General features: G+C 42.4%; 3 protein-coding genes across 6 annotated transcripts; 2 read left to right on the forward strand and 1 right to left on the reverse strand.

The window, feature by feature from the left end:
* Window positions 1-25,042: 25,042 nt before the first annotated feature.
* Window positions 25,043-94,527, forward strand: doc2a (double C2 domain alpha). 3 transcript variants are annotated; one of them, XM_008121804.3, is made up of 11 exons: window positions 25,043-25,184; window positions 68,926-69,172; window positions 75,915-75,994; window positions 81,464-81,538; window positions 84,960-85,069; window positions 85,180-85,342; window positions 86,433-86,492; window positions 87,977-88,134; window positions 89,784-89,865; window positions 90,015-90,111; window positions 90,361-94,527. In XM_008121804.3, the coding sequence occupies exons 2-11, from the start codon at window positions 68,941-68,943 to the stop codon at window positions 90,498-90,500; spliced, it is 1,197 nt and encodes a 398-aa protein (XP_008120011.2). In that variant the 5' UTR covers window positions 25,043-25,184; window positions 68,926-68,940; the 3' UTR covers window positions 90,501-94,527. The 3 variants fall into 3 exon arrangements, with proteins under 3 accessions (XP_008120011.2, XP_008120010.2, XP_003228269.2); XM_008121803.2 differs by lacking the exon at window positions 25,043-25,184 and adding an exon at window positions 65,374-65,970; XM_003228221.3 differs by lacking the exon at window positions 25,043-25,184 and adding an exon at window positions 65,377-65,970 and having other exon boundaries at window positions 85,180-85,306.
* Window positions 94,428-108,457, reverse strand: ino80e (INO80 complex subunit E). 2 transcript variants are annotated; one of them, XM_003228222.3, is made up of 7 exons: window positions 108,257-108,457; window positions 105,331-105,401; window positions 104,436-104,488; window positions 102,766-102,841; window positions 100,563-100,677; window positions 97,635-97,763; window positions 94,428-94,776 (listed from the first exon to the last, which is right to left on the reverse strand). In XM_003228222.3, exons 1-7 carry the CDS (start codon window positions 108,344-108,346, stop codon window positions 94,573-94,575), a joined length of 738 nt encoding a protein of 245 aa, XP_003228270.2. In that variant the 5' UTR covers window positions 108,347-108,457; the 3' UTR covers window positions 94,428-94,572. The 2 variants fall into 2 exon arrangements, with proteins under 2 accessions (XP_003228270.2, XP_008120012.1); XM_008121805.2 differs by lacking the exon at window positions 97,635-97,763.
* Window positions 108,458-108,541: 84 nt separating this feature from the next.
* hirip3 (HIRA interacting protein 3) lies at window positions 108,542-121,354 on the forward strand. The gene is made up of 7 exons (XM_003228223.4): window positions 108,542-108,804; window positions 110,338-110,452; window positions 110,615-110,759; window positions 113,313-114,793; window positions 116,560-116,734; window positions 117,616-117,714; window positions 120,555-121,354. The coding sequence occupies exons 1-7, from the start codon at window positions 108,725-108,727 to the stop codon at window positions 120,698-120,700; spliced, it is 2,241 nt and encodes a 746-aa protein (XP_003228271.1). The 5' UTR covers window positions 108,542-108,724; the 3' UTR covers window positions 120,701-121,354.
* The last annotated feature ends 542 nt before the right edge of the window (window positions 121,355-121,896 follow it).

The following is a 121,896-nucleotide window of genomic DNA, read 5'->3' on the forward strand; positions in this document are numbered from 1 at the left end:
AACGAGACCCAAATTATTCTGAGTGACCCTTAATAAATGTCAAATACTGTATTTTTCCTTCCTAAAAGGACACTGGCAGTCACTTTAATAGCTCCATAGGCCTACTGAATACAGATTTATTGAGGCCAGATTTATTAAGAAGCGATTTCCTACTTCTTAGCAGGGGGTTGGACTGGATGGCCCATGAGGTCTCTTCCAACTCTACTATTCTATGATTCTATGATTCTATGAGTCTCAGGCATTTTACTGCTTGGCAAAACAGTAAATGATCTCCAGTCAACATACGCAGTGTCCAGAATAAAACAGCTAAGCTGGCAATGGAGGCCATGATCTCTTTCTATCACAGGCACATCAATAATAATAAAGTAAGTAAAAGAGTTGCTTGGTTTTGTCTATTGATAGGGCCATCCCCACAAGACATAATCAACTGAACTTAGGAAGCAAAATGCATATATAGTACTAGCTTTGCCCAGCCACGCGTTGCTGTGGCTTATGGGAATCCTTTATTGGCCAGGTGGAATAGCAGTGAACAGCCTTGCAGTCTCAAAGCCTGGCTGTTTTCTGGAGTAGCTGGAGCTTTTTGTTGTATGACCATAGAGGCATGGATGAGGTGTTGTGCTGCCAAGTTTAGTGTTTCTGGGATGTGTAGTTTTATTGTTTTGTCCTAGGCCGAAATTTCATTACTCTTTTATATACAGTAGAGTCTCACTTATCCAACACTCGCTTATCCAACGTTCTGGATTATCCAACGCATTTTTGTAGTCAATGTTTTCAATACATCATGATATTTTGGTGCTAAATTCGAAATACAGTAATTACTACATAGCATTACTGTGTACTGAACTACTTTTTCTGTCAAGTTTGTTGTTAAACATGATGTTTTGGTGCTTAATTTATAAAATCATAACCTAATTTAATGTTTAATAGGCTTTTCCTTAATCTCTCATTATCCAACATATTCGCTTATCCAACATTCTGCCGGCCCGTTTACGTTGGATAAGCGCGACTCTACTGTATATAGATGTGAAAAATGCAACAAAGGTTTTTGTATATGTCTAGAATATCATCACCCAGTAACACAATGTGCCACTATAGGATAACTGTGACAACAAACCAAGCTATATGTTAACTGATAATTCTGCCCTTTCCCACGATGTGTACAGTTAATTTTTCATGTGTTGTCAAAGGCTTTCATGGATGGAATCACTGGATTGCTGTGAGTTTTCCAGGCTGTATGGCCATGTTCCAGAAACATTCTCTCCTGATGTTTCACCCACATCTATGGCAGACATCTTCAGAGGTTGTGAGGTCTGATGGAAACTAGACGCTCAAGCGGCTGAGGGGGGAAAGGAAGGGGCCTGAGGCTGTTAGGAATGGTGGGAGCTGGAGTCCAAAACACCGGGAGGGCCCAAGTTTACCCATGCCTACACTATAGAGTCCTTTCAAAAGCTCCAGCCTTTTTTGTCCCAACACATGGTCACGTTTGTATGAGTGTGTACATGGACATGTGTGTGTTTAGCTGCAGGTCCGAACCATTCTCTCTGCAATTAATTTCTTCTTGCTGGATATCACATTTTCTCTTTATTCAGACTATAGTATTGTTGCCTAGCTGAGGCAGTGGTAGGCTGGATGACCTCTAGGATCCCTCCCAACTCATTAAATCTAAGACCAGGGCTTTCGCAGCCCTTAATAATAACCCTGATTTGGCCAACGTCTTCATTTTCATTAGGGAAATTAGGAAAATGTAATATATCACCATGGCAACAACATAATTGGCAGATTGCTCATAATAGCGGGTCCACTGAAGTGAGCAACTCTTTGAATCCACGGAAGATGTGATCAAAGAGTCTGCGTAGGAAAAGGACAATGCCTGACTGTGTGTGTGTGTATGTGTGTCTGCCTTTGAGGTGTCTGTCAACTTATAGTGAATCCGTGGATTTCTAGGGTTTCTTCAGGCAAAGAATACACAAAAGTGGTTTGCCAGTTCCTTCCTCTGAAATACAGCCTAAAACACATGACATTTATTGGCAGTCTCCCATCTAAATACTACTACTAACTAGGGATTAGCTTCCAGGATTAGACAACATATGATGCTTTAGGGCAGCATTTCTCAACCCCCTGGGAGGGGGTTGCAAGGGGGGTTCAGAAGGGTCACCAAAGACCAGTATTTTTTGCTGGTCATGGGGGTTCCTTATGGGAAGTTTGGCCCAATTCTATCATTGGTGGGATTCAAGGGGCTCTTTGATTGTAGGTGAACTATAAATCCCAGCAACTACAACTTCCAAATATCAAGGTCTATTTTCTTCGAACTCCACCAGTGTTCAAATTTGGGCATATTGAGGATTTGTACCAAGTTTGGTCCCGATCCATCATTGTTTGAGTCCACAGTGCTCTCTGGATGTAGATGAACTACAACTTCAAAATTCAAAGCCAATACCCACCAAACATGGAGCCCCAGTGGCGAAGTGTACTAAAGCGCTGAACTGCTGAACTTGCAGACCGAAAGGTCCCAGGTTCAAATCCCAGGAGCGGAGTGAGCGCCCGCTGTTAGCTCCAGCTCCTGCCAACCTAGCAGTTTGAAAACATGCCAATGTGGGTAGATCAATAGGTACCGCTCCAGTGGGAAGGTAACGGCACTCCATGCAGTCATGCCGGCCACATGACCTTGGAGGTGTCTACGGACAATGCCGGCTCTTCGGCTTAGAAATGGAGATGAGCACCAACCCCCAGAGTCAGGCATGACTGGACTTAACGTCAGGGGAAACCTTTACCTTACCTACCCACCAAACCCTTCCAGTTTTTCCTGGTGGGTCGGGCTGTGGCACAGTTCATTAGTAGCCAGCTGCAATAAATCACTACTGATCGAGAGGTCATGGGTTCAAAACCAGTCTAGGTCAGATTGAGTGCCTGACCATTAAATAACCAAGCTCACTGTTTATCTAAGCAACCCTAAAGACAGTTGCATCTGTCAAGTAGGAGAATTTAGGGACCGCTTATGTGGGGAGGCTAATTTAACTAATTTACATCAACATGAAAATGTCCAGCAGGGTGTGTGTGGAAGAATGAGGAAGTACTCCATCAAGGACTCAGTGTCACAGTGGACGATGAAGCAGCAGCTCCCCCTATGGCCAGAATCGAGCATACCCTCATAGCCATGTACAAATATGTGAGGGGAAGCCATAGGGAGGAGGGAGCAAGCTTGTTTTCTGCTGCCCTGCAGACTAGGACACGGAACAATGGCTTCAAACTACAGGAAAGGAGATTCCACCTGAACATCAGGAAGAACTTCCTCACAGTGAGGGCTGTTCGGCAGTGGAACTCTCTGCCCCCGGCTGTGGTGGAGGCTCCTTCTTTGGAGGCTTTTAAACAGAGGCTGGATGGCCATCTGTCAGGGGTGCTTTGAATGCGATTTCCTGCTTCTTGGCAGGGGGTTGGACTAGATGGCCCATGAGGTCTCTTCCAACTCTACTATTCTATGATTCTATGATTCTAAGCCAGAAGCTGGAAATGTTAAATAGCCTCTTTGTCTCTGTCTCTGTCTGTATGTTTTATGTCTAATGATATTGAATGTTTGCCATGTATATGTACATTGTGATCCGCCCTGAGTCCCCTTTGGGGTGAGAAGAGCGTAATATAAATTCTGTAAATAAATAAAATAAATAAATCGGTCATGGGAGTTCTGTGTGCCAAGTTTGGTTCAGTTCCATCATTGATGGAGTTCAGATTGCTCTTTGATTGTAGATTAACTATAAATTCCAGCAACTACAACTCCCAAATGACAAAATCAACCCCCCTCAACCCCACCGGTATTCAAATGTGGGCTATCAGGTATTTGTGCCAAATTTGATCCAGTGAATGAAAATACATCCTGCATATCAGATATTTACATTATAATTCATAACAGTAGCAAAATGACAGTTATGAAGTAGCAACAAAAATAATTTTATGGTTGGGGGTCACCACAATATGAGGATTGTATTAAGGGCTTGCAGCATTAAGAAGGTTGAGAACCACGGCCTTGGAGTGTTTAGGCTGTGGCAGATTCCTGTTTGAATTACTGGAATACAGTCAGAGCAAGAAGTTGAATCATGGAACTCTGAACCAACAAATACATGATCGAGGGAGGAAGATTGTGTGGGGCCAAGCCTCCCAGAGGTGCTTGTTTGATGTTTTTCCTCTCTGCCAGAGAAGATGCTAGGACTTACTGCCATACCACCTACGCTATGCTTGCAGTCCCAAATGTGAGCTAGCTGTGCAATTGAGGAGGACAGCAAGCAAATGAGCAACGAATCATAGCCAGGAGTAGGGGCTACTGCCAACATAGTCATCGGCTCTCTCCTTCCCTGCAGCCAAACTACAACTCCCAGGATTTCATAGCACTGAGCCATGGCCTTTATAGTGCTGTCAAACCGCATTAATCCTACAGTACTGCAGGACAAGTTTTCAATAACAAGACCTGTAGTGTATGGCGTCAGCCTTTAGATGGAGACCTTTGGCCACAAGAAGGCAAGTGTCATGCAAAGATTAATGTGATGACCACATATATTTTTCCTTTTTTCATGGGAGATAAAATTGGGTGGGCACAAGGATGCCTGGGTTATATTTGGAAGTGGAGATGAGTTTGGTGGTAATAAGTAGGAAGCAAGTAGGAAGCACAAAGAATCGTACATCCTGATTATCTAAGAGCAAAGAATGCATATGGGATAAAATCATAGAATCATGGAGTTGGAAGAGACCCCCAAGGACTGTCTCCAACCTCATTCTGCCATGCAGGGAAATACAATCAAAGCATCCTCAACAGATGGCCATCCATTCACTGTGGGCATACGTATATCAGTCAACAAAGCTTCTGCTAAAGAGGTAGTCAGTGCTCCTCATTTAACAATTTGATGCCACTTTAACTGCCATGGCCCAATCCTATGGAATCATGGGAGTTGTAAGTGGTATGTTTTTAAATTATGTTATACTAGGTCATCCTTATTATTTTATTATTTTACTATGCCTTTATGGATAAATGTGTTTTATTATGCTTTCGTTTTTTAATGTATGTATTTGATCTTGTTTTATTGCCTGGGCTTGGCCCCATGTTAGCTGCCAAAAGTCCCTTCGGAGAAATGGAGGCAGGGTATAAAAATAAAGTTATTATTATTATTATTATTAACTACTTACACTTATGTGTTGTCGAAGGCTTTCATGGCTGGGATCACAGGGTTGTCTTTCGGGCTGTGTGGCCATGTTCCAGAAGTATTCTTTCCTGACGTTTCACCCACATCTATGGCAGGTATCTATGGCAGCCTCTAAGGATGCCTGCCATAGATGTGGGCGAAACGTCAGGAGAGAATACTTCTGGAACATGGCCACACAGCCCGAAAGACATACAACAAACCTACTTACACTTACTTACTACAAAATACATTACAACTGTACCTTCACTTTGCTTCTGACATGATAAATAAATATGGGAGTTGTAGTTTTACAAGGTCTTTGGCCTTCTCTGCCAAGGAGTGCTGGTGCAGAAATCATCTCACACTGCCAAAAGGTAGCACAGAACTTATTCAGGGTGTATCTGAATAAAGCAGAACTTAAGATCCAACCAAGTTATAAAAGAAATAGACAAATGCCCCCCTTGTAATTGGAAGAGTATTGAACCAATAAACATGTGATTGCTTTGGCATTAATTAGGATGTCTTTGCTGATGCATCGGATATGACTAAATGGGATTTCACGCCCCATAAGCTGCTCAAAAGTTTGGATACAGCAGGTAAAGGGGAGCTCGATGATTCAACAGATTGTCTATTACATTGTTGACTCTATTTGAAATGGAACTGAACTCTAAACCCAAAATTAATTTTTGTTCCTGGCACACCTTACATGCATAGTTTGAAGATTGTTGGATACACAATAGTTCTAAGTATTTTGGTGCTTGAAACTAAGTTTGAACCATGAGGAAGCAAAGGTGTCACTATCTTCTCTACTATATAGATCAGGCATGGGCAAACTTGGGACGTCCAGGTGTTTTGGACTCCAACTCCCACCATTCCTGACAGCCTCAGGCCCCTTCCTTTTCCCCCTCAGCCGCTTAAGCGGCTGAGGGGGAAAAGGAAAGGGCCTGAGGCTGTCAGGAATGGTGGGAGTTGGAGTCCAAAACACCTGGACATCCCAAGTTTGCCCATACTTGGTGTAGATGAACTCAAGGTTATCGATCTGCATACATCTCACATGTGGGATATACATTAAATGAATATTGCAATAACTTCCATGCTTTTATTGCCAGAATTATTTTTGTCATTTTCTACTTTGAGTGTTGTAATTGCGTTGGTTGGCCACCCTGAGTAGTCATTCTCTTAAATGGAAAGGAGTGATTAAAATCTGATTAAACAAACAAATTAAATCAATGAAATTATATGCCAATGCAAAGTGCAAGCAAGGAGGCATTTCTCTGTCTGTCGTCCTAACAGCAGGAGGCCTCTCGGTCTTGGTTTATTTTCTCTGAGATATTTGGGCTGTCAAGAGAAAACTCTGTGCTGTTGTGAACTTTGCCTTTGCAGGATTTTTAACAACCCATCAGGAAAATAAGCTACAAGTAAGCCATTGACTTCTTGATAGCAATTAAGAAAGAACTAATTTACATTATAGTTGTAACCTAACAGGGATAACCTTCACTCCTTTTGCAGTATTATGGTAGCTAAAACATTACTATCATAGATACAGGGATGTACATTCAGTATATGTGCACTTTATAAAACACTAGCTGTGCCGGCCACGCGTTGCTGTGGCAAAGTATGGTGGTATGGGAAATAAAGTATTGAGGAATTGGTAGTAGTTAAGGTAAAGGGTAAAGGTTTTCGCCTGACATTAAGTCCATTATAAATGGGTTATATAGCTGTGTGGAAGGGCCTTGAGTTTACACTGCCATATAATCCAGTTCAAATATGATAATCTGTATTTTATAGACAGTGTGGAAGAGGCCTAAGTGAGGCCTAACTCTGCCTGTCCCCTGGGCTGAGTGGGTTGCTATGAGACCAAGTGGGCAGAGCTTAGTCTTCTAACTGGCAGCAATTGGATAAAAACAATTATTCCCCTCCCTCTAATTAGGACTTTATTTTTCTTTTCTTTTTGTTGTATGAAAGTAGAGGCATGGATGAGGGGTTGTGCTGCCATGTTTAGTGTTTCTGGGATGTGTAGTTTTGTTGTTTAGTCCTAGGCCGAAATTTCATTACCCTTTTATATATATAGATGCCAGCTGCATGTAAACGTCAGGCTGGCTCTACGTTGCTATATAATCCAGTTTCTGAATCAAGATTATCTGCTTTGAACAGGATTATTTGAGTCTACATTGCCATATAATCTGGTTCAAAGCAGATAGGATTCAGAAACTGGATTATGGCAGTGTGAATGGGGCCTCAGATATATTTTTAAAAGTAACTATAAGGGTAAATACCTCGGTACTTTGGAATTATGAGAAATTAAAGTTACTTTGCAATTTAATGGAGCATCAGTGCTATGGAATGAATGCAAGTTGCCAGCACTGATCATTGGGATTTGTAGTTTTACACAGTCCTTTGCCTTCACTTCCAATGAGTGTTGGTGCCTCACCAAACTATAACTCCCAGAATTCCATTGCACTGAGCTATGGCAGTTAAAATGGTATCAAAGTGCATTAATTCTACAGTGTAGATCAGGCATGGGCAAACTTTGTCCCTCCAGGTGTTTTGGATTTCAACTCCCACAATTCCTAACAGCCTACCGATGATGTCCGAAGCGCCAGCATTCAAATTGATTTGAACCCGCAGCGGAGAGTTCCGCAGATCCATCGCAAAAGGAACAGAGCGGAACCGCAGCAGACTATTATTAAAAGATCTTTTTTTTTGTTCACTTTCCCCTTCCCTGAACTATGTAACAAATCCCCCCAATAAAAGTAGCATACATTTTATAACAGTAGCACTCTCTATCTGGTTATTTTGTGTCTTTCCTTGACTCCTTTTTCTTAACATGCAATCCTCCCCCTCCCTCTCACTAACCCGTCCGTCCTTTAAACTCTGGCCGAGGCTCCTCCGCCATAGGTTAATACGGCGGATGATACAAATTGGCTCATATCTTTATCAAAATTACCCCTAGCACGCTCTTCTTTTAGTTCTAACCCTTCCTAAGGCTCCTGACCCAAAGACCACCAGCGGAACCAAAATCGGTCCAGTTTAAAGCTTCGGAACAGCTGACTGTCAGACGGAGCCAACTGCTCTTTCCAAGCCTTATCCCGGACTTTTCTCTCCCCGCGACCCGCGGAATGGGTGTAAGAGATCACCGGCCCATTCTGTGAGCTGTGGATGATGGATCGCTCTCCCTGCCGGGAAGACATAGTTCTCCAAGGACCCTCACCCTCTCTACAGCTGCTAGGAGGGTGCCTGGACGGGCGCCCTCCGCGTTTCACTCACACCTTCATAATTTTATGAATGAAAAGAACACTCTTCCCCAAACCTACCCCTGAACTTATGAAGTCCTATACTTCCAAAGACTGCAACTCACATGTACCTCTTCCCCATGCTATTTTTATGAATTCCTTCCACCACAGATGAACTCTTTTCCCAATGTATCCGTGAATCTTCATATTCTATGAACCTGGACACCCTCATGAATCACTGTTATATGAATTTCTAATCGTTGGCCTAACTTCATGAATTGTAAAATCATGCTGCTAAAACTCCACTTTTATGAATTTCCACGCTGGGTTCTCCAGATGTTATGAACTTTGTTCTTATCAAATATTTTCAATTGTTTATACCATTCATGATTCCCCTTTATGCAATGTAACTCACTTTTATGGATTCTCCCTTATTTCCATGAAATCTATCTATCTGCCTATATGTATTTGTACTCTTTGGGATCCCCAGAAAATATGTATTTTTCCCAGCATGGTTTATATTCCAACTTTATTTTATTTTTCATTTTATTTCATATAATTGTCAAGTCATGAAATCAAATAGGAAATATTTTGAACTCAACCTGAACCCCAGAACTTATCCCATTTCCTATGACCCAGGCTTCCCTTCCCAAAAACAAAAGGATAATCTGCCACCGCTAAACCCAATCAAATTCAAATTGCATGGACAATATAGGGCTTGAGTCGCCGAATTCGGAGTGTTGACCTAAAGGTGATTCGCCCCAAGGCAAACATTGTCATATCTCACCCAAAGGAAAATCCAGGACACCTCAGGAAGGCGCCCTGCAGAGCCTGTCAATATGGCTCATCACCACCCATCTTTGCTTCCACCTCTGACACCCCAAGGCATATCTAAAAATCTGTATACGTGACAGAAACCCGGACACCCTTGATTGCTGCCATTGATAAATTAATCACCTTTTAGAAATCGGTCTAGCAGGACCTAATCCGATAGTTCCTGCCCTGTCACCTCATTGTTTCAACAACTCCCGCCTTCTCTTTCGTGATTGGCCCGAGTAGAGACAAAAGGCAGCTTCCTATTGGGCCAACGGAGCAAGGCGGGAAACGAAAGCCCGCCTCGTTCAACCTTCTAGCCTATCAACGATCAGATGGGCGGGGGAGCAGGGCGGGAAATTCAAAGGGCTGTCAGACTGAAATTTTGTATAAATATGGCTTTATTTTGATTGTATGGTACCCTAGTAGACCGAATGATCGCTACTAGAGTCCTCTTCAGCTGAATTGCTCAATAAAGACTCCTTGGCGGATTTTCCTTCAACTTTGGTGGACCTTCTTCATTTCGGCTTCAGGTTGTATTGCGGCTCGTAATTCTCCTTTTGGCTTCGCCAAGGTCCGTTCTCTCAGGACCGGATCGGGTCTCTCCTTAAGGGCCAGATCCCCTAAAACGCGGTCGACAACACCGATGGTTAAGAATTGTGGGAGTTGAAATCCAAAACACCTGGAGGGACAAAGTTTGCCCATGCCTGGTGTAGACGCTCCGTGTTTTTGTTTGCCTCTTGGCATATAGAAACTGATCTTACACGAATCTTTACAATTGTCTTTTTTTTAAAAAAATCACTTCCTCCTGCCAAACCTTTTCTGCTAAGGAACACAATTCTTTATACAGACTGCTCTTATCAAACTTTAATGTGATGCTGTTGAAAAAAGAAGCTCCGATAGAATATCACGTCTCTTTGCAGGGCAAGGGGGTGGAATGGCTATGCCAGAAAAAGGATTTTCTAGAGATACTGTGTGAGATTCTGTGAAGCCTTTTCTTTCAGCCAGTATTTGAAGCCAGACAATCCATCCAACACACGAGAAACAAACAGGCTTATTCTGTGAAATGTCACTTCGACACAGTGAGAAGAGCCACAAGGGAGAAGGTTTATCCTCAGGACTAACCCAAGACCTTTTTTGACACAAAAGCCAAAGGAGTTCATGGATGCCATCACCCCATTTTACTACACAGTACCTCCATAGTAGAATCATAGAAACATAGAGTTGGAAGAGACCCCAAGGGCCATCCAGTCCAACCTCCTGCTATGCATGAACACACAATCAAAGCACTCCCGACAGATGGCCAACCCGCCTCTGTTTAAAAAACCTGCAGAGAAGGAGACTCCACTACACTCCACAACTGCATATTCCACTCTACAACAGCTTTTACCATCTTCCTAATGTTTAAGTGGAGTTTCCCCCCCAACAATTAGAATCTGTTGCTCTGTCCTGTGGTCTCTAGAGCCGCAGCCCCTTCCTCAATGTGCTATCCTTTCAAATATTTAAACATGGCTCTCATGTCCTCTTCCAGACTCTTTTCTCCAAACTAAACATGCTCCCTAAGCTGATCCTCATAGGGCTTGGCCTCCAGACCTTTCATCATTTTGCTCACCCTTCTTTGGTCCATTGCTGTGGTTTGGTTTCAGGACCTCCCTCATTCATTCTGATATCCATGGATACTCAGGTCACATTATATACAATGGCAAAGAAAAATGGTGCCCTTATATAAAGTGGCAAAATCAAGGTCTGTTTTTCAGATTAAAATATATATATATTCAAACCATGAGTGGCTGAATCCTTGATGCAAAAATCCATACATACGGAGAGACGGCTGTTCTTAAAGCAAGGTATTTCAGCACACAGGACCAGTATCCCACAAGCATTTCTCTCCCTTGCCAGCAGGAGAAATACTATAAGATGGTGAAGTATTTGTTGCCCTTTCATGACAACAAACCTTTGCTGCCTAAGGCATTCACATCACTCAGTCTCTTGGTAGAATCAATGCTGTTTATCATTATTCTCCAGGAATGCAAGCAGATAGATTCGTCAAACTTGAGAACAAAATCCTCTTGTTATATCTCAGAAAAGCAGAAGAAAAAAATGGCTTGTATTTTACACCACTGTTTTAGAGATAGGCTCATCTACACTGCCATATCATGCAGTTTAACTGGAGATCAGTGTAGTTAAAACTGCATTATATGAATCTACAATGACCATATAGTGCAATTTCAAACAGGATTGTATGGCAACGTGAATGGGACCAAAGCAAGAAGGACTTCTGTCCTTTTTGGGATGAGGCTTTCCCCATTCATCCATGACCCACCACTGCATTGACAGAATATGATAATATGCTACTACAAGTTGAGTATCTCTTTTTCAAAATGCTTGGAACCAGACCTATTTGGGATTTTGGAAAAGTTACATATACATCATGAGGTATCTTAGAGATGCGAAACCAATTCTAAACACAAAATTCATTTATGCTTCATATACAGTCAACCCTCTATATTCACTGGTATTAGGGGTCCCGGACCTTCATGAAAGTGAAAAAAATGTAAATAAATTGCTATTTTAAAACACTTCTCTCATGATTTTTAGGTCTTTCAACACGAATCTCTAATTAACTTCTGCTGGAAGCTAAATAGAGGATGATATCAGAAGATCCAAGGATTCCTAGAAGGTGTTCTCTCTAGAAATCTCTAGGTCCTCCAACACAACTGGAGGAAGTTGACCATAAGAGTCACATTGAGGACCTAGACATTCCTAAAGAGAAAGTTTTAAATCAAATCCATGAATAATAAGCCTCAAAAATAAAAACAGTAAATACAGAGGGATGACTGTACAACTTATACGTATAGCCAAAAGGTAATTTTATCATCAATATTTTAATCACTTTGTGCATGAAAGGTCTACATTGAAACCATCAGAATGTCAAGGTGTCACTACCTAATTCATTCTTGCAACCAATTTTATATTTTGGAGCATTTCATAATTCTGGGCAAAGGATACTCTACCAGTTTGGGCCACGGTAGCACAATGGTTAAACCCTTGTCCTGCTGAACAGCTGACCTGATGACCTGGAATTCAAAAAGTCAGCAGTTTGAGTTTCCGCTGTTAGCCCCAGCTCCTGCCAACCTAGAAGTTTGAAAATATGCAAATGTGAGTAGATAAATAGGTACTGCTTTGGCAAGAAAAGGCAAAAAAAGTCACTCCAATTAATCATGCTGGCTACATGACTAGGAGGTAACTAACAACGCAGGCTGATTGGTTTGAAAATGGAGAAGAGCACCTCCCAGGGCGAGAGATGAGCACCGTCTCCAAAGTCGGAAATGAAAGGAGAAGTCTTTGCCTTTTTCTGTGTTGTGTGTCTCATTGTATGTTTGTAAATAAGGCACTGAATGTTTGCCTTTGTCTGCTCTACATATATTGCAATCCACCCTGAGTCCCTTCAGGGGCAGAATATAAATAAAGTGTTTTACTGTATTGTTTGGTTGGTGTAAACCAGGCATGGGCAAACTTTGGCCCTCCAGGTATTTTGGACAAACTCCCATAATTCCTACTGGCTGAAGTTTGCCCATGCCTGATGTAGACTCATATAATGTGATTCAATATAGTTAAACTGCCTTATATGAATCTACAGTGATCATATAATGTAGTTTCAAACTGCATTATACGGCAGTGGAGATGGGGCTAATGTCCCTTCTTATATTCGGCACCACTTAGGTTGTTAATAAATTCACATTCCTGGATATTGTATTCTCATGACAGCCCACACAGTACCTACACAACATACTTATAAAAAGATTTTCAGGCTGGCTGCCGAACGGACTGAGCACAGAAGGGAAGAGGAGTAGAGAGAAAGGGTAGAGGAGGGAGGTCTGATTTGGAAATGTCAATAGGATGAGGTGGGTTTTCAACTGAGGAAACCTGGCAGTAGGAGTCTGAACCAAAAGGGAGGAAGAAAGAAAGAAAGGAAGGAAGGAAGGAAGGAAGGAAGGAAGGAAGGAAGGAAGGAAGGAAGGAAGGAAGGAAGGAAGAAAAAAGAAAGAAAGAAAGAAAGAAAGAAAGAAAGAAAGAAAGAAAGAAAGAAAGAAAGAAAGAAAGAAAGAAAGAGGTACTTGGTGGCTCAAGTGAACAAAGCAGAGCAGCACAAAAGCAAAGAACGTATAATAGATAATAATTAATAGATTGTAGGAAAGAGACAAAATCAATAGAGGTTTACTTTAAACAGAAGATAAGTGAAAAGGGGACGCAATACAGAGGAGAGGAAGAAGAAAAAGAAATACAATTATAAAATGTTGTCAATTTGAAACACGGATTTGCCGTGCATGTTACAATTTTACCATTTCCACAGGGAAACGATATTAATTCTTTCAAGCAAAAACAATAATGGGCTTTAAAGCTTAACTCTAATGCTATAATAAATGTGGTCAAAGCGTTAACGTGACAGAGGACTGTGTCGATGTTGATTTCACAATGATGTTTGCATTTAAAAAATAATAATCTCACTTTTAAAAAAGGAATTACAGATATGTAGCTATTGACAAGCTATTTAGCCTTACCTGGTGCCCTCCCCTGAGTTACAGCATCAGTGTTCTCATGGAACTACAAATTCCAGGGTTCCTGAAGGGACAGCCATAGCAATTTAAATCCATAAATGTAGGAATATTATTCTGCTGAACAGAGGTTGTGGTCATCTCAGGCACCAATAGGTCGGTCTGAATTTCCCTCTTTGGGAACTGTCCAGCTCCCCACTTCAAAATACCTCCTTGTCCAGCAAGTCCAGAGATAGGGCTGCTAGACTCAAAACTGGCGCTAATTTCTGTCCAATTGTGTAAAATGAGGAATTCAATGAGAATTCAGGTAACAAGCAAAATCTCCTGAAACTCTTTCTTCCACATAACCAAGACACAGGGATCCTCTCTGTGTTTCCCTCTGGCCATCCTAGATAGGTACCAGGCTTGATCCATCTCTGTGGGAAGCTGGATTGAAGGAACCTGCAATTTTAGAACTCCAAAGGAAGAGGTTCTTTGCCTTAAAAGGGGAAGGACAAAGACTTGCCAAAAGCTGTGACATAATGGTGCCTTTGCAGAGATCCTATTTGGTCAGAAGCCAGTGTTGCAAGGAGACCCCAAGTGAAGCCACCTTTGTACTGAAGGCTGATGGGCTTCAAAGAGCAAGCAGAAGGGAGAAAAGTTGACATTCTCCTGAAACAGTGGTTCTCAACCTGGGGTCCCCAGGTGTTTTTGGCTTTCAACTCCCAGAAATCCTAACAGCTAGTAAACTGGCTGGGATTTCTGGGAGTGGTAGGCCAAAAACATCTGGTGACCCCAGGTTGAGAACCACTGTCCTAAAAGGAGAGGACACCATAGGGAAGTATCTCGGTGGTGAGTCCCTGTTGGGAGAAGCTTCCAGTGTTTTAGTATCAATGGCATTTGATCCCAAGATTCCATAGCATTGAGCGGTGGGAATTAACATGTTATCGAACTGCATTAATTCTATGGTGTAGATGCCCCCAGTGTTTCAACTTCTTAGATGGCCAGTTACTTTCACATCAACATTTCATGTGGAATGTGAGGAAGGGAGAATCTATTTTTACATACTGTTATTCCCCAGAAATCCTTTCCCTAAATCTTCAACAGGCAACAGTTTGTCAACCTAAAATTTAATAGCTTATATTAATACTTGCACTTCGTTATTAATAGAAAGCCTTCAACACCTCCCACTTTTCCTGGGAAGTGACAAGGAAAGCTGACCGAAAGGAAACACAGTACGCAATTAGCAAAGCTAGTTGGTCCAGTTTTGGGTTTTGATTAAGGAATGTGGCAAGGAGTGGGGTAAGATCCATGAGATCCCCTGATCCTGTTTTCCATTCTCAGTATTCAAAAAGCTAAGAGAGATTCCAATTTTTTCCTCAATGGCAGGAAGCAGTCGGATGTTTTGACTGCGGCATCAAGCTTGTCCACCCATGTAAAATTTGAGCTTACGTGTTTCTGATAAATCAGGCACATGCCTTGCTGAAAAGTGTTGTTCTCCCGTCTGAAAGGGCCTCACAAGGTCCCCGATGACTTCTATGTGGCTATTTCCTTTTCCCCTCCCTTCCCACATGTCACCTTTCTTTCCCACTGATATCACAGAGAGCCACTTCACCTACAAACAGCAATTCAGTAACATCACAGAGGGCCACTTCACCTATCAACAGCCTTTTGTGGTACGAACAAACAAATAAACAAATATACATGCATACTTTGACTTTTATGTGTATAGATAAAAATATAACAAACAGACGGATGGACAGACGAATGGGCAGACACAGACACACTTTGACTTTTATTTATACATAAATTCTCCATTCTATGCTCTCCCCAATGGTGTTTGGCAACTGCATGAAACTGGGCCGGGCTATGGCACAGCTGGTTAGTAGCCAGCTGCAATAAATCACTACTGACTGAGAGGACATGAGTTCAAAGCCAGCTAGGGTTGGATTAAGCCCCTGACCATTAATAACCTAGCTAGCTGTTGACCTATGCAGCTCGAAAAACAGTTACATCTGTCAAGTAGAAAATTTTGGTACCGCTTTATGTGGGGAGGCTAATTAAACCAATTTATGACACCATAAAACCTTCTAGCAGCATGTGGAAGAATGAGGAAGTACTCCATCAAGGACTCGGTGTCACAAGTGGATGGTGAAGCGGCAGCTCCCCCTGTTGCCGGAATCGAGCATACCCTCATGAAGCCAGAAGCTGGAAAATGTTAAATTGTCTCTGTGTCTGTCTATATATGTCGTATGTCTAATGGCATTGAATGTTTGCCATGTATGTATATATGCATTGTGATCCGCCCTGAGTCCCCTTCGGGGTGAGAAGGGTGGAATATACAGTAAATAAATATAAATTAAATAAATTTGGAAACATGGGGTGGGATGCTATCAGTATGCCAATGACATCCAAATATATTTCTCCATGTCTTCAAAAACATCTATGGATAGTGTGTCTACTCTGAATAAATGCCTGGAGGAGGTTAATGGGTTGGATGGGGAGAAAAACTGAAGCTGAATTAAGACAAGACAGAGGTACCTACTGTCAAGATCCTTAATCTGAGTTTGTATGGCCTGTATCAACCATTCCTAGATGGTCTCATGCTGTTTCTGAAAGACTGCATTTGCAACCTGGGGTTATATATTGATTTTGTATATTATTTTAAGTTTTCTCAAGTGTTTCAAACTAGCATTCCAGCTTGTGTATTCCTTTTCTGGAAATCTGAAATAAACAATACTCCAAAATACAAAATTGTCCATGTGGGTGGCTGGGATGCCAACACCTTTGCTGATGGGGACACAAACTAAATGATTACAAATATTGTGCATAAAATTCCTTTCAGGCTCTGTATATGAAACATACATGAATTCAATGTTTAAATCTGAAATCCAAAATACTTCTGGTCCCAAAGAGACGGGATGTGTTTTAACTGATGTCATGTGCTGTATTTTTGCCTGATGTTGTTCCCTGCCTCAGTCCATAGGGAGAGGTAGGTAAGAAATAAAACAGCAAAAGTATTTGCAGAGGAATATTAATCTTTAAAGAATCGCAGAACCTAAAACTGGAGTGGGAATCACGTGGCTAAGTAGATGTTTCTGCACTGGAAGTCCCATCATTCTTCCACGTTGAGTCTGCTGGCTAAGGTTGTTCGGCGTTGAAGTCCAACAATATCTGAAAGGCTGTGTAATTTCACCCTGTTGTGGGTTGTAGTTATAAATGAATAGAAGCTTTACCATTGTTTCTGAACCAAAATATACCCTGCAGTATAATAAAGCGTCACTCAGGTTTGTGTAACAAGTAACAGTAACTTTACTTCAGTTCAAAAGATTAAACAGGCCAACAATATATACAACAGTCTCTCTGAATTCTTACAGAGAACAGAGGAAATAAACAATCCTTTTAAACAGTCTTTAAATATGTCTCGTTTGTCTTAGAAATAATCAGGCTTTGGAGAGTTTGGCAGCTATTTCCTTCCTGTTTCCAGTCAGCTGTTGTGACTCAGCTGGAACCTCAGAGTGACTCTGATGGGGATTATGGGATTCAGGTTCAAGATGACTCTGATGGGAATTATGGGATTCAGGTTCAGAGTGTCCCTGCTGTAGAAGATGAGGAACAGGGAGGCTTTCCCACTGCAGGGAATGGTGTTGATGATACTGAAACTAGTCAGGTGCAAATTGACTCAGAAAAGGAGGATAGTTCTCAGTCTGATAGCAAGCAGGTGGATGCTAACGAGCTGGCTGGCCTTGACGAAACGGAATCTTTAGATCGAGCTGGACGTTTGGAATTCAGGGTTCGCAGGAGTGTTAGAATAGCAAACAAGAAGGAGGTCAGAGGCCAAAGAAATGCTTTCATACTATGCAAAGGGTATTAAAACAGTGTGTTGGGAGAGAAACCAAGCTCTTGTTTTCCTGGATTATCTTGCAGCCTTTGTGTGTTCATGCTTTGTTGGGACCTTGTTTATTCCTTATGATTTCTTGGATTATTCTTTGAAGCCTTGTTTTGCAACAATCTTTTGGAACTTTACTTTTGCTTTTTAAGAACTGTTTATTTTCTATTTCCTAATAAACTACAAAAGAGTTCAACCTGTGTGCAGCCTGGTGTATAAAGCAAGGTGAAACTAGCCTGAGGTGCGACATCAGCCCTCTCTTCACTTTCCGAGGTGAAAATGGCAGTTAAAACCATTTCTCTCAGCACCAAGCCAGAGACAGTAGCCAATCAGAATGTTGGGTCCTGGCTGGCTCAGCCAATCAGCTGCTGACACATGCCTTTCTAGTAAACCCGTTTACATCATGGGTTTACAAATCCCCATACACTCTTGGGCTGAATCAAACGGCTGGTCGCAACTAAAGTTTGGTCGATTGAATCAGTGGAGATTACACAAGCATTTACTTATTCAGAAGTTGAATATGTGAGGATGGATGTAGCATTTTGATATCACTCTAATTAAGGCATGGGTAAAGTTTGGTCCTCCGGGTGTTTTGGACTTCAACTCCCACAATTCCTAACAGCCTACCGGCTGTTAGGAATTGTGGGAGTTGAAGTCCAAAACACCCGGAGGACCAAACTTTGCCCATGCCTGATTTAACATAATATGGGATAGAGGCAGGTATCAGATGTGGAATAATACTTTTTTTAAAAGTACCTGGGCATACCTATTGTTCAAACCACTTCTAAAGAAGAGGAGTAGGAAGAGAAGGAGGGGGAGGGAATGGAGTCGTGTTCATCACGATTCCACTCACTTTACTCAAGGCTAAGTCCAGCATCTCTACCAGCTGCTCTTTCAATCACAATCCAAAGAAAAAAGCAAGAACAAATTTCCCAGTGGGCCAAGCTGAAGGTATCCAACATAAGCAAGTCTCCATAGGGGAAGCCAAAGAAGATTAACCAACCGGTAGGCCCTTCAGAGGAAAAGCAAAATTGTGCCAACTCTAATAGGAAACATTTTCATCTGCAGCTTTATGCAAACCGGTGATTTTACGCAAACGCTGTGGATTTATGCAAACAATGTAAAAAAATTCAGATGGAATACATATGAGAGAAACAACCGCTCACATGGAATTTAAATTGCATAAACCCTGCCTAAATTGCAAAGGGATCTAGTAACAAGCTTTTTCGAGGCGGTGAAGAAAAATGCAATTATTTACAGATTTGTGGGCTGAATGAAGTGATATGCGGCGCACAGCTGAGATTGCTAGTTCTACCCACGGAAATGAAACTTGTGTTGAAAGATCTCCAGGATAAAGACATCATGCAGGGGCATTTACCTTCGCTGAAGGTCTTTCCATTCCAGCAAGAAAGGACAGGTTACCTGTCTGATCTATGAAGGTTTGGGATAGGGGTTTAAACCACAGAATTAATATGGAGTTACTTACATACACGGGAGCAGCTAGCTTGAATTAGTAAAATAGTAATAAAAATTGTGATAAGTCTGCCTTTATGTTTCTTTGTTGCTTAAAAATTAATCCACTACGAGTCCCTTGCTAGATAAGAAATGACAAGTTCATTCTCAGTTCTCCTCTTCTGTAAAATTGGGTACGTCTAAGGGTAGATCTACATTACAGAATTAATGCAGTTTGACATCACTTTGACTGCCATGGTGTAATGCTATGGACTCCTAGAAGTTGTAGTCTTCTGAGGATACGGCCCTCTTTGGCAGACAAGGCTAAAGGCCTTGAAAAACTATAACTCCCAGGATAGCATTGAGCCATTGTTATCGAATCATGGTAACCACACCACAAAAAGGGTTTATAGTTCACTAATAGACCACAAATACAGTATATGATTTTTCTTCACTTTATTAAAGACCTTTCTTGGGGGTCCAGAGTTGCACAAGTTCAAGCTTTAGATGATGAAGAGTAGGCATCACAGCAGCTGTGCCCCATGAACCCTATATCAGATCTAACCCTTCAATAATTTGTATCAATTTGATCATTTGTGTGTAACTTGCATATTTTAAATTGTGTACTGTTTCTATTCCCTATATAGGGTGCATATAAACGGCTTCTTTAAAATGTATCAAAATGTAACCTAGAGCTGGCCACTTCGCTGTGACCCTGTTTAGATAATCTCATGGAAAAGGTTGAATAAATCCCTCTAGCTATTTCCCAAGCCAGATATTCATTAGTGTATGCCAGTATAGGTGATCCAAGGTGTTTGTGCATTTTACCTGAGGCTGAGAGTCTGCTGCTCCCTGTGGAAAAGGGGGCTTAGAATATGTGCATTAACTTTCTTTATGAGCCCCCAGTGGCGCAGTGGGTTAAATCGCTGAGCTGCTGAACTTGCTGACTGAAAGGTTGCCGGTTTGAATCTGGTGAGCAACGTGAGCTCCCGCTGTTAGCCCCAGCTTCTGCCAACCTAGCAGTTTGAAAACATGCAAATGTGAGTAGATCAATAGGTATCGAACCTTTTCCATGAGATTATTTAAACAGGGTCAGAGGGAGGTGGCCGACTCTAGGTTACATTTTGATACATTTTAAATAAGCTGTTTATATGCACTCTATATAGGGAATAGATCCGGTGGGAAGGTAACAGCGCTCCATGCAGTCATGCCAGCCACATGACCTTGGAGATGTCTATGGACAACACTGGCTCTTCGGCTTAGAAATGAAGATGAGCACCAACCCCCAGAGTCAGACAGCCTATGCACAGCCAAGTCCTTGATTACCTAAGATCAGCATCTTGTCTCTTGAGTCTTGCACGTTTGTCTTCTGAGCTCCATATCTTTGTCTCATACAGACTAGAATGTTTAAGATAATCAAAATATCATCAGCATATCTGTGTTTCCTCAAGGACTGTGACCTCTTGGGGAACGGGAGGTTTGAATGGCTGTCAGAACTGTATAAGATGTCGTGCATTTCTCTGTTTGTTTATGCTTGTACCTTTTGAAGCAAATTGCTTGAACTTGTATTCTTTTTGGCTGAATCATATTAAACCTCTGTAGCTTATCTTCAACATGGTAAATTGGTTTTTTTTTTTTGTCCTGGGCTATCTGGTTTAGCATGCACTCACCAGGTATGGACACTTTATCTGCGCTCTTGGCAATGTCTCTACACCATGGCAGTTCAGGTGATGTCAAACTGCATTGATTTTACAGTGTAGATGCCACCTAGGTAACCAGGAGGGGGTGGGAATTAAATGAGTCCTATCCACAGGATACCTGAAGCTGGGTATTCTAAAAAAGTACAGTTGCCTTTCAGAAGGCTATTCAATCTAGGGAAAGCTTGGAAAAGTTACTTTTTGGACCATAATTTTGAATTATATTTCCAACTGACAAGGGGCTCCTGGGATTGTGCTTCAAAAAGTAACTTTTCCAAAGTCTGATTCTAGGATATTAAGAAGAGCTTAGGCCCCATCTGCACAGACCATATAATGCAGTTTGAAACTGCATTATATGGAAGTAGAACCAGCTTAAATGCCCTATGGAACTATTCATAGAATCATAGAATAGTAGAGTTGGAAGAGACCTCATGGGCCATCCAGTCCAACCCCCTGCCAAGAAGCAGGAAATCGCATTCAGAGCACCCCCGACAGATGGCCATCCAGCCTCTGCTTAAAAGCCTCCAAGGAAGGAGCTTCCACCACAGCCCGGGGGAGAGAGTTCCACTGCCGAACAGCCCTCACAGTGAGGAAGTTCTTCCTGATGTTCAGGTGGAATCTCCTTTCCTGTAGTTTGAAGCCATTGTTCCGTGTCCTAGACTGCAGGACAGCTGTTGTACAGCTGTTGTCTTTTTATGCTGCTTATAAAGCTTCTAGTGTAGACATTATTCTAAACCCTCTAATTCTAGATATATAGAAAGAGCCTGAACTACTAGACAACTCTGAAAGAAGATGGTCACTTTGCCTGAAGGCACAGCAGCAACATTATGACGGGTGAAGGATCACAGCACAGGCGTCAGAATTTTCCTACAAGATGCGTGGAGAAATAAAATAGCCTGCAGGCATATAACATATATGAAGTCAAGAACATATAAAACAAAAGAAATAAATCTGAAAAATTGGGATTTGCAAACACTTCTCATTGTGGTGCATAATAAATCAGCTGTATTCCCTTCCCAAAAGAGTCAAAGTACATAAAAATGCTTGGCTGAAATTCATTATAGAGTAGGCCCTACACTTTCATAGAGTTTAGGAGAATAGTTTTGGTAAAAGGCAAGACCTGTTAGATTCATAACCTTTTGGGGAAAGACATTCATAACCTTTTGGACACATAATCTTTTGGGAAAGGCATGACTTCCAGAGAAGAGCTAAAAACTCATTTGAGTTAATCTTCTCTTTAGTGGTGAATATACACTAATATTCATGCAAGGCAAATTCTTCAGTTATTAGACTAAAACTATCATCTCTGATCTGTTAGAGATATGCCAATGCACAAAAATACAGCAGAGTTTCAGAAGTGTTATTTCAGTTGACCAAAAACATATACTCTCCCTTAAAACATCTTGGTTTACATCATGCTCTTAAGAGACAAAATAAAGAAGTCTTTGTTAAAAGTAGCATAGTTGGTTTACTTACAAGCTTCATGTATTCAGCACACAGGTACATTGCTTATCAACCCAGCTACAAGTTGTTTTGAAGTAGTTTCTCTGAGCAGGTAACACAGGGCAACTTTCTTAGAATCAACAGTCCAAAGTCTAAAGCATCTCTCAGAGTCTAAAGGAGTCTGTACAGTCTGAAAATCTAATGGCATCTCATGAAGTCTAATGGCATCTGTCCTCAAAAATGGAGTCCCAGGTCTGAATAGTCTCAGTTCTGGATCACATGGTCTGTAGTCCCTCCCACAACATAGAGTTAAGGTAAAACTGCATACCAATACGTAACATATACAATACAGTAAGCAATAGGAATTATATACATATAAACTAGTATAGGAAGCTTGTAGAAGGCTGCTATTTCCAACACATAGGACCTCCATAAAAATAGGAGGAAATTTACCCCTCTCCCAAAAAAAATCCAGTAAGATATTAGAAAAATAAGAATACCTGTGAAAAAACACCGGCTATGATTTTATTTCTATGAAAAAGGCAAACGAAGTCAAATATGAGACAGAATAATGGTCTATAGAAGCTCCATTACTTCTTTATGAAAGCTAAACCTTGTGGAAATTTGCAATGACAGTCAGGAATATAACATTTGTGTTGCTGAAAAATACAAAAGGGACTCACAAAGAATTGTCTAACAATGAATGTGTATGTCTGCTTGTTATTCCCTCATAATCTTGTCTGTTATTCCCCAGCAAAAGCCTACAGTTGTCAAAACATATTTTGTGCAAGACAGTAACATGGATAACAAATGAGGATATAATGTCCTTCACATTTCCTGGCTGACTTCCGTACTTGTTTGAAGCAGTTAAGCAGGGAGGTGACATCTGCACTATGCAGCTGATTAAAAGTTTTTCTTTTTATTCTTAGTTTATCTCTATACTGACTGTTGGCTCGAAAAACCCCAAAATCTATGAACAGTATATAAAAATATTCAATACCGGTAAATAAACCTGGTGTTGCCCAGGTGTTGGAGGGGACGCTGCCCTCCTGTTTTGATCCTTTCTTTCGCCTTCCTCCCTCCCTGCCTTCCTTCCCTTTATATGTCTTTTCATTTTATTTATATTCCTTTCCTTCCTCTCCTCTTTCTCCATTCTCCAGCTCAGAGAGGGCCTACCTCACAATGTCTCCTTGGCAACATGGCTCTCCTTGTGGCTCTTTCCTTTCTTTCTTCTTCCCTTGTCCTCATACACTCATCACCTTTCTTTCCCGGTGACATCACAGAGGGTCACTTCACCTAGCAACAGCCTTTGTGGTACAAACAGACAGACAAACATGCCTACTTTGACTGTTATATATAGATGAAAAAATACAACATAGCCCTGAGACTGAACCCTTTAAAAAGGCTCTAATGGTACCATCAAGTTTTCATTCCTTTGAGAGGATGTGGCTTGACATTCTCTTGTCTGCTACTATACAGGATCCCAGTGGGGGGGGGGGGGGGGAATGAATTTTAAAAACCACATTTTTTTAACCTGAGAGAACATCTCTCTAAGAAATGCTATGTTCTATTGAAAGCTGACAATCGCATCAATGGAGGGCCTGGAGATTCATAGAGAGGTGCCAGACTAAAGTACAAACAATCCAACCATCAGACAGAAGCAAGTCAATCTAATGTAGATTTGGAATGCAACCAAAGGGCAAGGTTATTCAGTTATTTATTTTTGGAAAACAATCCTACTAGGCCAGGAGTGATCACATATGATGATGATATGATGATGACTACACCTTTTATGCCAGAGGAGAGGTATCCATAGAATTTTATCTCTTGTGTATAAAAAATAACTGGCAGACTTTGAGACACATGTACCATGTCTTGGATGAAATGGAGGGTCTGTTTGCTGCCTCTTAACTTGGGCTGCCCCTGCAATATAGTTGGGTTATATAGCCACGCTTTTTTCCTCAACCCCCATGAATCCATCAACACACATCTGTGATCCTGAAGAAAGAAATGAGAACAAAACCCTGTACAATAACATTTCAAGGACTAAGCAGCCAAGGACGAATAGAGCTATGAACATAAAAACTTAATCATGGCTACAAAGCAAGATTGCCGCCTTTAATTTTATGTGTTAGGGTGATCAAAATGTTCTTTTTAGAAAGCAGCTGGATAGCTCATCTGATGCTGCATAGCTCTCAGAAACAAACAACTCATATGCATTTTTTGCTTTCAGGGTCTTAACAAGGAAACATTAATGAAAAGAGGCATGCCGTGACCAAGAATCATTGCACCGTTGGCTCTGAAAACCAAGGTGGCTGGAGAAAAGTGGCAGCCCCTAAAGCATCTCTATGACATATGGCAAACTTGCTTTCAGGCAATTATTGTGGAGGCTCTGAATGCTGGGATACGGGCCATATCCTAGCCTCAGGCCAACTCCGTTTTCAACAGGATGCCAAATTCATAGGAATCCCTGGTGTGTACAATGTTCATGGAGCAGGTTCCAAAACAAATACAATTGTGTTGAAGCTTGGCCAGTTTCCTTACTACTGGTTGACCAAGAAAGTCAGCCAATCTAACAGTTGGTTAACAAGGGAAGAGAAATCTAGCCTCCCTATTATAGAACAAGAGGGAAGAGAGTATAATAAATTTCCCCATTGAATTCCTTGCCCATTGTATGCCACACAACCTAGCACACACCTGTTTGTTGTATCCACTCCAAAAACACAGAACAATCCCTTTTGGGATCCCAAAGAAGCAAAGAACAAGGCTGTCTTTTTCTTTTGCTTTGTCAGGAACAGAACCATGCAGTGACTTCTCTGCAGAAGCTTATGAAACGGCTGAGCAAAGGAGTCGGCAACAGCAGGAGGGAGCTGAAGAGAAACACCTGTGTCTAAAGTCAGGGAGATTTGAGGCGAAGGTTTGTGGACTGAAGGAAAAGAGAAGCAAGGCTTCCCCTGGTAAGTTGATCTGGCCTTTGTTCAAGACTGTTGGGATAGAAGGGAATCAGATGTGAAGGATGTGGAGCTGCTGCGGTGAAACAGCAGGACCTCCTTCTAGTTCTGGGACTGGTTTGCAGCTATCTGGATGCTTCTGGGCACAGGCAACTAGAGAATGCCTGCTGTTTCCTGCGCCTTGTACTTAGAAATTTTCTTCCCACTGTGGAGGTTCTGTTTAGCTGTCACAGCTGAGAGAAAACCGGGGGAAGAAACACTCTTCTCACATAATAATAATCAGAAGTCCTCAAGAGCTTTCTGGAAAGGGAAAAATCCCAAAATGTAATTATTTCAAACTCTGAATAGGGTGTATGGAAGCACTCCAACTTGGAGGTGAGCATGGCCTGGCTATCTTTGTCTAGGAAAGGTATCTGTTGGCACATCAATTTAGGTTGCCAGAGAGCACTCTGCCACCTGAGGATACCTGATAAATGTGATCTTCTTAAGGAAAATACAGTCTTATCTAGAATAGGATGAACTATAGGGTGGAAGCTTTGTTGGACTTCATTTCCCATCAGAAGTTGTCAGCCTGGTCAATGGTAAGAATTGATGAGCATTCATCACCATCTGAAGGGCTGAAGTCCCTCTTGAACAAGATAAGGATGAGTTCTTCCATTAAGCAGACAACTCCTAATTAGTAGTTCCTCCATTCTGTCAAGAATTCAGCTTCACTTTGTTGTCTTGCTGTGCTGAATCCAGTCCATTATTTCTTATAGATCCCTTGTTTAAAAAGTTCAAGTAGAAATTGTTGTTCCACCTGAGACGCCATCATTGCAGAAATAATAGATGGCTAGATGAACCAGTGACCTGATTTATTGCAAGATTGTCTCATGTGTTCAAATGTCTATATGTCCTTCGACTCAAAAATCCCTAGAATGACAGTATTGTCCAGAAACCCATACTATGTTGCCCATATATTTCCCTTTTCCTATGGCTGTGTGAAATTCAAATAGGTTTTATGCCAGTTTCTCTACTTTCGTAATGCATGTGTGGAATAAATACATATATTTACATACATTGTTGAGGGAATTACATACTTTATTCTGCTTCCCTCAGCTTTTTTATAAAATATATTTAAACAAACATTGAAAGCTTATTAGAATACATCTGCAGAGGAAAAGGCACTCTTCACAAACTTAGTGGCATTTCCATTTTATTTGCATCTTGGCACTGATGAAGCTGGCCCATGGAAAATCCTTCTGTATCACATTTACAACTTCATCACTCACTCCGAAGCCAACTTTTGCTTTCTTTGAGCCTGGAAACTTGCATTCAAATATGCAAAATTTCTCAAAATACTAAATTGTAAAATATCCATTTACTTTGTACCAAATCAGGGAATGCAGTGAAGCCTATTGTATACCATTGTTGTTGTGTGCCTTCAAGTTTGTTCTGACAAATGGTGAGCCATAGCAACCCTATCTCATGGTTTTCTGGGATTGAGGATGTCACCCAATGGGTTTTCATGGCTGAGTGAGATTAGAACCCTGTTCTCCAGAGTCATAGTCCTACACTTCAACCACCACTGAAGCTTTGACAGTAAACATCGATGCATCCGGAAAGGTCTCCTTCTCTCCCGACTCCTACTCTCTGCCACCAGCTTGGGCCTCCGCCATCTGTCCCCCGAGCAAACGCTGCATTTCGTGACATAACCCAACGGTTGGGCTGGTTGAGTTTCCACCCACACCTTGCTGTCAGAGCATTCCACTTGCTGTAGGCCATAAGCCTCACAATCTGTGTCAGGGTATAAAAGAGCATCCTTTGCTACTCTCGAGAGGAAAGGGAGCCAACAAAGACAAAGGGAAACCTTTGTATTGCATCTAAACTAGAAGCGCACTTTGTATTGCATCCAAACTGGAAGGCACTGCAGACTAATTCAACCAAAGAAGTCAGCCTTAGCAGAGCACTTGATGAACCAGCCTGGACACAGCATATTATTTGAGAACACAGAAATGCTGGACCACTCTAATAACCACCATGTCTGACTACACAGAGAAGGCACTGAAATCCACAAGCATGTGGACAATTTCAACAAAAAGGAGGAAACCATGAAAAAGAACAAAATCTGGCTGCCAGTACTTTAAAAAAACTCTAAAATCAGGACAGTAAATAAAGAACAACACTCAGAAGACAGGAGAAGTCCAGACAAGAAACAATCTGGGCCAGTTAATACCTCCCAGCAAAGGATTCCCTCAGGCAAGAAGCAGCCAGGTTTTGAATCTGCAAGGCCATTAAATGCTAATCAAGGTGGCCATTTGCAACATTTACACTTGCTTCTAGACTAGAGTTCTTTCTCTCACCCTGGACCTTCCACAGATATATAAACCTCACTTGCCTAGTTTCCAACAGATCTCACAACCTCTGAGGAGGCCTGCCATAGTTGTGGGCGAAATGTTGGGAGAGAATGTTTCTGGAACATGGCCACACAGCCCAGAAAACACAGCAACCTAGAAGAGCCATTCTCAATCCATTCAAGACCATGGTGCAAGAGTTAAGCTGGATCCTATATTTAATCTTGTGGGAAGAAGTCCAACTGGATTTATAGAATCTTAATTGTTTCTGTTTACTACAACCATTTAGCTTCCCATATTTGACCAAGTATTTTTTAAGAAAGACATAACATTATCTATTGTTATAGTCCTGTATGTGTGTGTATATGCCCTCAAGTTGCCTGTTGGCTTTGGTGACTCCATATATTGCCAATGGAACACACAAGGAATACTTACAGTTGGTTTTGCCAGTTCTCACCTCTGAAATATCACCAACAGCACCTGGTATTTGTTGGTGGGCTTCCATTACTAACCAGGTCTGACCTTTCTTAGCTTCTAAGATCAGACAGTATCTGGTGCCTTTATATAGGCCCTTACTGTAGTTCTAACTGAATGTATATCCATAGATCTCAGGTGAAAATATGTTGCATGTTAGAATTAATGAGCTGTTTGTTGGTGGCTATGTACGCTGGCTCTCCAAGTGAGTGCACTATCTAGTACAGGGATGGAGAAACTGCACTCTGAGGAGTTTTTGAGGTCCATGGGATATTTCTAACAGCACTCCATTTTTTTTGCAAATGAAAATAGTCTTCCTCTTTACTTCCTGGATGAGGAAAAGACTCTTCTGGACTTAGCACAGCATGGGGAAGGTACCAAAGGGGGAAAATTATCCTCCTAGGACCCAAAAGGAGAAGTCATTTTTAAGCATTGAAAATCAAGGGGAAATGGAGAAGGTTCAGCCCATTGGTCCAATGCACTCTCCTCGGCCCTGTGCAGTTATTACCCCACTGCATCTTCTTTAGGGTGAAAGGAACCAAAAAATGGGGAGTGGGGAAGCATAAGGATTGCTTCTACAAGCAGCCACTAGAGGTAGCAATGAGAACACCACTGCCGTGCTTTCGCCAACATTAATCCCTTTCTCTTGTCTTCCCAAACTTTTGTAAACTTCTATCTTCTGCCTCAAAACCTGCATTTCTGCTTTATGTAGCCCCCAGATTCTAATCTATACATGAAATCTCAAGTGGACATGTGCAAGAATCCCTGGATTTGCTGTATTGTTGTTATTGTGTGCCTTCAGGTCATTTTCAAATTGGGGCAACCCTAAAGTTACGCAGCGGGATTTCATGGCCAACGAGGCAATCAAATCCTATTCTTCAAACCACTACAACATCAGTGTTGCCAGTTGAAAAATGATTCTTTCTTGTGATTGTGAGACTATATGTTGTTTTCCACTTATGACAATCCTCAGATGAAACCTAACAGAGGGTTGCTCAGCAAGACTAGTTCAGAGGAGATTTGCTATTGCCTTCCTCTCTGTGTGTCACGACCCAGGCTACAGAGCACCAATAACCATACGCAGAAGCCAGAATCTATCTAATATCTTTATTAAGGAAATATATAAAGTTAGTAAAAGCAAATGTAAAAGATAGTCCAGAAGCAGACCTTTCAGGAAAGGTCAAAATTAGTCCAAGGAATTAATGTCCAATATGAAATATTAAGGTCCAAAGTTGTAATCCAATAACCGAAACACTCACTTTGCCAAGCAAAGTGAGGGGAGATGACAAGGTCCTTTAGTCCATAAAACTTGAACGTGGCTAGGAAATAACTTGATACTTGAAACAAGGCTTGAACGTGGAACAAGGTAACTAAGAACAAGAACAAGGTCCGTGGAATAACTTGGTAAAATCCGTGGAACAAGGCAAGGATTGGTCCTGGGAAACAAGGCAAGGTCCGCAGGTAAACAAGGCTGGGAAGCAAGGCGAAGGCTGGATAGCAAGGCAAGGCTTGAGCAAGAGCGAGGCTTGAATCGGAGCGCGCTGTCCAGGCACAACTCGCTCCGTAGGCTGACGAATTGACTCCGCGAAGTTGCTACGCGGGCAAAACACCTATATAGAGTCCAACTTTCTCACCAAAGCGGTTCTCTGGGAATCAGAAACGAAAGCTAAACTCTGAGACCAGATGTTAAACTCCTTAAAGATTCTCACGAGAACCAGTGTTAATTGGCAACATTCTTAGCTGCTATCCTCGCACTCCTGCGCGAAGCTGAATCCAAACTTCTCTGTTGTTTACAAAACTCCCGGCGCAAGAACACGGGAGAAGTAGGCTCTGGGGTTGTTTGACATACTTCTGGGGCACAACTTTCTTGCAGGTGCAAGGTTCCCAGATCTGCCTGGGAAAGATCTGGCTGAGAGGAATCCAGTTCAGACTGGGAAGGTAAAAAACCCAAGTTTTCATCTTCATCAGGAATTACAATGTCCTGAGCAGGACTACAAGGCCCATGGTTCATCACACTATCCCCCTCCTCAGGGCCCCTCCCAAACTGGGGTCCTCTCCCCGAGGCGCGAGGTCGCGGTTTGGTGGGATAGGTCAGATGGAAGCGACGGGTTAGATCAGGAGCATGGACTGTGGAGGCGTCTTCCCAAGAGCGTTCCTCAGGGCCAAAACCCACCCAGTCAATGAGATATTGTAGGCGGCGGCGATGAAAGCGAGAATCCAAAATGTCCTCAACCTCGAACTCCTCCTCCCCATTCATCAAAACAGGAGGGGGGGCCGGTTGGTCTGTATCAGGACGCACACCATCCGCCGGAAGGAGCAGGGAACGGTGAAACACTGGGTGAATGCGCATTGAACGCGGAAGTTGGAGTTTGAAAGTCACGGGGTTTAATTGCGCCACCACTGGATAGGGGCCAATGAAGCGGGCATCTAACTTCCGGCAAGGGCGGTGGGAGGGCAGAAAGCGAGTGGACAGGAAAACCCGATCTCCTACCTTGATTTCGGGGCCCGGCTGGCGGTGTTTGTCAGCGTGGCGTTTATAGTCCTCCTTGGCTTGGTCCAGTTGCTGGAGCAAAAGTTGTTGCACCGCTGTGAGTTCCTGCAGCCAATCCTCTGCTGCGGGAACTTCTGAAGTTTCAATGACAGGGGGAAAGAAACGTGGATGAAAGCCGTAGTTTGCAAAGAACGGCGTTTCTTTTGTAGAAGCTTGAACTCCATTATTGTAGGCAAACTCAGACAGTGGTAACAGAGAAGCCCAATTGTCCTGTTGGTAGTTTACATAACAGCGAAGATACTGCTCCAAAGTGGCATTGGTGCGCTCCGTTTGCCCATCTGTTTGGGGATGATGAGCTGAAGATAAGCGAGAGTCTATGCCCAGTAGTTTTTGTAGTGCCTTCCAAAAACGAGAGGTGAATTGAGATCCACGGTCTGTGACTAAACTCTTGGGCAATCCATGTAGTCTGAAAACATGCTGAAGAAATAGATCCGCAGTTTCTTTGGCCGTGGGGAGGCCTTCGCAGGGAATGAAATGGGCTAACTTGGTGAAAAGGTCCACCACCACTAAGATCGTGGTGAATCCACAGGAAGGTGGTAGGTCAGTGATGAAATCCGCGGAAATTATTTCCCATGGGCGAGATGGGGTAGGAAGGGGGTGTAAAAGCCCTGAGGGCTTTTCCCTTCGTATCTTGGAGCGCTGGCATACTGGGCAGGTGTTGACATATTTTTCTACATCCTTGCGGATCTTGGGCCACCAAAAATCCCTTAGGATCAAATGCATAGTTTTAAATAGTCCGAAGTGTCCTGCTGGTTTGCAGTCATGACACAGACGAAGCGCTTTTTCCCTGCCCGGTCCGGGTGGAATATAAACATGATTTCTATAGCAGAGCAGCCCATCTTTAAGCGAAAAGGGAAAATGCAGACCTTGGCGAAGTTGGTCCTGCGCCCAGGCATCTGCTTGCTGACTAGCCCTGATTTCTTGAGCACAGATGGGTCCTGGAGTAGGGGAAGTTGAACCAATGGGAATGGTTTTGGTGTTCCCCACCGTGAGCGTGGCAAAGTTCTCGGGTTGTAGCAGTTGGGATTCAAAGGTCTCCTTGCGTCCTGCAGCGTATTCCGGTTTACGTGACAGGGCGTCTGCTTGCTTGGTTTGGGCTGGGGTCACATAATGGATCTGGAAGTTGAAACGTTCAAAGAATAAAGCCCAACGTTGCTGCCTTTGATTTAGTTTGCGGGCAGTTCTTAGGTGTTCTAGATTACGGTGATCAGTGTGGACTTCAATGGGAAATTTGGCCCCTTCTAGCCAATGTCTCCAAGTTTCAAAAGCTGCCTTTATGGCCAGTAGTTCTTTTTCCCAAATGGTATAATTTTTCTCTGGTGTGGTTAGTTGACGGGAGTAAAAGGCACAGGGATGAAGGTGGTCTCCCACCGGTTGTAAGAGTACAGCCCCAATTGCCACATCCGAGGCGTCCGCTTGCACAACAAAAGGGGTTCCAGGATCTGGGTGCTGTAGAATTGGCTGGGACGTGAATAATTTCTTTAGTTGCTGGAACCCTTTCTCTGCTTGATCAGTCCAGCGGAAGGGCTGTTTTCCACGGATGCAGCTAGTGATTGGGTCAGACCAGTGGGCAAAATCTGGAATGAACTTGCGGTAATAGTTCGCGAACCCCAAGAAACGCTGCACCTCTTTCTTGTTAGTTGGCGCCCGCCATTCCAATACTGCTGAAACCTTGGCTGGATCCATGGAGAGTCCTAAAGGCGAGATGCGGTAACCAAGGAAATCTACCTCTTGTAGATCAAAGGCGCATTTTTCCAGTTTGGCATAAAGTCCATGATCCCGCAATCGTTGTAACACCATTTTGACGTGGTTCTCATGTTCTGATTGTGATCTAGAAAACACCAAAAAATCGTCCAGGTAGATTATCAAGAACCTGTCCAGATAGTCCTGAAAAATGTCATTGACAAAATGCTGGAACGTTGCGGGGGCTCCGCATAAACCGAAATTCATAACTCGGGACTCGAATAATCCGAATTTGGTCTGGAAGGCGGTCTTCCACTCGTCCCCTTCCCTGATGCGAACTAAGTTGTAAGCCCCCCGAAGATCCAGCTTGGTGTAAACCTTGGCTCCTCGAAGCCGATCCAGTAGATCCGAGATTAAGGGCAGGGGATAGCTGTTCCGCTTGGTGATATTGTTCAATGCTCTGTAGTCCACCACCAAGCGTAGTTCCCCTGACTTCTTCTTCACAAACATCACTGGAGAGGCGGCTGGGGATTGAGAGGGTCTGATGAATCCCTTGCGAAGGTTTGTCTCTAGGAATTCCCTGAGAGCTTCTTGCTCTGGTTCAGTCAGGGAGTAGAGATGCCCTCGCGGGATCGGGGCCCCCTCCACCAAGTCAATGGCACAGTCATAAGGTCTATGTGGGGGTAATTTCTCGGCTTCTTTCTCATTGAATACATCCCAATACTCGGAGTACTTCTTTGGCAAGGTGATGATGGGCTCGGTGTCTGTGGCATGGCATACCTTGGCTACGAGGCAATGGTTTTGGCAGTACGGTGAAGCAAACTGCAGTTCTCTGTTGGACCAGGAGATGTTAGGGTCGTGGAGAGTCAGCCATGGAATTCCCAAAATCACAGGGAAATGGGGAACCTCGGTAACAAAGAAGGAAATCTCTTCCATATGTTCTCTTATCCACATCCTGGTGGGTTCCGACCATTGACTTACGGGGCCCGTCTTGAGGGGGCGGCCGTCTATGGCTTGCACCACACGGGCATTCTTGAAATCATGATATTGTAATCCCAGAGAGTCGGCATACTCTCTATCTATGAAATTGTTGGTAGCTCCAGAGTCTATCATGGCGTGGATCATGACGGGTCCCCTTTTTGCTGACCATAATGTGACCACGAGAAGGAACAGGACCCCGGTTGGCGGCTCTTGAATGGATTTTTTGACCGGGTTGGCGAGCCTCTCTACACCCGGTCGTTGGCTTCCCCCGCCGGCTGTGTGCCAGTCGGCTCAGACGCCTTCGTCTCCGTGGAGGACGCCGCCGCAAGACGGGCGGCAGGCTTCCCTTTGGCTGGGCACTCTCTGGCGAAGTGGCCCCCATTCCCGCAGTACCAACAGAGGTTTAAGCGTTGACGACGGGCCTTCTCGGCGGCATCTAGTCTGGGACGCACATTGCCCAACTGCATCGGCACCTCCTCGCCTCCTCTGGGGTATGGGGTTGGCGGTGGGGGTCTCCACACTGGACGTGGCTGAACGCTGGCGGGAGCGGGGGGTTTTGCCCCGGCTCTACTGCCCTGGCCTCGAACCCACTGTTTCCTGTTGGCAATCATGACTTCAGCCCGTAAACATTGATCAATGAGTGCCTCGAGGGTCTGGGGAGGATCCACCTTGGAGATTTCTTCCAGCATTTCAATGTTGAGACCCTCCCGGAATTGTCCTCTGAGGGCTACATCGTTCCAGCCGGTGTTGTGGGCCAGCACTCGGAACTCGGCTATATACTGAGACATAGGTCTGTCTCCTTGGAAAAGGCGACGGAGTTTGTGGCCGGCTGCCTCCAAATTGTCCTCGATTCCCCAAGTCTCCTTGAGGTGGTCCAAGAAATGTTGCGCTGATCTTAGGTGTGGAGAGGCTTGGTCGAACAGTGCCGTCGCCCAGTTGGCCGCTGGCCCGTCTAGAAGACTGTAAACCCATGCCACTTTGATGTCTTCTTGGGGAAACTCGGCATCACGGGCCTCTAGATAAGCTTGACATTGGCGACGGAAAACATGAACCTTGGAAGCTTCTCCAGTAAACTTGGTAGGCAACGCCATGGCCGGGAGGCGGATTCCGCGCTCCCGCAAGCCCTTTATTTCTCCATCCTGGGCGTTGAGTCTGTCGCGGATGCGATCCACTTCGTCCTTGCTGATGGTGTAGCTCAGTGGCTGCCCACCGGGTACGGTTCCGGTAGACATTCTGGCCGAGGTTAATTGGTGCTTAGGTTGGCGCGGAGTCAAACTGTCACGACCCAGGCTACAGAGCACCAATAACCATACGCAGAAGCCAGAATCTATCTAATATCTTTATTAAGGAAATATATAAAGTTAGTAAAAGCAAATGTAAAAGATAGTCCAGAAGCAGACCTTTCAGGAAAGGTCAAAATTAGTCCAAGGAATTAATGTCCAATATGAAATATTAAGGTCCAAAGTTGTAATCCAATAACCGAAACACTCACTTTGCCAAGCAAAGTGAGGGGAGATGACAAGGTCCTTTAGTCCATAAAACTTGAACGTGGCTAGGAAATAACTTGATACTTGAAACAAGGCTTGAACGTGGAACAAGGTAACTAAGAACAAGAACAAGGTCCGTGGAATAACTTGGTAAAATCCGTGGAACAAGGCAAGGATTGGTCCTGGGAAACAAGGCAAGGTCCGCAGGTAAACAAGGCTGGGAAGCAAGGCGAAGGCTGGATAGCAAGGCAAGGCTTGAGCAAGAGCGAGGCTTGAATCGGAGCGCGCTGTCCAGGCACAACTCGCTCCGTAGGCTGACGAATTGACTCCGCGAAGTTGCTACGCGGGCAAAACACCTATATAGAGTCCAACTTTCTCACCAAAGCGGTTCTCTGGGAATCAGAAACGAAAGCTAAACTCTGAGACCAGATGTTAAACTCCTTAAAGATTCTCACGAGAACCAGTGTTAATTGGCAACATTCTTAGCTGCTATCCTCGCACTCCTGCGCGAAGCTGAATCCAAACTTCTCTGTTGTTTACAAAACTCCCGGCGCAAGAACACGGGAGAAGTAGGCTCTGGGGTTGTTTGACATACTTCTGGGGCACAACTTTCTTGCAGGTGCAAGGTTCCCAGATCTGCCTGGGAAAGATCTGGCTGAGAGGAATCCAGTTCAGACTGGGAAGGTAAAAAACCCAAGTTTTCATCTTCATCAGGAATTACAATGTCCTGAGCAGGACTACAAGGCCCATGGTTCATCACACTGTGTGACATGCCCATGGCCACCCAATGGGTTTCTATGGCTGAGTGGGGATTTCAACCCAATATTGTCGACCGCGTTTTAGGGGATCGGGGCCCTTAAGGAGAGACCCGATCCGGTCCTGAGAGAATGGACCTTGGCGGAGCCAATAGGAAAATATGAGCCGCAATACAACCTGAAGCCGAAATGAAGAAGGTCCGCCAAAGTTGAAGGAAAATCCGCCAAGGAGTCTTTATTGAGCAATTCAGCTGAAGAGGACTCTATTAGCGATCATTCGGTCTACTAGGGTACCATACAATCAAAATAAAGCCATATTTATACAAAATTTCAGTCTGACAGCCCTTTGAATTTCCCGCCCTGCTCCCCCGCCCATCTGATCGTTGATAGGCTAGAAGGTTGAACGAGGCGGGCTTTCGTTTCCCGCCTTGCTCCGTTGGCCCAATAGGAAGCTGCCTTTTGTCTCTACTCGGGCCAATCAGGAAAGAGAAGGCGGGAGTTATTGAAACAATGAGGTGACAGGGCAGGAACTATCGGATTAAGTCCTGCTAGACCGATTTCTAAAAGGGTGCTTAATTTATTAATGGCAGCAATCAAGGGTGTCCGGGTTTCTGTCACGTATACAGATTTTAGATATGCCTTGGGGTGTCAGAGGTGGAAGCAAAGATGGGTGGTGATGAGCCATATTGACAGGCTCTGCAGGGCGCCTTCCTGAGGTGTCCTGGATTTTCCTTTGGGTGAGATATGACAATGTTTGCCTTGGGGCGAATCACCTTTAGGTCAACACTCCGAATTCGGCGACTCAAGCCCTATATTGTCCATGCAATTTGAATTTGATTGGGTTTAGCGGTGGCAGATTATCCTTTTGTTTTTGGGAAGGGAAGCCTGGGTCATAGGAAATGGGATAAGTTCTGGGGTTCAGGTTGAGTTCAAAATATTTCCTATTTGATTTCATGACTTGACAATTATATGAAATAAAATGAAAAATAAAATAAAGTTGGAATATAAACCATGCTGGGAAAAATACATATTTTCCGGGGATCCCAAAGAGTACAAATACATATAGGCAGATAGATAGATTTCATGGAAATAAGGGAGAATCCATAAAAGTGAGTTACATTGCATAAAAGGGAATCATGAATGATATAAACAATTAAAAATATTTGATAAGAACAAAGTTCATAACATCTGGAGAACCCAGCATGGAAATTCATAAAAGTGGAGTTTTAGCAGCATGATTTTACAATTCATGAAGTTAGCCCAACGATTAGAAATTCATATAACAGTGATTCATGAGGGTGTCCAGGTTCATAGAATATGAAAATTCACGGATACATTGGGAAAAGAGTTCATCTGTGGTGGAAGGAATTCATAGAAATAGCATGGGGAAGAGGTACATGTGAGTTGCAGTCTTTGGAAGTATAGGATTTCATAAGTTCAGGGGTAGGTCTGGGGAAGAGTGTTCTTCTCATTCATAAAATTATGAAGGTGTGAATGAAACGTGGAGGGCGCCCGTCCAGGCACCCTCCTGGCAGCTGTAGAGAGGGTGAAGGTCCTTGGAGAACTATGTCTCCCCAGCGGGAGAGCGATCCCCCATCCACAGTTCACAGAAAAGGACCAGTGATCTCTTAAAACCATCCCGCGGGTCGCGGGGAGAGGAAAGTCCGGGATAAGGCTGGAAAAGAGCAGTCTGGCTTGGAAAGAGCAGTCGGTTCCGTTTGACAGTCAGCTGATGAGGTGCCGAGAACTGGGCCGATTTTGGTTACGCTGGTGGTCCTTGGGTCAGGAGCCTTAGGAAGGGTTAGAACTAAAAGGAGAGCGTGCTAGGGGTAATTTTGATAAAGATATGAGCCAATTTGTATCGTCCGCCATATTAACCTATGGCGGAGGAGCCTCAGCCAGAGTTTAAAGGACGGACGGGTTAGAGAGAGAGAGAGGGGGGGAGGATTGCATGTAAAAGAAGGAGTCAAGGAAAGACACAAAATAACCAGATAGAGAGTGCTACTGTTATAAAATGTATGCTACTTTTATTGGGGGGATTTGTTACATAGTTCAGGGAAGGGGAAAGTGAAGAAAAAAAAAGATCTTTTAATAATAGTCTGCTGCGGTCCCGCTCTGTTCCTTTTACGATGGATCTGCGGAACTCTCCGCTGCGGGTTCAAATCAATTTGAATGCTGGCGCTTCGGACATCACCAACACTCAAACCACTCTACCATTAAGGCACCATACTGAGCTATTAAAATGGACACTAACTCGGACCTTCCAAAATTTGGATTCAGTTGCAATTTATCTGGCAAGAACACAGAATGGGAAAATTAGATACTTTTTCAGATTCCCTCTTTCCAATGGAGTTTCAGTCCCTGGACTGTCAGAGTGAAAACTGGTGGAGGTTGTGTAGAAGAGGACATTTCTACTTAGAGAACTTCTGCTGATTACAAGCAACTTCTGCTGAAATCCCCTCTTCAACACAAGTTTGTTACAGCAGTCCTTGCTGGTTATTATTCTTGCAAACCTAATTGTGGCAACTGAGTTCCTCCTGAGAGATCTCCAGCATAAGCTCTATCAAGAAATGAATCCCCAGCTGGCATCCTCTGGCAGCAATTAATCTACTGAGAGTTTTCAGCCTCCATTGGCATTGCTTTGGGAGAGGGCCCTTCAAATTATAAGACAGAAGCAAAGCACTGCCTTGTGCAATGTTCCAGAGCAATGTCAGACTGTTTACTGAAACATCTCCGATCGTGTGCCTTCTATAGACTGGAATACTTCAGCTAAAAATGGAGCAATCTCTTCCAAAGTGGCCTCCCTTGGCAACAGTTGGTGATACACAAGTGTGTTAAAGAAAAGAAAGACAAGGGGCAACCAGGGAGAAGTAACTTTTCCCATATTGTGGCCAGATGAGCCACTCAACTTATTCTGGTGGCACTGAAGCGGAAAGTTTCATCTGTCTCTAGCAAGGAACTTTATGGTTCTATAGTAAAAGTAGTTTGCACTCAATTGATCTATACTTCTGGGTAGTGTGTTTTCCCTCATTAATAACTTTTGCCATCCTGACCACACTCTGGTGTTGTTTGGCCACATGCATCCGTGGTTTTTACCTGTGAAGTTTTGGGTGAGACAAGACAATTCCACTGCCTGGGAAGGGGTCAAGTTGACTTGCAAATTCAAGGTAAGCCATATGGCCCCCCGCTCCCTCCCTTTTAACATTGTGCTTTCCCAATTGCTTCATTCTGGCTAGCAATAGAACCTATTGTAGTTCTTACTATTGTTTAAATGACATAGAAAACAAGATGGAAATTATATGGCTCTCTGGAGTTAGTTTAGATTAGGTTATCTCCCATCAGCCCTAAACAACATCCCCAATGGCAAGAAATTCTGAGAGCTGTAGTTCAACTACACTTAAAGAGCTGCACAATTTCCATCCCTGGTATAATATTACTAGCTGTGCCCGGCAACGCGTTGCTGTGGCGAACTATGGTGGTATGGGAAATAAAGTATTGAGAAATTGGTGGTAGTTAAGGTAAAGGGTAAAGGTTTTCCTGTGACATTAAGTCCAGTCGTGTCTGACTCTGGGGTTGGTGCTCATCTCCATTTCTAAGCTGAAGAGCCGGCGTTGTCCGTAGACTCCTCCAAGGTCATGTGGCATGACTGCATGGACCGCCGTTACCTTCCCGCCAGAGCAGTCTACTATCATCTACTATCATTTGTGAGGCCTAACTGTACCTGTCCCCTGGGCTGAGTGGGTTGCTAGGAGACCAAGTGGGTGGAGCTTAGCCTTCTAAATGGCAGCAATTGGATAAAAAAATTATTCCTCTCCGTCTAATTAGGACTTTATTTTTCTTTTCTTTTTGTTGTTTGAACGTAGAGGCATGGATGAGGGGTTGTGTTGCCAAGTTAATGTTTCTGGGATGTGTCGTTTTGTTGTTTTGTCCTAGGCCGAAATTTCATTACCCATTTATATATATATAGATGTGTACGGGTTTCTGTATGCCTGTGTGTTTCTTGCTTCACAGGCCACTGGTCATAGGTCAGAAAAGTGTTAAATGAATGAGGGGAAAGAAAGTCCCTCAGAACTTGAGCAAAGTGAATTTTCTTGTTGACAACTAATATAGGCTGCATCTATGCTGCAGAATTAATGCATTTGATATCACTTTAACTGCCATAGTTCAAAGTTATAGAATCCTGAGAACTGTTGTTTAACAAAGTCTTCATGTTAGCCTTCATAGAACTGATGCCTCACCAAATGCAGCGGGTTAAGTTGCTAGCTGCAGAAAAATCTGTCAACGGAGGGTTGGCAGTTCAAAGCCACGAGTTGGGATAAGCTCCCGACTGTTAGCCCCAGCTTCTGCCAACATAGCAGTTCGAAAGCATGCAATGCGAATAGATCAAAAGGTACCGCCTCAGTGGGAAGGTAAAAGAGTGCCCCATGCAGATATGCAAAACATGCCAGCAACAGATTGGAAACATTTATGGATAAGAGGCTCCTAGGCATGGTAAAGTGGCACAAGAGCACCTCTCTATGGCTGGTAGTTGAGCATCGCCTCCAGATGCCAGCGATGAAAAGGGGGGAAAGTCCTTTACCTCTGTCTATGTATTGTATACTTGAAGTGACTGGCTTGAACTTGAAGGAACTGGGGGGCGGCGATGGCTGACGGGGAGCTCTGGCGTAGACTGGTCCATGAGGTCACGAAGAGTTGGAAACAACTGAACGAATGAAGAAGAAGAAGAATGTATTGTATGTTGTTGTGCAAAAGGCATTTTTAAAAAATATAATTAATTTTTATTTACATACATTAACAACTTACAGTGAACAGAATACAAAACCATGAACATTTACAAACACATAACCCCACCACCAAGGCTGTGTGCAAAAGGCATTTAATGTTTGCCTTATATGTGTTCTGTAATCCATTCTGAGGCCCTCTAGGTGGGAGAGAGCAGAATATAAATAAAGTGTTGTTGTTGTTAATAGCATTGAGCCTGGAATGTTAAAGTGGTGTCAAACTGCATTAATTCTACAGTGTAGATGTGCCCATTGAGACAGCCAATGTTTTTTTTTTGGGGGGGGGTAGATTATGACATAGGAAACCAGAGTTCAAATCCCTGCTTAGCCATAGAAACCCAATGGGTGACCCTGGGTGAGTCAAAGTCTCTCACCACCTCATCACACGAACAAATTTGCCTGTCCTATGACACTTTCACCTCAGTTCAGGGACGGAGCCTGCCGGATGCCATCATACAACGTACATCTACTTCCAGTGGGGCTCCATCCCTGAACTGGGGTGAAAGTATCATAAGCAGGAGCAATGAGAACACAGCAGGCTTCCTGTGTTCTCATTGAGAAGAATGGGGGGAAGCCAGACAGCACCACTTACCCCACGGGAAGGGGTGATGCAGGATGCGGGGGTAAGTAGGTAGGTGGGTGGGTAGGTAGGTAGGTATGTAAGTGGGTAGATGGGTAGATGGGTAGGTAAGCTGGTAGGTGGGTAGGTAGATAGATGGGTAGGTAAATAGGTGGGTAGATATGTAGAAAGGTAGGTAGTTTTATAAATTCAGAAAAAGAAAAAGAAATTCAGAAAAAGAAACTGGAAAGTAGGGAGCGATAGATAATAGATATGAGATAGGTAGGTAGGTAGGTAGATAGGTATGTAGGTGGGTAGATGGGTAGGTAAGTTGGTAGGTGGGTAGGTAGGTGGATAGGTAGGTAGATGGGTAGGTAAATAGGTGGGTAGATAGGTAGAAAGGTAGGTAGTTCTATGAATGCAGAAAAAGAAACTGGAAGGTAGGGAGCAATAGATAATATATATGAGAGAGAGAAAGGATAGATGCAGGATGTAGGGCAACCATGATTTGCCATGATGCATGGCAAATACCCCCGCATGTGGACCTCAATGTCTTGTGGTCCTAAGGAAGGCAATGGCAAGTTCCCTCTGAAAAAAATATTACCAAGAAAACCCTTCTAGTTTCATCTTAGGGTTGCCATAAGGAAAAACGATTTGAAAACAGACCACAATAGCAACAAAAACAAACACAGATGGCAGGGTGCCTCACCTGAAGCCCTGATGTATTCCTGCCAGCGTGGCTGATCAGCCAAATAAAAACTTCTGTTCTGGTGTTGCTATTAGGAATCTCAGTAGAGATTGCCCAAGGGAGGTGAGACTCACCTGGGGACTGGAGAATTCAGAGCTGGAGAGTGATGTTCTCACCTTCGCTCACCCACCGATCAGAAGGTGGGGAGGAAGAACTGAATAGTCTCCATCTGCCCATCCCGAAATGGTTTCTGTATGTATGTGAGAAAGAAAACGTGGCTATTTACTGATGGAAGGAGAGCAAGTTAATGGCAGAAAAGCATCCAGTTATGTTGTTACAGCAGGCATGGGCAAACTTCAGCCCTCCAGGTGTTTTGGACTTCAACTCCCACAATTCCTAACAGCCTACGGCTGTTAGGAATTGTGGGAGGTGAAGTCCAAAACACCTGGAGGGCTGAAGTTTGCCCATGCCTGTGTTGCAGAATTATGAATTAATTCATAATTATAATTATGAATCATCTTCACAGGTCATGAAGATGCCTTTTCATTATGTGGCCCCTGAAAATCCCCAGAGCCCTGAAATATCCAAGGAGATTGTGCTGATTTCTGGTCTGTTTTCACACCAAAACAGCAGCCCACTCCAACCAACCACAAATGGGGTGGCTTTTCCCCTCTAACCCCTTAAAACCTCTCAAACAATCCTGGGAAGAAAAATGGAGAAATGATTGAAAGTCAGCAAAAACTGCAACCAAAAGTGCATTATGTGGAAACACCGCAGTCCTACCCACTTGTGGATACGGAGGGCAAATAGAGCCTTCCTCTCCCTGCAAATTGTCCACCTCTGAACTACGGGAACATAACTGGATGCTTCTCTGCTGCCATGGACATGTTTGAAACCTACAGTAGATATAATGTGGAGTTTGGAGAGATGATGGAGGATATATGTAGTTCAAGTTCAATCTGGGAGATATATTTCTGTGTTCCAGCAACTGAACCTCTGCCCTTTTCTGTCAGTACAACGGTAAACCGCTCCAGAATAGATCTCGCCAAGAAAAACCCATTATAGGGTCTCCAAAGGTCAGAAACAACTGGAAGGCACACAGCAATAAGAACAACTGATCCCCTAACCAGAGAGGGATGTGGAACAAATAGCTCCAATTGAACCCCAGATAATCCAGCTCTATCTTCAGAAGCCTGGGGCTGTCAGAGTAAAATCCTCTGTACCTTTAATTATTGTCTAGAATGGCTTCTGTACCTTTAATTGAAAGAGGGGTTTTTGGCAGGTGTTGGTTGTGACTTGGGATGCAGCCACATTGTAAAATAAAGTAGTCTGGCATCATTTTAATTTGTGTTGTCGAAGGCTTTCATGGCCAGAATCACTGGGTTACTGTGAGTTTTCCGGACTGTATGGCCATGTTCCAGAAGCATTATCACCTGAAATTTAACCCACACCTATGGCAGGCATCCTCTGAGGTTGTGAGGTCTGTTGGAAACTGGGGAAGTGGGATTTATAATATCTGTGGAAAGTCCAGGGTGGGAGAACAAACTCTTGTCAGCTTAAGGCAAGTGTGAATATTGCAATTGGCCACCTTGATTAGCATTGAATAGCCTTGCAGCTTCAAACCCTGGCTGCTACCTACCTGGGGGAAACTTTTGTTTGGAAGTTTGGAAGATCTCACAACCTCTGAGGATGCCTGCCATAGATGTGGGTGAAACGTCAGGAGAGAACGCTTCTGGAACATGGCCATACAGCCCAGAAAACTCACAGCAACTCATCATTTTAACTGCCAGGGATCAATGCTATGGAATCCTGGGAGCTGCAGCTTGGTGAGGCATCACCACTCTTTGGCTGATTCCATAGCATTGAGCCATGGGAGTTAAAGTGGTGTCACTAATTCTGCAGGGCAGATGGACCCTTGATTGCTTGTCAAGCAAACCTGACATTCCCTCTTTTTAAGCAGTTTCCAGTTTTCAATCTGGCAATCAGGAGCCCCTAGTGCTGCAGTGGGCTAAACCCTTGTGCTGGCAGGACTGCTGACTTGAAGGTTGGGTTGCTGACCTGAAGGTTGCCAGTTCAAATGCAACCCAGGGAAAGCGCGAATGAGCTTCCTCTATCAGCTCCAGCTCTATGTGGAGACATGAGAGAAGCTTCCCACAAGGATGGTAAAAACATTTTTCAAAAACATCCGGGTATCCCCTGGGCAACATCCTTGCAGACGGCCAATTCTCTCACACTAGAAACGACTTGCAGTTTCTCAAGTTGCTCCTGACACAAAAAAAAATATCTGAAAATCCAGTTTCAACATTGACAACACTGACCACCCTAATCTATATATTAGAGCATACATCCCTATTTTATTAGCATGTGTATAGCTGACCTGGCACCGCTCTGTTTTGCCCTACCTTTAATGCATCCTTCAATGCATCCGGGGATTTATTTCTTCGGTTGTTGTGCTGAGATATTTTTATTGAATGCTTGTATATGTAATCTGTGAATTGCCTTCAGGGCTCTTTTTGGAGCAGGGAGGGATGCTAAATTAAATTAAATTTAAAAATAAACTCGGCTAGTCGGGTTTTGTTTTTTTTATTCCGCCCCCAACCCACACAATTTCAACATGTGCCTCTCAAAAATGCTAAGCCCTTTTCCTGTCCCAAAATCCCCAGGGGTCCTTCCTAGCTTGCCAGTCTTCTCTTTCTGAACAACATGTTATAATCCAGCCTTTATTGCTTAGATGTTTTCCTCCATTTGGGGGGAGGGAATAATGCAATGCACAGTTTTTCCCCCAGCATCTGCTAATATTCTTTTGCCCTTAAGATAACCCAACTGTTTGAACATCCTAGATCTTTAAACTGTTGCTAAAATTGAGTTGGTGGGGGAGGAAGAAAGAGAGAGATGGGGGGGATGCTTTCTTTAAAAAATGTCCAGGATCCCTGAGATATCTGCAAATTTATTTCCAGTACATCTTACCAGATTTATACTTGGTAATAGCTGTAGGCATTGCTGCATATTTCATTCATTTAACCAACCGCACACCGGCATTATATTACCGCCGGGAGATTTGCCGGCTGAAGTTTACCACCATTTCCCCAAGGTAGCTGAAAGAGACGATATAAATAATTGTGGAAAAACATGTAACTTCTGCAAGTCTTCTGGGGAGAAAATAGTAAGGCAGAGAGTGTGTCTATGTATGCAACAGAGTTTTCCTAAGTATGGAAGGGTTCATCTACACCAGGCATGGGCCAACTTGGGCCCTCCATGAGTTTTGGACTCCAGCTCCCACCATTCCTAACAGCCTCAGGCCACTTCCTTGGGTTGGTTCATCAAGTGTTCATCAAGACTGGGGAAATCCAGACAAGAAACCATCAGGGCCAGTTAACACCTCCCAACAAAGAATTCCCCCAGGCAGGAAGCAGCCAGTATTTGAAGTTGCAAGGCATTCCAATGCTAATCAAGGCGATCAATTGCAATATTCACAAGTGCCTCAAGCTGACAAGAGTTCTTTCTTCCACCCTAGACATTATTCCATAGATATATAAACCCCACTTGCCTAGTTTCCAACCTCACAACATTTGAGGATGCCTGCCATAGATTCAGGCGAAACATCAGGAGAGAATGCTTCTGGAACATAGCCATACAGCCCGGAAAACTCACAGCAACCCATGAAAGCCTTCAACAATACTCAGAGATGGTTTTGCCAGTTCATTCCTCTGGGATGCAGTAGAGTGGTCCATGGTAGAAGCAGTATTCTTCAAGAGAGATTCAAGAAATTATAGGTTACCCATTCGCACAGCTATGGTGTTCTGTCGAGAAATTTTATGAATTGTAATCCAAATGAGTAACTTTTCCAGACTCTGGCCATTGGTCTTCTCCATCCCCTTTGCCAAATGGTTGAATAAAGAATAGCAACAACAACAATAATAACAATAATAATAAATCTTTATTTATACCCCACCACCATCTCCCCGAAGGAACTTGGGGCGGCCTACAAAAGCACTCCAAGTGCCACGTATAAACAACAATGCATAGGTATATACGCAGTGACATAAATAGAAAAACAATGACCTAGTCCATATGAAATATACAAATGAGTCTAATTTAATTAAGACCCTTGGAATATAAATGCATTTGCCGTTTTCCCTGCAAATGTTCTACTGACAGATACGCAACTGCAGAAATGCCAAGGAAGGAGATGAAAAATCTATTGTGATGTTAGATTCCTCTGGTTCCTCACTTATAAGATAAGGCGTTTTGCACATGTTCAGAGGTACTTGTCTTTTTATTACCTGTCATATCCCTGAAGTGAAATCCAAGTCAAGGTATACCCAAGATAGAAGCATTTTGGGAGGAGAATGGAGGCCACCACAAATTCAGGCCCAGTTTAACTGAATTTTTCTGGGCTGTAGATTTCTAACATCATTTTCTACTCTGCAAATGAGAAGAATGGACACTGTCTTTAATTATTAATGAGTAGGAGAAACTATCTGGTACATTTTTAAGAGCTATAAAATAATAAAACCACGTAGTAGAATCCTGAGCTTGGTTAAATTTCAGCGCATCAGCCTTATTACTGTATGCACAAAGAGTTTCTCGGTTCTCCAGGGAGGCAAGTCTTATGTATGCATAAAAAAATAATTACCGTCTTCACAGGCACGCTATGGAACCATCATCATTACACAAAGAAAGTACCGAAGCATTTCAAATCCCATCTACACTCGGACACACACACACAAAAGCCTGCTGCTCACATTCCCATTCTTCAAAGCAGGGAAGACTGTCATTGCATACCCACACACACTGCTCTGCAGACCACAAGAAATGATACTAAATGCCGAGCCTATATAACCATACCTACACATGGGCATCAAAGGCGTGAGCCATGCTAGGTGACACATGGCTCCGAGCCTTTCTATCGACACGAAAACGTAAAGAAAGAATAAGAAAAGAAGAGGAGGAATTCATGCATAACGGATAAGCAATGAAAAAAGAGAGAGAGAGGAAAGAGAGGAGAGAGAATTATATAATGTGCGGCAGCCACCGCACCATAGAAAAATTGAATGATTTGTCTCTCCCTCTCATGCGCGCACACGCACATACATTTCCTCAAGATCAGAAGTCTTCTGAAGGAATAATTACTCCGAAAGGATGAATAGACCCGTCAGAAGTATAATCACACACACAAACTTCCCACACACACACAAAGAGTTGTCCTCACAAAGAGATAGAAACATGAATGCAGAGAGGGAGAAAAACTGGAAGGCAGGGAGGAATAGATAGATAGATAGGTAGGTAGGTAGGTATGTGGGTAGGTGGTAGATAGGTAGGTAGGTGGATAGGGAGGGAGGTAGGTAGGTGGGTAGATAGGTAGATAGGTAGGTAGGTGGGTGGGTAGGTATGTAGATAGAAAGGTAAGTAGATAGGTAGGTGGATGGGGAGGTAGGGAGGTAGGTGGGTAGGTAGGTAGGTGGGTAGATAGGTAGATGGGTAGGTAGGTGGGTTGGTAGATAGGTATGTAGATAGAAAGGTAGGTAGATAGGTAGGTGGGTGGGTAGATAGGGAGGTAGGTGGGTAGGTAGCTAGATAGGTGGGTAGATAGGTAGGTATATGGGTAGGTAGGTGGGTGGGTAGATAGGTATGTAGATAGAAAGGTAGGTAGATAGGTAGGTGGGTGGGTAGATAGGGAGGGAGGTGGGTAGGTAGGTAGGTAGATAGGTAGGTGGGTAGGTAGGTGGGTGGGTAGATAGGTATGTAGATAGAAAGGTAGGTAGATAGGTAGGTGGGTGGGTAGATAGGGAGGTAGGTGGGTAGGTAGGTAGGTAGGTAGGTAGATAGGTAAATGGGTAGGTAGGTGAGTTGGGTAGATAGGTATGTAGATAGAAAGGTAGGTAAATAGGTAGGTGGGTGGGTAGATAGGGAGGTAGGTGGGTAGGTAGCTAGGTAGGTTAGTAGATAGGTAGATAGATGGGTAGGTAGGTAGGTGGGTGCGTAGATAGGTATGTAGATGGAAAGATAGGTAAGTAGATAGGCAGGTGGGTTGGTAGGTAGGTGGGTAGATAGGTAGGTAGGTGGGTAAGTAGCTAGATAGGTGTGTAGATAGGTAGGTAGGTAGATGGGTAGGTAGTTGGGTAGGTATGTACCTAGGTGGGTGGGTAGATATGTATATAGAAAGATAGGTAGGTAGATAGGTGGGTGGGTAGATAGGTGGGTGGGTAAGTAGGTGGGTAGGAAGGTAGATAGGTTGGTAGGTAGATAGATGGGCAGGTAAGTAGGTAGGTGGGCATATAGGTAGGTAGTTCTATGAATGCAGAAAAAGAGATTGGAAAGTAGGGAGGGCTAGATAATAGATATGAGAGAGAATAGGGAGAGAAAGAGAGACAGACAGACAGATAGTATGAATGCAAAGAGAAGCTGAAGGCATGGAGAGATAGACAGACAGACATATGCAGAGAGGGAGAGAGCAAAGGATAGATAGATTATACATAAACAAATAGATATAGACAGGCAGACAGGCAGACAGATAGATGAAAGATGAGACAGAACCATGAATACAGAGGCTGGGAGGGATGGATAGATGGACAGACAGATGGACAGACAGATAGATGCAGAGAGGGAGACAGGCTGGAAGACAGGTAGAGAATGATGAAAAATGAGATGGATAGATGGGTAGAGATAGATAGATAGAGAGATAGATAATAGGTAGTGAGTAATTTAAAAAGGTTAGCTGGATGTAAGAATGGGAAGGCCACGGAGGAGTAGGGGAGAGATGAATTATAATAAAAGTCAGAGGATGAAAGGCATTTCAGGTAGAGACTGCAGCAGCCAGTCGGGAAAGGTTAGAGACGGAGATGTCTGCAGCATGGTGTCAACGGAGGGATTCCTGTACAAGGAGACACACACACACACCCCTTCTATCTGCACCAGGCATGAGCAAACTTGGGCCCTCCAGGTGTTTTGGACTCCAACTCCCACCATTCCTAACAGCCTCAGGCCCTTTCCTTTTCCCCCTCAGCCGCTTAAGCGGCTGAGGGGGAAAAGGAAGGGGCCTGAGGCTGTTAGGAATGGTGGGAGTTGGAGTCCAAAACACCTGGAGGGCCAAGGTTGCCCATACCTGATGTAGATGAACCACAGAAGGAGGAGGAGAATTGAATTGGCAAGCTTTGGGGTTTCACAGCACTCCTTGAAATCATTTAGCAAAATTACATTTCGAGCACGGATAACAGGATACCTCCCTGCATATCCGTGTTCTGTTTTATACCAAAATGGTTCTTAAAAAACCCAATAAACAGACACCTGTAACGAAGCCGGAGGTATTATCGGCAGGTGGGCAAATGCTACAAGAAAGAGTTTTTTTAGGAATTGGCCAAAGTTGCGGAGGGGGCTCTATTAAAGCCAAGCTGCCATTGATCGGAGAGGGGATTGAGACAGAGAAGGCCATGAAAGGAGAGGAGAGGCGAGCGCGAGAGAGGGAAAGAAAGACTAATTGGGCCAGCATGGAGCCGGCAAACGAGACTATGGATTTAAAGGTTAGAGAGAATCTCCTGAGCGCCCAATAAAATTCCCCTACTGCCTGTCAAACAGTTGCCCCCGTTGGGATATAATTAAAAAGTGAGGTCCAGCTGGCGAGGTGAGGCCAAAATGACAGGTGTCACTCCAAAGAATGAGGCCTCAGAGGGAAAAGGATGAAGAGACTGATGAATTGGCTAAAGCCAAAAAGAAAAGGCAGCAAGCACTGGGGACTGTGGGCAGGGAAGTGGCTGGCTTCCTCTCTTTCCGAGGATCCTGGCACCGATCCAGAGAAGATTGGCACTGGCCAAGGGTTGGCAGGTGGGGAGAAAGGGGACCGTGTCGGCCCCATAGGAGGAGGCAGGAGGGTTAACAAGGGGATGTTTTAGGATCTCATTAGCACAACGTGGCTTGCTGCCTCACCACGGAATCTGCCACTTAATTAGGTCTCCGCTGGGACACAGACAACCAGATGCGTCACTCATTACTGCCACGTCTCTGCTTTCTGACAGGGCTCCTGGGTTTTGTGGGAGGGGAGGAAGGCCTAATGGGACGCTGCTAGAGAACATGGAACATGGGTTCTTCTCTCAGGAAAGCAAGGGAGCGAGTGATACAAAAGTGAAGGCTTTTCGTTGTTAGGTAATGAATGAGAGACCTCCAAGCAAGCCCGTAGCCAGAAAATGTTTTGGAAGGGGTTGAAACTTTTCTCCCCGAGATGACTTTTCAGGTCAGTGTCTCCTGATCTGGCACAAGATCTCAACAAGGCCCTGAAATTACCATCATTATGCAGAGGTATAGGTGCCCTGCTGTCCTGGAATCTAGGATGAGGAACAATGGCTTCAAACTTCAGGAAAGGAGATTCCACCTTAGGAAGAACTTCCTCACTGTGAGAGCTTTTCAGCAGTGGAACTCTCTGCCGTGGAGTGTGGTGGAGGTTCCTTCTTTGGAGGCTGGATGGCCATCTGTCAGGGGTGTTTTGAATGCAATTTTCCAGCTTCTTGGTAGGGGGTTGGACTGGATGGCCCTTGAGATCTCTTCCAACTTTATGATTCTAGGTCCTGAATCATTGCTCCCTGTTTAAGCCAGTTTTTGTTGCCACAAAGGACAATAGTTTCCACAATTGGCAGAAGTTTCTTTCTTTTTTCTACTTTCTTCTTATTTCCTTTATCATCAAGACGTTTGCCATTGTGAATTAGCGAGAAGTTTTCAGCCAAGCACAAGTTGTTCCAATTGTACTCTGTTTTTGGGTGTCTATTGAAGACTTCTATTGCATCTTTCCATCGCACAAATGGTTCAGCAGCCAATGTACCAAGCTTCTGAGGACCACCTTTACCCCCAACTTCTTCTCCAAACACCACACCGTACTTACAGAGTGCACCTTGTTCTTCATGTTGTGGTGAACCTCAAGCATAAATTTATTTTTGTTGATACTTTATAACTGTAATTTTGCTACTGTTATGAATCATAATGTAAATATCAGATATGCAGGGTGTATTTTCATTCACTGGACCAAATTTGGCACAAATACCCAATACACACAAATTTGAATACTGGTGAGATTGGGGGGGGGGGGTAGATTTTGTCATTTGGGACTTCTACCCTGTTTCCCTGAAAATAAGACATCCCCAAAAAATAAGGCCTAGTAGAAGTTTTGCTGAATTGCTAAATATAAGGCCTCCCCTGAAAGTAAGACCTAGCAAAGTTTTTGTTCGGAAGCATGCCCAGCGCCCGCCGAACAAAACACCATAGCATGCAGGATTGGTAAATGTACATAATAATAATAATAATAATAATAATAATAATAATAATAATAATAATAATACAGTAGAGTCTCACTTATCCAACATAAACGGGCTGGCAGAACGTTGGATAAGTGAATATGTTGGATAATAAGGACAGATAAAGGAAAAGCCTATTAAACATCAAATTAGGTTATGATTTTACAAATTAAGCACCAAAACATCATGTTATACAACAAATCTGACAGAAAAAGTAGTTCAATACGCAGTAATGCGATGTAGTAATTACTGTATTTACGAATTTAGCACCAAAATGTCACGATGTATTGAAAACATTGACTACAAAAATGCGTTGGATAATCCAGAACATTGAATAAGCGAGCGTTGGATAAGTGAGACTCTACTGTAATAATAATAATACATCACACAGCCCTAGACACTTGGGAAGTGTTCGACTTGTGATTTTGTGATACGAAATCCAGCATGTCTATCTTGTTTGCTGTGTCATACAATAATAATAATAATAATAATAATAATAATAATAATAATAATAATAATAATAATAATAATAATAATTTTATTTTTATACCCCGCTTCCATCTCCCCAGAGGGACTCGGTGCAGCTTACATACCAGTTGTATATGGAAATAATGAGAGTAACAAGAAAATATTGACAGGAGTCACAGTTTGTTTGGTTTAGTTATGTTGGTTTGTGATGACCACTACTGTACAGTATAGAATAAATGTTCATTTTTTTTGTTCAACAATAAATATGAATCCTTCTTCATGGAAAAATAAGACATCCCCTGAAAATAAGACCTAGCACATCTTTGGGAGTAAAAAATAATATAAGACACTGTCTTATTTTCGGGGAAACATGATAGTTGCTGGGATTTATAGTTCACCTACAATCGAATTCTGAACTTCACCAACGATGGAACTGAACCAAACTTGTCACACAGAACTCCCATGACCAACAGAAAATACTGGGGTTTGGTGGGCATTGACTTTGAGTTTTGGAGTTGTAGTTCACCTACATCCAGAGAGCACTATGGACTCAATGATGTATCTAGACACCCCCCAGGAGTCCCAACCCCCAGGTTGAGAACCACTGGATTAGATGAACTAGTGGTAGACACCCCAGTTTTCACAGTTTCCACCTGTGGAGCCCCTGGTGGTGCAGTGGATTAAACTGCTGAGCTGCTGAACTTGCTGACTGAAAAGTCAGCAGTTCGAATGCGGGGAGCAGGGTAAGCTCCCACTGTTAGCCCCAGCTTCTGCCAACCTAGCAGTTCGAAAACATCCAAATGTGAGTAGATCAATAGGTACTGCTCTGGTGGGAAGGTAATGGTGCTCCATGCAGTCATGCTGGCCATATGACCATATGATCTGAGGACAACGCCAGTTCTTTAGCTTAGAAATGGAGATGAGCACCACCCCCCAGAGTCAGACATGACTAGACTTAATGTCAAGGGGAAACCTTTACCTTTTGGCAGCCTCTGTTTATCCACATTGACTTCTAGAGATAATTCAGACTCAATTTGCTCCAAGACCCACTGATTTGTCTTTTTAGCAGCCCATGATATCTGCAGAATTCTTCTCCAGCATCACATCTCAAATGAGTTGATTTTCTTCCTATTGTCTTTCTTCACTGTCCAACTTTCATAATCATACATAGAGATGAGGAATGCAATGGCCTGGATCATACTTACTTCAGCATGCAGTGGGATAACTTGAGACTTCAGGATCTCGGCTAGCTCCTATGGTGCATCTACACTGGTAGAATTAATACAGTTTGACACTGCTCTGGCTCAATGATGTAGAATTATGGGTACTATAGTTTAACAAGGGATTTAACCTTTTCTTGTCTAGTTCTCTCATAGTTGTTCTTCCAAGTCCTAGTCTTCCTCTGATTTCCAGACTGCAGTCCTCATTCTGATTAACAGATATAGACCAATTACAAATGTATAAGTCGAGGACAGGTTTTGGAACCAAAATAATGGATTTTGTTTTGACCCTTGGATAAGTAGAGGGAGTTAGGTATTAAGCAGGGAAAGAGGAATTGGTAGATAGTCTAATGATGTCTTTGATGGGGGGGGGGGGAATCAAAAATCACATATTGAGGTAATAAGAGCACAAAACTCTTACGGCGCTCATGGCTGGTTCATAAAGCTGTTAAAAAGAATAAATCCAGTGGGCATTTCTATGGGCTCATAAAGCTGTTAAGAGAATAAATCCTGTGGTCATTTCTATGGGCTTTTGTGGGAAATGAGAAAACAGGAAAAACTACTAATCATGAAACAAGGAAAGAAAAAAGGAAGAGAGCCCCCGGGCAGGGGGCAGAGGAGCTCCTGAATCAGATATGTTATGACCTCAGATGTTTCTCAGGGGCACTTTTAAGAAACCAATATGAGCCCTAGCCTTTTTAAACTGTTGCAGAATAACTGAAAGCAGACCAAAATTGGTTGTGGAAATGTGTCCTTGGGAGAGAACCAATTCTGAAAAGCACTGGATTCAATTTATAGATGAAACAACCTAGGCAGATTGTGTGCAACTGGATTGTCTTCCCATTCTCCATTATGGACCGGCTGGCTTTTAAGGATTTTTCCAGTGATTTCTTTCAAGTACCTTTGTAGCCATCTTCTGAACTTCCCCTTGGACTCTGCAAAGGTGTACCATTCAAGAACAATTTCTACATGCTAATCAAGAAATGTCTTTGATGTCTCTCTTAGGCAACTAGCTAGCTACATTTTCAAGTTTCAAGTTGTTCTTTCTCTGGATCCATTTTCAGACAATCAGACCTACCTGTTTCAGACCAATTTTCAGATTCAGTCTGGAGACAATCCTTGATCCAATTCCACCAGCTTTGCGTCCAGACCCCCTCCCCACTCGCATATGCACACACACAGACACACAAAACTCACCAGAGTTGTTTTCCAATTCGCCTTTCAGATGTGTTCCTCTCTCCTCCATAATGAGACTCCAGACTTTACCCAGCGTTGGCTACATCTCTGTCTCCTGCAGCAGCTAATGATCGTCCAGATGATAGAAATATTGCAATGTCAACAATGAATTTTCTAAACTATAAGAGCGAAAAGGGCCCAGCCTTTTCCATTACGGGCTGACTCCTCTACCCTTCACTAATAACTCCTCTTGTCGTAAATGCAGCCTTGTCTCCTTATAAATCAGACACTGAAACCGAAACGGTTGCAAAGAAGGTCCGAGGAAAGAAAATGAGCTTTGGGTTAGATTTTATATCATGAGAGGTCTATACTAAAAACATATGTGGTATGAAGCGGCATTGCCCATGTCCCAGAAATCATATACATACTACCCCACTACCCTGCAACTGTGCCAGTTTGCCAGTCTGAAGTAATGCTCTGCTATCCCACTCAAGAATGGAAAAGAGGATGTTGGCGGACAGGAAAACAGATTTAAAGACAGGCTTAAAGCTAACCTTAAAAACTGTGGTATGGACCCTGAAAAATGGGAAGCCCTGGCCCTTGAGTGCTCTAACTGGAGGTCAGCTGTGACCAGCAGTGCTGTGGAATTTGAAGAGGCACCAGTGGAAGGCGAAAGGGAGAAATGTGCCAAGAGGAAGGCCCGTCAAGCCAACCCTGACCAAGACCGCCTTCCACCTGGAAACCGATGTCCTCACTGTGGAAGAACATGTGGGCCAAGAATAGGGCTCTACAGTCACCTACAGACACTACATTTGGAGGGCCATCATACTCGGACAACGAGGGATCACCTAACCATCCCACTTCATCATTTACTTTTTAAATGTCCCAATTTCTTTTTCTTCCTTTGTCGTGGGATGCTGGTACATTAAGTAATTTATAGTTTTCAAATCACGACCTCCCCGAACCACTGAAAGCTGAATAGAAAGTGTCCCAGAAGCAAGCAAAAATACAACAGAGTATTTTCACAGCAAAAACACATGCTTCAACCCATCTATCAGCAAAGTTCAACTGCCAGCATCTGACCTTATCTACACACACAGTTTAGTAAACTCGTGGATTCAGGTTTTCATCCAAAATATCCAGAGGCTTTAATCTTCAGCGTTGCAATATATACAAAATGTACAATCAGGATACGCAGATCTACTTTTCTTGAACTTGCAAGCAGTCGGAGTCATCGGATAATCACATACAACATAGGCAGATACTCACACTGAGTCACGCAGGAGAAAGAAAGATGGATTATTTCATTTTCCATATAGCCATCAGTAAGGGTCACTGGCTGATGCAACCCCTTTGCAGTAGTCCTCATGTGGTTATGACTCAGCCATCACCACATTCCCTTAGATATTGCATCATGATATCCACAGTCATACTCAGATGCTATCAATCAACCATGTGTTCATCAAATAGTACTTTCTTTGTGTTGTCGAAGGTTTTCATGGCCGGGGTCACGGGTTTGTTATATGTTTTCTGGGCTGTATGGCCATGTTCCAGAAGTATTCCCTCCTGATGTTTCGCCCACATCTATGGCAGGCATCCTCAGAGGATGTATACTTCACAACCTCTGAGGATGCCTGCCATAGATGTGGGCGAAACGTCAGGAGGGAATACTTCTGGAACATGGCCATACAGCCCGGAAAACATACAACAACCCAGCACTTTCTTTCATGCTTACCGTAGAAATGCTGTGCCATTGCTCTCTAACATCCTCCCACTTTCCAACTTCATCCTCAGTTTACTTCATTTCCTGAAAACTGACCTCAATTTGATGCAACTACTTCAACAGAGGGAAAAGTCAGGAGGGGGTGAAATCTTGTCCTTCCCTGTAGACTCAGGCAAAAGCAAACAAGTGCAATTTTTCACATGTTGTGTTTTTCCTCAGTAATAGCTTTTGCCATCTTGACAACTCCCTGATATTGCTTTTGCCTCAAGTGTCTGTGAAATGCCAAAAGGTATGCTATCCCGAACACATCAAGTTCAATGCAGATAATTTGAATTGTATATGGCAGTGTAGTTGGGAATCTATAGGGAGGCCAGCAAATAATACAAAGGATCTCCTTCCTAAAATCCCAGCAAGAGCCTGTCAGTCGGCACTGACAATACAAGGTTAGACAGAACAACAATGTGCTTCAATATGAGACAGTTTATTATCCTTTTATTGCCTGCCAACATTTATACACTTTACTGAACCTAAACAAATGCAGACAGATACATATTTTATTTTATAGATCCTGCTCAAACCCTTTCCTGCACTTCACACCTTCTGCATCACGAAAGGATTTCTGCTGTCAACACTCACTGCGCAACAAGGAGGTCACCATGTGTCTGTTCTGTGTGTACAGGCCATCGGTAAAATAAAACGAAGGCAGTGGGACTCTAGACAGCCACATCTAGGCCAAGTTGGCAGGTCGTCTGGCTAGACAGATCACTGGTCTGACGCCAAATCAGACAGCTCCTTCTACTTTGCTTTTTTTTTTTCCCTTCTGAGAACGCAGCCATCAAGGCAAACACCCAAGGAAAAGATGCAGTAAGCCTCAGATTAGTATGTGGAGCTTGCTACTAAGAAATTCAGTCTCAGGTTCCCTGTTGCAATGTAAAAACCACTGGATTAGAAACTCACTGTCATCTATGGTCATTTAAGATCATTCCATTGAAACTGTATATTCAGAAGAGATATTTATATGGAAATGAGTGAGAACCCAACTATTTGGTTTGGGAAAGGTGGTAATGGGGGTGTTTTCCCCCCAGAAGTGATTCATATGCAGAAAAGCTCTCAGGAATCACAGATCTGTGATTATTTCTGTCTCAAACAGGAACCACAAAGATGGAACACACCATTACTAAGATCTTTCAGCAAAGCATCCAGCCAACACTGACTCAATTTACCCTGCCATATAATGCAGTTTTTAGATGGACATAATGCAGTTTAAATGCATTGAACTGCATTATATGAGTTTACACTGACCATATAATGCCATATAAAACTGCATTATATGACAACGTAGATGGGACTATTGTCTCCACCACTTACCAATCAGTCTGCACAATCCATACAATAAAAGAAGCACCACTGAACAAATACCAGAAGATTGGGTTGCTATGAGTTTTCCGGGCTGTGTGGCCAATTGGCCATGTTCCAGAAGCATTCTCTCCTGATGTTTCACCCACATCTATGGTAGGCATCCTCAGAGGTTGTGAGGTTTGTGGGAAACAAGACAAGTGGGGTTTATATCTATATCTATAGAACGTCCAGGGTGGGAAAAAGAACTCTTGTTTGCTTGAGACAAGTGTGAATGTTGCAATTGATCACCTTGATTAGCATTGAATAGCCTTGCAGCTTCAAAGCTTGGCTGCTTCCTGTCTGGGGGAATCCTTTGTTGGGAGGTGATTAGCTGTCACTGATTGTTTCATGTCTCAAATTTCTCTGTTTTCAGAGTGTTGTTCTTTATTTACTGTCCGAGTTTTTTTAATACTGGTAACCAGATGTTGTTCATGTTCATGGTTTCCTCCTTTCTGTTGAAATTGTCCATAAGCTTGTGGATTTCAATGGCTTCGCTGTGTGGTCTGACATGGTAGCTGTTAAGAGTGTTTATAACCAGAAGATTGTTTATAACCTGCCCATTACACAAGGAATTTGGCAAAGCATAAATCACCACCACGAACCCTTTTCTCCTCAAAGTCATCTTGTAATGTGGATTGAATCAAGAAATTATGAGTTGCCAAATGACTTTTGTGGCTGAGCAAGTATCTGAGTCCAGGCCTCATTGATCAAAATCTGGCACTTGCTGCCATAGCATTAGGTAGCATGAGCCAAATGCTGCAGATAACAGATGCTGGTTGGTGGGTGGGAACTCTGACGTTTTGGCAATTTGTATTTTAACATTGGCAAAATGCTCTTTTTCCTATATAAGGGATTTGTGATTATTGTGACTTTGTATACTTGTCTTATGTCTTTTACTGTTGATATGGTCAAGGTAAAGGTAAAGGTTTTCCCCTGACGTTAAGTCCAGTCGTGACCGACTCTGGGGGTTGGTGCTCATCTCAATTTCTAAGCCGAAGAGCCAGCATTGTCCGTAGACACCTCCAAGGTCATGTGGCTGGCATGACTGCATGGAGCGCCATTACCTTCCCGCTGGAGCTGTACCTATTGATCTACTCACATTTGCATGTTTTCAAACTGCTAGGTTGGCAGGAGCTGGGGCTAACAGCGGGCGCTCATTCCGCTCCTGGGATTTGAACCTGGCACCTTTTGGTCTGCAAGTTCAGCAGCTCAGTGCTTTAATACACTGTGCCACCAGGGGCCCCGATATGGTCAAAGGACTAATCAATAAACGTATCTATCTATGTTTTTCCTTTCCTATTTTTTAAAAAGTTGACAATTATATAAACATATATGAAACATAGGTTCACCTTTCTTATTTCCCCCCTCTTTTATTTCCTTTCATCCCTGTGCTCCCCTATGGATTAAATTTTAGCTATGCTTTTGGTATCTCCTTGGCCATTTTAAACCCAAAACAGGTCATTTTTACAGAACACAAAATAAATCAAAAGGCAAAAGGGGACTTTGAGGAGCTTGCTTTGGGATGCCATCAATGACGGTGAGAGCTGTACTTCCTCCATTCTGACATTAACCTTTGCCTCTGATAGCAGGAATGTATTTGGCATGTCTTGGTTGTTTTGAGGATTGTCATCTAGTCCTTTGCCACCAAACCACAATGGCATACAAATATGGGATTCTTGGGTCAGGAACAGGAATCCTAAAGAGCGCAGAGGGAAATCCCAAGACGTGGGGGTGGTGTAAATTCAAGCAGCTGGATTTTCTGGAGGAATCTCAGCAGATCAATCTCAGGGAGGGCTTTTTGAACAAAGTGATGGCAGAGATTTCAGTTTCAGAATTGTTGCCTCTGCTCAGTCCCCTCCACGCCTCCAGAGACAGGTGTCAGCACTCAGATCCCAAAACCAAAATATCAAATATCATATCATACATACACAGGCTTCTGCTCAAGATCCTTCCCTCCACACCCACTGTTCCCCCCAACCAAATAAACAGCCCCGGAGGCGGGCGCGAAAATGCTTCCAGGAATAGCAGCTGAAGATAGAAACGTGCCAAATAAAATCTGAACAGGCTGTCTGGGATTATTAAGGGGCTTGGGGGAAAAAAGAGGGTCTTCAGTATTCTGGCAGGGGATGAGGAGTGGAAGCAGCCGTTTTTAGAGATGTCCATTACAGTCTCGCCACTCCGCATCTCCAAATGCCAGGTATGTCATGTACGGAGAATGGGACAGGAACAAAATGTCACCCGCCACTTGGACCACAACTGCATTCTAATCAGGCAGTCAATTATTATAAAAGAGAAATATCAAACAAAACTATTACCATTTTCTCTCCCCTTCTCCCGGGTACTGCTTCCACCCACGTTCACGGTGGGGAGTCCGGAGCTCGGTTTCGGGTGGTTTTGGGGTCGAGAGCAACTGGGGAAACTGTTTCCATCCCATCCCCCTGCTGCTTATCTGCTTAATTAAAGTCACTGTTCTCCAGTCTCTCACCCCTCTCTCGCTTCAGTACTTGACAGATAGCGGAGAAAATTAATGGCTGGGAAGAGAATTAAATTGATCCTTCTTCTCACTATGGCTGAAAGGGAAATAAACCCATGGAGGCCAAGCCCCTCGGTGTCTCTGAAGTTTAACACCACTGCAATCAGCATCAGACAAAGGGTCTGGAAATAGAAGATTGACTGCCCACTAGAGGCCCTGAATACTACTAGTTCCTAAGCATTATTTTGTGCCCAGGTGTGTTCGGTGGTGGGCGATGACTCTTAATGTCAGAAGGATGGCAGATGCACTCTGTTTTGTAATCTGAACTTGGAAGAAGCTGACCTTTAAAAAGAGTGTTTAATTCTATGGACAGTGCTTGGCATCTTGAAAGTTCAGGTCCTTGGACATTCAGATCCTTGGACTTTCACATCCTTGGACTTTCACATCCTTGAGCATTCAATTACTTGGACGTTCAGATCTTTGGACTTTCACATCCTTGGACTTTCACATCCTCGGACTTTCACATCCTTGAACATTCAGATCATTAGATTCAGTTCCTTGGACGTTCAGATCCTTGGACTTTCAGATCCTTGGGAGTTCAGATCCTTGGACGTTCACATCCTTGTATGTTCACATCCTGGAAGTTCAGGCAAACACTTGCAGTGGATTCATGGCTTTGCTGAGAGCCCATGACCTCTCCTGGATATATAAATATGGTACATGTGGAACAGAAATGGAAGAAAAGAGGTAGTGCCAGCCAATAAATGGTTTGCATTCACATTAAAATTAGGATAGGAAACACCATTTCAAAACATAATGTAAAAGCACCAGTGTGGTGTAGTGGTTTGAGTGCAGGACTATGACTCTGGAGAGCAGGGTTTGGTTCCTCGTTTGGCCATGGAAGCCCATTTGGCAAGTCATACACTCTCACCCTCAGAAAACACCATGATAGGTTCACTTTAGGGTTGCCATAAATTGGAAACTACTTGAGGATACACGACAACACTACCAAAAAACATGCACAAGAATAGCTCTGGAATCCAACCAAATCCCGAGTGACTGTACTTAAATATTGAAAATTGTACTTTTTTAAACTTGAGAGAACATTTCTCTGAGCATTTGTAGGTCTTCCAGTGCAATTCTACAGTCAGTTGGCCATAGAATTGCACTGGAGGGCCTACAAATGCCTAGGGAGGACATATTTTAGGTCGCGTGTAGGGCAGCTGAGGAAGTGGCAGTAAATACAGTAATCCATAAATAAGTAAAACCCATGAATGTTTAACCTGCAAATGTAGAGGGTGGGCTGTATGTGGAAAAGCACTTCCTATTGTAACTGTTCTAGAGAATAAATGTAAAAAAAATGTGCTTTATGTGTTGCCAAAGGCTTTCATGTTCAGAATCACTGGGTTGCTGTGAGTTTTCCAGAAGCATTCTCTCCTGATGTTTCACCCACATCTAGAGCAGGCATCCTCAGAGGTTTTGAGGTACCTCATAGCCTCTAAGGATGCCTGCCATAGATGTAGGTGAAACATCAGGAGAGAAAGCTTCTGAAACATGGCCATACAGCCCGGAAAACTCACAGCAGTCCAATGTGTTCTTTGCTCTGAGTCCAGGTCTTTAGGCAACTCACTGTTTGACTTTTTCTCATTCAATCTACAAAAAGGTCAATTAATTGGTCTGTGGAAACCACCAGATCTACATAAGCTTGCATACCGCAACATTTCCCTAAAGAAGCATCGTTCGAGTGTTGACAATTTAAGGGACTGACTTTATATATGAGGACAAACAACAGCACAACACTGCCGCTCACTTTTCAGAGGACAGAAAGGCGCCTTTATTATTACTGATGGATTTTTGAAGGCAGAGAACACAACACTCCAACTTACTTTGAGTTACGGGCTTAACTGATGTGTCCAGAAAGAACAAAAGCTGACATTACGCCATTCTCACAGCAGCAGGAAGCTTTCCGCTTTTGCTTTTTAACCCCCAGCAGAATCCAAAGATACGTGCGGCTCTTGTCTACAGTTTCTCAGCAATGCTGAGCAGCCGCCACAAGGCACAGATGTGGCAGCAATTTTCTTCGCCAGCACTTCATCTTCCTTTTTCCCCGAGCTCAGGTAGCTATTTGGATCATAAAAAATGAGTCGGTACCCCAATTATCAGGTTAATTGGTTTGCTTTAAAGAAACAGCAACATTGATGGGTTGCTCCTGCAGATTAATTACCCTGGTAAATGGATTAAAGTTGCATCCTTCACCAAAACAAATCTTATATATAGTGAGATCTAGGAAGCCAACACCTTCCTCAGCAGGAATTCTAATTCCGTGTTTGTTGTTCTGTTTGGCTTGCTATGCGATATTGAGAAAAGGGGGGGGGGCTGTTTTCATTTTCCTCTATATTATTAATATTTCACATGTTTCAAAGAGACGAATGTCCAGCATCCTCTTAAACAAGAACTGGGAAAAACTTCTTCTTGGTCTCCAACTCCTCGAATCCACCAGCTAGCATAAAAATGAACTTTTCCAATCTTGTATTAATGCATTTATTATTTATAGTTATTACATCTTGTTCTGCCTTTGCACCAAGAAAGAAGAAAGAAAGAAAGAAAGAAAGAAAGAAAGAAAGAAAGAAAGAAAGAAAGAAAAGAAAGAAAGAAGAAAAAAGAGCACATAAAAGAGTTAACAAGAACTAAAAACAAATGGGAAATATCATTAAAATTAGTGCAGTGATGTAAAAAGAAATTAAAGTAGATGGTGTGAGTGCTTTACTAAAAAACAATTTGAAGATGATAATTCAAAGCACACGGGTAGGAATTATATTGTTGGATTGGAATTCCCATCAAGCTATGGTTTGTCTTGCTGGAAGCTGTTGTTTTTTATGCCAACTCTCTGAAGGCAAATGAGGCATATTTAAAGTTTGTTTCAAAGGACTGTTTATTTCCTCTGTAAGAATTCAGAGAGACTGCTGTATATATTGTTGCTCTGTTTGATCTTTTGAAGTGAACTAAAGTTACTGTTACTTGTTACACTAACCTGATTGGCACGTTATTACACTGCAGGGTAAATTTTGGTTCAGAAGCTGTGGTGAAGCTTCTATTTATTTACATCTACAACCTCCAACAATATGGAGGACCCAAATTACTACTTCCATAGAATTATCAAAAGAGGGAGAGGGGAAAAGATGATGGATTGGTAGTAGAAATTATATGATATCCCCCAGCTCTTATGTAGTTCCTTTTTTGTCCCATCAATCTAGTTCTCACTAGGCCAACTGAAGGAGAATCTTCCTATACTTCCTATACTGCATGGTCGGGAGTTGCACTAGATGGCCCATGTGGTCTCTTCCAACTATGATTCTATGATTCCTTAAGACCTGATAGAACTACAACACCCAGAATTCCATAGCATTGAGCCACGGCAGATATAGTGGTACCAAACTGCAACTACTCTACAGTGTAGGTGCATCCTTAGATTCGCAGTAAGACAGGCCTTCAAGATTAAAGCCAACTCCTGCTCATAAAGCAAGTAGAAACCACTGAGTGTATCAAATCAGCCCCACTTGCCAGGAAACTTCAGATTTCTTGGCTCCCGAACGCCTTGCCTGATCCAAACCCAGGTTTATCTATTTGACTAACACTGAAAATGTCATTCAACAGCATATGCGGCATCACAAATATTTCCTGGTCTGGAATAGGTCCAGGACAAAGTTGCCATAGTAACAGTGGGGAGGGAGATGGGGAAGCGCATGGAAGAAGAAGAAGAAGAAGAAGAAGAAGAAGAAGAAGAAGAAGAAGAAGAAGAAGAAGAAGAAGAAGAAGAAGAAGAAGACTTCAAGCCCCAAACTCAAGGGATAACATTTTGCCAGGCAACTTCAAACATTTTATGTGTTTTTGGAGACTGGGGCTCAAATCTCAAGAAGAGGGAAAAGGCCATTCAGATCTTCCAGCCCCGGGAGACCCCAAAGTCTGGAGACACGTTGAGTTAGGATTGTAGGACTTATTGGTGAAAGTGGTCTCTCTGTGCTTAAAATCATATATTGCTTTCTAGAAACTTCCTTATTGGTGAGACTCCGTTAATTTCCCTCTCTCGTTTCCCTCGGTGGCATATACACTGTAATATTAGTGCAGTTTGACAGTACTTTAGCTGCCATGGCTCAATGCTATGAAATCACATGAGTTGTAGTTTTACAAGGTCTTTATCCTTCTCTGCCCAACAGTTCTTGTGCCTCACCAAACTACGATTCTCAGAATTTCATAGCATTGAGTCATGTCTTTTAAAGTGGTGTTAAACTGCATTAATTTTACTATTATTCAAACCCTGTGATGTATGAAATCCCTCCTGATTGTGTGCAGATGGGTTGCTGTATGGCCATGTTCCAGATGCATTCTCTTCTGATGTTTCACCCACATCTATGGCAGGCATCCTCAGAGGTTGTGAGGTCTGTTGGAAACTAGGCAGGTAGGCTTATATACCTGTGGAATAACGTCCAGGGTGGGAGAAAGAACTCTTGTCTGCTTGAGCCAAGTGTGAATGTGGCAATTGGCTGGTTTGATTGAATGTCCTTGCAAATTCAAAGCCTGGCTGCTTCTTGCCAGAGGGAATGCTTTGTTGGGAGGTGCTAGCTGGCCCTGATTGTTTCTTGTCTGGAATTATCTTGGTTTTTTTTAAGTGTTGTTCTTTATTTACTGTCCTAAATTTAGAGTGTTTAAGGAGTGGTAGCCAGATTTTGTTCATTTTCATGATTTCCTCCTTTCTGTTGAAATTGTCCACATGCTTGAGGATTTCAACGGCTTCTCTGTGTAGTCTGACATGGTGGTTGTTAAGATGGTCCAGCATTTCTGTGTTCTCAAATAATATTCTGTGTCCAGGTTGGATCATCAAGTGCTCTGCTGTGGCTGACTTTTCTGGTTGAGTTAGTCTGCAGTGCCTTTCATGTTCCTTGATTTGTGTTTGGGCAATACAGTAGAGTCTCACTTATCCAAGCTAAACGGGCCAGCAGAAGCTTGGATAAGCGAATATCTTGGATAATAAGGAGGGATTAAGGAAAAGCCTATTAAACATCAAATTAGGTTATGATTTTACAAATTAAGCACCAAAACATCATGTTATACAACAAATCTGACAGAAAAAGTAGTTCAATACGCAGTAATGTTATGTTGTAATTACTGTATTAACGAGTTTAGCACCAAAATATCACAATATATTGAAAACATTGACGACAAAAATGGCTTGGATTATCCAGAGGCTTGGATAAGCGAGGCTTGGATAAGTGAGACTCTACTGTATTGCATTTGGTGGTCCCTGTGTTGACTTGTCCACAGCTGTATGGGATACGGTAGACTCTTGCAGAGGTGAGAGGATTGGTCTTGTCTTTTGCTGAATGTAGCATTTTTTGGATTTTCTAAGTACAGATGCTTTGCCATTTTGCATGTTGGAAAGCCTTCCAGAAGAGATTATTTATTTATTTATTTATTTATTTCTATCCCACCAAAAGGGACTCGAGGCGGCTTACAAAGCACTTGTAATGTAAAAATACATACGGTGCAACAAATACAGATACATCAATATCAAAGGAAGACATAATTCATATCATCAATACATAAAACAATACCACAGTAAAATCAATCAACCCTAAAATACACCCTCATGTTTCTGAGCCAAGTTGAGTCCTGTCAAATAGCCTTTTCCTAGAAAAAGAGTTAATGATTTCTCCGACTTATTTTTTTCCATCGGCTGCATCCCAGTTCTGCCTCTCTGTCCACCTCTAGACATTTTCCTTGCCATCACCATTTCTACAAATACAGTCAGCCTCCTTTACTTTTCCCTATACAGTCTCAGGGGTTCACTCCTTATGTCTTTTGATCCAGCTTTCAGGCAACTGCAGTTTTCGTTTTCCTGTCCATCCATCCATCTATCCATTCACACACAGAGAGAGACTATGTGCTCCAATCTAATCCACATCAGATCTTTCTCTTCTGTGCAATTCACTCCATTTGTGGCTATTTCGGACTGCATCTTAATGCAGTTTCTTTTTCTCTCCTCCCCCCATCCCTTCTTATTTTGCATTTAAAAAATTGCCACCCACCTGAAGCCCAAGGGATAAGGAAGGATCAGTCAAAATGCATAATTCTGTACTCTCTCATCCTTCCCTTGGGTCCATGAAAAAAGAGATTGTGCTGTCTGACCCAGCCTTTTGCTACATATATTTCGTCTAACCCTTTACTGCTTAGCATTGCAGATCAAGATTCCTGTTCAGTCCCTATACATTTTCTTAAATCTATCCTCAGACTTGATAACTGATTATCAGCAGGGATAAGCAACTCCTCCTCCCCTCCTTCTTTACAGCTTAAATGGGCATCACAAACAGGCGCATTGCATAGGAACTGTGCCACAAATGTTCACTTCCAGGATCGATGTCACAGTTGTACAGTGCCATCCTTTATCAGCTGTCGTCTAATCTAATCTATGTATTGCAAATCAGATCTCAGCACCCTCCACCCTCCTTTTCTCTTCTCTATTGTCTCCACCTCCCTGCCTGCAACCCCCTTCTTCTCTTGCACTCTCTCTTTCTCCCTCCCTCCCTCCCTCTCTCTCTCTCTCTCTCTCTCTCTCTCTCTCTCTTTTTTTTCCTCCCTTCCCTCCCTCCCTCCTTCTCGCCTGCTCTGTCTCTCGAAGTCTTTGGGATCCCCCCAATCGACAGTCTCTGTCATTTGCTCTTGCACCTTACCCCTCCCTGCTGTTACCTGTTGACACGACCAGCACCCAGGTAGGAGTTGTGGGGTCCCAGGGGGAAGAGAAGGACAGGTGGAGTCAGCACTTTGTGGAGACAGGGATCTCTAGGGAGAGTTGGGGGAAACAAGTTGTCTGGAGGGGAAAGAGGAGGGGAACAGAGTTTCTTTGAAAAAGAGGGGGACTTGGAAGAGTTGTTTCAGAGGTTTTGCTCTATATGTGTGTGGGTTCAAGGTGTTTCAGATTGCTGTGGCTTGGGGAGGATGGGAATGGTGGGTTTTTGGATGCAGCTGTGGGGATATCTGGGGCTAATAGTGACAGAGTGGGGCGAATAGGAGTAAAAGTGAGGTGGCAGTAGGTAAAGGTGTGCTCCTTCGAATATGAAGCTTGGGGCAGATTTGGTTGATCCACCCAAAGTGTCAAGAAAAGAGGCGACGTGATGTATTTTGTATATTTGGATATCCTGGGGGAGAAGTTGGCATGGAGAAGAAGCAGGTGCCAGGGAGTTATATGAGATCTACAACATGCATCCGTACATCTAAGTTCATTGCGGGGCAAGGAATAGGAAAAAGCAATTGTCAGAAGGGATGGGTTCATTGAAAATTGATTGATTGAAGCAATATCCTTTCAAAAGTCATCCTTTGTACAAAATTGCCGCTCGCTCTCAATCTCTTTCAGGGAGGGGCGGGCGGATGCGGTGGGACTCAATTTAGCAAAGTCGTTCTTTTAATAGTGCTTAATATTCCATGGTAATCAATTAAAAGTAACTGCCTCGTGAATGCTGATCTCCAGATAAACTGTCGTATCAAAATGCTATTCAGCTTCCAGCAATGAATTTCCTTTTTGAATTGTAATTGTCTCTCTGCCCCCCCCCCCCCCCCCAGCAAGCAGAAAAAGAAGGAAACAAGGGGTGGGTGGGAGAGAACTGCACAGAAAATAAATTCGGCATGTTCTGCCTATATATCTGGAGTTAGGAATTTTACTGTTTGGGTTTTTGCCAGATTGCATTGATTTGCGGACGTTTTAGCAAATGCTGCGTTTGCTGTTAATCTCAAACAAGTTGTGTTGTGGTTGTTTAATTTAACTCAATTGAAAGCAGAGTTCTGTACACATTTATTCTGAAGTAAGTTCCAATGAGTGCAGAGTTCAAAATAGTTCTGATTTGGATATTTCACAGAGAAATGACCTTGCATTATTATTTTGTCTCATTATAGCACAACTTTTAGCTTGTGACAAATTCATGGAATAGGACACATTTTCAAAATAATGGGCAGCAGGAAGCCAAATTCCACATATCGTTTCTGCAGATGTGACTAGAAGTGCACTGATGTAGGAGCAACCCACCATGAATTGAAGCTATTCAATTTGAACGCAGAAAGTCTCCCCACTATGGCAAATCCTGAAGCAGTCCAAAAAATGGTCACCTGTGAACACCTGTGGCATGTGAAGGGAAGGTTCACATCTATGAACAAAAATAGTATTCATGCCTGCGCAGGACACAGTAACCAAACAATCCTTTCTATATGAGAAAATCAAAATGCATTTAGGGGATTTTTCTTTTGGGGTGGAAGGGAAAGATGACAGAATAGGGAATATGGCAACAGGTTATAGACCTATGCACAATGTGGAGAAAGTACGGAGAGAGATGGTTCCCAGCTGCTTCCTAACAGATCTATGAAACTGATGTGCATAAGCTTCCAGACAGAAAAAAGTAACTGAACTCTACATGCCATTAATGGATTGAATTCAGCGACTGCAAGATAGAGACAGCAGTCATGGGCTTAGATATCTTTAAAAGGAGATTAAACCATTTAGGGCACTTAGATCTATAATCCCTCCAAGAATGAACTCCAGCAGCAAGTGCTGATAGAAACAGAGACGCAATGGAGTTACTAAGACAGAATAGGGATGTATCTGTATGAAGAGGGGAACGTCAAAGTCCAGAAATATTTGGGAACCACTCCATGGGGACTCAGCAAGCTCAGTGAATTGTTGAATGCCAGTTTGAGTCTTAGGGTTTGTGTATGGAATGGAGTATCCAGGGAAAGGGCTGAAATTGAACTTGGAAATGAAGCACTTCCACTAGGGGCCCTTCCACACAGCCATATAACCCAGAATATCAAGGCAGAAAATCCCACAATATCTGCTTTGAGCTGGGTTATCTGAGTCCACACTGCTATATATTCCAGTTCGAAGCAGATAGTATGGGATTTTATTCAGCTGTGTGGAAGGGACCTTGGAGGTGTGATACAGTAACATTTTGTTTCTTGTCCCACTTTGTTGATGACTTTTACTAGTTGCAGCTCCATACTAACCTCCCTTCGTACTGACAAGAAATTTCACTTCCATTGACTATTCCCTGCTAGGAGGTACGGTGTGGGTGATAGTCATCCTCGTCATGTCTTGCCGGATTGCTTCCTGCAAGCAACTGGTTGGATACTGAAAGGAACAGATGCTCTACTACATAGAGTAAAACGAGAACATGCAATGAATCAGAGGTTTGGTAAAGTTAGATATTGCATGACAGCTCCAAGATCCCCAGCCTCATTCTGGGAGTCGTTGTCTGTGAGGAATGTAATCGACCTACTACAAAACATTAAAGAAAGGGGTAAACTTTCAAACACTCTTTCCACCATTTGGCCCCTATGCTGACATGTCTCAGCAGCCATTTTCTATGCACATCTTTCCAAATTCAAGCAGATATAACCTAAAGCAAAGTACAATTGGTTTTCCATATCCACAGATTCAATGACTGAAAATATTACCAAAAAGAAAATTTATCTCTATATATAAGGGACACAATTTAACGATAACATTTTACTACAGCATTTTACTGCTTGAACATCCACAGATGTTGGTATCCATGGGGGGGGGGGGGGGGTCCTTGAACCAAGCAGGATACCAAGGACCCACTGTAGGTTGCGTGCATGTCAAAAAACCAACCAAGGAAAGAAATTGAACCAAAGTATATGTCTTTTTTCATCCTCTATAGGTGCGACCACTGCCAATGACGGTGCGCCGTGGAGATCGTGCCCCAGTCCCAATCCGGGAACACATGGCAATTGATGTGTCCCCAGGGCCTATCCGACCCATTGCCCAAATCTCTGCGTATTTCCCACATCCTGGCCTGGAAGGGGTGCTGTCCACGCGAGACCGGATGAGAGGCCAAGGGGCAACGACTGCGTCCCCTGGAACCGGAGAAGGAGAATCAGCAGATGGAGACGATTCAGATGAGAACAGTGAGTATGACCCCCATCCTTTGGGAAGGAAAGGGGGTGCAAGTATTCTGGGTTCAAGCCCTATCAAGAGCAGCCGAGGGAGCTGAGGATGTTTAGCTTGGAGAAGAGAAGGTTGAGAGCAAACAGGATATCCATGTTTAAATATTTGAAAGAATGTCACACTAAGGAGGGGACAAGCTTGGATTCAAATTGCAGGAAGAAGCAATTCCACCTAAACATTAGGAAGGATCTCCTGATGTAAGAGGTGTTTGGCAATGGAATATGTTGTCTCAGAGTGTGTCAGAGTCTCCATCTCTAGAAATTTTTAAGTAGAGGCTAAAAGGATATCTGTCAGGAATGCTTTGATTGTGTGTTCCTGGTTGGCAAAATGGGGTCAGACTAGATGGCCCTTGGGGTTTCTTTCAACTCTATGATTCTGTGATCTCACACACCCAAAGTGTGCAACATGTGTCAATCCCCCCTAACTGTTTGCACTGCTCTTGACTGTCTCCGCACACCCCATACCACTATTTCTGGCACAGAAGCAAACACTTTGAAGCATTTGCCTTTATGCACAGACACACACTCACACAGACTCCCTGCTAAGCGATGCAGAAGTCACCGTTCAGCCACAGCTCCCCCGCAACACAGCGGTCCCACTCTCCGACACTGTCGCCCACCCATCGCCCTGTCAACACGCTGCGGGTGCTGACATACACAGAGATACAGAAACAAACACCGAGACACTCGAGAACTCTGCCCACACGAACACAGACAAAACACGGCTAGGGCTTCATGATCCATGCGCCAGCCTTTTACCCGTAGCGAACTGCTGACACACACTTGACAAATAAACACACTACAGACCAAAGCCTTGTCAGTTGACTGTAGGCAGAGTGACAAATGCTTTATGCAAATCCCATCCATTCATGGTGGAGGGTGAGTCTGATCCAGGGATGCTCAGCCACAAACCGCTATAGGGGCCTCCAGATCCAAGGAGGAGAGGAAGGATGGATGGGAAGGAGCTGATGCCAACCAGCCTTGTCTGGGGGCTTCCCAAAAGCATCTGCTTGGCCACGGTAGGAAGCAGGAGGCTGGCTCAGATTGATGTTTATGTCAGATCCAGCAGTGCTTCTTTTTGCATCCTTACAGGGGCAACGCAATAATGCAGCAGGATGAAGCAGGGCAGGGAGGGGACTAGACGAAAACAAGGATAGCTATCTGCAACATGGTGAAGCAGGACCTTTCAAAACAGGGGAAGGGGGGCTATGGTGGCAATTGAGTTCCACTTTAGGCAGCAAAATGTCTCAGTCCTTATTTTCTTGCATCAACCCCTGGATTTCAACCCATATAAAAATGGTGCTTGGGAAATCATAGAATCAAAGAGTTGGAAGAAACCCACAAAGGCCATCCAGTCCAACCCCCTTCTGCCATGTAGGAACACACAATCACATCAACCCCAACAGATAACCATCCAGCTATCTGGTGGTGCAATGGGTTAAACCCTTGTGCCAGCTGAACTGCTGACCTGAAGGTTGGGTTGCTGACTTGAAGGTTGCTGGTTCGAATCCGTGAGACAGGGGGAGCTTGCAGTATGTTCTCAAGCCGCTTCTGACACGATTAAAACATCTGCTTAAAATCTGTCTTAGTGACTACACATACAAAATGAACATAGAATCTTATCAGAGACCCACAAGGGCCATCTAGTCCAACCCTCTGCTATACAGGAATACAAAGCGCTTCTTAAAGATCCCAGCTAACCTCTTTATAGATGGAGATCCCACCAACATCCAAAACTGCATATGTCAAAAGGCACTTAATAGTAAATAAATTTGCCCTAGTATTTAAGTGAAATCTCTTTTCTTGTAATTTGAATTTATTGATTTGTGTTCTCATCCCAGGAGCATTATAAGAGAAGCTTGCTCTGTCTTCTACATGACATCCCTTCAGGTATCTAAATATAGGAATCATGTCATCTTTGGATGTGAATACACCATCTCTCACACACACACGACTGGATCCATGTTGACGACAAATTCCAAAGTTCATATCATGGAATTAATTTTATTAGGTCATCCAAAAGGGCATCAATTTTTCCACGCAACTTTCCGACATCCTGTCTTTCTTCATTAAGGAAAGACTGCTGTTTTTAAAACCAGGCAAGAGGGAAAGGGTGGCATTTTTTGAGTCACACAGCCTGGATATTGTTTTGAGATGGAAAAGTCTGCATACTATCAAAAAGCTGGTCTTGAGCTCGCTGGGAACAACAAAACGAACAACAAGTTCCATGTACTGCAACACCAGCAGTCACTAAAGAACACATTGGGAAGGAAACACATTTCACTCCGAAAGAGACCAAACGGAGCACATATTTCTGGGGACAATCTCACACATACAAATGCTCACTCAGCCGTTGCCTTTGAACAAAAACAAACCCACACAAACTCACACCCTCGCTGACACGCAACAGCCTGCCATAAGAAAAGATAAAAATGTATATGTATGCTCCTACAGGCAGGCAGGCACCTTCACCCGCTCACAAACTCATAGACGAACCCCTGGGAGGAAAGAAGAAAGGGAAAACAGAGAGATGGTTTAATGGGTGGGAGGAAGGGAGGGATGGAGAAAGAGAGGCAAAGGAGGGAAAGAGATGTGAAGGGATGCCGATAGACCGAGGCTGGAAGGGTGGGTAGATGAAAGGGAGACGAGAAGAGCTAGATAAATGGCCATGCAGGCCGAGTGCTGCATTCAGATGGAGAGAAATTGATTTGGAAACCAGTACAAGTAAACACGCACCCAGACCCAGAGGGAGGGAGGTAGAGGCAGCTATAGGGACGGGACCATAGGTAGAATGACAACTAAGCCCTGGCTGCATAGTCTGCAGACAATACAAGCAACCTCAGTGTATGGAGAGGTATTAAGAGCTCCCCACTTTGCTTGCTCTTGCTTAGCACACTCATTAGGAATCTGTGCACAAAAGACACAGGTGGACAACTTGAAACATGCACCGCTCTCTCTTTGCATCCAGAGATCCTGGTTTTCTCAATGGTGTGGAGGGAGCATATGTGTGCAAACTCACACACTGAGAAGTTCTGTGTATATAGAGGCGGACAACACACAAAAGTTGGGATCAGGGACAGAATCCAACAAAGGGCTCTGCCCAAGAAGGTGGTTGCCATGACCGACTTTTGTTCTAGAACACAGGAAATTATCCTCAGAGTTATTTGGAGCCTGTGAAAAGCAGAGAGCACAATATCTTCGCCCGTCAAAGTGACAACTAGGGATTTAACATCCGAGATTACAGGGTAGGCCTTCCAGATTTCAAGGATGTGCTTTCTAGCCCAGCAGTTGTCCATTTCTGGTTCTCCAGATATTTTGGAGTTTATCTCACTTCCATGGACAGCCAGTGGTATAGCGGGAGCTGAAATCCTAAATATCAAAAAGTTGAGGACCACTGCTGTGGATGGCATTCTGTTCTCAATCCTTAAGAGTCCTTCCTTTTTAAAAACAAAAATTGCACCCCAAAAAAAGACAAAATAACAAGTCGATTCAGAAAGTGTATGGATTAAAATGAAGGAAGATCCACCATGTTGGAATGAAAGATCCCTTAGAAGTTTCTGGCTTATCTAACCAGAAATCAAGAGATAATGTCTATAATTATGAACCCTAGGTATCCTCTGCAGTTTGGTTCCAGGAAAACTCCATGGATACCAAAATCCATGGATGCTCAAGTTGTTATAGGTTGTAGAAATAAATAAATAGAAGCTTTACCACAGTTTCTGAACCAAGATATACCCTGCAGTATAATAAAATATCACTCAGGTTTGTGTAACAAGTAACAGTATCTTTACTTCAGTTCAAAAGATCAAACAGGGCAACAATATATACAGCAATCTCTATGAATTCACACAAAGAACAGAGGGAATAAACAGTCCCTTTAAACAGTATTTAAATATGCCTCATTTGCCTTATAAATAACCTTTGGAGAGTTGGCAGCTATTTCCTTTCCTGACCATTTTCAGTCAGCACTCTCTTCACTCTCTGAGGTGAAAGTGGCAGTTAAAGCCATTTGTCTCAACAGCAAGCTAGAGACAGTAGCCAATTGGAATTCTGGCTCCTGGCTGGCTCAGCCAATCAGCTGTCGACACATGCCTTTGAGTCAACCCATTATATTATGGTGCCTTTTACAAATCCTCTCACAAGTCCCATTATATACAATGGCATAATAAAATGTTGCCCTTCATTTCAAAGAACAAAATCAGGGTCTGATTTTGGTTTGAGGGGCTGGAAATAATCATCTTTTCAAGCCCTGGATAGTGGGATCTGTAGGTGCAGACTCCATGGATACTGAAGGCTGACAGTACACAGTTACAGCCTTTGATGATATTTTAACTGTCATGTAATCCTGAAATCTGAAGTTTGGGGCACCATTTAGAATTCTCTAGCATAGAGCTCAACTGCTGGTCAAAACTACAAATCACAGTTTTTTCCAGGATGTGGCCATGACAATTAAAGTGGCACCAAAGTGCTATAATTGTGTTGTGTGAAAAAGACAAGAAACTCATGTAGGGCTTTGTGAGTTCCAAAACTGCAAAACAGAAGGACTTGGATCCTCCCACGAGATTGTACTCTGCCAACATACTAAAAAATCCTTCAATTACAGTAAAAACAAACCAAACAATTTAAAAACTGGGTGCTGTGAGTTTTCCAGGCTGTGTGGCCGTGTTCCAGAAGCATTCTCTCCTAACAATTCGCCCACATCTATGGCAGGCATCCTCAAAGATTGTGAGGTCTGCTGGAAACTAGGCAAGTGGGGTTTATATGTCCATAGTGGTAGAAAGAGCTCTTGTCTGTCTGAGGCAAGTGTGAATGTTGTAATTGGCCACCTTGATTAGCATTGATTGGCCTTGCAGCTTCAAAGCCTGCCTGCTTCTTGCCTGGGGTAATCCTTTGTTGAAAGGTGTTAGCTGGCCCTGATAGTTTCTTTTCTGGAATTCCCCTGTTCTCAGAGTGTTGTTCTTTATTTACTGTCCTGATTTTAGATTTTTTTAATACTGGTAGCCAAATTTTGTTCATTTTCATGGTCTCCTCCTTTCTGTCAAAAGAAAACCATAAAAATGAACAAATTCTGGCTACCAGTATTATTTACAAAAACTCTAAAATCAGACCAGTAAATAAAAAACAACATTCAGAAAACAGGGGAATTCCAGACAAGAAACCATCAGGGCCAGCTAACATCTCCCAACAAAGGATTCCTTCAGGCAAGAAGCAGCCAAGCTTTGAATCTGCAAGGCTTTTCAGTGCTAATCAAAGTGGCCAACTGCAACATTCACACTTGTCTCCAACAGACAAGTGTTCTTTCTCCCAACCAGGACTTTCCACAGATATATAAACCTCACGTGCCTAGTTTCCAACATACCTCACAACCTCTGAGGATGCCTGCCATAGATATGGGTGAAACATCAGGAGAGAATGCTTCTGGAACATGGCCTTACAGCCCTAAAACTCAAAGAAACCCAGTGATTCCAGCCATGAAAGCCTTCGACAACACAATTTTAAAATGCACCCAGTTAGTAGCCTTTACAAAGAAAACACAAGCAGGCATATGTGGGGGGAAGCCTCCATTAAAAAGGACAATTTAATAAGAATTTTCCCAGAGAGATTGTTATTAAGTGATATATCAATCAGAGGTGACACCTGAAAAATTGCCAAAGATGTATAAGGGGAACTGAAATATGTGATGGAAATATGAGAAACAAGAAGGGATAGTTTATCGCTTGTAGTGGACTTGTGATAAAGCTGAAAGATATTGGACACAAATATGTGCATTGATTCAGAAAATATTAAAGCCTAATATAGAATTAAAGCCTCAACTTTTTCTCCTGGGAGTGATGAATGACCAATTAGATAGGAACTGAGTTCTTCAAAAGATAACCACAGCAGCAATATTATTATATGCTCTGAAATCAGAGGGTATAATTATACCTGCTAAAGAAGAATGCTATTAAATATGAATCAATCGGCAGAGATGGATAAGCTGACAGTTTTGATTAGTGATGAGTTGTTTAGCAACTTTTTCAAATAACTGGAAATCCCAATAGGCTTTATGGGAAGGAATGAAGGTGATAAGATGATTATTGGACAAAGTGTAACAATTGCATTTAAAATGAGAGCGGTAGATCGGGAATTAGCATATCACTGTAGAAAAGGTAGTCGGAAGTCATATTATTATTATTTTCAATATGTGGTGTATATGTGTGTGTTATTTTTTATTATGTGGTGTTTTGAGTGTATTAATGAAAATAATAGGACAATTCCATGGTGACCTTATAAGACTGCACTCTAAAGAGATGTTTAGCCCCTTACTTTGTCCTACAATGAGCAGAAACAACATAAATGATGCATACCTAGCCCCATCTCCATCACGGGCATCACTTATGCAAGTCACAGCATCCAGTTTTATTGGTACCTTTATCAGGTTAGCTGGAAGAGAGGGATGTGGCGCTGCTTAATGTCAGAGCCCTGCGTACATTCCTCAGGTAGAAAATACCAACACGGACCCATGTTGCGTTGTTTGTGATGGATGGAGGGGGCAGACAGGTAATCTCGGAAGATAGATGGGACGAAACAGGCAGACAAATTGCAAGCGTGACTCAAAGGCGAGCAGGGAAGAAAAATGATAACTCGGATTGATTGGGTCCTTTTCTACATTCCCCGCAACACCTGGCCTTTGCTTTACCCTTTTTCCCCCTTTTTTTCTAAGCATCCCTTGGGACTCTCGATTTTGACCTTCTCTACGACCCAGAAAGCTGCACCCTCGACTGCACCATTCTCCGGGCCAAGGTAACTACAACTATTCCCACCATATTAGCACCCCAAAACAAAAGCATCTGTAGGGATACGGACAGCAGCATCCACACCTTGGGAGGCAGAACCTGCAGCCTTTCTGCATTGGATGTGTCGTTTTCACAATGAAGGGACATGATTTAATAAACAAGGCTGCACAGCGATGGGAAATCTCATTAAGGAAGCAATGCTGCTCCATCTCAATCTGTTTCTCTCTTTCTCTCTCCCCCCACCATCTCCATCATATTCAACCTGGTTTTTTCTCCCATCCTTAATTGTACAAAAGGTAACCTGGTTCACTTGAAAACTTTTCCCGATGCAATTCAAGTCCCCATCCTTCATGGGTCTCTACCTGGTTATTACCCCCACATGCCAATGTACCCAAACCCCCCTCTTCCTTTCCCAGCTGGTCGGCTTGCAGCATCTTCAAGCACCTCGGCGACGCGCCAGGCAACCGGGTATCCGCAGGCATCTGGGGTTGCCATGGCAACAGAGGAGGGTGGGCAGGGAGGGATGGAGAGAAACAATGCGGCAGTTCAGGGGAAAGTCTTGACAGGGACCTACCTGGACAGCATCAGACAAGGCTGCAGGTAGCAGGCTTGGTCACCTCGCACTCTTTCTCCCCTCCTATGCAACATACCACTAGGCTGCATCAACTGGTGTATAGTGTCTAGGTAAAGGTAAAGGTTTTCCCCTGACATTAAGTCCAGTCGTGACCGACTCTGGGGGTTGGTGCTCATCTCCATTTCTAAGCCGAAGAGCCAGCATTGTCCATAGACACCTCCAACGTCATGTGGCCGGCATGACTGCATGAAGCGCCATTACCTTCCCACCGGAGCGGTACCTATTGATCTACTCACATTGGCATGTTTTCGAACTGCTAGGTTGGCAGGAGCTGGGGCTAACAGCGGCCGCTCATTCAGCTCCCGGAATTTGAACCTGGCACCTTTTGGTCCGCAAGTTCAGCAGCTCAGTGCTTTAATGCACTGTGCCACCAGGGGCATAGTGTCTAGATCAAGGGAAATAATAGTCCCACTCTATTCTGCATTGGTCAGACCTCTCCTAGAATACTGTGCTGAGTTTTCAGCACCACAATTCCAAAAAAAATATTGAGAATCCAAAGGAGGGTGATCAAAAATCTGGACGCTTTTAGGGAGCTGGGTATTTTTTGCCTGAAGAAAGTTGAGAGGGGACCTGATAGCCATGTTAAAAAAATTTAAAGATTGAGGATGGGGGAAAGCTTGTTTTCTGCTGCTCTGGAGGCTAGGACATAAAGCAATAGGTTCAAATTGCAGAAGAGATTCCACCTAAACATTAGGAAGAACTTCCTGACAGTAAGAGCTGTTCAGCCCGGGGAGTATGATGGTTCCCTTCTCTGGAGGTTTTTAAACAAAGCCTGGATGGCCATCTGTTGGGAGTGCTTTGATTGTGTGTTCCTGCATAGCAGAAGGGGATTGGAATGGATAGCCCTCGGGATCTCTTTAAATTCTGTGATTCTAATCCTAAACATAACTGCTTTCCATCCATGAGGCTTATTCATGGACACTTGGAGGCAGCTTTTTCCAACCTAGTGCCCTCCAGATGCATTGGTTACAATTCCCTGAATCCCCAACCAGCTGGCAATTGTAATCCTGACAATTCTGGAGGGCACCAGGTTGTGGAAATCTATTTTCTGGTGTGTTTACATAAGTGTTTTTCTTTCTTTCTCATTTTTTTAAAAAATGACTGGAATTGCCATTGGCGGTTCTTCAATTAAGCCAATTTAGCTGGATGTTCCAGCAAGGGTTCTGAGCAGCATTAAACAGAATAGCACAGGCAGTTCCAAGAATCAAAATAATAGGTTTGAGCCACAAGTGGCACAGGGCCAGATACCCATCAACAAAGGGTTCTGCGTCTGTCCAAATGCTGTCTTACGTACACATTCGTCACGTATTTCGCAAAATGAATTCCCAGGGCTCCCTATACCATTGTAATCTCATTATCCATTCTGGATTATGCTTCCCAGATGTCAGGTTGCTTTGAAGAGTGCTTGGAAACTTCTCTAGGTGCAGAATACTGTGGGCAGATTTTTTTGGCTCCCATATCAGTAGAACAGATGCAAAGTTTGGGTCTTAGGGCACATCTACACTGTAGAATGCATGCACTTTGACTGCTTTAGTTTAATTCTGTAGAATGATGGTGTTTGTAGTTGTAAAAAGTTTTTAACCTTGTGTTGTTGAAGGCTTCCATGGCCGGAATCACTGGGTTGCTGAGAGTTTTCCAGGCTGTATGGCTATGTTCCAGAAGCATTCTGTCCTGATGTTTTGCTCACATCTATGGTATGCACCCTCAGAGGTTGTGAGGTCTGTTGGAAACTAAGCAAGTGAGGTCAGGACCAGCTAACACCTCCCAGCAAAAGATTCCCCCAGGCAGGGAACAGCCAGGCTTTGAAGCTGCAAGGCCTTTCAATGCTAATCAAAGTGGCCAGTTGCAACATTCACACTTGCCTCCAACAGACAAGTGTTCTTTCTCCTTCCCTGGACCTTCAACAGATATATAAACCTCATTTACATAGTTTCCAGCAGACCTCACAACCTCTGAGGATGCCTGCCATAGATGTGGGCAAAACATCAGGGGAGAATGCTTCTGGAACATGGCTGTACAGCCCGGAAAACTCACAGCAACCCAGTCTTTAACCTTCTTTACTGAATGCCAAACTACAACTCTCAGGATCCCCTAGCACTGAGGCATGGCAGTTTATGTGGTGTCAAACTGCATTAATTCTACAGTGTAGATCAGGGGTCCCCAAACTAAGGCCCGGGGGCCGGATGCGGCCCTCCAAGGTCATTTACCTGGCCCCCACCCTCATTTATAATATAATATTTTATATCAGTTTTAATAATATATCGTATATACATATGATATTGATAATAATATTATCATTTTATACAATATAGTATTAATAATAATACCATATAATAATATTAATTATATGTTATATATTACATATAATATTAGAGTATAGTGGTATAGTTCAATATAGTAATATATAATGCTAATATTGTGCTATGCTAATAATATAATATATTGTATGTACATAGAGCTGCTCTGCTTCAGGGTGAGAAGGGTGGGATATAAATGTAGTAAATAAATGTAGTAAATGAATAAATAAATAATTTTGGACTTAGGCTTGCACAAAGTCTGAAATGACTTGAAGACACACAACAACAATCCTAATTAACCTATCTCATTGGCCAGAAGCAGGCCCACACTTCCTTTTGAAATCCTGATAGGTTTATGTTGGTTAAAATTATTTTCATTTTTAAATATTATATTGGTCTTTCATTGTTATTGTTGTTGTTTTGCACTACAAATAAGATATATGCAGTGTGCACAGGAATTTTTTCGTTTTTTTTTTTTCAAATGATAATTTGGCCCCTCAGCAGTCTGAAGGATGGTGGACCGGCCCTCTGCTTTAAAAGTTTGAGGACCCCTGGTGTAGATAGTTTCACCCTTAGATTTTCAATATAAAATCACACCTACCTTAAAGAAATGTGCTTTTATATGCAGTTCAACAACTATGGCTGTATCATCACTGACAGTATCAGTGTAGAGCCATGCTGCAGTTACGTGCAGATCAAACTGCTTTAGATGGGTCTACACTGACAATTTAAAGTAGTTCAAACTTCATTATTTGGCATGGTTGATCCAGCTAATGCTGTCTCCCTCCCAACCCCTGGCACCTAGCAGGGCTTTTTTTGGTTTTGTCACCTAGCTTGTGATAGAATTTACCCCCAAAATCTGGGAATCCTTAACTTACTATGCAGATATACAGATAGGAAAGCTACTCATAGATGTGGGAAATGTAGCTTTCCCAGTATAGGAAGAGTTTTCTTATTCCTCACCATTGGTTAGGCGAGCTGAAGCTAATGGGAACCAAAGTAGAACAACATCTGGAATGAAAAGGTTTTCCCTTTTGGTCTCATTTATGTAGTTTCTATGTCTCTTCTTGGATGCTATCCCTTTTCCCACCTTTTTTGTTGTTGTTTGGCTGTATTTTTTTTCTTTTTTCATGAAGGAGTTTACTACCTGGATGACTCACCCTGAAGTTTTCTCAGCACAAAGAAACAAGTTCTCCATGGTTAATTTAAGTCATTTCCAGATTATGATCAATCCAAAATGTAAAAATACTACTTATAATCATCTACTCTTCAACATTTCACAGATTAAAATAAGCATACAAATAGAATCATAGAATTGGAAGAGAACTCGTGGGCCATCCAGTCCAACTCCCTGCCAAGAAGCAGTAAAATCGCATTCAAAGCAGCCCCAACAGATGAGCATCCAGCCTCTGTTTAAAAGCCTCAAAGAAGGAGACTCCACCACACGCCATGGCAGAGAGTTCCACTGCTGAACAGCTCTCACAGTTGGGAAATTCTTCCTAATGTTCAGGTGGAATCTCCTTTCCTGTAGTTTGAAGCCATTGTTCTATGTCCTAGTCTCCAGGGCAAGTAACATCAGAGTGAGCTCAAGATTGAAAAAAGTATTAATAAGGAATAACATATAAGTTGGAGGTGCTGCAGCAGTTTGCTTTTACTAAACAGAAATCAAAATTCTGGCCTTTCTTGACCTCTTTCCTGTTGAAATAATTGAGTACTCACTACTTTAGGACTTTTAATTTAGTTTGTAAGAATTGAGGGGAAAGTGGAAAGAAGAGAGAGAAACTGGGACCCTTTAAAAGCAGTTGAAAAGTGGTATGACAGAGGATTAATGGATTCTTGGCAAACTAGGACAGTTGGTGGGTATAAGCTATGATTATTTATGCAGTTATTCAGATATGAATTTTACACTCAAGTGCCATCCCAATTTTCCCTTCAAAACATGAATTTTGTAAAGTATGCCAAAAGGTAAAGGTTTTCCCTTGACATGAAGTCTAGTTGTGTCCAACTCTGGGGGTTGATGCTCATCTCCATTTCTAAACCGAAGAGCCGGCGTTGTCCTTAGGCACCTGCAAAGTCATGTAGCCGGCATGACTGCATGGAGCGCCGTTACCTTCCTGCTGGAGCAGTACCTATCAATCTACTCACATTTGCATGTTTTCAAACTGCTAGGTTGGCAGAAGCTGGGGCTACCAGCAGGAGCTCACCCTGCTCCCCAGATTCAAACCGCTGACCTTTCAGTCAGCAATTTCAGCAGTTCAGCAGTTTAACTCACTGCGCCACCAGGTATGCCATAGTCACCATCTAAAGCACCTATAGTCAAAATAAAATCCTCAAGTTACTCCTGGACAGACATTCCCATCAGCCCTATAGTATGGCCAATGGTGATGAATGCTGGGAGTTGCAATCCAATCTTCAAAAGTATACAGTTTATCCAGATGTCGATACAGAAAAATTGTAGGCAAGGTTGTATACACATAGAATAATCCCTTGAAATGCTTACATGTTTAGATTAAAGGAGAATTGATCTCTGTCTTTCTCTTCCCAGGGGCTGAAGCCAATGGATTTTAATGGTCTGGCCGACCCCTATGTCAAACTGCATCTCCTGCCTGGAGCCTGCAAGGTAACCATATCTTCGGGTTTGCCTTTTCACTGCTGCTTATCCAGACCCGGCACAATCTAATAAAGACAAACAGGGAGGCTCACCGTGGCCTCCGCAGAAACCCAAAGCAGGCAACTAAATAAGAGAAATCAATTCTAGTCCACATCTCTAGAGATCAGTGGCAACGGAGCCGCATTTCTTGAACATATGAGAGGAGGCAGAGGCGAAGACAACGTCAGAACCGGAAAAATAGTTTTAGAGAAGGTTCAAAAAAGGGCTTGAATGTACTTCTGGCAAATATTAAGAGTTCTGAAGGAGAAATGAGGGCATATTTTGCATCAGAGGTCCTGTCCCAGAAATATTTTCTCCGAAGCAATTAATATTGATTTGGATGGAGTGTACTTTTGAGCAAGCACACTTAGCATTGCGTAATATGCATTCATATTAAAGAAAAGCACTCAAGAATAGAGTGAGCTGGGTCCAGCAACTAAGACAGGGTTGGGGAGCTGCTTAGGTTTGTGTGTTTGCAGGGTGAGCCCCTTTGCCACCCCTTAATACTTCCCCATCTTGTGCCAAAATGAGGCACAAACAGCTCCGCAGGTCTCTTGCTGCTAATGAAAGTGGCCTTTAACGAGTAATGATTCTCTGTTTCCTAAAGTGTGGGTCATTGTCATTTCTTGGGGTTGTTTAAACCTAAAGTATAATTATGAGAGACTAGCTGTGTAGGTCAAATTACTCAGTGCCAATTTAAAACAAACAAACAAACAGGGATTTGATTGTTCATAGTTCTATAGAGATTTGCTCAAAGGAGAAAGCTTTGATTTTTATCCAAGGAGCTAAGGGAGCAGGTGTTTTGATTCTTCCCCCAAGCAATTTTTCCAATCTGAATCCTCTCGCACACCTTGACGCTGCTATTAGTCCCGCTGGGGGAATAAATACAGGGATAATATCCACTCTGCTCTTTCCTCGGGAGGTCTAATAGTAGCACTACAGCATGTGTGATTCAGACTAGTAAAACAGTATTAGGGAGAAAGAAGTAAATACTATCCACATTTCATCTATGTGGAGGACATTCTGGATGCATCCACACTGTAGAGTTAATGCAGTTTGACACTACCTGAACTGCCATGGCTCAGTGGTATAGAATCATGGAAGCTGTGGTTTGATGAGGCACTGGCCTTCCTTGGCAGAGAAAGCTAAAGACCTTCAGGTGGCTGAGCCACATCTACACCAACCTAAATTGTCAGTGTAGATCTTCCCAGAGATCAGTGGTTCTCAACCTTCCTAATGCCGCAATCCCTTAATCCAGTTCCTCATGTTGTGGTGACCCCCAAACATAACATTATTTTTGTTGCTACTGTACTTCATAACTGTAATTTTGCTACTGTTATGAATTGTAATGTAAAATCTGATACAAGATGTATTTTCATTCACTCAGTCAAATTTGGCACGAATACCCAATATGTCCAAATTTGAATACTGGCATGGTTGGGGGGTGGGGATTGATTTTATCATTTGGGAGTTGTAGTTGCCGGGATTTATAGTTCACCTACAATCAAAGAGCATTCTGAACGCCACCAACGATGGAGTTGAACACACAAAACTCTCATGAGCAATGGAAAATACTGGAAGGGTTTGGTGGGCATTGACCTTGACTTTTGGAGTCGTAGTTCACCTACATCCAGAGAACACTGTGGATTCCAAACAACTTGGCACGAATACTCAATATGCCCAAATATGAACACTGGTGGAGTTTGGGGGAAATAGACCTTGACATTTGGAAGTTGTAGTTGCTGGGATTTATAGTTTACCTGCAATCAAAGAGTCCCTTGAACTCCACCAATGATAGATTTGGGCCAAACTTCCCACACAGAATCCTCATGACCAACAGAAAATACTGGAGGCATTTGGGTTCCTAAGACCATCAGAAATATGTGCTTTCTAATGATCTTTGGTGACCTCTCTGAAACTCCCCTCGTAACCTCCCAGGGGTCCCAACCTCCAGGTTGAGAAACGCTGCCATAGCTGCACCTTGGGTTGGTGGAGTATAGCATGATAGGCAACCTGATATTGATTTCTTTTTGTTCCCGTTCCCCTAAACTCTGAGGATTCACCATCCTAACTGAGATTTATGGAGCTGTAGTCCAACATATTTTCAAGGCACACGTTTGCTATTTTCTGTTTTCATATCACTTTTTCTAGTTTCATATTTCAATCACAGGATTCCTAACACAAGATTTGATTGGCACCTTTTCTGGCATCTTCATCACATCTTATGTTAGGTATCCTGTAATGGAGATTGAACTGGGAGCAACTGGAATATATGAATGTTTGTGCTTGCTAGGGATGGGCACAGTTTACATTTTATTAAACCCAATAAGAATTGAATTCTGCTTTCTAGTAAAGACAGCTTTGATCAGTATATATATAGGAAGATAAGGTCTGTGATTCTCTGCTGAGTGCATGATTCATTTCATTACATTCAATGGGAATTTAATCTCAGGTGCTAGTAAAGACATCTTAGATTAGTGTATGTATGCTGATTACCACATATCTGAATATCCGAAGGTCTGAGATTTTCTGCTACAGGCTTTACATTTTATTAAACTCAATGAGAATTTAATCCCAGATTCTAGTAAAGATGCCTTAGACCTGGCCGCACTTCTGAACTCATTACTTGGAGGGAAGGGAAGTTCATTGTCAAAGGCACGTATACCTGGCTAAGGGCCAGAGAGATATAACATGTTACTACACAGAGGTAAATATAATTGAGTTCAGTGGGACTTACTCCCAGTGAGAGAGTGGGATATTACAGCCTTTTTGGAGAAGAAAAAAATTCCTTTGGACCTAGCAGAAAATAGATGCAAGCAAATATGTGTAGGGTTGGAGTGTAATTTTTGTTTGGGAACAAATAAGTTTACAAACTAGTCCCATTCTTTACATTTTTAAAAAATCCAGTTAATTTTGACAGAAGATTATATAGGGAATTTTAAATGTTGTGGACTACATTGCACAAGTTGCTTAACGCATGGGATAAAAAAGGTTGTGGAGTTGTGGGATAAAAAGCCTGGCATGGAGGCAGTTTACAAATCAACTTATGGAAGTGCGGATGGGGAATAATAAAGATAGGAAATCAAAAAAGGATATTGGTTTCCATGAATATGTGAACATACAAATACATGCCAGGAAGGAGAGTGGGAAAGTCACTAGAAGTTGGGTGAAGTAATATAATATTATAAAGTGGACATGGTAGAAACAGTCTTGGTACTGATGTGATATCAGAGTAAGGAACCGAGTGGCTTTCAAGTCCGGTGTAAAACATGTGAGTGTGGTATTACGGGGTCAAAGCAGGGAAGGACATTGTGCACTGAGCTTGAGATATAGCCCTTGTGTGAATCCAATCCTAGTTTTTCCTTCACCTTAGAAAACTCTTTCTCTCTAGGCAAACAAACTGAAAACACGAACCCAGCACAACACTCTCAACCCTGTGTGGAATGAGTCCCTAACATACAATGGGATAACCGCTGAGGATATGGCCCGGAAAACTCTGCGGTGAGATGTGACCCACTCAACTCTCTTAAAAACCTAGCCTCATTCACTTCCACAACTACCCCTTTGCAAAAGCACTCCTCCACCCTTTCCTTCCCTTTCTGTCCTCCCAGAATCTCTGTCTGCGATGAAGATAAACTGACCCACAATGAGTTCATTGGAGAGACCCGGGTGCCCCTGAGACGCCTGCGGCCCGGCCAGAAGAGGCACTTCAACCTGTGCTTGGAGCGGCAACAACCGGTGAGAGTGGAGCGTAAGGAGTTTGTATACCCCAAAGTGAGTCAGCTCTATCTCTTTGATTAATTAGCAAGGATCAGACATTCGCACACAACCTCTAGCCCAGCCTTTCTCAACCTTTTGTCGTTAAGCAACCCATGAAATCCTTTTCCGGTCTCAGCAAAGCCTGCATACAAATTATAATGTCTACATTTAAAAAAAAGCTTATTTTTTCCTCTTGTGGAACCCTAGGTTGAGAAACCCTGCTCTAGCCATCCATCTGTTCAATCACCTTGGCCTTTAATTCCATTCCTTCTTAACACCTCACAGCCCCACTACTCCCCAGAGTACATGAGGTTGGATCTACATTGCCATATAATCCAGTTTCTGAATCCAGATTATCTTCTTTGAACTGGATTATATGGGTCTACACTGCCTGTGGGGACCTTGAGAGGTTCTTTCTCTTAGCAAAATTAACCTTCAGCTGTCCTCATTGTGCAGATTTTCAGCATTTGCACAACTGATTCTACCTCTTCTGGTGTTAGAATGGTTGTGATCATTCCATGGCATAACTCAAATAGGGACAAGTGGAAGGGGAAATTTTACCTATTTTTGTTGACCATTATTTTGTACTACTCAACTTCATTTTGATAGAAGGCGTGAACAATGTATGAACAAATCTCAAAAGGCTGGGTGGGAAAGATCAGGCAGAATCACAGTGATTTCCAATAAATAGATAAAATACTGGTACATACCAATAAGCACAGTTTATATCAGTGCTTCTAAAGCTATCTTATGTAGGAGATCTGCAATTTCCCCTTGCCAAGGACTGGTAGCAAACTGTACCCGGAAATTTCCTGAAAGCTCTTCAAAAACAAGCTACTGATGGCTCATGGACTTCCACTTTGAATCACACTTGTTGATACCATTCATATCATCAGTTTTCCTTGGTGAAAATGAATAAAAACAACCCCCTTTTAAAAATGGTGCTGTGGCTATACTTGGTCATCTCTTGTTGCCTGCCTTTCACCCCACCCCATTTGTACTCTGCAGTTGCTCACACCTACTCTGAATTCCTCAACTTTCCTTGTATTTTCACTGAAAAATGAAGAAAAACATGATGTTGTTTAATTGCCTCTTTCTTCCACAGCTGGCTTCACCTTCCTCCATGACAGCCGCTCTGCGTGGAATCTCCTGCTATCTGAGAGAGGTGAAAGACATCTTCTTCCTCTCTTTCCTATTTCTCAGTAAATAGAAATCAAGAAATGGTTAGATCAGGGGTTCCCAAACTTGGGTCCTCAGGGTCTTTTGAACCTCCTTCTCCAGAAGAGCAAACTAGCTTTCGCCGACAGTAATTTCATTCTGGAAACTGGAGTCCAAAACATCTGAAGGAGCAGAGTTTGGGAACCTTACATCAGAAAATATTTTTAAATTGTAGATTGAATTCCCTGGACAATATTTTTTTGGAGGGATTCAAGCTATGGACATGTCCAAGTACAAAACAACCCTTGTCTTGTATCTCTCTATCATCCTTGGCACTTTTTAGACTACAATCTGCATGATGCCACTTAGTTGTAACTGCCATGGTTGTACTCTATGGGATCCTTGGAATTGTAGTTTGGTAAGGCACTAGAGCTCTCAGGCTAAGTATACGAAATGCCTCTCAAAACACAAAAAAATCCTTAGATTCCATAGGATGGAGCCATGGCAGTTAAAGTGGTTTAGTTGGCTCTCCATATCTATGGATTCTGCATCCATAAATTCAACCATCCACATCTTGAAAATATTCAATTTTTTCCAAAAAGAAATCCTTGATTTTGCCTTGTTGCATAAGAGGCATTGTATGCACGTTTATATAATAAGACATGAGCATCTATGGATTCCAGTATCCATGGGGGCTCCTCGAACCAAATCTGAGCAAATACCATAGGCCCGCTGTACTATAATCCTTATGTAAAAGGGCCCTCATCTGGGGAAGAGAACTACCTTGAAAAAGGGGGAGAATCTTTCCAGAAATGTCAACTGATTTCTTGCAAATAAGGTTGCCAGATTGAAAAGAGGAGAAGACTCCTGCCTTTTAATGGTTGTGTAGAAAGAAGAATTTTGCTGGTGAGCCTTCTCAAGCAAACAGGGTAACAAGGCACGCCTGCAGAAATCTGCCCTACTACACCACCATTACAAATACAGGAGCCTTCTCTAGTTTTTACTCTGGCAACCCTACTTGCAAAGGAGTCACGTTCTCCTCATCATCCCAGTCAATAATTTCTCCACTTGATTATCCATCTCATCTTTCTTTCTCCCTCAGCATTAAATTAGGCTAGGGACCAAAGTAGTCCAGATTGCCCAGTCTTGGGCGAGATGATAGGTCAGTGGGATGCCAGCTGTGAAAGAGGCTCCATTGAAGCCTGACAAGCTACAAGGCCCCGGGGAGGGATGAAAAGAACCTACTTGCTTCATCAAACCTGAAGCTTAAGTGAGAGGCCTTCAAAATGCTTCATTTGGGCTGTCAAACATTCCAAAACAGTTTCATCACTTACATTGCACATATTTGTTCTGAAAGATCAGTGATTATTTCAGAACTGGTGTACACTACTTTGAAAGTCTTGGTATTAAAGTGGTATATTAGTGTTGTAAATTATAATATTTATTTGATGTAGAGACTCTTAACCCTCTTTCCTTTTGTCCACTAAACAGCTAGAGCCTCCAACTGGCTGGGCCCTGGAGGAAAGGGGCCGCATCCTTCTGGCCCTTACCTACATCTCCGAGCGCCACGGACTCCAGGTGTCCATCCTCCGCTGTGCCCACTTAGCTGCCATGGACGTGTGTGGCTACTCAGACCCTTATGTCAAAGCGTGAGGACATTTTATACAATAAGGGAAGGAGGGGTGTTAATCCTTGGGAGCATTAATCCTCATTAAGGGTTGCAAGACACAAGGAATTAATGCTGGAGGAGATGCCTGGCTTGTTTTCAGTCTTCTCAATCACAGATGGTGAAGGATGATTGGAACCGCAGGTCAACATCTGGTGGGCCATAGCTTCCACATCCTATCTTGTAAAGGAACAGAGTTATTTTTATCTTAGCTCCTCTTTGTCTTTCCTGCTAGTATTCAGAGGACAATACAAAACCCTTTTTAAATGATGAATGTCTTTGTGCTTTGAGTGCTGGTTGGTGAAATGATTTGAGTGCTGGATTAGACCACAGTTTAGATCCCCACTTGGACATGGAAACTCAGAGGCTGACGTTAGGCTAGTCATACCATCTCAGGCTCAGAAGGCAGCAATGGCAAAGCCCCTCTGAATCCATCTTGCCAGTAAAACCTTGTGAAGGGTTTGCATTAGGGTCACCGCAAACTGAACACAACTTGTAAGGAACCAAAAACAACATATTGTTGAGCTACATAGTATTCACATGAAGAATATTAGGAATTGTTAGCTACCTTGAATATCTTTTCTAGGAAGGGAGGGAGGAAGAATGAACAATAGCCTAGAACAGGCCTGCACAACTTGGTAATAAGGGGCCAAAATCAAATAGGATAAACTTCTTGGGGCCACAGATAGGCTTTTATTACTTCACTTTCCAAGTAAACGTATAATTACTGATTGATTAGGATTGTTATTATGTACCTTCAAGTTTTTGATTTAGGGCAACCGGACCCCAGATCTAGGATCTGGCTTCTCTCTATCACTCTTTCTCTGTCCTGGGATCCGGAGTCCAGGCCCTCCAGCTGGTGTACTTCTCCTGTCACTTTGCATAGAGGCAAGGGGACAGGAGATGGGATGAAGAAGCCTTATGTGCCAGGAGCAATGTACAGCCAATGTCACCTCCTTCTCCTGGTATACAGGACTTCCTCCCATCTCCCCTTTACTTACTTTGTTTACAGTAGTTATATTCCACTTTCTCACCCTGAAAGGGACTCATGGCAGATCACACTGCACATATACATAGCAAACATTCAATGCCATTAGACATGTGACATATACAGACACAGAGGCAATTTAATATCTTCCAGCTTCTATCTTCATGAGGGTATGCTCAATTCCAGCCATGGGGGAGCTACTGCTTCACCATCTACTTGCGACACCGAGTCCTTGATGGAGTACTTCCTCATTCTTCCACACACTGCTGGAAGTTTTTCTGGTGTCGTAAATTAAATTACCCTCCCCTCATAAAACAGCACTTGTTCTTTTTCTGGAGGCACAAAGGCAAGGGGATAGGGAGATGGGAAGTCCAGTGTGCCAGGTGCATGGAGCGGAGAGTGGCGGTGGTATTGTGCTTTTGCTGCTTTGTCCCTCTGTGGGGCGCACCTTGTGCAGGCCGCATCTTGCTCCAGGGCCACATGTTGTGCATCCCTGGCCTAAATCAAGGGTTTGTAATTAATCCTTTACTTTTAGTATGCTGTCTTGGGGTGATGAGAATTGTATTTTAACAACATCCATTGGGCTACAAGCTGTTCATACTGGTCTAAGTAAATAGGATCATCCCACTGTGCATTGTTTACAGATATCTGAAGCCAGATGAAGAGAAGAAATCGAAGCATAAAACAACTGTGAAAAAGAAGACATTGAATCCAGAATATAATGAGGTGAAGGAAGGAGAACAAGTAAAATAATTGCATGTTTTGGGAGCCAATGCCTGAATTTAAGCTTTGAGGTGGGAGAGATGCTTGAACAAGAGAATCAAAATCCCTGGGTTCTAATTTTGTCTCTTTTTTTCCTCCTTGCTACATTGTAGGACTTTTTCTACGAGATTGAGCAGTCAGATCTTGGTCAGAAATCTCTGGAGATAACAGTTTGGGATTACGACATTGGGAAATCTAATGATTTCATTGGTGAGAAAGGATGGGAGAGGCAGTGGTGGCTGGGGAACTGGCAAAAAATAGTTTTTCGTTTTCATTGGCGTCCTTTGCCCTAACCCCAGCGAATGTGGGGGGCTGGCTGTACAATAAAATGGATAAGGCTATAGATATGCTCACTGTCACAGGGAGAATGTCTTTGGAGATGTGACTCCCCTGCAAGAAGATGAGGGCAGCTGAACAGATGTCTGGAAACCTAAAAACCTTTTTACCTTTCCATTGCAGGTGGGGTGACCCTTGGTCTAGGGGCCACAGGAGAATGCCGACAGCATTGGCTCTCATGCCTTCAGACCCCCGACTGCCGCCTCGAGCATTGGCACACACTCACCAACGAGCTCCCAGAATCCTCTGCTTTTGGCCCTTGAGAAGCCTAAAGAACTGCATCTTCCCATCCTGCCTGCCAAAAAACAAAAAACAAGGAGGAGGGGCACAGCACCAAGGGCCCCTCCTTTGCACGAGGACGTTTGCACGTTTTCAAAATTACTTGTTGTTGGTGTCCATTTATATTATGCTCTAGGGAAGGGCTGTCCCCTCTTTGGGTCTGCTGTGCTAAGGCAATGAGGAATTATGAGGTTTGAGGGGGGGGGGGATTATACATGGGGAGAGCAATAGAGGAAAAAGAAGAGGCTAATAAGAGAGACTGTGCCACTTCTTAAAAAGTCAAAATTCAAACCAATGAAAGTTTACAACACCCAGCTATTTTTCCCCAAACTCCCAGAAAATCTTTTTTTCCCAAATTGCCCATGGATATGAAATACAGCTTTTGATATCAACCTTTTGAATTAAAAGAAAAAGACAAAACAGCTTCTGGCAGACAAACTACAGCATGGGTTTTTAAAACAGGCAAACGAAAGAATTGAAATGCACTTTAAAACCCACATTCTTTAACATATTTTTCCCAAGGTCCAAAAGTTCTTTTCTCCTTGTTTCCATACCAACATCTTCCCCTGCTCTTTGTAACCTAGAGTGACATATGCAATTTGCACTTCTGAACCATTAAAAAGAGTGTCCACACTCTCTTGGCTTCCTGGGTAGATTAAAGGGGCTTCCATCTGGCACATTTCTTCCTCGTAACTCAGCTTGTTAAGAGGCATATTAGCTTGGCTGCTCATAACCACTGACGTTTAAGGACAGACAGAGACCCTCCGCAGTCTCCCTCCTGCATACAGAGCGAGACGAAAATACTGTGCCCTTAATGAGCCACCTCTGGCTTTCCTTTCGTCTCTTTCAGAAATGCTGACTACTTCCAGATTTTAAAAAAACACGTAAGGCCCAGTTTACATTTCTTCTTGATGCAGAGGAATTTCATGGAACTGTAGAGTGGGAAGGGGCCGTGTAGACCAATGCTTCTCAAACTTATTGAGGAGGCAGACCAGCAGCTTTTGGCCCCTATGCCAGGGCCTTGTGCCAGATATGTTTTCATATTTGCATAGTTTCTTGGAAGTTCAAGGTAGGTTAGCCACAGCATTCTATAGAAGTGTTCTCATTGGCCATTTAAGTCTAAACTGTCTACTTCAGGGACCTAGACCTAAGCTATCCTGAATGAGTGGTCACTTCACCTGTGCTTGGAGATCTCCAGTTATGGGGGAGAACAGCTACAAGTCTCAATAATTGGCTCAGTTGCTAAACTGCTCTTTCCATCAAGAATGTTCTCATTATGCTCAACTTAACTCTATCCTCCTATAACTTAACCTCATTAGATCAAGTTGTGTCCTCTGGCTACAGAGTATTTCCTTCTTCTTTCTGAAAGCCGTTTGGGTTTTCCGAGTACGCAATCGTGACCTTCCCTGCCCCTAGTCTTTTCTTTTCTGAGCAAAACCATTCCTTCACTTCTTCCTCATAGGACTTACGGTCCATATCTTTTGCCCTTCATTGTACCCATCCCAATTTATCTATTTCTTTCTTTAATTGTGACAGTCAGAACAGGGCACAGGGTTCTGAATGAGGTTGCGCTGGCACACAAAGAAATGGAACTATTACACTTTATAACTTGGGACAATAATTCTATTAAAGCAGCCAAAATCACATTAGGTTTTATCACAGCTATATTGCACTGCTGACTTGGCTTTGAACTGACTACAGTCCCAAGATCCTTTTTACACCTACTGCTGCCAACCCAGCTATTCCTCAGCCTGCAAATCCGCTTTTTGCTGCTTTACCGTAGGACTTTTATTTCCTCTCTCAAAATCCCCATCCAGTTTAATAAGGAATAGTGGGGGAACCTCTGCTAACAGTTTTCAAATACAACTGCCAATATCATCCTCTAGGCCTCACTTAACTACAGAACTTGGCTGATCAAACTTTCATGGGGACTGTCAGGTGTTTTGGCTGAAATCAAGATAAATTGCATCCCCATCATTCCCACAATTTGAGAAGCTCATAACCCAATAGTTTTCTTTTAAGAGTTTAAGCCCGTCAAGAATAAATCTTATTTAATCTCCTGATTCTACTTAACACTGTACCACTGTCAGGTTGTAAGCATCTTCCTGCCTTTTTTTGTTTCTTTTTTCTGACTGATCACTATGAGCAGCCTGTAGTGTCCTAGATCTTCCACTTCTAATGTAAACAGTCAGTTGTTTACTTATCTCCAGATGTGTGGTACTCCAGTCATTGTCTGGGGATTTAATACATTTATATAGGCATACATTGCGAAAGCACAAGGGAATTTCTATAGAATGCATTTCCTCTGACATTGGAGAGCCAAACTCATTTAAGGTGCTTATTTCTGAAGCGATTCTTTACCAATCTCAAACTACAATCCTGACTTCTTTAGAATTAATATCGTTATTCCAAGGTTTTATGCAATCCTTTTGGTGAGAAGGTGAAGATAAAACATGTTTTGAGCAGTTCTGCATTGTTTTTAAAACCGATTGAACACTTTACCATCCATACTAAGCAGCAGGCCTATTATATTCTTTAGTATTCTCGGCCTTCAAACATATTCCAAAATCTATTTTCCTTGCTCTTAAAAGACAGCCTTAGCGCATTCTAAGTTACAGATTTCCTGAAATTATTCCCACAAGCCTGGGAAAATAATTTGTCATTATTTCAAACATACCTTTATAATATTGTACTCATTCCTTTTTGCTTCTAATTCTTTGATGCTGCCTCACAATGACTTTTGTATGTTTCTCCCATTTCCCTTCCTTACTGGAATGGTTTGCAATTGTGCCTTTAGCAACGCCTTATTTCTGAGATGAACCTGACAAATATTGCAACTTCTGGGCATCAGTCAGGAAAGCAGGATCAGCAATGGTCATCCATCTTGTGTTTACAGGCCTAGAATTAGCCAGTTTGAAGGGTACTGGTGGTACCATTCAAGGCAGTAGCTATCATGCATTTAGCTTATTATTGTTGTTGTTGTTGTTGTTATTATTATTATTTAACACTATGTGGCAAACAGGCATCATTTGAATCTTCTGCCTCAGGTACCGAAACATCTTCGTCTATCTCCATAGAGGCACCTATTTTTCCTCATTATTTCAGTAAGCAAAATGCAGTACCAAAGTGAAAAAAAACATTAATATATAAGATATGAATCAATTTTTAAAGAGAGGCAGAGTCTGCCTTCTATGCTTATAAGCAATCATATAGATTTTCATTTCTCTTAAATCTACTGTCACCCAAATACAAAAACATAACATGCTTTTCCAGTTTCTAAAAACTATGTTTCCGGCCAACATGGTTTCTTGGTAGGTATCCCGTCACCACTTACAAACATCTGTAGCAAAAATACTCCTCAAACAATAAAAATACTGCAGTAAGTAGCAAGATTTGGTGCCTACTAGGAACAGTTTAGTAAAATACATACAATGTAAAAGTTTGGGGATATTACTATTTTATATAAAAAGTATCCCCATCTAGAGTCTGATGGATAATCTTCTCCACCAGATATTTTTTGGAAGCACTTAAGTCTTCAAATGTTTACACAAGCAGAGAAAAACTCTTTCCTGCTTTTTAAAGAGGTTTGCCCCCCTTTTTCCGGCTCAGGAGATTTTAAGCACTTTTTCAGAGTTCCTTCCCTTTTAAAGGATTTTTTCCCCTTCTTTAGTTAGAAAAAGACAAAAATGGAGAAATTCAGCCCACCTTGTGAACGGACGTACTGTTCTCAGATGAATTTCTCTTCATTAGTAAAAGACAGAAAAGAGTGGGAAAACCTCTTGCCTCACTCTGATGCAAATTCTTCTAAGGGCTTACAGGGTTTACATGTAGAGGGAAGATATAGGGTTGGGGTTTGAAGGGGAAGTGGGGAGTATAGAAATTGCAACCGGAATTTTTTATATATACATATATACAAAAAAGAGATCCCATTTATTGATTTGCATGATTTTTGGAGTCTGTAAACAAAACAAAAAAATAAAACGGTGGGGATGCAATCCCCTTCACACACTACGGAGAAGCCTAGGTCCTTTGAGCAAAGTACTCTGCTTTGCACCATCACTCGGGAATGTCGATTACCAATTCATCATCACCATCGAGGGGGTCTTCGCCGCTCCCCTCCCCTGTGTCGCTGAACATCTGAAGGGGCACCGTGTTGTGGATGGTGGGCGGCGGGAGTTTAGGGGTCCCTCGGGGTGAAGGGAAGGGTAAGCCCACAACAACTGGCGAACAGTCCGAATGGGAGGTGGGAGGCATTGGGAGCTGCAGGTGGGAAGAAAGGACAAAAAAAGAACATGGGTGGGACACGGAGCCCCACAATTCTTGGCTTTCTTGGGCCCACACCTCCCCTGATCACAGTCCCTGCGCTCCACTTGTGAAGAAGCAAAGTACCCTATTCCATCACATAATAGTCACACCACCTCTTTCAGGTCCCAAAATTGGGTTTTCCTTTCCTTTCCTCATGCAATTGTCACGCCTTGCAAGCCATACCAATGTATGGCTTGCAGATAAACTGTATACAGTCTAGCTGGGATGGGAAGAATCCAGGCTTTCCTATGTCTTTCTGTACCAATGACTGCTTCACTTGTGCACCTGCTCCCCTTGCAGCTATGGCTCTTCACTGAGTGAGTCCCAAAACTGGTGTTGTCACGCTCATCACTGGGTTGAGTCCAAAAAATTAAAGACAGTGACAACACCAGCTTCCAGACTCGTCCCTGTGAAAAGCCATAGTTGCAAGGGGAGCAAGCGCACAGGCTTTTAAACAGAGGCTGGATGGCCATCTGTTGGGGCTCCTTTGATTGTGCTTTTCCTACATGGCAGGGGGTTGGGCTGGATGGCCCACATGGTCTCTTCCAACTCTTATTCTATGATTCTATGAAGCTGTCATTGGTACAGTAAGTCATGTGATGTGGGAAGCCTGGATTCTTGCCAACCTAGCTAGAATGTATGCACTTTGTCTTCCAGGCATACACTGACCTGCAAAGAATTTCTTTCTGATAATGAAAAGAGATATTTTTCTTCATGTACCAGTCATGCAAACCCCTTTTTCCAGCAAAAGATGTGACTATTTCAAAGTGAAATATGACATCTTCTTAAGATCTCCCCAAAATGAAAGAACATCATTTCTTGAGAGTAATACAGTTATTCCTCCACATTTGTCAGGGTTAGAGGTACAGTACTTAGTTAGTAAGTGAAAACCATGAATAAAAACATTTTTTAATCTAAGAGGACACCTCTTTAAGAATTTCTAGGTCCTCCAGCACTACATTATGGCCAACTTCTGCTGGAACCCGAACATAGAATTGCACTAGGGGACTTACAGATTCTCAGAGAGAACATTTTAATCAAATCCACAAAGGTCAAACTTGCACCTCTGAAGTTTACTTCCTCATACAATAAATATTCATTGCCAGCAATCTTGCTGTCTGGTGGATTATGTGAGCTGTAGTACAAATAAGGAATAGTCTTTCTGCTTATAGAGTAGCGCTGTAGATATTTTCACCCATCAAAATTATTGATTTCTTATCTAAAATTTTCCACAGTTTCAGCAGTGAAACATCCCATTTTTATCTCAGTAGGGGCGGAAACAGATAGTAAATCAGGATAAGTGAGACTTCCAAAATTGTACAAGAGGAACTGCAGCATCATGCATAGCATTAGCCCCATTCAGGAGCACCTAACATCTTTTTTTTTTGTCTCAAACACCTCTACATCTTCTTTTGTGGGTTAAAAATGACAGCTCAGTATTTGGAGTCATTCAATCCCCCAGAATAATTTAAAAAACTATCACATTCAGGAATAAAAAGTAGGATTCCCCCATAGAATACTCACTGAAAGGAACTCAAACATGAAACACTTTCAGGGTTCCTGAGGCAGAAGTCATGATAGCATAGAGATTGCAATTTAAATGGACGCAGAATCTTAAGAGCACAAGTACAGTCACACTGGATCAGACCAAAAGCTTATCTAATTCAACAGACTGCTTGCATAGTGGCCAAGGAGAAAACCCACCAGCAGCAGTATAGAAAGAACTACCCATGTGCATGTGTTTTCAAGTTGCCAGGTGATTTATGGCAACCCCATGAATTTCACAGGGTTTGCTTAGACTTACTATGTAGAGGTGGTTTTGCCTTTCTTTCATCTGAAGCATCACCTACAAAATCTGATATTTGTTGGTAATCTCCCATCCGAGTACTAACCAGGGCTGGTCCTACTTAGTTTCCAACATCAGATAGGATCTGGTGCTTTTAGGGTATTTTTGCCAGAACATAAAATAGATGCATTTTCAACCAAAACTATCTGTCTAAATGGAATACTAGTATGCATATTATTTGTTTATATACAGATATAGAAGCAAGCTTGAGGATTACATATTCTATCCTATTTTGCCCATCTAAACACCTTTCAGATGCATTGGACTATGACCACCATCACCTCCAACAATTGGAGATAATGGGAGTCACAGTCCAATATGTCTGACTGGCTGCAGTTTGGCACAGGATGTTCTATGTGGTCCATGTTCAATGAGATCAATGGGCACAGAGATGGGCACAGCAAGTCTTACCATCAATGCTACATAATTTATCACATACAGTAGAGTCTCACTTATCCAACATAAACGGGCCGGCAGAATGTTGGATAAGCGAATATGTTGGATAATAAGGAGAGATTAAGGAGAAGCCTATTAAACATCAAATTAGGTTATGATTTTACAAATTAAGCACCAAAACATCATGTTATACAACAAATCTGGCAGAAAAAATAGTTCAATACACAGTAATGCTATGTAGTAATTACTGGATTTATGAATTTAGCACCAAAATATCATGATATATTGAAAACATTGACTATAGAAATGCGTTGGATAATCCAGAACGTTGGATAAGCAAGTGTGAGACTCTACTGTATTTATAGAAAGGTCTACATTCCAATTTATATGTTCTTCTTCTCCCATCAAACTATAGCAAAGCATGACAGTTGAACTGCACTCACAAACTAAATTCTATACTATATAGTCCAGATGTCAAGATACTTTAATTGTATTTTCTGAAATGCAGACAGATATCTCTCTCACACACACATACAGATACACAAACACAGACACATCCTTCTGCTGGTACCTTGAGCTTGCGGGGCCGTGGGGGCCGCCGGGAGGAACGAGTGGCGTTGGCTTCAGGTTGGGGAGGGCCAGGCTCAGGCCCTAGAGCCAGGTAGTCAGAGGGAAAGGGAGCATAAGGGGGTGAGGCCAGCTGGTTTGAGGAGAGGGATGGTGGGAAGGAAAAGATGGAAGAAGAAATCAAAGTATGAATGATGAGCATGCAAGCCCCAGAAAAGGGTGGGGCAGAATTGTAAAAATTGAAGAAACTGCTACACATATAAATATATTTGGTACTTCTGTCATCTTAATCAGGTAGTTACCTTCCGCACCACTCCCCAATATGGCACCCTCCAGTTATGTGAAATTACAATACCCATAATCACAAACCAGCATAGCCATGATGGGAATTGCCATATAACATGCCTTTGAGGCTGCTGAGATTGATACGGTCCCAAGAACATCCCTGTTGACTCATAGCGTGAACCTACAGCTTGACACCATTTTAACTGCCCTGGCTCAATGCTATGGAATCAAGGGAGTGATAGTTTAGCAAGGCTCCAGTAGTCTCTGGCAGAGAAGGATAAATACCATGTAAAACTACAACTCCCTGGTTTCCATAGAATTGAACCATGGCAGTTAAAGCAGCGTCAAAATGCATTAAACCTACAGTGTAGATATAACCATAGTACATCTGATCCAATGAACTGACACATGATTCTCACACCTATTTTAATCCAATGCCCTGTTTTCCTACAATGACCAATTTGATGCTTCTGGGAAGTCCATAAAAAGGCCAAGAAAGCAAGAGTCCTCCTGCCCAACGTTGTCTTCACAAATGGTCTTTACCGGCATAGTGCTCCTGAACCTGAGAGCTTCATGTACTGATAACAGCTGACAGCAAAGTTAGGAAAAGCAAATTTTTTGAACCAGAAGTGAAGAAATTCCTCCATCAGTAAACCAATAGTGAAGTTCTGGGAATGGTAGATCTAAAAAACTATTTCACCAAGCTTTGGCTAATAAAATTTGGAATTCTCTGTTAATCTGATCAATCCTCCTTCAAAACCATCTAAATTCACAGCCATTACATACAGCAACAAATCACATACCCAATTACACCTTTTGTAGAATAGCTCTTTCTTTTCCACTTCCTGGGATCAATTTCATCAGGTGACCTCCCCAAGTTCTTTCATTATGCAGTAGCCAAGGGGAAAAACACATACGCAATTTCCCTGTATTTTCTCCATCCCATGCATAATTTAATAAACTGCCATTGTGTATTCTGTGGTCTCTTTCCCCTCTAAATTAAAATGTCTGAAATTTTTATGTTTCTTGACAGCTGAGATGCTCCAGCTCTCTGATTGCTTTGCTCAACTGCTTTTCAACAGAAGCTCGGGCTTTCAAGGTAATGGTCCTTGTCCAGAATGTTCTCTGCACTTAGCTGAGCAACTATATCAATGTAACTACAGACTAAATTCTGTATCGACAGGAGCACTATCTGTGGCTTTATCTACCTGTTCTCTGTAGGAATTTTCTAGATCTTCCAGATAGTTCTATGATGGAGTTCTGCCAAAACCTACCACAGAATCATACTGGTGAATTTCTAAAGATGATACCTCTTCTAGGAAATCCAATATGATTTTATGGTAGCTTCCAGCAGAAGCCATTTATTTCAATAGAGTTTCCTGTTTCCACAGTAAGTTCAGGAATATATCCCTCGCAGACACAGAGGTCGTAAACTATAATGTATGCAGTATGTGTGTGTGTATAAAATAAAATTAATACACAAGCATAAATTGGATTTTGGAATACATAGAGAAATGCAGCCAACTAACATCTTTCATATAGGCAACATTTCAATTGAAATGCTAATATCCAGGTATAAGTAAAAATACCTTCTGATCTCTGAAGAGACTCAGTTTGATGCTTTGTGTTACTTATGCCTGTATATTATCATCATCCTTCAAGTATTGTCTATATGAAAGAAGTTAATTGGCCACAGTTTGATATATATTATAAAATCTAATTTATGTTTGTGTAATTAATTTTACTTCATATGTATGTACATTACAACCAAACGTTGTGATGGAAAACAATAAGGCGAAATGGAGATGATATGGAAAAGAGGCTAAAGGGAAGGAGGATGGGGAGAAGATGCAGATAACCAATGTCAATGCTGTTCTAGAACTTAAGACCACTATTTTGAATGAGGGAAAAGGCACCCATGTCTCCATAACAGCAGATAGGGAAATTTTATTCTTTTTTTACTGTAGCTCCCAGAATTTTCCAGTTAGCATGGCAATGGGGCTAACTGACAAGTGGAATTTGTCAGACAAGTGGACAAGTATAGTCCAAACACAGGTAGCTTTTACAAACCCTACACTGACAGATCTATCAGATAGGTGGAAATGCAGCAATTGCCCAAGCTGTTTAAGTTATTATTTCATCTGAAGTCCTGTCAAAGACACTGCTGAGGCCTCTTTGAATGTTTGAATGTGACTGCTAATCATAACAAAATTATTTGCAAATACCCACACCATCATGATGAACAGCACATGATCAACACCTTTGTTTCAAACATAGCATTGTGGTTGAGGAAAGCCAAAGATGATGATGTTGCCTGCAGTGTTTTTCTGATTCCTGGCAATACTTGCCTCATCGCTCTGACTGCCATGTTTGAATTTCTGGTTAGCAAAATAACAACAAAAAACCAGCAAAAACCTTCTTCTCTGGAAGAGAGATAGCTGGCAACAGGAGACACAATGTTTGATTTGGGATGTCTATTTTAAACTGCCCTACTAACAGAGCTCAGGAAAGTTGCTCTTTCACATATTTAACTTCCAAAATTTGCCATCCAGCAAATCTAGGCTGGCTGAAGGATTTAAAGAGCTATCATCCACAAGTAACCTGTTCAAACTCTATTTATCATCACTAAGGAGGTGGAGTTACTCACAGAAGTCAAGTAGGGAGAAGGTGTCCCTGAGGCTGGGAGCCCAAAGCCTGAGGTCGGCTGGAGGGAAAGCCCTGAAGACGGTGAAGAGGCAGTACCCAACTGAGGACTTCGCTTCCTGTGGACAGAAAGAGGAATACCGTGGATGAAAATTTCTCCAACAATGACAACCACAATAAGTAGTGGGACCCCCTGTCTCGGTGAACCCACAGTACTAACAAAACCGGATGGATCAGTTTAGATAAAGGCATGAGAAGCAACCTTTTGTACTTCTAAGACAAATTGCTCTTTGATACACATATGAAACGGTTCTGCCAAGCCAGCAGTCAATGACGAATATATAGACCTCCAATCCTTGCTGGACTGCAACTCCCACTGGTCTAAGACAGTCAATAAAGAAAGGCAGGAGCTATTATAAAAACTTAATAATAATAATAAAACTTTATTTGTATTCTGCCCTATCTCCCCGAGGGAACTCAGCTAATCTGCAACACTGTCTGTAAAGCCAGGCACCCCTGACATATCAGAAAAATAGTGGAAGTTCCTTTATGCCTCTTAACCATTATGGTCAGGAAAGACAGGCCAAAGACAGAATTGTGCCCTGTTTCGGGGTTAACTCAAAATACACAGATAGCTTAGCATGTGGAAGCTGTGATGTTCTGGACTTGGATTAAACATATTAGAAAATTAAGGTAAAGCATGGTTATGGATGTGATGTACAATAAATGTGGAAAGGGATCCATGGGGAAGGAGGAAGAGTATTAAATGCTGGAAATCACTGACAATTGATTGGGAGTTTGAACAGGATATGTGGGGGGGGGGGGGGGGTAAAAAGAGAGAGATGGGTTTCTCATAGTTAGTCAATGGGTGAGATGGAGCCCCCGATGGTGTAGTGGATTAAAGCCTTGTGAAGGTTGGGTTGCTGATCTGAAAGCTGCCAGGTTCGAATCCCACCCGGGGAGAGCGCGGATGAGCTCCCTCTATCAGCTCCATGCGGGGACATGAGAGAAGCCTCCCACAAGGATGATAAAAACATCAAAACATCCGGGCGTCCCCTGGGCAACGTTCTTGCAGACTGCCAATTCTCTCACACCAGAAGCGACTAGCAGTTTCTCAAGTCACTCCTGACACGAAAAAAAAGTGGGTGAGATAGGGTCTTCGCTGGGCTCAGAACAGGTTCAGCTAGGATTGTAACAATATTTGGAAAGAGTTAGTAAAGTGGATTTAGATTTAGAGTACAATCCTATCTTACGAAATGAACCAGTCTGCATCCATCTTGGTTCAGTAATCCTCCCCACAGCCTGCCTTCTCAGTCAAGTTTTTCCAAATAGAAAACTGAGGTTTGGGTTAACATGTCCACAAGATGCTAGCAGTTCTCAGCCTCCTGCTAGCTATAAAATGTAACCACTCAAGAGCAAAATAGTATTTTCCAGACTGCAACTATAGCTCACATAACTTTGTTCATTGTCTGCTATTTGAAATTTGGTTGCAACTTTTCCTGTGAGAACCATTGTTATCTTATTGCATCAAATTGAAACATTCAGTAAAAGGAATCTATAAACAGTTTCTCTTGACTCCTGACCAAAGCGGCTTAGCTGATGTGTGCTTGATGTGAAGATAACTCCTTTGATCAAAAATAAAAAGACCCCAAATCTGTCCCCATTGTTTTCGACTGCATGACTGAATCAAGAGGCACATAGCAGACCTGGTGTTCCAGTGTCTGCTCCTTTAAGATGTGTTAAATATATAATCTTTAATTATATGTTGAACTTCTTTTTAATAAACTGCTTTTGTATTATAAAACAGTGCCTCTGGGATCTATTAGTTCAGTTCAGATACATGGTGGCAGCAGTGGTCCAAGGCGGGTGATGCCTAGCTGTCATGTCAGGAGGGACTCTTGCTGCTGTTGCTACTTATCAAAGGGAAAGGGAGAAGTGTTGGAGATCATCCGACAAGGAGAAGGGATAGGAGACAACACTCCACCTGTGAGCACATCTCCATTCCCTTCCCCTCTGAGCTGAGTTACAGCACACCTAACCCTACCATGGGGCTTTCCTGGCAAAATTTGTTCATCCTCTGAGGCTGAAAATATGACTCACCCAAAGTCAGCCAGTGGGTTTTTGTGGCTAATCAGAGATTACAACTATGATCTCCAGAATCATAGTCCAACACTCAAACTACTATACGCACTGCCTGAGACACTCACCTTTTTAAAGACTGTGGCTCTGCACCCTTGGGGATCTCCCCATCACTGTTATCAGATGAGGCTGTTGCTTCCGAGTCTGAAATGTAGAAATAGGAATTAGTGAATGCAGGACAGCACTATTTGTGGCTAAATAGAAGCATTTTTCTTGAGAAAAATATCCCATATGCAGGTTAGGCTCTGACACAGCACGTGGCAATGGTTATCCAGGGCAGGGCTTCTCAAACTTTCCCACTCGGGACCCCTTTTGGCCCAAAAAAGGGAAGGATGGAGGGAGATCCTACTATATATGAATTAAAAAAGAAATCTGTAGCAGATATTTATAAGAATCATGTGTCTGAATATTCATATGAATCCTAAGTCTGAACTGGAATCAAAAGAGCACCTGAAAACTCTGAATCACAAGTGTTGGCTTTTCATATCTGTATACAACAAAAATCTTAAAAGTGCAGCACTACCCTTAACTACGTCATATTAAAACATGGTTGTACTCCTAGAAGCAGTTGAGACGTTTGAACACAGGCAGCAACAAGAGCCAGGCAATGCCGTATGTCGAAATGAATGTCAATATATCAGATATTATACGTCAGAAAAACTACCGCTGATCTTTGCATGAGCCATAAATAGCAATCGTCAACAAAAAGGTGGAACAGCTCATAAGGCATTTTAATTGTGAGGAGAACAGCCTTCCAAACAAGTCAACATTTCCAACAGCAATGCTACTTCTGACTCAACATTTCTTAAAATCCGAAGGAACATTTGCATTTACAGACTTAAAACCTTAGCACCTCATGACCTTAATTTAGAGGATAATATCACTCTCCTCAAATGCCATACTAATGATGCTGCTCATTACCTTCAATCCAAGCACCACTGAAGCTGAAACATTTAAAATGATTCATTTCGGTTTGTTGTTAGCTGCCTACAATTAATTCTAGGGTTTTCTTGGCAACATATATTCAGCCATTCCTCCAAGGCTGAGAGTTTGACTTGCACAAGGTTTCCCATTGTTGGGAAGAGATTCAAATCAGACTTTCTCAGACTCCTAGCTCAAAACTCAAACTACTGAACAATGAACTAATTATAAAAGAATCTATATGAATAAATACATATAAATATCTGTTATCAATTTCAGCTAATTTATAATCAATTTCACAGTATGACTTACCCGATCAATTTTACAGGCAACTATATTTCTAGGATCCTAGTTTTATCTGCTTACAATCCTGCGGAGATGTTTTATTGACCTATTACTCATTTCCTTGCTTTTCTACTAAGCAAACAAATGTTAATTACTCAGTACTTATTGAAGTTATGCATAAGTATATGGATGAATATGTCTTCCTCGAGAACCTGGAACAATTTATTTAACTTACGTTATATAAAAGTGTATATTTCACACTATGGTGCCTGTGCATCACAGCAAATTACAAGTCACAATTTACTATGAAGCCATATGTTCAGTTTAAAAAAATCTTACAATGGAAAACCATAAAGGCAAGATAAATATAGAAGCACTATGTTGTGCACTGTGAATCAGTTTCATTATTAGCACATTTTCATTTCATGTTGTCAATTCAATGTTGCCAGATTTCCATATTACAAGTCTATGGAGACCATTCTCACAGCCCCATAGTGCCCAATTGGAAAGAAGTTGTGAGCTTTGAATTTACCTGAGGAGTCTTCATCCACATTTTCATACTGGAGAAGGCGATCAAGTAGAAAACTGGAAAGAGGAAACGGGCAGAAGGCGAGGAAGTGACATCAACTTAAAACCAGTATTTTTCCTGACAGGAAACAATCAAGGCTTCAGGCTTGCTCTGGGCTTGTGCCATTAATGTAACTCAGTAATGAGATACTTCGCCCACAGTGAGCCTCTTTTTAAAATCACTTCTTATTGTATATTATTGCTTTGTCCTGCTATAAAAAATAGATTCTACTAAGGAACACTAAGTGACTTTGACAGAAATTAAACCTTTCTGCCAAATCTAATACTACCCTCATTCCAGCTCCTACCAGTTAGTGAGTTATGGCTTTAAGGAACAAAGTATTTAGAATTATAGAGTTGGAAGAAACCCCAAGGGCCATCCAGTCCAGCCACCTACCAAGCAGAAACATACTATCAAAGCACTCCCAACGGATGATCATCAAGCCTCTGTTTAAAAACCTCCAGAGAAGGAGACTCCATCATGCTCCGAAGCCTCATATCCCACAATCAGATCTTACCATCAGGAAATGTTCCTTATGTTTAGGTGGAATCTCTTTTCTTGCAACTTGAATCAATTGCTCCATGCCCTAGTCTCTAGAGCAGTAGAAAACAAGCTTTCCCCCTTCTCAATGTGACATTTCAGTCTCAGGTTTGCAGATGTCATTTTCTGCCAGAGGAGAACTTTCACCTGTTGAATTTCCCCCATCATGCAAGTGTTAAGGACCCAAGGCCTTATGGAAATAAAATGAGAACCCCACTCTGCTGTCTTCATTTTCATATATTAGCCCTATAGCTTCCCAAACCTACAGCTCTCCCATTTTAACATCCTTTCTATCAATTCCCCCAACTTGTTAGCTCACCTTTTATCTCGCGAAACTTTCAAGAGTTTTCGCTGAGCTTTCCTCAGTTCTTCTTGAAAACATTCTTGCTCCTGAGAAGTATAGAGCACAGCATGAAAAGAGTCAGGAAAGTACTTATGTCAAAAGGGTCATGCCTCTTTAACTTTCTGTCCAGTTGATCCTGGCCTTGGGGTTAGCAATCAGAATGAAGAGACAGCCTTAGGGAGCAGCTTTAGAATCATTAGGGCAATGAATTATCAATCATTTCATAGACTGTTACTCCAAGTGAGATCTGACCAAAGAAAAATAGAGTAGTACTATTATTAGACAATAAATATTTCTATTGATGCAACCTAAAATCACATTAGCTTTTTTAGCTGCCAAATCACACTGTTGACTCAGGCCCCTTATACAATGCCATATAATCCAGATTATCAAATCAGATAATCCAGATTATCTGCTTTGATCTGGATTATATGAGTCTACACTATCACATAATCCAATTCAAAGCAGATAATCTGGATTTTATATGGCAGTGTAGAAGGGGCCTCACATTCAGCCTTTGGTCTACTAAGACTCCTAGATGGGCACAGTCTGTGTCACTTTATCCATACCACAGGGGAAAGGTGAAATACGAAGAGTCATGCTAGAAATGTCCCAAATATTTCTTTATGCCTTTCAAGACAGCCATAATAATAATAAACTTTATTTGTATTCCGTCCTATCTCCCCAAGGAAACTCTAGCTAAAGATCATGTGTCTCCTCTGAATGAATGCCTGAAGGAAATAATGGGCCGGATGAGGAAAAACAAACTCAAACTGAATCTAGGCAAAACAGAGGTGCTTGCCATCAATGGTCCTAATCTGAGGCTGGAGGTGTGTCAGCCAGTTATGGATGGGATTACATTCCTCCTGAAAGACTGTGTCCACAACTTGGATCCGTCTCTCTAAATGTCAGCCCAGGTAGATGTGATGGTCAGGAGTGTTTATTATCAGCTTCGGCTGATATGCCAGCTACGCCCCTTCTTAGAATCTGAGGATTTAAAGATGGTGCAATACGTGCCGGTAACCTCATGGTTGGACTTCTGAAATATGCTGTATATTGGGCTACCACTGTACCAAGTTTGGTACAAACCATGGCAGCCGGATTGGTTACAGAAACATCAAGGAGTGAGCATATTACATGAATATTAAAATCACTCCACTGGCTGCCAGTGGGCAAAGTACAAAGTGTTCTTTTTGACCTTTAAAGCCCTACATGATTTGGGTCCAGGTTACCTACAGGATTGTCTTCTTCCATACAATCTGCCCCAAACACTTAAGTCCTCTGGGGTGGCTACTCCAGCCTACCAGAACCTGACTTGTCACCAAGAAGACCTTTTCATCGGCTGTCCCAAGACTGTGGAATGATATGCCAGAAGAGATCCCACAGCTAATTGAACTGTCTGAATTTAAAATGCAATTGAAGACCCCTCTCTTCTTGTAGGCTGACTCAGTCAACTTAAAATCCTGAGTTGTGATTTACATTCTATTGTTTTTTAAATTTTGTGTTTTTATCAATATAATTTATTGTATATATTTTATGGTTATATGTTTTTCACTTTGTTATACCCTGCCTCGAGTTGCTTGATCTGCACATTCCAAAAATAGCCCGTTTCCACACATCAGTTCTAGTTTTTAAGATAAAGAACATATACCATTCTACCAGTCACCATCTGCTTACCTGAAGAAAGCCATTATAACCATATAAAAGAAACTAGAGCTGATGTGGTCTAGCCAATGCCATTTTCTGAATTGGAGCTCCAAATAAGCTCAGGAACAGGTCTAAACACCGAGAATACTTTTTTTTTTTTTTTTTGGGGGGGGGGGGGGGTTGGGCTGTGCTGTAATAATACTAAATTTAAAATAATAATTAATATTACTAATAATTATTTAAATGTAATAATAATATTTTATATCAAATACTATGGATTTACATTTAATAATTATTTATATTTAATAATACTGTATAATTATATTTTATATTTAATAATGATATTGCATATTTAATAACATTGTATATTTGTTGTTTGATATTATTACTGTTGTATAAACCTTTGTTTTAACTTTGGTTTTATCATCTTCTTGTGTTTTAAACTGTGTATATTGTTTAATGTATTTGCGCTGTTACTTTTGTAACGTTGTGAGTCCCCAAGGGGAGATGGTGGCGGGGTATAAATAAAGTTTTTTAATTATTATTGTTATATTATTATTATATTTAATATTACATTTATATTGAATATTTTATATTTTATAATATTTTGTATTTACCACTGATTTATATTTAATAGTATTGCATATTTAATAATAATTTATGTTTAATGTTTTGAGGTGGTCTCCAAACGGCTAGCATTCATATTATTTACTTTACTCTTATTCCCCTTTCCTTTATTTTATTATTATTTTTTTAATTTTCATAAGTTGTTTACAACAAATAAAATCAGCAAAGATACAATTTAAACATCTTTTTCTGGAACATCGCTTGCATATATAACTATATATACATATCTATATATACATGTAGATAGAGAGGATTAATTAAAGGCCTTAACGTTAATACTCAGTAAAGTGAGATAATGATAAAAGTGCAGTAATTATAAGAGGGGGAGTTGTAATTTTGCCAGGCTACAGAGCAGGCCTGGGCAAACTTGGGCCCTCCAGGTGTTTTGGACTTCAACTCCCACAATTCCTAACAGCCTACCGGCTGTTAGGAATTGTGGGAGTTGAAGTCCAAAACACCTGGAGGGCCTAAGTTTGCCCATGCCTGCTAGGGATCCTTCTCTACTAAACTACAACTCCCAGAACTCCTTAGCATGGAGTGCTGGCAGCTCAAGTGGAGCCAAACCGCCCCGAGGCCTAGCTCTCCTCCTGAAGCCTGCCTTCCTCGTCCCTCCCCTCCTTCCTCTTACGTAGATCAGGAACTTGAGCCTCCGCTTCAGGGCCCGGTAACGCCGCTTGTAGCCCCCTCCACCGGGCTCCGGCTCCCCTGCCCCGTTCATGCTTGCTGGGGAGAGGATTCAGGCCAGACTACACTCCCCAGCAGGCCTCAGAGAGGAGAGGGGGACGCAGGACTACGATTCCCGGCATACAACGGGGCGGAAACAGGAAGTGACGCCTCTTCAAAACTTCCGGTTCTAAAAGCAGGCATGGGCCAACTTGAGCCTCCCTCAAGCCGGTAGGCTGTTAGGAATTATGGCAGTTGAAGTCCAAAACGCCTGGAGGGAGGCCCAAGTTGTCGCATGCCTGAGAGATAGACGCCGACCGCGCTCCCATTGGCTGCTCGCTGCCGGCTTCCCCTCCCTTCTTTGAAGCCGGGACTCCATTTCCCATCAGGACCCGCGCGGAGGAGGGCTTCCTCGACTCTGAGGCGGGAAAGGATGGCTGCAGCCAGCGCTGAGGGCCCGTTGGGAATGGAAGGTTTTGTCCAAAGCCTCTTCCAAGGCAAGCCGGATCTCAGGTAGGAGAGAAGCCGAATCAGGCAGGCATGACATTAGGAGGGGAGGTGCCCGCTTCCTTGGGACAGGGATCTAGGAGTGTAGTGGACCACATTACATGAGCCAACAGTGTGATGGGGCAGCTAAGAAGGCCAATTCGATTCTAGGCTGCATTACAATACATTCTTAGTTTGCCCATGCCTGGTGTAGGCTCATATAATCCAGTTCTGTACAGTTCAGCCTGCATTATATGAGTCTTCATCAGGCATGGGCAAACCTCAGCCCTCTGGGTGTTTTGGACTTCAGCTCGCACAATTCCTAACAGCCAGTCCAAAACACCTGACTGGAAGAAGCCTTAGATATGGTTATCATGGTTTTCTGTGGGCATGCAGATGACTGGTATGTGCCGTGTGTTCTGTATCTCAAACACTAGATGTGAGATGAAAAAGCAAGCAATTTTTTGAATTGGCAGGTCAAATATACCTTCTCTGGAGAGTCATAAGCAGAGGCCGGGTGGCCATCTGTTGGGACTGTTTGACTGTGTAACTAGACAGGTAGTAAAGGTAAAGGTTTTCCCCTGACATGAAGTCTAGCCGTATCCAACTCTCGGGGTTGGCGCTCATCTCCATTTCTAAGCCAAAGAGCCGGTGTTGTCTGTAGACACCTCCAATGGCCAGCATGACTGCAACAGCATACAGATTTTTTTAGATTTTAATTTTATTGTTTTACCCCACTCCCATCCTCCGCCCTTTCCCCATGGACATACTCTTTGTACAATACACTACAAAAATTACATTTGAAATGTCAGTCTTAATCTCAGTTTTTCCACTCCACATCTTAAAACATTCTCTAAATAATTCCTAACCAGATCCCACATACTCCTAATTATTATAACATTTTCTATTTTATCTGCATTGTTCAATTTACAATTTGTTATTTCCACATTTAACATATTAACTATGCAAGTATACCAATTTGTCAGAGCCCACTTTGTTTTATCTTTCCAACCCCTCACTAAAACAATTTGAGCACATGCTATTAAGTTGTTAAACACCCTTTCCTTTTGCACATTATAAACTTCCAGAATACTTGCATGTAATACATTTCTATTGGCTATTATTATTTGAAGATTTAACATTCCGTTAATTTTTCCTTCAATCACTCTCCAGGATGCCTGTACTCTATCACATTCCCATATCGTGTGATTATATGACAGTGTAGACCAGGCATGGGCAAACTTTGCCTCTCCAGGTGTTTTGGGCTTCAACTTCCACAATTCCTAAAAGCCAATCCAAAACACCTGGAGGACTGAAGTTTTCCCTTGCCTGGTGTAGACTCACATAATCCAGTTCAGTGAGTCTACACTGACCATTGTGGGTCTACACTGACCATTATAATACAGTTCAAACAGCATTAGATGGCAATGTAGATGGGGCCCTAATGGTGCCAAACTGCATTAATTCCACAGTGTAGATGCACCTTTAGTTTCCGATGGCTTTATATTTGTGCATTTTCAAGTGTTGCCTATCTCACCATTACCTTGCATTCTCTTCCAGTACCCTCACTCTCACTATCATCCGTAAAAAGTACCTTCTCCATACTGGAAAAAAAACTCTGACGAAGGAGGAGAAGGAGCAACTCAAAGATCTGGTGGAAGTGGAACTGATGAAGGTGCAAAGTTTAAAGGGTTAGGCAGCTTTTCTCCTGGGGAACCCATTAGGAAGCTTTTCAAGAGAAAAGAAAAGCATGTTGCTTTATGGGAATTACCTTAAGGGAGCAATGTGGTTGAAGCTGAAAAGCTATATATTTATATATATATTCTAAACTTTATAGATTGATGATGCCCCAGATAATCAGGAAGTCCCCATTTCGGGCAACTCGAGAGGTCGCAAACGATCCTGTCGCCCCTCTGATAGCTCTGGCGATGAAGTCAAAGGCAGACAAGAGCAGAAGAAACAACGGACTGGAAAGGACATAGGTAAGTGGTCGAGTTCAAGACTTGGAAGAGACCCTCAGGGCCATCTAGCCAACCCATTCTACAATGGAGGAACCCACAATCAAAGCACTCCCGACAGATGGCCATACAACCCCTGCTTAATAACCTCCATAATAGGATATTCCACCACACTCTTGGGAAGCATATTCTACTGCCAAACTTCTGTTGCCATCAGGTTCTTCCTAATGTTTAGGTGGAATCTTTTTTCCTGCAATTTGTATCCATTGTCTCCTAGTTTTCAGAACGGCAGTAAAACAAGCTTGCCTCTTCTCATTGTGACTTCCTTTCAAGTAGTTAAACATGTCCCCTTTCAGCCTTCTTTTCTCCAAGCTAAACATACCCAGCTCCCTAAGCCATTCCTCACTGGTTTCCAATGAGTCTGTTTGCCAATGGCAGACACTCTTCCTTGAAATGTAAGCTTCCCTCCATTGCCAGCCTTTCTGATGACAGTACGGTGGAGGTATTACTACTTCGTGTTGTCAAAGGCTTTCATGGCTGGAATCACTGGGTTGCTGTGAGTTTTCCAGGCTGTATGGCCATGTTCCAGAAGCATTATCTCCTGATGTTTTATCCACATCTATGACAGGCATCCTCAGAGGTTGTGAGGTCTGTTGGAAACTAAACAAGGGAGATTTATATATCTGTGGAAGGTCCAGGGTGGGAGAAAGAACTCTTGTCTGTGGGAGGCAAGTGTGAATGTTGTAATTAATTACCTTGATTAGCATGGCAAAGCCTCGCAGCTTCAAGGCCTGGCTGCTTACTGTCAGGGGGAATGCTTTGTTGGGAGATGTTAGCTGGCCCTGATTGCAAGGCCAGTTAGCTCTGCAGGAGTCTACCGTATGCCATACAGCTGCGGACAAGTCAACATAATAGGGACCACCAAATCCAGCATTGCCCAAACACGAACCAAGGAACATGAAAGGCACAGCAGACTAACTGAACCAGAGAAGTCAGCCATAGCAGAGCACTTGATGAACCAACCTGGACACAGCATATTATTTGAGAACACAGAAATGCTGGACCACTCTAACAACCACTAATTCAAACTAAACAGAGAAGCCATATAAATTCACAAGATGTGGGCAATTTCAATAGAAAGGAGGAAACCATGAAAATGAACAACACTTGGCTACCAGTATTTAAAAACTCTAAAATCTGGACAGTAAATTAAAAAAAAAACACTCTGAAAACAGGGGAATGCCAGACAAGAAACAATCAGGGCCAGCTAACATCTCCCAACAAAGGATTCCCTCAGGCAGGAATCAGCCAGGCTTTGAAGCTGCAAGGCTTTGCAATGGTAATCAAGGTGATTAATTGCAACATTCACATTTGCCTCCAAAAGACAAGAGTTCTTTTTCCCACCCTGGATATTATTCCACAGATATATAAACCCCACTTGCCTAGTTTCCAACATACCTCACAACCTCTGAGGATGCCTGCTATAGATGTGGACGAATCGTCGGGAGAGAATGCTTCTGAAACATGTCTATACAGCCTGGAAAACTCACAACAAGCCATGACTGCTTTGTTCTCCCACAGTCATCTGCAGACATTTTTCACTGGTGGAGCATCCCTTATCTGAAATTCAGAATACTCCAAAATCTTTCAGACAGGTGGCACATAAAGCTTGTTTCATGTCTAAAAATATTGGCAGTTTTGCGTACCAAATTATCTTCAGGTTATATGCATGAGGTCCATATGAAACATAAATGAATTTCATGTGTAGATTTTAGTTTCCCTCTTGAAGATTCCTCATTGTTTATGTCACATGTGTCAAATTCAAGCCCTGTGGGCTGAATCCGGACCGCCATGTCATTTTATGTGGCCTATCAGGTGCTTGACTACAACACCTGTTATCCTCACCATTAGATTTGACTAGAAGTGATGGGAGCTGATATACAGTGACATCTGGAAGGCTGGGGCTTGTTCTGTGTAGTCAGGAGAATGGGGTTTGAATTTAGGTACAAGGCTTGGGATATGATGTCTGGCTTTAAAATGTCCTTTAACCTTTTCCTCATCCTTAGAACCACAAGTGTGGCCTTCACTAAAAAACTATTTTGACACTTCTGGTATATTTATATGTATATGCAGATAAAGGGATTCCAAAATCCCTTCGATCAATAACAGCAGCATCAACTATTACTATCCTAGAACTCAATGACAGAACAGTTATCAGACTCGAAATGCGCCAACTGTGTATTTATATGTATATTTTTATCAATGTTTTAATGTATTTAATTTTAACTGATTGAATTGTTTGTAATATTTTTATATTGTGTTTTATTGTAAGCCGCCTTGAGTCCCCTATGGGTGAGAAGGGTGGGATATAAGTATTGTAAGAAATAAATAAATAAATGAAATCTGAAAAAAATCCAAAAGCCTTCTGGTGCCAAGTATTCCCAGTCTGCCTGGCAGTGATGGGAGTTGTCTAATCTGTAGTTACTATAGATAGCCAAGGAATTACAGAGTTAGTCAAACAGTAGTGAAGCCTTCCCAACACATGTTGCATTTTCCCCATCTTCTTTTCTCCTCCAGAAACCAATTCTGATGAAGATGATTCTGGGATTGACTCTAAGAAGCTTCCACTTCGTGTTGGCTCAAAACATGCTGGGAAGTCCTCAGATTGTTCTGAGCAGGAAGACAGTGGAGCAGAGGGCCATACAGATGGATCAGAGAGCGATGGGATAATCTCAAAGAGCATAAGAAGGAAACCACGTCAAAGAGCAAGAAATGAGAAGCAGAAAGGTGGCAAGAAATTTCAAGGGCCTGGTGACAAGAGACCGAGAGGCAAATTGGGGAGTGAGTCTGAGGAAACGACCGAAGAGCAACAGAGTGATTCAGAAGAAGAGATTGAAGAAGAAGCCAAGTCAGCAAACGGACGAAGCTCTAAGTCAGAAAGTGACTCTGAGCAGGAGATCCAGAAAAGGAAAAAGTTTAACAAAGAGCAGAAACAGACTGCTGCCAAAAGTGAAAACAGAAAGGTTGGTGGGCAAAGGAGGAAAAATAAGAATGAGTCTGAAGAGGAAAGTGAGTCATTTAAGGTGGGGAGGGTTCAGAAAGAGAAAAGAGATGACTGGAGTGAGAGTGAAGAGGAAAAGAAAGGAGGTCGCTGCAAAAATAGGGAAGGCAAGGCAAAAGGGAGAACTCGGAAGTCTCAGGAGGAGACCGAGAGTGAGGCTGGTTCGGAGAGTGACTCAGAGAAGAGACCCAGGGGGCGAAAGAATATAGCAATTAGTAAACAGAAGAAAAAAAGCACGAGCATAGAAATACTGGACAGTGATTCAGACAACAGTGAGGGCAAAAGTCAAATGAAGGTGACAACACAGAAAGGGAAAACTAGAAAGGTAAGTGAAGAAAAATGGAGCTCTAAATCCGAGAGTGATTCAGAAGACGAGAGCCAGCCTAAGAGAGGAGGATTGAAAAGGACACAGAAGAAGAATGTGGGCAGAAAGAAACTGGTGGAAGTACAGGAGAGGAAAAAACAAGTCATGCCCAAAGGGAGTGTGAGCAGTGAAGATTCAGAAACTGACTCAGACAAGCGGAAGAGATTGAAACAAAATAAGAAGGGAATGCTGAAAGCCAGTTGTAGTGAAAGTGAATCGCAGAGTGAGGTAGAAGAGAAAGTAAAGGAGAAAGGCCAGAGCTGGAAGAAGACTCCAAGCAGCGACGAATATGAGAGTGGGCCAGAAGAATGTGAAACTACAATTCAGAAAAAGAAAATGGAATGGAAAAAGAAGAGCGATAGTATGTCTGAGAGTGAATCTGGCCAGGAGGAAAAGAAAGGAGCAGAGAAGTCCAAGAGAGACAGCAACACGGAATCAGAGGCTGATTCTGAGGACTCTGGGAGGGAATTGGTGAAAAGGAGACAAAGTCAAGGCCAGCAAAAGAAAGAAAAAGAGAAGCCCAAAAGAAGACAAAAGGAAGGATCAGAGAATGAATCTGCTGAGGAAGAGGAACCATCCAGCTCAGAAGAAAAAGTTAACTCCACTTCTTCTAAACAGCGGCATCAAGGAAAGGTAAGATGATAGGGTTGTTGACACCAGACATTACACTTCACTAGAATTCACAGAAAACTGCCTTCCCCTAGTCCTCCCTCTGGACTTGGTTTTAAGATTTTCCTAGATTTCATCAAGGCTTTACTTTTGAGAGAATAATTTCCAAAACACAAGACACTAAATCCTCTGAAAAGTTCAACGAGACCACAAACCAATTTATCTCTGTCACTTCCTGTAATCATATGTAGAGAAATATCCCGAAGGATGACATATTTTGAGTTCCTGCTGTGGAAGCACAACTAGATGCTCTTTTATGTGCCCCGCATTCCCATAAAAATGGACACGGGTTTAAGCCAGCATTGGATGGAGTGGATGTGCTTTGCATCCACTCCATTCAATGCTTCGCTGAATTTACTGAAAGTTTACACCCACATATGTCACAAGTTGGATTTTATCCTAATGATAGGACCTGACCAATTAAATCAGTCAAGTTCTTAACCTTCACAGAACCATAAAGCTGATTGGATGATTTTGGGTCACTCAGATTGATCTACATCACAGAATTGTTGTGATAATAAAGTGAGCAGGGAAGGAGAGCCATGCTTGCCAATATGGGTTTACTAGAGGAAAGACATACCTATTTATTGTAAGTAATAAGTATATTTCTCTAAGGAGGTATATTTATTTCCCAAATTAAAAGAGAGTTCTTTCGTAGTAAGATATTACAAAATAGCCCAGTCTATCCAAATTGGGGTTAAAAGTAAAATGGATTCCAATTCTAATTACGATCAGTCTCCAGGTTACAAACATGATAGGTTCTGTAGATTTGTTCTTAAGTTGAATTTGCATTTAAGTCAGTACAGGTACATTTTTTAAGTCTAACTCAAACCAGTATTAGCTTTGGATGGCATAGGAAAGGGTTAATACCTGTGTGGTATTTGCTTTGATGTCTGTGCCCCCTTACAGAAGATTTTACTTCACTTTCTGTCCCTGTGATACTTGGATTTTGAAAAAAAAAAGGCTTTTTGTGGAAACAAGAATTGGAAATAAAGTTTCAGTGGACACCCCTTTTCCCCACGGTAATAACTCTTTTCAGGGGTGAATTTCCCTTCCTAGGGGCAGATTTGTCTCACTTCCTATTTTCTCACCCCCGTTTTTAACTAATTTAGGGGATTACCTATATTACTTTCACCATCTAGCATTTTAACAAATGCAAATACAGTAGAGTCTCACTAATCCAAGCCTCGCTTATCCAAGCCTCTGGATAATCCAAGCCATTTTTGTAGTCAATGTTTCCAATATATCGTGATATTTTGGTGCTAAATTCATAAATACAGTAATTACAACATAACATTACTGCGTATTGAACTACTTTTTCTGTCAAATTTGTTGTATAACATGAAGTTTTGGTGCTTAATTTGTAAAATCATAACCTAATTTGATGTTTAATAGGCTTTTCCTTGATCGGTCCTTATAATCCAAGATATTCGCTTATCCAAGCTTCTGCCGGCCCGTTTAGCTTGGATTAGTGAGACTCTACTGTAGATGTATAACTCTTTATTTTGTAATTTCATTCCAAGATAAAATGCTTTTAAACCAGCAAGTGCTGCAGATTTTGAAACTCTTAATCTACACAATGAATTAAACAATTAACTTACTTTTTAAAAGTAACTTTTCCATCTTTTCACATTCACAGTCTGCATCAGTGGATATATGAAGCTGTATGGAATGCTTGTGTCACATGCTCTAATCTCCCCCCCCCTTTCCTGAATTCCTGACTCCTACAGGACAAAGACAGTCATTCTGGGAAAGGTGAGGAGCACCCCTCCATCCGACGCCTGAAGCGCTACATCCGGGAATGTGGGGCGAGGCGGAATTACAAGAAATTGTTTGAAGGTTGCCGATCCCGCAAAGCCCAGGAGGAGATCCTCAAACGGGAGTTAGAAAACCTTGGCATGAAAGGTAAGTGAAGGCATTTGGTCCCAAACTTACCTAACTATCTGTCTACTACAGAATTAAACTGACTGAGTCTTGATCAAACCTTAAGAGAGAGCCATGTCTGTTAAAGCAGCGTGAAACCAACATATCAGTGCAGATGCATCTTCAGTGCAAAGATACACAAAACCACAAATGGAGCAATGTTGTGTGTATTTGGTGCCACCTCTAGTATTTTGTGATTCATGACCAGACCCAAAACAATGTGAAGTCTTCAGGCTGTAAGAATTATATGCATACAGGCCATTTCCATATTTTTTTCTAAGTTCCCTAATGATCTTGTGCTTTCCTTGAGAAGCAAGTTAGACATTTTGATTTTTAAACAATTCCATACATTCTATGATGAATGTATGGTATAATCCATACATCATAATAGGGGTACAGGAAGCTGCCTTTATTCTGTGTTCGTCTTGTTCAGTTTTGTATACTCTGCCAGTGGTTATCCAGGATTTCAGGCAGGGGGTCTTTGCTAGGCCCATCTGAAAATAGCCAAATTTGAGCAAAACCATTTAGTTTACCCCAAGCTACATCTCTTCTTACAAAGTAGTGTCTTTTGCTGCCTCTTCAACCCTGTCAGGACAAGGATCAAGCTTCTATCGTTTCCATGGTATGTCCTTCTCTGAATGAATCCCTTCACTAAATGGGTTGGCTTTCCAATCCCTATATATGATAGAGAGAGTCTGCCATTTTTGCCTATTGTGCACCTTTGAGAGCCACTAGATGCCCACCAAGGAAATGGAGATATTTCTGTTTCAGACAGTGGCCATTTCTGGGTCTCAGGATTAATTGGTGAGTGCTTGTCCATGTAATACAATTCTCGGCCTGTACTTTCTCTCCCATTTCCTTAGGGGCACCATCTCTAGCAAAGTGCAAGGAACTGAAACAGAAGCGTGAAGAAGCAGCTGAAGTGGCTTCACTCGACCTGAGCAACATTATCACCACAGAAGGTAAAGTCAGATGTAATGCAAGGAACCAAAGTGCAGAGGGCTTTTACCAGTGGTTTCCAATCCTGGCCCGTGGGTGCGAATTTGGAAACATTGAGAAAAAAACAAATCTTTTCTGTTTTAATTCTGTCGGTGTACTTGGCTTCCCCGCTGTTCACACATTGACGTGAAGGACTGGAAAATCAGAGGAATGCTTTGTGATATATTCCCTTGCAATCAAGATTTAAATACATTAATTGTCCTCTTGTTTTCAGTCATTTGCTCTTTCTACTTGATATGACATCAGATTAATTTGAATTGTTGTATCTTGTGTTTGAGCCCAAATAATGAAAGTCGGCTATTATTTTTGTTAACAAAATAAATACAGTATGACCCCTTTATATGCTAGGAATGCATATCCTGGGGATGCATATAAGACTTCATGTTGATACACAAAACCACAAATAACCACGACCCCTATTGAAATGAAGGCTATCTGGCCCAAGAATACCATAAAATTGCCTCAGTGGACCTGGAACATGTGTAGAGAGGAGGTACTTTATTCATTTTAGCAGTGTGAGCCGAGGGATTAATTAATAGATCTCTGCAAGATTTACAACAGATCATCCCAACAGAAAAGTACTAAGGCCCGGGCTGTGGCGCAGGCTGTTGAGCAGCCAGCTGCCAGCTGCAACAAATCACTCTGACCAAGAGATCATGAGTTCGAGGCCAGCTCGGAGCCTGCGTTTGTCTTTGTTCTATGTTAAGGCATTGAATGTTTGCCTTATATGTGTAATGTGATCTGCCCTGAGTCCCCTTCAGGGTGAGAAGGGCGGAATATAAATACTTTAAATAAATAATAAATAAGGATTGTACTTTCTATCTGCTTCTTAACTAAGTAACCTTCCCCACCCTAAACAAGGTTTGACAGAAATGTCATTGAACTATGCTCCAGTTGTCAGCAAACCTGACCTCCTCCTCCTCCAAATGATGCAGGTCGAGGATTGAAATTATGATTTTGACAATAGTTTCAAATTTATAGCTAAGCAATTTATGTTCTTTGCATCACTGTGTTTATCACACTGTTGTCATGATTATATTTCTTCCCCAATCTACTTTACCAGGAATTAGTTGCATAAGGAGAAGAAGGTCCATTCTACTGATGATCATAGTATGAATAAATGACATTTCTATCAGGTTCAGGCAAGAAGCAGCTCTTTAGTGAAGCATGCTAAGTACCTGAGAGATAATACAGGTCCACGCTACTCAATAATTTAGTGTGCATCTGTCCACACATAAGCTACTATTTTGTATCTGTGTCTAGCTGGTAGGTCTCAGGCTCCTATTTTAAAAATCTCTAGAAATTAGATTTTGAATGCTGCTTGCTCTAGGAGGAAACTGAAATTAATTGTTCCCAAAATGTTGATTCCCAAAAGTTGTTGAACTTCGCATCCCAAAATTCCTGACCTCTTAGCCTGGCTGAAAGGGAGCTGCCTTCTAGGGGCCCAAATTTAGAGTGCATGCCTTCAAGCCGTTTCCAATTTATGGCAACCCTAAGGGGGTTTTCTTGAGATTTCCATGAAAGACTGTGGATTCAAACCATGATCTCCATTCTTAATGCAGCCCCAAAACACACTTTCTCTCTGATGTATGGAATAAGCTGTTGGAGAATTTCAAAGAGGAAAAGGGCATTTTAAAAGTAAATCAGCAACAATAGCTGTTTTAGCAGATCAGAAGCTTCTTGAACATAGCAGTAGAGCAAATGAGTTTCAACAAGACCAGAGTCAAGCTTTAAAAGTTACAAAAGATTTTATTGAAATAACTTCATTTCTATATAGGAAATTTAGGGCCTAGCTATCTATCTCTCTGGAGATGTCTGGAGGACTCAGGCTTGCCATGCGCCCAAAAAACTTTGAATAAAAGATTTCGTGAGAAGTATCAGTCTAACAAAAAGAAGAGAAAGAGAAGCAGACAAAGAGGGCAATGGTGGGGAAGGCTGTCCCTGCCAACTATCTCATCTGCCTATCTATTTCCTTAGTGAGGACTATTAACTTGTGCAGGATGTGGTTGAGTTCCAATATTTCTAAGAAAGATTTAACTCTGGAAGTACGCTTATATCTTCTGACGGAGACAAAACAAGTGAATTTGGCCCATAGAGGCCTACAAGTTTGTGTGAAGGTTGTCAGAAATATTAAAAATTAACTACTGGTAGGTATTTTTAATTACAAAGATGTAAGTCAAACACAGAAAGAGCTAAATAAGCTAGTGTTGCCCTGACGGGAGTGAGCAAGCCAAAGTCTGTTAGAATAAGTGAGCCAAAAGCTAGTGTCATATTGAAAAGTGTGTGGTAAGCCTCAGTTTGTGAGAAACCTGGTGTGAGAAGGCTTCAATGAGAGAAGCTCCCAGTTGAAGGCCTCATGTGTGAAGCTCCAGTATGAAGGCTGAAGTGTGTAAAGCTTCTGTGTGTGAAGCTCCTGTGTAACTTCGGTGTAAGAGGTAGCGCTATAAGAGCAATGTTAGAAACTGTTTATCTGCATGAGAAAGAAGCCTAGTATGAAGCAAAGAAGGAAACATAAAGAACTTTATTTGTGTTATGAAAGCCTTGTTCTTGTAAATAGTGCAACCATATTATTTTGCTATAAAGAAAAGTCCTCCTAAGGAAGAGATAACATTGATCTGTGTGTTTTTGTTCTTTTTATCACTTTTGGCTACTGGGGCTGGGTCACGCTGCTGCTTATAGCTTACTCTGCCATACGTTCATGGAGAGGGTCTTTTGTTAATAAGCCCACTTGCCCAACAAAGTTGACTCACATTTGTTGCATTTTTCCTGAACACTCTTCCTCTCTCTCCCTCCCTCCTCACAGGCCGTCCAAGGCGTCGCAATGTCTGGAGTCTCTATAGCAAACCTCAGGAGCCTCCCAGTTCCCCAGAGGAAGCTCCTATCCGCCGTCCCACTACAGACTGGTCCTCCCTTCGTGGGGTTATCAGTTCAGATGAGGAAAGCGATTGACTTGGGGCAGGAAAGGGGCCTTGATGGGTCAACTGTTGTCTGAGCTGTGAAGAGAAGTACGTATTTGGCCGATGTGACAGCCAGGAGGGACAGATTACTTTGTTTTACATTCCAAATATAAGTTACAAGGCCTTGCCTAAGCTGTAAGCTTTTTGCTGCTGCTGCCATTTTTTGTTATCAGCAAAATGGGACGTGATGGCCTCTGTTAAAGACAAGTCCTCATCTCCTGGAATCATATCTGCTCAGAGAGGAAGAGTTGCAGAAGGCTGAAGATACTCAGTACCTTGAAAAATACCTGAGCTGTTTGGATACTGTTATTGATGGTGGTCTTATCATTTTCCCCATCTGAGAAATGAAGTATGTATTGGAAGAGAGTTCAATTTGTTTGTTTGCTTTTATTTCGCATCAGCCCAGGGACCTTGCATTTTTTTCTATGTCTCACAGGCATAGGTTTGCCTTCTCTCTTGGTGCAGCCCAAAGGAGTATGATTTGTCCTGTATTAAATGCCATAGGTTGGGATGAGGGCAAATATAGCTTTGTTATCAGGGAACATGCTTCCCTGTTGTAAATGTTTTGTGTTGGAAGTTTCATATGGCTTGAAAATATTTGAAATGTTTTTTTAATCCCTTAAATAAAATCTCTTTTAGACTTCAAGATTAACTTTCTGATGAAGCGCATTTCATGGCCCCTTCTGTTTGTATCGTTGCATTCTTCCTGAACACATTGACCTTCCATACTGTTTACAAATCTATATGTTGAGTAATTCAACATAATCAAGTATTTGGCACAAAAATTGATCTCTAAAAAAATTCAGTTTCCTATACTAAAAAGCTTCTAGATCTCATGAAATAAAGTCTCCACTATGTAGGGAGTGGAGTCTCTATGCATAACTGCAGACATTCCTCTGCAACGTGATTGTACCACATGGCAGAGGAGTGCCTTTAAGCAATATGATACCACACAACTGATCATACTCATGGGACAAGAGACTGTTCTTGCAGTTAGATGTCAAGGAAACATATTCTCTAGCACTTTGTTGCCCTGAATGTGCACATGAAGCAGGCTTTTGTTTTTTCTCTTTGGAGCCTTGCATAAGCCACCAGACCCCATTCCTTAAGAAGAACTATGTTTTTCCTCTCAGTTGGTTTTGTAACTTACATTGTTACGTTATGTACTATATTTTGGTACATCACTAT

This window comes from Anolis carolinensis, chromosome 6 (genome assembly GCF_035594765.1).
Source record: "Anolis carolinensis isolate JA03-04 chromosome 6, rAnoCar3.1.pri, whole genome shotgun sequence".
Taxonomy (NCBI): domain Eukaryota; kingdom Metazoa; phylum Chordata; class Lepidosauria; order Squamata; family Dactyloidae; genus Anolis; species Anolis carolinensis.

What these genes read in the sequence shown, in the direction of transcription:
- doc2a (XM_008121804.3), top strand. Translation starts at nt 68,941, where the DNA reads ATGACGGTGCGCCGTGGAGATCGTGCCCCAGTCCCAATCCGGGAACAC. An exon ending in TCCTGCCTGGAGCCTGCAAG is followed by an intron (nt 81,539 to 84,959) that starts GTAACCATATCT and finishes CTTTCTCTCTAG; the next exon opens with GCAAACAAACTGAAAACACG. An exon ending in ATGGCCCGGAAAACTCTGCG is followed by an intron (nt 85,070 to 85,179) that starts GTGAGATGTGAC and finishes CTGTCCTCCCAG; the next exon opens with AATCTCTGTCTGCGATGAAG.
- ino80e (XM_003228222.3), bottom strand. Translation starts at nt 108,346, where the DNA reads ATGAACGGGGCAGGGGAGCCGGAGCCCGGTGGAGGGGGCTACAAGCGG. An exon ending in AAAGTTTCGCGAGATAAAAG is followed by an intron (nt 104,489 to 105,330) that starts GTGAGCTAACAA and finishes TCCTCTTTCCAG; the next exon opens with TTTTCTACTTGATCGCCTTC. An exon ending in CACGGCCCCGCAAGCTCAAG is followed by an intron (nt 94,777 to 97,634) that starts GTACCAGCAGAA and finishes TCCCACCTGCAG; the next exon opens with CTCCCAATGCCTCCCACCTC.
- hirip3 (XM_003228223.4), top strand. Translation starts at nt 108,725, where the DNA reads ATGGCTGCAGCCAGCGCTGAGGGCCCGTTGGGAATGGAAGGTTTTGTC. An exon ending in AGAAAACCTTGGCATGAAAG is followed by an intron (nt 116,735 to 117,615) that starts GTAAGTGAAGGC and finishes CCATTTCCTTAG; the next exon opens with GGGCACCATCTCTAGCAAAG. An exon ending in CAACATTATCACCACAGAAG is followed by an intron (nt 117,715 to 120,554) that starts GTAAAGTCAGAT and finishes CCCTCCTCACAG; the next exon opens with GCCGTCCAAGGCGTCGCAAT.